The 144179-nt window shown below is 40.8% G+C and overlaps 3 protein-coding genes across 24 annotated transcripts in view; 1 reads left to right on the top strand and 2 right to left on the bottom strand.

Annotated features, from left to right (window-relative positions):
- The window catches only part of CCDC171 (coiled-coil domain containing 171), a 178287-nt gene extending 113867 nt beyond the window's left edge, over positions 1-64420 (bottom strand). For 5 of the 12 annotated variants that reach the window (XM_066987701.1, XM_066987694.1, XM_066987704.1 and 2 more), the window contains exons 1-11: positions 62879-63196; positions 61437-61509; positions 58187-58325; positions 55863-56037; positions 48551-48732; positions 40710-40853; positions 28100-28192; positions 26622-26782; positions 17733-17871; positions 6993-7095; positions 1982-2085 (exon numbers count right to left, since the gene is read on the bottom strand). In XM_066987701.1, coding sequence (XP_066843802.1) covers positions 1982-2085; positions 6993-7095; positions 17733-17871; positions 26622-26782; positions 28100-28192; positions 40710-40853; positions 48551-48732; positions 55863-56037; positions 58187-58325; positions 61437-61509; positions 62879-62888 — 1323 coding nt within the window. In that variant the 5' untranslated portion in view covers positions 62889-63196. The other 7 variants (XM_066987698.1, XM_066987697.1, XM_066987696.1 and 4 more) reach the window with 6 other exon arrangements.
- Positions 64421-69175: 4755 nt separating this feature from the next.
- PSIP1 (PC4 and SRSF1 interacting protein 1) lies at positions 69176-105688 on the top strand. Of its 9 annotated transcripts, XM_066987609.1 has the most exons (19): positions 69176-69334; positions 69595-69761; positions 70755-70831; positions 74671-74809; positions 78686-78811; positions 80512-80625; positions 83260-83367; positions 83699-83761; positions 87754-87865; positions 89642-89717; positions 90683-90908; positions 91681-91802; positions 94864-94919; positions 96165-96235; positions 98981-99082; positions 99269-99488; positions 102702-102813; positions 103876-103967; positions 105624-105688. In XM_066987609.1, the coding sequence occupies exons 2-18, from the start codon at positions 69690-69692 to the stop codon at positions 103940-103942; spliced, it is 1863 nt and encodes a 620-aa protein (XP_066843710.1). In that variant the 5' UTR covers positions 69176-69334; positions 69595-69689; the 3' UTR covers positions 103943-103967; positions 105624-105688. The 9 variants fall into 9 exon arrangements, with proteins under 9 accessions (XP_066843710.1, XP_066843711.1, XP_066843712.1 ...); XM_066987610.1 differs by having other exon boundaries at positions 91684-91802; positions 103876-105688; XM_066987611.1 differs by lacking the exon at positions 103876-103967.
- On the bottom strand, positions 98858-136641 carry SNAPC3 (small nuclear RNA activating complex polypeptide 3). 3 transcript variants are annotated; one of them, XM_048049788.2, is made up of 9 exons: positions 135961-136625; positions 128094-128171; positions 126986-127070; positions 126099-126203; positions 125589-125738; positions 118771-118853; positions 117336-117500; positions 116168-116275; positions 113472-114382 (listed from the first exon to the last, which is right to left on the bottom strand). In XM_048049788.2, the coding sequence occupies exons 1-9, from the start codon at positions 136245-136247 to the stop codon at positions 114235-114237; spliced, it is 1209 nt and encodes a 402-aa protein (XP_047905745.2). In that variant the 5' UTR covers positions 136248-136625; the 3' UTR covers positions 113472-114234. The 3 variants fall into 3 exon arrangements, with proteins under 3 accessions (XP_066843719.1, XP_047905745.2, XP_066843718.1); XM_066987617.1 differs by having other exon boundaries at positions 135927-136192; XM_066987618.1 differs by lacking the exons at positions 113472-114382; positions 116168-116275 and adding an exon at positions 98858-109372 and having other exon boundaries at positions 135961-136641.
- Positions 136642-144179: the final 7538 nt, after the last annotated feature.

Raw genomic sequence — 144179 nt, 5'->3', positions numbered from 1 at the left:
CGTTTCTCTCTCCCCAAGCATATTCTAGCGTCTGCAGTAGAGCGTCTGCACATTCTGCACATAAAGTCAAAAACTTATTCTCCATCAAAAACAAAACACACATACAACTTTCAGTCACACAAACAAACTATATAATTTAATCTAGTCATTAACACAGTAAATTAAAGGTGACAAATTACAAGTTTACCAGCATATTTCACATACCCACACAGGTGTACATGTATATTAATAATTCCATCAGTATGTGTGTTCTTGTTGGAAATCTCACTACAAAAATAACCACTACATAATTACTCAAAACTAAACCATTACTGCTGTGTATTAAAACATCCTATTTTTATTGCACAGTGCCCTTCATAGTCCCTTTGAGTTTTATTGTATTATTACAAACAGTTTTACTACTATACATATCTAATATACAAAAAAACAAAAGCAGTGTTATCTTTGGGGACAGGGTAATCAAGAAGGACAGAGCACTGCCCTTTCTGTGCACCATGAAGGTGCTCAGTGATCTCTGGCTCTGTATGACAACTTCAGGGTCAGTCACATGCAGTCCTACTGGGAAGTCTTGTGGCAGGTCATCAGTTGGTCCTGCTCTGCTTGCGATTTATTTTCCTTGACAGTTCATTCTTCTTTCTGTCAGAATACCCTCTTTGCTTTCTTAGCAGCCACCCCCTTGGTCTCCCCACTGCTGTCTCTGGCACGGTTTCACAACAAAGCACATCACTAAGCCAAAGCCTGCTGAGTCGACTTTTCAACTGTGCTGCACACCACGTGACACTCCTCCTCCCAAATAACAATTCGCTGTGGGTAATATGTTCCTAGTTACTCTGCAGCTTCCAGACTTGGGTCTCAGAAGAGTTTCATAATGACTATACACGTCGGCTCTCTTATCTCACTGGGAGAGACCTAACAGTGCTTGCTGTTTACAAAAGTATAATTGTTTCCATGGTCACTTATTTTTGCGCCCACTGAACAAACTCAAAGGTCTTCCAGGAGACCATGCTTTTTCCTGTAAGACGGGCAAAGCTGATATACTTTTTTTTTTTTTTAATATTGCGAATGCCTAGCTAGACTATGCATTCGTCAAAACAAAAGACAAAACCTAAAAATGAAAAAACATTACTGGCATTTTTACAGTCTCACTACACCTTGCTCTTCCGTATTTGCCAATTTTATCCAAAGATAAGCTAATTAAAATTTTGTACAGAAAAACTTTAACAAAGTGTAGTTAACCTCTCTCTACAGCCTTTAAAGCTAAAAATTCATAAAACATTTAAACCCAAGAGGATTAATTTAATCACATTAGCAATACAAATGAGAAAATAAATGCAAGATTGTGACTTTTCAGACAGTAAAATAAAAGGTCAGTAGAACTGCATGAAAAGCACTTTTTTTTCAAGGGTAGAACTCCCAAAATTGAAATGTATCAATTGCCATCTTAGGTATCTTAAGGAAAGTACTGTCAAGGTACTATTTTACTTGAAAAGACTGCAAAACGCCATCAAAAAATAGAGACTTCATCATAAACACGCTCATCTCAGAAAATTATGCCACGTTTTAAATATACAAGGGAATGTATATTTGCAAATCTGATACCAATGACTGCTGAGTCTTAAGTGGTATTTAGGAGTACTGTAATATACACTGCCCAAACTCTTACATCTTGTCTTCTTTTAACTGAAATCCTAGATATGGAAGACCTATTTCCATGAATGATTATTGAAAATAGTAAGCCCAACAGATTAAAAAAAAAAAAAAGTGGGAAAAAAAAAACTCTTTTCCCCGTCCCCCCAAATATAAGTGAAACTTTACCGCAGGGCAAGCTTAGAGAAATAGTAGTGACAGAGGCTATTTCTTTTTGTATATGTGAAGCTGTCAGCTCAACATTCCCTCTCTTCTGACCTTTGTTACAAGCAAAGCGTATGTACTGCTGCAGGCTGAAGGCAATACATATAGAGCCAAACAGTGCGAGTGTTACCTCATTAGACGTATCTTCCAGCTTGTTCTGGTAAGCTGTCAAGGTACAACTCAAAGTCTCAAGGACAGAGAAGCTTGAAGGTTTATCTTTGTCCTTACAAGTGCCTAAAGAAAAATAGAGAATGAAAATTAAGCCCATAAAGCCACAGAGAGAAAACTACTCACACTGGATGAGAAATATTAAAATTAGTTAGGGCTTCAGTGACAATACAAAACACTGAACAGCAGCCTTTTTTTCCACAAAAGATAAAGCTGAATAGCCATACTTTCATAGCAAATACAGCTGAAAGACATTTGTATAAAACTTTTAATACAAGATACAGGACTGTAAATTCTGGACTACATTTTTACCTAATGTGTTTGGTATGCGGTCTCAAATATAATTTCTACAGTGGTCAAAACTGTGTCATTCAGTCAGACCAGCCAACATTAAAACCACACAATAACACACTTTGAAAAACACATTGCCTGAAAGTTAAGCATGTTACACTTTTCTTGACATTATTTTGCTGTTGTGACTAAGCATGCAAATTATAATGTAGTACTTCATTTACTCAAAGCTTTACTGAGCCAAAGATCACATGACTATATTATGCTTGGAGAGGTCTTAAAAACCTTTTAAATGATCTTGAATTTCATTCCAAAGGAAATAATAAAAAAAAATTATTATCTGTCTGCAGAGTCCTACATAATGTTTCAATTATAAATCTTCAAGCTGATATATCCATTATATACACACTATACTTATTTATTAAACCTTTAGATGGAGACTTCTGATCTGGTTGCCTTAATTAGGGACATATGAACAAGTCTGAACATTCCAAAGGCTGTAGTACAATGTGCTAAGAAAGCAAAACAACCCTATATTGATCAAGAGGTCACAAGATGTCAGCTGATATTAAATTTCCAAGAAAAACGTACTCGTTTTTTCTGGTGTTACAGCAAAATAGCAAGTTATTGACAGATTCCTCCTCAGCTTTGTTTATATTAGTATGCATCTTTTATAAGTCCATTTTATAACAAATGATAACATCACCTTTTCCTCAAGCCTTGAAGATAAGAATGTACAGGGCTTCTCCCTATTACCCACTGCAGGAATATTTTGAAGTGATCCTATTGTACAGAAAAGAAAAAAAAAGAAAAAAAGAGAAAAAAAAAAGTACTGTTCTTCTATACTTCTAGCTCCAAAAAAGCTGTAATGAGTAATGTGCATTTATCATCAATTTTCCCAGGGTGGCTCATAAAGTCAAATCAGATACTAAACACTAAGTCTTTTCATTGGGTCAGTCACAGTCCTGAATGAAATTTTGTCAGTCAGAGAAGGTGCCCTTACAGACTTCCAAGTTGTTGGATTTTTTTTTAATTTTTATTTTTTTAAGAATCCTGTGGTTAGTATTATCTAATTAGTGTGATATTCTAAAAAATTGGATTTATCCTGTATGCCACACATAACACACTATTGTTAGTGGAAAACCTGCACACACATGCAAGTTAGAAAATACTGCCAACAGCCATTTTGAAAATTTAAGTTTTAAATTAATTACTGACTTCCTTCCCAGCCCTTCAATGTCAGAAAGCATAGAGTATGGCTGAGTACTATTCAGATTGGACACTAACTTTTCTATTCAACTTGCTGGCCAGCTGTTTCTGTCAAAGTTACGCCTAGAAAAACCAATACAGTTTTGTAAATTTGTTTTCAGTCTCAGGAGCATAATCTGCCCTACAGCATAAAAGTGAACTTAGAAAGAATGTACATAAAAGTGAATTTAGAAATAAGGCACATCTCTAGGATAGAACGCTGCTCTGTCTTATCAGGTACCTCCAGTGGACAGCTATTTTCCACAGTTTCTAACCATCTACAGAGTCAGGGAAAAGCAAGATCTTCTCAATGGTAGTCCAGTGCCCTGACTCAAAACTCTGAGTCCTAGAACTGTCCCAGATGGCAATTTATTACACTTACAATCATCCTGAGAAAAAATCATAAAATCTGACCTTTTGTGAGAAGTTCAGATTTTAGATATAATAACAGATCTGTAACACCTTACAATACTGCCGTTTTACCATAGCTAAAGTTAAGGATGCACAGGACTCCAGTGCTGTCTTTTCAATTACAAAAGCAATTTCTTCCTATTATCTATTGTAGGAACACTTTGCAGTGAACCTATTGCACAGGAAAAAAAAAAAAAAGTACTGCTGTTCCTTACTTCCAGCTCCAAAGAAGCTGTAACACGCAGCTATCGTCAATTTAAAATAACAGCCATTAAGTCAATCTAGCAGTTGTCTTCCAATCCATATTTTTCATCAAGCTGTCTAAATAATGTATCTTCATTTCTGAAGTCCCAAACTGCAATGCTGTCCCTAAAACATGTCTTTGAACTGTCTTAATTTATATCATGGTTGCCAAGAACAGACTTTTGCCAGTAAACTTTCCATCCTGGCATTATTTGCCTTTGCTGCAACCTTATTTTCTAGGCAGCCCAGCTTGCCAACAGAAATACCAGATTCCACCTTCCTGCATTAGCTGAAAACAAGCCCACAGCTTTAATACTGGCCAAATGTTGTCTGTTTCCATACAGCTATGCAGGAGACATGCAACATAATCCAAATGGCACTGTCTTGCTGGAGAGGCCCTTACTTCAGCAACGAGGGGGAAAACAATACTTGAAGCATTTGCCCAGTATCACCTAAGAGTTTTGGGGAAAAATCTGGGGAAAATGCCAGGTTCAACATGACTCTGACAGGAGGTAAAAAGATGAGTAAACTACTCTTTCAAGTCTTTCTACTGATTCAAACAGCTAAAACTCTTATCTCTTTATATTCAATTCACAATTTTCTTTTTTTTTTTTCAGATTACTGCAACTTTTTTTTTTCTTTTTTGCTTAAAATGAAGACAAATTTCTCTGAGCACACACCCTACAGGTGAATAACTGCAAAATATGACAAACTGAATATGAACAAACTGAAATCATGCAAATTGGCCGGTAACAGTAACAATGCTGTGGAATATTTATAAAGGTCACTTAAAAAGAGGAAGATGTAGATTGTGCTTCTTAGTTTGGAATGTATAATTTTTTTTTTTTAATTTCTTTTAATCTGACAAATATAAAGTCTTCTTCTCTTTTTCCTGGATAGCTCCAAAAGCACAGTAACTATCAGCACTTAAATGAAGGGTCTGGAGCCTTTATATTGACAGATTTTTAAGGAAAAATTTTCACCACTTCAGTTGAAAGTCTAAAGAGAAAAGAATCAAAACAAGGAAGACTGTCCAGTCAACTATGGCTTGTGTAGCATCAATTCCCCGCTTCTGCTAATTAAACTATAAAGATTTACCAATGATTTTGACTTTTACTGGCATCAAGGCATTTCCATTTCAAATAAGACTTGTTTTTTGAAAAATTATATTGTTAGATAATAAATCCCTAAGTGTAACACATTAAGCTGAGAGCATTAAAAATGTTGTTTCACACTTAAAAGCATACTGAACATGTAAAACAAATATATTTGTCAACATCCACTTCAGTATTAGAGATAAAGACTCAATCTACAGCAGTGCTAAATTTGACTTTCTGCCTCAACTAAGCCTCTACAGAGACACTGAAGCTTAAAAAAAGATCCCTTTAAATAAGATCTTTCGAAGTTTACTTCAAACAACATAAGTAAATTAATACTGAAGTTACCAAATCCCTAATAAGATAGAAACAGGTCAAAGCTGTTCTCTGCAAGGTTTATCATGAGGGAGAACAGAAAACCTATCCAAAAGACAATTACTGCTTTGGAACTACGCTTTGGCAGCAGCATCCAGCTCCCTCCAGAATTGCAATATCCCCTCTGGGCATGTGGAACTTTGCAAGATTGAGGAAAACATACAGATTTGAAGAGCTTTTCAGTCTGACAAATCTGCAGTAAACCTATAGGTATTACCCACAGGAATTACACTTATGATTACAGAATAAGACTGATACCAGCTCCCAAATAAAAGTTATATAGCCCATATGAAGAAATCAATTTATCACATATTCAAGGCTAGGCCTTTGAGAGCAAAAGAATTCCTAGGAAGTTCCTTTACTCTATTTTAACAGTACTAGGCCTTAAAAAAATCTTAATGTATGTGCGCATCTTTCCTTAAAGATGTTATACCACCTTTTATGTCTATTGTTGCTAAACATTGCAGAAACTTGTCATCACAATTTAAATCAAATAAATTAATTTGCCCTTTAAGAAACATTTAACCTGTTTTTGTTTTGGTTTGGTTGTTGTTGTTGTTGTTGTTTTTTCCAGTTTATTTGCTCTGTAAATTGAAAGCTTTTTGTGTCTAGCATATGACTTTCTAACAGGAATCACATAGAGAATTTTTTTTATACATAGCTTTTAATGAAGATTTCAAATGAAAAGTGTATTGTTTTCACCCTTTAAAAAAGATCACAAGCTTTTATATTAAAATTCTGTTTGTTAGCCACAATTTGAAATGTTTATGCGCGCAGCAGTTTGTTGACTGACAACTACTAACTTGCAATTCATTATAATTAGAACAGAAAAATAATTGCATTAGATCAAATGAATGCAATACAATATTAGTGCACACTCAACAGCAAAAAGTATTGTGTTATATCATGTGTCCTACACAACCTTTTTGAATATATGACCTTTAAGTTGCTGAAGGTTGCCTGAGAATTTGGCTCAGTTCAGGCAAAACATCTGTTCCCTTTGCAGGTATACTGTAAGGACTTTTTTCTCAGTTGGATTTAGAGCACAGCAAGTGAGCCCTTTTCTGACCGATCATATACACCCCAGCATTTGTAAATCAAGCTCTGGGCTGACAACAGCAGGTCCACATTCCGTCACCCTTTCTCAGCTAGGAAGGCCATTTGACTGCTGTGAGAACTGCTCTTATCATGTCATCAAATCAAAGCATGTTGAGAAGAGGGAATGCAAGAGGCATCTGCAGAATTCCCACAATGTAGTGACTTTGGAACATTGACAGATGCATCTGTCATTTTATACCTTCAACTAACCTGCTGTCCGCTGGCCTGACATAGCAAAGCTGTCCAAGAGTAACTCCAGCTCTCTCATGTTGTTTTCATACGTCTCTGTTAGAAAGACCTGGTGTTTCTTGGCCTTTATTTGACAGGAGAGACAGACAGGAGGGGGGAAAAGAAATCCATTAAAATAGTAAACATAAGCAATACAGATCATGGTATTTTTATTGCCTTTTATGTTTAGATTCATGTTATGCTTTTAACACTTCTTTTCCTGAGTCAAATGAGCTAATGCCACAAATAATTAACAGGGTTTCATGGAAACTTGAAACACATTTAAAATAGATGTAAAGGCTTCAGGTAGTCAAAATAAAAATAAAAATTGGTCTTGAAGATCTTCTGCTTTAAAAATATCTTAATGAACGATGATTAACTGCTGCCCATGAAGCAATATGCAAGCAATGAAATCTGTTGTTATACCCTACAAGGGCATCCAGAAAGACACCAAACTACTGGCAGACAGTCTAGAAATTCATGATTTGGCACTCTGTCAAATCCCACACCTATTCTCATTGCAAACCTGCCTACTTCAATTGTTAGTATCTTCCAAGCTTGATAGTTATTTCCTCAACCTCAAAAAATTCTCCCTATGAATGGAATGTAAAGCAGCAGAGCCTTTCAGCTTCTAGCATTGAATTTTCTTAAAGAAAGCTGTTAAGTGCAGCCTATTGTTCAAATTAAGACACTGTTTTTATATTGAGGTATTAATTAATAGTATTATAGCAGAGTTTTTAATCAATGCAATAATATCGACTGTATCAAATCATTCTTTCAATTTATATCCAACATTAAAACTTGCAGCTTTCAAAGACTGCTATTACAGATGCATCTGTAATTCCAGACAAGACTAACATCCTGTTGGACATATGTAGCTTTGACTTCTCAAAAGAAAAGTACAATTTTAGATGATCATTGACAAAGTGTGTTACAACTCACAAGTTTAAAAAAATCAAGAGGAAACTAGATTTAAACATTTTTTTCATAATTTTCTTATAACAAGGTTTATGTTCAAAGGTGTCAAAGGTTATGTTCAAAGATGTTATGTTCAAACTAATTATTTTTAATTACTCAATTTATTTTTATTCTAAATTCTAATACCTATTTGACTAATTTCCACTTCTACTTTGTTATGGACGTTTACCCTATTTACACTGAGAAAAATCCTACTGTTTTCTATCATATCTATAAACTATCACTTTAATTATGTTTCACTGCACATGTAAAGACCCAGTCAATTTCTCAAGTGTGGGAAACATCCTCCCTAAGAAAACTGCTACTGCTACATACTGGTAGCGTAAAACTAGCAGGAAAAAAAAAAAAAAAAGAAAAAAAAGGAAAAAAAAAAGACATTTAATTCTCTGCAGTGTTCTTCACTACTCAGTTTAAATATTTTATAAATTTGCTTTACTCTTTCAATTTTAATTATATGTACTGTATATCAACTAATATATTATTCATGTGTGTATTTCAATGTTAGGTCCCCTGTAGCATTTACACGCCTTTCCTTGTGTGAGAGTTTGTACTACACTTCATAAAGAATTTCCAAACCACTTCTATGTATTTAAAAATAAGAAAGTTTTAATTCTTAGTCTATAAAATTTTTTATGTAGAGAGAGATTGTATTTGCTGAAATCCAGTAAAAATAGTTCACAGGATGCAAATATATGAAATTCATTACTGTCCTGTACTGATACAATCTCAAAGACCTCACATATTACAAATAAGTTAATAACATGATCAGCATCATCATAGAATAAATACTCTTTTTTATAGAAAGCACTCCAGCACAGACAAGAGCAAACTAAATCTTCCCAGAAAAACCCTTTCCCATGAAAAATTCAAATGTGAGAATTCTTTTTCTCTCTCCTAATCCAATTTTTTCATTTGGTTTAGTTAATTTACCACAATTTAAACAGTATATTGCAGTTTATTTAGTCTTCACTACTGCTCTGTGCTTTATTTGCTAACTGCATCCATACTCTCTAAACCAATTTCAGTCTCTGTTTTTCAACAGCAATAAAGATCAAAAGGAAATTCTTTAGACTAGCCAGTTTCTCCACACTTCTGCAGCAAAAAATTTTGTCTCCTTCCTTTCTAACTCCCATTTTCAATCACTCTCTCCCATTATTAGAAATGAATAGAAATACTGTGAACTACAGTGTAGGAAATCCAGACACTGGATAAGAGTACAAAAGGGTCTGAATGTATCGATCTAACTTCTTATGTCTCACTGACAGGTATCTAATAAGAATGCGCAGAGTCATAAAATCATGGAATAATTTAAGCTGACAGGATCTCTGGAGGTCAGCTGATCCCACTCCCCACTCAAAGCAGGGCCATGCTTGAAGTCAGGTTAGGTTGCTCAGAGCACTGTCCAGTCAAGTTTCAAGTATCCTCAAGGACGGAGATTCGACAACCCCTCCAGGCAACCTGTTCCAATAGCTCACAATCCTCACTGTGAAGTGTTTTTTTTTTCCCCTTACAGGTAGTTAGAATTTCCCTTTCTAAAACTTCTGTTTGCTCTCATACTTGCACTGCACAATTCTAATGAGAGCGTAGCTCAGTCTTCTCCAAAAGCACCCATCTGATAGTTCATGGCAGTAGCTGTAACTCTCTTAGTTTTCTTGTCTTCGAGATGAACAAACACAGAGGGCATACATAACTCTGCTTTGAAAGGGGAAATGGAGTCCACTAGAGTGTAGAAGTCAAATATAATCAGTTGCAGCTGCTGAAAGATCTCTGCCAGATCCAACTATTCGAGGAGAGGAGATTACTCTCTCCCACCACCTCTATCCATCATCACATTTGTGTTAGGCGATGTCATTCCTGTGTGAATACTTGTATGAACGTTCCCTAGATTACTTCAAAAGGGAAATTAGGTGACAAAGTGCTAAAGCCTTCATGTAAGGATGGTTTGCTTCCCAACCCTTTCTACCTCATTAGTAGAAAGAGGTGAAAGACCACTTGTAAGCCTTTTGCTGGCTTTTCTTCACTTCCTGCTCATCAGGATTGACCATTCTTGAGCTTGGAGGTGATCCTTGAAAATCAAAGGCAACAGAAGACCTGTAAGAATGAACAAGGACCTCCCAGGTAAATTTAAATATTTAAAGGGAGCACACAGAAGGTGGAAGTGGGGACAGGTGACCTGGAAGAAATACAGAGACACTGTCAAAGCACAGAGGAATGAGCTTAGAAAAGCTAAAATCTACCTAGAATTGAATCTAGCAAGGCACACAAAAGGCAGAAGTAAAGGTACCTTCACACAAATCACCAGCAAAAGGAAGACTGGGCAAAATGTGGGCCTGCTACTGAGTGGGGAAGGAGATCTGGTGATGAGGACACAAGAACGGCTTTCTCGATGCCTTGTTCACCTCAGTGCACAAGACCAGCCTTCATGAATCTCAGTTCCCTGAGACCAGTGGTAAAGCCTGGACCAAGATGACCTACCCTCAGTGGTGGAAGACCAGGTTAGGAAACATTCGAACAAACTGAATGCACACATACCCATGGGACATGATGGCATGTACTCACAAGAGCTGAGCAAGCAGGCCAATGTCATTGTCAGGCCACTCTAAGCTGTCTTTGAAATACCTTGGTGATCATGGGAGGTTCCTGAGGACTGCAAGAAAGCAAAGGTCACTCCTGTCTTCAGAAAGGGCAAGAAAGAGGATGCAGGGAACTTCAGGCAAGTTGGTCTCGCACTTATCCTTGAGAAGGTGATAAAATAAGTAATTTAGGAAACCATTTCCAAACACATGAAGGACAAGAACATGATCAGTAGTATCGAACATGGACATCGAAAGAGGAAATCCAGCTTAACTAACCTGACAGCCTTTAACAATGAGACAAATGTCCTGAAGGTTGAGGGGAAATGGCACAGCATATCATTTATCTTGACTTTAGTAAGTCTTTAGACATTGCCTTCCATAACATCATCATAGATAAACTGATGAAGTATTGGCTAGATAAGTGTACAATGAGGCAGATTTAAAACCGGCTGAACTGCAGGGCTTGTGGGGCAGTAAGCAGGCAGAGGGTCGTGAGCAGTGTTCTGCCACTGCTGGTATCCCAGTGGAGTCAGCAGTGGAGCCAATGCTGTTTAACATCTTCATTAATGACTGGGATGATGGTCAGAGTGCACCCTCAGCAAGTTTTCAGTAAAAACGTGGAAGTATTGACTGAATCACCAGAGGGGTTTTGCTACTATTCAGAAGGACCTGCAGCTACTGGAGAAATGGGCCAACAAGAACATTAGGAGGTGCAAAAAAAGGTAAGTGCAAAGTTCTGCACCTGGGGAAAAATAACTCCACATGGCAGCACAGGCTGGAAACCAACTTGAGTCAACTGACCATGAGCTAGCAACGTGTGTTTGAGGCAAAGACGGCCACCAGTATCCTGGGCTGCACTAGCAAAGCCATCACCAGCAAGTTAAGTGATGCCTTCTCCTCTACTCAGCCCTGGTGAGACACATCTGCAGTGCTGGGTCCAGTTCTGGGCTCCCCAGTAAAAGAGGGAAATGGATTTATAGGAATGAGTCCAACAAAGGGCCAAAGATGACATAGGGACTGGTAAAACTGTAATATCAGGAGAGGCAAAGAGAGCTGGGACTGTTTAGCCTAGAGAGGAGAAGGCTCAGGTGGACTTACAATATGTGTAAGCACCTGACAAGAGGAAGTGGAGAAAAGGAAGCCAGACTCCTCTGTGGTGCTCAGTCCCTGCACAAGAGGCAATATACACAAACTAAACTACAAGAAATTCCATTTAAATACAAGAAAAAAAATTACTGTGAGGATGGTCAAACACTAGAACAGACTGTCCAAAGTCATTGTGTAGCTTCAGTCCTTGGAGATACTCAAAATTGAGCTGGATACAGTCCTGAAAAACCTATTGTAGTTGACCTTGCTCTGAATGGGGGGTGGATTAGATGATCTCCAGAGATACCTGCCAGCATCAGTGACTGCCATTCTGTGTGATTATTCTGAAAGGAAGGTACCCACAGGGAAAAATGAAAGGATAGTCTGGTTGAAGCAAATAATACATCCACTATCAAGTCTAATTTCAAAAAGCCCAACTGCATGCATCAAAAACACTTGAGAATTTAAAATTCTCCAAACTTATATTGAGTATTTCCTATCCCTCCCAAACACAACTCTCCCCCTCCAAAATATTCAGATTGGGAGGCTAGAAACCAAATAATACAGCAGCAAAATCATACTTCCTGAACTCAGAATATATGCTGGATTATAGCCCCTTCCCCAAGTCAAACCTCATATCCTTAAGAAGGCGCTTAGTATTGCAAAACATCCCTTGAGAACAGAAGAGGTTCTGGTAGAAGAATGTATTTCACCATATATTTACATAAACATCTAAAAACAAAACTGCATTTTTCAAGACATTAAATAGAAGCCAAGTATTTTTTATTACAAGTATTGCAGGCTCTAACCAGGGGAAAATTCTTCCAAATGCTACAAATCCTTAACTAAGAATAACTGGAACTATTTGGAAAATCTACTACTTGTACAAATTATTTCACCCACTGTCAGAATTACGCTAACCTTTCAGAGGCAGGGTATTTGTACTTATCTGGGCAACTCCCTACCACCATGGTTGCAGAGGTACTCTCATCTACAGTCTCCTATTTTGGTATCATTACATCACCTGCTCCAGAAATGAAGTCCCATTGTTTGTTTTTTTGTTTTCTTTGTTTGTTCGTTTATTTGTTTGTTTTCTTTTTTGATTTATGTCGTGGTTTTTGTTTTTAGGATTTTCTAAGAGTGAACTCTCATGTTGTTGAATAAAGTAAGCATAAACCCTACTATACACGCTTCAAGAATAGCCCATGTGACTAATTCTGCAATTGTGTGCATCTCAAGCTCAATACAATTTAAGAATAAACATGTAGGCAGGAGTCTGAGGCTCTTTCAAAACTAACTTAACAAAAACTCCAGATCTATCAAACAAGGAACTGGGGTCCTGTCCTGCAATCTACTGCCATTATTCCATGAGGGATCTTCTCAGGAGCATTGCCTGTTTTATTTGCAGTTGCAGGGATTTCCTGTGTGGCTCTACTGCACACAGACTAATTCAGTCACTTAGTGTGCAGTCCAAGTGCCATCTGTTGATGTCAGAGCATGTGCCAAAGCTAGACATAGCCACACAGTCACTAAGAAGCAGCGTGTTCAGCTACTCCTTGAAAAGCATTTGGGTAAATGCTTTATAAAAGAATCAGAATGCAGTGACCAAGCATGACCAAAGCAAATCAGTTACAGAAATAGCTCCAGAAGGCTGCTCCACAGTAAACAACTGGTTTTACCTGAGTGATATTCTGTATTGCAGGACAGTGGCACAAATTTTAAGCAACCAAGCATGAACTATAACAAAAACAAAACAACTCCCCCAACCCCCAACAATATAGTTCTTTAGGCTACTCTTTATTTTTGTTCAAGTTAACTAGCTATTAAATACTTCACATTTTATTTATTATCTCGTATTAGCTAAAATTTTTGAAAGTTTGTAGAGCAGTCTTTAAAACATGCCTGGCCACAGGTAAATTAAATAAAATTTCTCAAGAAATTTTGTGCCTCAGTTTTAATAACCTGAAATGAAATTCATCAAAAATGCTCAAGTTTTAAACAGAACAATTCTAGTTTCCTACAGAGAAGTTTGCAACAACCTTTTGGTAGAAGAGAATTTTGTAAGAGTTTCTCTTCAGGCTTTTTTGGTTAAGTCAGTTTTTTTTCAAGAATTGGCAACTTCAAAAGCACTTCTTAGATGCCTGTCTTCAAACACTGGAACATCACAGTTTGAGTGACATCTCCAGAATAAATTATGAAATTGATTTCTTTGTAGAAGATCATTTAAACATATGCTTGACATCAATGGGATTTATCAGACTGATTGGTCTTCTTGAACTGGGACAACATAAGAAGGAACACTCAAGTCAAGGCAAGTAAAACAAAAACACAAAACAAGGTAATACACCATTTAACAATCATTAGCACAAAATTAATGAAGACTGTGCCTCTGTCTTCTGTGTTGCTTTTTTTGTTTGTTTTTAATTGAAACAAAAAAATGTTCACAGTTAATCATTGCCATTGAGTACCAGATCCTATTCCACAGAACTTGTAGAATAATCATAACATTCAGGGTGTTTTATTGTCTGTTCAATCAATACTTGAGAGACTACTACTAAACAACAAGTTACTGCCAATGTACATGAACTAGATTCTCAAACACTCCTGTCCTGACTTTCAGCTTGCAATAACCTACAAGGCTATTACAGACAGCCTAAATATATACACCACATGACTGCATGCATGACTGCAAGGAAAAGATTTATATGCCACACGGCAAAAGAGTCTGGGTGTAATCTATTACACTACTTATACACTAATTATACAATTATACTACTCCTGATAGTATCTATACAAGCGGGAGGAAATGAATACACAATACATCCAGATTAAAGAAATTTACACTAAAATACACTATTCTTAATGACTGCAATTTCCTAATATGCATTCTGGTGAATTGGCAAGTTCCCCAAATTTCAATATACATTTCTCATAAAATAAAGATTCAACGTCTCCCTCTTGTCCGGTACTAAGAATTAGTACTCATCCACTACTAGGTGCCAGAAATGTAAATACCCTGAGTAACTTTAAAACCTATTCAAGGCACCACTTATTCTTTCCATGGGGCAGGAATACAGCTGGGACTGTTTCAATTTAAAACAAGATCTGAATCACAATGGCCATTCTTCCAAATTCCTGTTCTTCAAGCTAAAATTTCTAAAAACCCTAGCTGGAATTAATGACAAGCTTGAGACCAATTTCCTCAGTAAAAACACAATGGAAAACTTGAGAGCCTGCTCATGCTGAACACTCATAAGCAGTTTTGTTTGATATCAACAGATTCTATCACATCTGATCCATGCAAATTTCTGGCAAACTTGTGCCACATGCTGATATTTAAAATTAAAAGCAGTGTAACTACTTTACTATACATTCAACTGAGCCATAAAAAAATGTTCTTTTTGATATAAAAAGTTTCCAAAGAATGTATTTGGTCCCTGCGTAAGTCTGTTTCTCTAAAAACAAACAGCCTTCACTGGTTTGATTATATTTCCCAAAACGTTTTACAAACAAAAATGTTAACCTGTATTATAGCAGTATAGTGAGAAACCAATATAAGATTATGAGACTGGAGTGGAAAGGACAGGATGTCTAATGGTAGTATAAAACATAGGAAAGTAATGAACAGATCAAGAAAGCAAGATTGGGAAATGAAGGGAAGAGAACACATTTTCACACAATTCTAGTATGTGTCTGATAAAGTGAATGTATGTGAAATGCTATCTATACTCAGTTTTTGCCAGAGACTTCTGCTTTTACACTTCTGGGGAAAAAAAAAAAAAAAAAGTTGTCCAGACTCAATAAACAAGACCACACACAGATATTCCTGCTTCTCAAACAAATACAGTAAGTCTTCAGGAAAAATACAAAGCCATCCAAGGTGATAAAAACCTAATCCCAAAGGGGACCATTAATGCAACTCCACAGAAAATGAGTGTTTTTATTACCTGTTCAAGGCAGTCCTCTGGTTTGAAATCACTCCATTGTAACAATTAAAACAACCAGCTATGAACAAGACCCTTCTTTTAACCAAGACAATCTATTCTGCTTTTTACCCTTCTATAATGTAATGTTCATTCTGAATACACTATTTAATATTTTTGCCCTTACCAGAAACCTTGACGAAAACTAGAATTTTCTCCTGAATTTTTGTCAAATACAGCATAAATGTTAAAAAATAAAACACAAAATAAAAAGGAAAACTTGTATCACAGAGATAGCTAACAAGTCTCTAATGTTCATAGTAGAAATATGTCATATTGAACATATATTTCATATGAATCATATGAATTCATATGAATTTCATACTAATCATTACTGACAGTAGTTAGGGGAGACAGTTGCTTTTCTATCTTCTTATTCCTTTTGTGTCATATAAGATGATTTTTCCAGGTTAACTAGGCCAGCAAATGTCTTTTAATACACTTCTTCTTGCAGGGAAGAAGGTGTGATTCTCCCAGAAGGAAGAAGGGGTTTTTGATTTGTTTATCTGTTATTAGCTACCAATCTGCATGAGAACTCTATATTAAGACAATGTATGGAATAATTCCGACTAAAAAAAATTAAAAAGTAAGATGAACCATTTGGCATCAATCAATTGAAACTAGTAATTAGCTCTGTGACAAAACCTAAAACCACTGAATAGGTGAATGCTTTGCCATTCATACACACTCGTTTTGTAGTTACTGTAAGAATGGCCAATCAATGTAATTTTGAAATGAGAATCCAAATTCACTAAAATATTGGCAAGGGCAAAGACTGACATACAAAAGATCTATCATCTGTCAGAGGACAGAGTCATCTGATCCCAGTTACTTAAAACAAATTTTATTTATAAATGCACACTACAGAACTCTATGAACTAATTCCTGTCTGAACTAAAGTGTATGAAATTTACAGAAATCACACCCAATACTGACTTTAACATTCATGATGGAGAACCATTCAGCAATTTTACTCCAAAAGGCAGTTACACTTACAGGTTTCTTTTCCAATTCAGTTCTTATTTACAATTTTCACCTATTTGATTATCCATAGTCAGGGAAACTATAATTCAAGTCTACTTAAGTCTACTTGTTCATAATGTTTTTGTTTACAGACTGTGAACATGTAACCCTTTAAAATATCTTTATTTTTCAGATAAGCTGAACAGACGACAGCAATAAGTCTGCAGATCCTCTCTTCTGCAGGCCTCTACTCCTGTTCACTGCTGCTGTAACTGCCAGCAGCGGGGAATTGACTGCATTTACCTTCCAAACTCACAGCTCCAGGAGATGGAAAAGGAAGAAATTTGCAGCCCAGTATTAAAAAAATAAATAAATAAAATAAAATAAAATAAAATAGTTTACATTGGATAAGTATAGAAATATTGCAAATGCTACTACACAGTTGAAAGAGAGAAGGTTTTATAGATAATGCATAAGATATGTGTTTTGTCTCTGCTGCTATGCAAGAGGATGGGAAAATCGTTATTCAGACTTGGGGTGAGTAGAAACAGAGGGAAGGCCCCAGTTGGTCATATAAAAAAGAAAGATTTCAGAAAGTAACACAGTAAAATACATCCCACATGCCAAATCCACATCAAAGAAAAAAAAAATCCCCTCTGCTTTGTCACCCTCAAACAAGCATATTTATAGTCAAATGTTGCAGTAGAAACAAGATGTTGTGTGAAATAAATGTGTGTACGTACATACAATGGTACCTAACGAAGCCTGTAGATGAAAAAGGGCTAGGTACAAAGATATAATATTCCCTACAAGGAACCATAATCTGTTTCTACAAATTGCTGCCTTCTCTAGGAACGCAAACACAAGTTAAATTCTCATAGCCACTCTTTTAATGTAGCTGTTTTCTGCAAAAGCTCTTCAGTTAAATACACAGCAGAACACTTAAGGTACATTTTCAATTTAGCTTCTCCAGCGTATTAGCTACATTTATTCATGTTTTACAAAAAAAAAAAAAAAGTAATATGAGTAAGATTAGAGTAACAATAGAGTTCTTGCACTGCTCAGCAAAGCAAGTGCATTTTCACAGTATGTTGAAAAACCCCTAAGAAACAAGTGCCACAGGCCTTTTGTCTTACCATTGCAAGTTCCTCTTGTAATTCTCTGCGAGTTTTTTCATTATCCTGTAGCCTCTCAGAGAGATCTTTAATTACCTTTTTCTTTTCCTCAATCTTCTCATTCATTTGCTTGTTTGTGGAGAAATACTCTCTTTTTAATCTGGAAAGTTTCAGCATTAGAACATTTATTAATCAAAAACACTTTTGTGAAGTACACTATACTTTATATATAATCAACAGACGTGACACATATGATGTTTACACATTGTAAGGCTTCTGAAGCCACACACTATTTTTTCAACTGAAAAAGTCCTACTTTTTTTTTTCAGGAAAGTTTTTTCAATTACTAATGTTTCTACTAAGCTTCCAGCCATAACTTTATTTGATCATTTTGATATGGACTCCAAATTACACGTAATAAACATAATTCATCAAAACTTAATTAACACGGTAGCCCTCTTCAGAAACACTATGTCAAGTCTTGCTTAATCAACAAGTTTTTTTTCATGTACAAACGTCACTTCCAATGATTCCACATACCTGACTATATGCTACTCAGAATGGCATGACTTTAGATTTTTCCACCAGTAGATTCATCCAAAGCTTTAAAACAACTTCTACTAGAACTGTCCTTCCCGGTACTCATGAAAACAAACATACAAACAAACAGACCATGGCATGGCTAAGCAGGCAGCTCATGAGAGCTGCAAGGCCAAACAACATGCAGGAGACAGAAGCAGGAATAGGAATACAAGGAGGAATTTAGAAAGATTGCCTAGGCATGCATGCAAGGTGTCTAAAGAGCCAAAGCTCACTTGGAACTTATGTTTGTAGAGGATGACAAGGACAAGAAGAGATTTATACCACTGTATTATGGTAGGAAAGAAAACATGCTTGTCCACAGGGTTCAAACAACTGCTAGCAACAGATGAGGATTGAGTCAGGGATTACTTGTGAGAACTGAATGCATAGAAATTGAAGACATCAGCACATCTACATTCAGATGTGCTGACAGAGTTGGCCAATGTCATACTTAGGCTTCTCACCGTTACCTTTGAAAGGTCATAGAGATCAGGGAGGTCACTGGCAACTGGAGAAAGGCAAATATCACACCTCTACTCAGATAAGTGCAAAAGAACCAGCCATGGAACTACAGACCAGTTAGCCTCACATGTATAAGGAAGATCACAGACCAAGTCCTCCTGGAACAAATTTCTGGGCTCATGAAAGAGAAAAAGATGACCAGGAATCAGTCACTGAGGATTTACCATGGTTAAGTCATGTCTGACCAGCCCAGTTACATTCCATGATAGAACAAATGGAGTTGTTGACAAAAGGAGAATAGTGGATGATGTTTAACTAAACTCTAGCAAAGCTTTTGACACTGCCTCATAGTACTTTTATAGCCAAATTAGGACTTCACAGTCTAGATACACAGACTACCACATAGATTAAAAAAATAATAAAAAAGGTTAGATAGTAAATCTCAGATGGTAGTGGCTGGTAACTACTGTTGGATACTGTAGGAGTGTATACTACAATCTGTTTAACATCTTTATCAATCACGTGGATTAGACCAAGAGTGCCATTTCATCAATTTTGCAGGTAACACTGAACTGGGCCGGGGGGAGGTTACAACACAACAAAACTGATACACTGGGAAGAACCTATATGGGCAGGAGGAACGCACCAACACGAGGCTTCTGAAATTCAACAGTGGCACGTGGAAGTTCAGAGTTTGGGAAGGAAGAGCCCGCCTGAAGCGATGTGGCTGGGGAGCAGCTCTGACCGAAAAGACCTGGCAGACAGCAAGCCAGCCAGAAATCAGCAGCATAGCATTTTAGTAGAGAACTAATAACAGCACAAGAAAAAAAGTTAATAAACTAGAATGAGGTCCGATGAATGCCACCAGAATGATCAAGGGCTAGAGTACAAGCCATGTAAGAACTGAGGGAACTTGATATATTCATCCTGGAGAAAAGATGACTTCAGGGTGCATAACAGACCCCCACAATATCTTTAGGTTATCAAGAAGACTGAGACATTACAGTCTCATCGCTGTAATGTATGGCTGGAGGACAAGAGACAGCAGTCACAAACTGAATCAGAAAAGGTTCAAAGGAGACACTAGGAGAAACTTTTTTCTACCATAATGGCAGTCAAGAAGTGGAGCAGACTCCCAGAAAGCTTGTGCAATCTCTATTCTTGGAGGTGTTCAAGACTCTACTGGTTGAAGCCCTTAACAACCTGATCTCATAGCTGATCCTGATTTGAGATGAAGGTTGAACTAAAGATCTTCTATGATGCCTTCCAATCTGAATTATTCTATGACATAACTTAACAGCGGCAACAACGAGGTCTCTCTCTTCCTTTTCTCCCAACACTTCTGTCTCATTAGAATTTTAAGTAATCCAAAAGGCTCTAAATTCTTCCAAATCTTAAAGTTTTGAATAAATATTGTCACTTCCTGGCATTGACTTATTTCTTACATATGTCCTATAGACTTATCTCGTATATAAAGATATAACATATATTTTAGCTAAACGAATACTTTATAAGTCCTCCTAATACCTATGTGCTTCCGCTTCAGCCGGGCTGATTTTTTTTCTTTTAGCTGTAGATGTTTACTTCTTATCCTTAAAGAAAGAATTTGTCTATTTCAGTCCTCCAAAGTCACTCCTACTCTCATAACTTTCAGAAACACAGTAAGAGAAGTTCCAATTTATTCTATGTCATGACCTCACTCTTCAAGAAAAGTAAATTCACACAGAGAGCCAGATCCCTTGTTGCTTCCAATTTACATAGTTCTACTGGGTTCAGAGCTAATTAATAAATTATGCAACCCAGAAAAGTCTGTTTGCTTGGTATCAGTTACTACAACCATCTTCTTCTGAGAAAATAATTTCTCACAGCTTTAGATAGCTTCCAACTTTAATATAATTTATTCCACATCAAGTCCAGCTAAAAAAATTTCAAGTGTTCTATCACAATAAATGAAAAGTCCCCAACACCTTCCAAGGTATAAGACTTAAACACAATCTTGTGGGACTCCTCCAGAAAAAGGGAAAATCTATTAGGATGCCAAACTATGGCTTAAAATAAAAATGTCAAGCTCCTGCCATTGTCATTAGTCCAAGGACCACAACCCTCAAAGGTAAGTAGATCGAAAGTTCCAATGATGGGATCCAGTGAAAGAAATCACTGATACTCATCAGTTTAACTGATACTTGTTTACCTCAAAACATAAAAAAGGCAGGAGACAAAAGAGGCAGTACATGCCCACTGCATGCAAGTATCTAAAGTATACGAGTATACTGATGGTCTACTTGAGACCATCAGGTGGATGGCTGTTCTTTAAGCTCTGTTGACACAACCACCACGTGTTAAACTATGTTGGCTTCCACAGAAAGGTTTGCATTGTCTAAAATCATGGAAAATTTTCTCAGTAGACAGAAGCTGCTAGAAATAATTGCTTGAATCAACAAATAATTGAAAGTAGCGAAAGTACTGTCTGGATATTAGACAAAGTTTATACTGATATCCAATTAACACACAAAGCCAATGCCTTATGCATGTATGAGCTGCTCATACAATTCAAGGGCAACTTTTTGAGCTTACACAGGAAAAAAAGAGAATAGTTCCAGAAGTTTCTAGACGGAAGGAGTAAATGGTACCTAGAGAGTGTTGGAAGACTAACGGTTCCCTGATTGATTACAGAAAGTCATACGATGTTGACAAGACTGGAAAAGCTTTTCTAGGCTGAAAACTACTCCAGCTTCATTGACATCAGCCAAGAAACACCCCAAATTCATCTGTTTCATTTGAGGATGCTGACTTTGTCTGCTCTAGCTTTAAATACAAATATGGACCTTGGAAAATCTGACCTTGGAATATTGGACCTCTGAAGGACTGAAGAAACAGTCCAAGAATGAGTGGGGAAGAAAAGATATTATCTGTGAATTCATCTGTGAAAACATGAATTATTGATATTTTCTGGACCACCTGAATATGGCAACCTACCAGAAGATAAAAAATGAACCATATTCTGTGTAAGAATAAGAAGTTACATACATGAAGAACACACGAAATGCAAATTGCTTTTTATGTAAAGCCAGTGATCCAACAATCTTCAAACAAGGCTGTTCTGAGCACAAAGGAACTTTTTAAATTTAAAAAAAAAAAAAAAAAGAAGTCATTTCACTGATACAGGCTCTCTCTACTTCAAGGAAACGCAAATAACTTAGTTTTAGTTTAAAGCCATTTATGTTGCTAACACAGATTCATGTTCAAAGCAAGAATCACCAGGCAGGATGTTCTTTTAGGACCACAGAGAGTCTCAAAATATATTCAGTCAGCTTCCCAGCTGTTAAGACTGCAATCTTCATGAAGAATCACAATGTATTTCACATATTGTCACAACTTTTTTTATATGAAAATTATTTCATTTTCTTAGGGAAAAAAAAAGGATTTATTTTTTTTTAATATGGCTCTGGTTTACCTAAATGCATTATCTCACATTCAGACTTATTTTGTCCTTATTTTTATGAATAATAACACAGCAGATGTTTCAAATGTTACTAAAAACAGCTCTGTAACCATGTATATAGTAAGGATGAATTCAGTGCTCAAAGGTCCACAAAATTCCTTACCTGTACAAAATCCGGTTTCTTCTGTTCTTTGCTATTGTTTAAGTCAACATAAATACCTGTGTGTACATACCCATATAATCCTAGACTGAAGGAAGTTCCACTTCTGCCTTTCTCCAACTCATTCTAGTAGCTTGAATCTCCTTCCACACTCTCACTGTGCACCACCAACTTTAAGTCCTCTTAAAGCTCTTCCTTCCCTAAACTTCACCTATTACTGTTCTTCACTTAACATTTGGCTTAGTTATCTGCCTTCCAACACCATTCTTTTGGTTGACAGTTTCTTACACCAATATATACTTGATTCAGCCAAAGAAGACAATACAGTACTATGAATCCTCCTATCTGCCTGGGGAACGTAACAAAGCCATTCTTCCAAAAACCACCTGTTACCAGACAAAACAGATTATGCTAAGTGGGATAAGAATTCAAGGTAATTTTGTCAGGCTTTAATTTTTGTCATTCCAGGTAATTTTTTCAGGCTGGTAATGACGAAGCAGCAAGGGAAGTCCAAAAGCAATCAAAAGGGACTTTAGGGCTTTGGAGCGACTGGTTAAAGGATCAGGGGCACAGGTTGTGTTTGCCTCTGTCCTTCCGATAGGAGGGATCAGTGTTGACAAGCAGATTCATCTCATTAATACGTGGCTTTGAAACTGGTGCAACTGGCAGAACTTTGGGTTTGTTGATCATGGGAAGGTCTACGTGACACCAGGCCTGCTGGCACCAGATGGTATGCGCCTCTCTCAGAGGGGAAAAAGGATTTTTGCCCAGGAGTTAGCGGGGCTGATCGATAGGGCTTTAAACTAGAGTTGAAGGGGGAAAGGGATAAAATCAGGCCCGCTGGTGATAAGCATGCCAGAATCAGAGGAACTGTGTGCTAGTGATGTCCTTCAGTCTGCTCCACGAGGTGCTGCGTACAATGAGGCGCATTTGAAATGCTTCTATGCAAACTCACGCAGTATGAAGAATAAACTGGATGAGCTACAAGTCTTGGCCCAGTCCCAGAGCTACAACATCCTCGGCATAAGCAAAACCTGGTGGGATGAGTCCTGTGACTGGTGTGCCTCAAAAGATGGTTACAGGTTCCTCAGGAGGGGCAAGCAGGGCAGGTGAGGTGGGGTGGTGGCGATGTATGTGAAGGAGAGGCTGGACTGTGTGGAGCGTGCAGTTGGCAATAGCAAAGTTGAGAGCCTCTGGGTAAGGATTCAGGGATGAACAAATAAAGGGGAAGTCGTTGTGGGAGTCTATTACAGACCATCTACCCAGGATGACAACACCGATGATTCTTTGAGGAACTAAGAAATACCTCAAGATCAACTCCCCTTGTCCTAATGGGGGACTTCAACTTGCCAGACGTCAACTGGGATCACCACACGGCCAACATGAGCAGGTCCAGGAGGTTCCTAAAGCACCTAGATGATAACTTCTTTGTGCAGGTGCTAAGGGAGCCAACTAGGAAAGGTGCTGGAGAACAGAGAGGGTCTTGTGGGGGACGTGGCAATTGGCGGCTGTCTTGGTCATAGTGACCATGAAGCGGTTGAGTTTAAAATTTTTGGTGACAGGAGGAAAACTGCCACCAAAACTCCAGCCCTGGATATGGGGAATGCGGACTTCAGGCTGCTCAGGAAACTAGTCAGCAAGGTCCCCTGGGAAACTGCTTTTGAAGGCATTGGCATCCATCAGTGCTGGTCAGTCTTTAAGCACTGCCTCCAAAAAGCACAGGATCAGGCAATTCCAAAATATCAGAAGTCAAGCAGTTGGGGCAGAATGCCGGCCTGGCTGACCAGGGATCTTCTGGGGCTTAGGCAGAAAGTGTATGGCTGCTGGAAGCAGGGTGAGGCAACGTGGAAGGAATACAGGGATGCTGTTCACATTTGTATGGAGAAAATTCATGTGGCCAAAGCCCAATTAGAGTTGAAGCTGGCCAGGTCTGTGGGAGACAATAAAAAGTTGTGTTTTTTTTTTAATATGTGAATAGAAAAAGGAGGACCAAAGAAAACATAGGTCCGCTACTTGATGGGGAAGGTCACCTCACGGACAATGACATAGGCAAAGCAGAGATGTTTAATGCCTTCTTTGCCTCCATCTTCAATGCTGATGATGGGCTTCGGGATCCAGGGTGCCCTGAGCAGGAGGACCATGACGATGGGAATGACAAACTCCAAACCGACCCTGAACGTGTGCGGGATCTGCTGCTCCACCTGGATCCATACAAGTCCATGGGTCCAGGTGAGATTCATCCCAGCATGCTTAGAGAGCTGGCTGACGCCATCACGGGACCTCTCTCAATTATTTTTCAATGGTCTTGGGAATCCAGAGAGGTCCCAGTAGACTGGAAGCTGGCAAATGTTGTACCAATTTTCAAGAAGCGCAAGAAAGAAGAGCCTGGCACCTACTGGCCTGTCAGTCTCACATCAGCGCCTGGTAAAATTATGGAGAAGATTGTCCTTGAAGTTATTGAAGTGCACCTGGGGGACAATGCAATCACTGGTCCCAGCCAACATGGGTTCACAAGGGGTAGGTCCTGTTTGACTAACTTGATTTCCTTTTATGATAAGATCACCCATCTAGTCGATCAAGGGAAACCAGCTGACGTCAGTAAGGCTTTTGACACGGTTTCCCATAGGATCCTAGTGGACAAAATGTCCAGCATACAGCTAAACAAAAACATCTTATGATGGGTGAGCAATTGGCTGACGGGCAGGGCTCAAAGGGTTGTGGTAAATGGGACTGCATCAGGCTGGCAGACTGTCACTAGTGGGGTCCGTCAAGGCTCCATTTTAGGGCCAGTTCTCTTCAATGTTTTTATAAACAATTTGGATGTAGGAATAGAAGGTGTTCAGAGCAAATTTGCCAACGACACCAAACTTGGAGGAGTTGTAGACTCAGCTGAGGGCGGAAAGGCCTTGCAGAGAGATCTGGGCAGATTGGAGAGCTGGGCGATCACCAACCACATGAAGTTTAACAAAAGCAAGTGCCGGGTCCTGCACCAGGGACAGGGCAACCCTGGCTATACGTACAGACTGGGTGGTAAAACGCTGGAGAGCAGCTTCGCAGGGAGGGATCTGGGGGTTTTGGTTGATAGCAAGCTGAGTATGAGCCAGCAGTGTGCCCTGGCAGCCAGGAGGGCCAGTCACATCCTGGGATGCATCAAGCATGGCATTGCTAGTCAGTCAAGGGAAGTGATTGTCCTGCTCTACTCTACACTGGTGCAGCCTCACCTCAAGCACTGTGTGCCATTCTGGGCACCACAGTACAAAAAGGATGTTAAACTGTTGGACGGTGCCCAGAGAAGGGCTACAAAGATGGTGAAGGGCCTAGAGGGGAAGACATAAGAGGAGCGGCTGAGGTCACTGGGCCTGTTCAGCCTGGAAAAGAGGAAACTGCAGGGACACCTCATCGCAGTCTACAGCTTCCTCACGAGGGGGAGTGGAGGGGCAGGCGCTGATCTATTCTCTTTAGTGACCGTCAATAGGACCCGCGGGAATGGTGTCAAGCTGTAATAGGGGAGGTTCAGGCTGCATATCAGGAAAAGGTTCTTCACTGAGAGGGTGGTTGCACACTGGAACAGGCTCCCCAGGGACACAGTCACGGCACCAAGCCTATCGGAGTTTAAGAAGCATTTGGACTGTGCACTTAGTCACATGGTCTGAATTTTTGGGTAGACCTGTGTGGAGCCAGGAGTTGGACTCAATGACCGTTATGGGCCCCTTCCAACTTGGGATATTCTATGATTCTATGATTGTCTACTCTCACACACTGCACACCTTTTCCTGTCATCTTCTTACTAAGTCAAAACTTTCAACCTGAATTCAAAAGCTGTAAATGAAGACTACTCACTATAAACAAACAACTTCAAGACAGAAATCTTAAAGATCCGTCTAGCTCCACGAGGTGAATAATTTTCATAATAATTTAAGTGTATAGTGAAAAAAATCTGCTAAAAGCCTGTCATGTATGTTTTCCTACACCTCTCCCACACACTACGGGAGACAGAACCCTATTATAACTACCATTTTCAGTATTTTGCTTTGACAAATAATCTGCATAACAGACTTTCTCCAGATTTTCTCCGCCTTCCCACGATACGTATGCTCGTAGTATGAACCCCTTATTAACCGAATGCCAGGTACTCAGCCTTGGTTTGGCAAAGCGCATAGGATGGGTTTGTTTTTTACTGACAGAAAACTATAGAGAATGTAAACTGTAAGTGCTACTCAAGCTGCCTACTGCCATTTTGCAGTAAATTTAGAAGATAACTTACATATTGAGTTTTTCCAAGTTCTCTTGGGCGTTCTCTTTTTCTTTCTCATATGCATTTTCTACCTCTTTGAACTGCTTCCTGATCATTTCTAAATCCGAAAGAGTTTCTGCTTGACTGACTTTTTCCACCTGCAAAGCTCCTTCAAGGTCTCGAATTCTTAGCTACAAAGTGATAAAAAAAACAATGAAAGCAATGTTCTAAGGACAATTATATTCTATTAATTCTATATTAATGCACTTACAGAAAAAGCACTGAAAATATGCAAAAGCGTATGAATATATACAGTTCAAACAGAAACAAATACATAAGCTGAGGAAAAGTGCCTTTTACAGTCCTTCAGTAGCGTCAAAATTTTTTGTCTTTTACGCTTTAGGTAAGGTTTTCAGGGAAATTCTGTTTTTTAAGTTAGATGCATGAAAGTGGGGGATTAACAGCAAAGGCTACACTTCTGCTCAGCACAAAACACACTTGTAAAGTCCACATACATGAACGTGGAAGAAAACCTAACCAGTCACTAACTCATAAAAGAGAAGTCCCTAACTTTAAGGAATGCTGCCCTCCCAGTTCCTTTGAATATGGTAAAGTAAGGAGAGGAAATGAATAAAATTGAATATCTCCTTTTTAGTACATTAATTGTCACTTTAAAAAAAAAAAAAAAGTGCCTGTTGACAGAGCAGATCATGAGACTAGGAAAATAACTCTCTCAGGAATGGCAATACTTATTTTTGTTACTCAGAAAATAAAAAAATAAAATACCAATTTTTTCTTTTTTTAAGTTTTTAAGATTTTTTTTTAAGAAGTGGGTTTTGGAGTTTTTTTTAAAAACATTGTAAAGGGTGTGATAATGTAAGATTACTAAGGAACTGCTACTTAAATTTTTCTTGTTTGCTTTTTAAAATAAGCCATAATTGCCTTATTTCGTCAAACCCCTTATGATTTAAAGATTTAATATTCAAGTATATATATGCTACTTTTTCTTATACAATTAACCTTTCCTGGTAATTGCTGATACTGTAATTTTATTTGAAGCTGAAATCTACTCTGAAAAATGGTATTTGGAAGAGCACTTTCAGGGTGCATTGATTATCCCATTCCTAAAGAAGTTAGATGTATCCACTGGGTGTTGTAGTAAGCATCCATCCAAAAGACAGGACATTTAACTAGTATTATGGTGTTTAACTCCAGTGAAATATTTCCTTTTCCCACACTGTTTAAATGCTAGGAGAAATTACTCTCTCAAACTTAAAAATGTAACTAAATTGTTAATATAAAAAAATAATGGTCCCTCAAAAATAGGTATGCTTCTATTCTTCCGTTTATGTATTAGTTATTACAGTTTCAACACAATACAAAAAAAAATATTCAGTGTTCTCATTGAATAAAGTAAGTGGTCTTACCATTTTTGGTAGATTGTATCTTTACATCTTCATCAACTCTTTTACTGTACGCTTCCACAAAGTATTTAACAAACAGCTTACCTGGATGATTTCTGAATTGAACTTGGATTCCAAATGCGCTGCTCTCTCTGCTTCGGTGTTTTCTTCCAATTTCTTTATTCTCACTGTAGCTGCCTAGAAATACATTTTGAAGAAATTTAAGTCCAGACAGATAGTAAATAGAACACAAAGATTATTCTGTTTATTCAGTATATTAGGACTCCATATACCAACCTGGTAGATCTGAACTACTTGTACTTGGAACTGTGATATATCAAGAAATGATGTAAGAACTGTGATGCACCAAGAAATACATATCCAGATAATAATTTACTATTTTAGGCATGTAAAAAATATTTTCTATGTAGTTAAAAAAATTAACGTAACATTATGTTATTGCTGCATTGTTTCAGAATGAAGAAAACTGTGGCTGAAATGAGAAAGTAAAAACATTAAACTTAAATATTCTACTTGTTACCTTGCTATCTGCTTGTTCACCAAGGTTGTCACCTGAGGCAACATAACCCCATCCTATATGTTTCAAAATACAATGAGTATTCATCAATAGAGTACCTGCAATTTCAGTATTAAGACAGACAAAGCATCAAGAATATAGAGAATTCCTTAAGCACATATTAGTTTTGGCACGTAATTTCCAATTAAGGTGCCAAAAATAGGGCTTTGCAGCTCTAGACCCATCAGTTTCTCTGCATCGAAAATTCAAAGAACTTAGTATTCTTTGTTGTAGTGTTCCTTGACCTATAACTATTCTATGTTTTCGTCTAGCAGACATTATGTGTATGATCTTTTACCAAATATCCTAATTTAGTCAGTTAGCACATGTCATTACACAAAAGAACATACAGATGTATGCATAGTTTAAGCAACATGTCTGAATTAGACTTGTGAATCTTTGATGTCCATTCTTTCAAAATTGAGAAAAGCAGAAGAATGCAAATAACTATGCTAAAAATCTACTGTGAAATTTGGATTGGCCACAAAAAGTTCAAACGGTGGTTTATTTTCTTACTTTTTGTTGGTTTTGTTGCTTTTTTTCTGTCAAGTGTTTCAAGCTGAAGAAAAATCTTCCAAGTTACATTAAACACAAAAGTGATCACCAGACACATACATCCAGATAAAGGCCTGAACAGAGTTTCATCTGGAAAAATACTTTTATCAAAAGCAGTAACCAAAGATCTGATACAATAGGAACTTGCATGTAAATTTAACTACATTGTTTTCTATCAATAAAATCTTTTCACTGTGATGGATGACTGAATTGAAAAGAAAAATATATCCCAAATTGTCTCTTGGTTTCAAGTTAAATTAGGAAGACCAAGAAAAAGGAATTAATATCAAGAAGTCATTTAACATGAGCACATTTCAGGTTACATAAATACAATCAAAGTTACTGATTTTGGAAATGTAAAATAAAGTAATAAGCATGTGATACTGCATCTTGATTCCAAACATTTAAGAGAAGACAAACATTAACAGATGTTAAAACAAAAGTTCTTGGCAATAAATTGAAACTTCGTTTGTATAATCACATACACACACACACAAAAAGGAAAGATTTTTAAAACTGATGTCCATAGAAGGCCTATTAAAAAGAAAAGCAGCAACAGCACAGAGCTTACCAAACCTACTCCACAATAAGATCTGTCAGAAGACTTAAACTTTTTCTCTTCTCAGGAATTTTATCTGCTTACCATAATAATTAAATAAATAAATAAGTCCACAAATCCTGCACAAATACTCCCCCTGTACTTCTGTTTTTCTAAGACTATTCTCAGAAACAGCTTGGTTTAGACTCTTAACAACCTCATTCCTTCCACACATCAGCTCTTATTCCCCTTTAGCCTTAACGCAGAATTAGCAAACTACCTCTTGGATCAGTTTGGAAGGACCTCCTTAGCATTCTCCAATAGATAACATCTGTCAACAGGATGGTTTTACAAAAGAATACTGCCACCCTAGTAAAAGTAGTCAGTAAACAATATATATAAGTGAGGTGGATTTCATTTCTTCTGTAGTAACTCTCAGAAAGTCAGTCTTTGATTAGAAGAGCATAGGGAAGAGCAAGGAAGGTACTTATCACAACATTTACTGTGAGAAATAAAATTATTTAAAAAAATGAAGAACTAAAAACTTCACTGGGAACATTTCATGACATACACTCAAGGGCAAAAATGTTCTTCCATCTTTGGTCAGCTTGCTCAAGTGTCTATTTATATATCAAACACTGAAATAGAAAAAGTGAAAAAAGTGACTCTGCAAGTTTTTAGGCATAACTTAGTAATTCACATGTTCTGTACTGCATTGGACTACAGAATCCTGTTTTGTTTTCTGAGCATCAGTCCAACTGAAAACTCTGCTCTGTTCCTTCCTCTCGGCCTCTCCTCATCTGAAACAAAAGAGCTTTCTGCTTGTTGCAGGTCACCATCACAAGGGTTAACTGACTTTCACAAATGGAGGCCCCCTAGAACAATGAGATTTCATCAGTCCTGAGAAGAAAAGTGGAAACGGAGAGAACAAATAACAGCTTGATTGAGGGCATCTGCCAAGAATGCAAAACTGGAGCAACCCTCATCTCCAAAACAGATCACATATGTATCAGTTCTTGGTATAGTTCTTTAATACTAGAGCACACTTCTTTAAGCCGACATGATGGACAAAGGGAAAAGTAATGGTCCAAAGGAAACTTAAACTGTCAGAAATACAGAACTTTAGTCCTAAAAATTGTGAAACAACGAAGAAAGAGAGGCAGGAGCAATCAGACACCTTAAGAACTGCCAACACATCACTCTTTTACTCTCTGAATTAAGGGCAAATCCATTTAAAAAGATGTATTTGCAGATGGTTCATTTGCTTGAAGCATCACAGTTACTGAAGAATTAACTTGTATAACTAGCAAGCCTAAAAAGGGAAGTACTGGGAAAACTAGTGTTCCATCTACAGAAATTCTTTATAATCTCTGAAACATGAGAAATAGGCTTCTAATAAAATATAAAACAGGCTTCTAATAAAAGAAATAATTAGAGCTTGGAACAAAAGACAGTATGTCTAGGCTGTAGAGGTATGAATCCTAGACACCAACCAAAGACGACCTAGATGCACCTGGCATGTATCCAATGGAAACCATTCAAAAGATACTCAAGACAGAGAATACAGGAATATTATATTAGATAATAGAAATCAAAAATAGGTGGGAAATTAATAGAATCTTACAGATAATCTCCCCATATGAAGACCTGAGCAAATGAATTGTTCAAAATAGGAGTTTCTTTGCAAGGTTAGGAATCTCAATTCTTGTCCTTATTTTTGAACTTCACCTTCTAGAGTATGATTCTTCAAAGTCTTGAGTCATACCAGTAGTTTGTTACCACTTTGATTTTTACAATCTTGCTTAAATGAGTTCACTGAAGCTTCAAAAAACACGGACCTAGGGAGAGGACTGAAATGTATTTTCAATCAAGCCACTGTCAGGGACCAGACAAGAACTGCCACTACTTTCTTGGATAGATAGAAACCAAAGATGATGATTGAAGTATATTCTTCTTATACGCCTTGAAAGATTATTCTGGTAAAACTCAGCCTTAGTTTACCAGTATAAGCAGCTCTCTTATCCAGAATAGATTCACATGTTTAAAAGAGCTTGTAGAAAAGTTACACATGTAAATTGGGGAAATAATGTAGATGTTGTCTGTACAACAATGTCTGGTACAGCAATGACTATTCTTTTTCCAGAGTTCTGTGACTTGACTGCTACAGCTTCTGGTTCACCATACATTTAGCAAGTTTAAGCAGTCATATGCCAGACAATTAAATGGAAAATTTGTGGGAAAACAGAAACTGCAAGAGATGTATTTCCAGTAATTAGCACATACACCTTGCTAAACAACTGAAAGACTTATCAAATACAGAGAAGTTCACATTTGCTTAGACTGCTATACAGAAAAGAATTTGGGAATTGCTGTTTATCTAAGTGCACATCAGACAGAGAAAATGTACCTGGATTCCAAACTGAGACTGAAGATCTATTTGGGAACAACAGAACCGCCAAAAACAAACAAACAACAAAAAAAAACCACCATATATAAATACTGTCTATTTTGCTAGTAAAGTTTCAAACAGGCTCTACTGATCCTTATAAACACTTCTCTCCACACTGAGAAGCTGCATGCTCTGCCAGAGAGAATGATGCATTATGCACTCCATGAGGGAAAGAAAGAGATGTCAGGGATGAGTCTAACCTGTAACCCATATGAACAATTCCAGAAGGAGAAGTGGGATGAGGAGTTCCACTTTCCTTTCTGATAAACAGAAAGGTAACAAACAGGAAAAAAAAATAATCTGCTGGTACGAGAATCACATTTGCCAAACCTCTTTGAATCTCACAGAAGATGAGAATCACTCTCCTTGCAGAACCATATATCCAAAAATTTTACACAATGCCTGCATACAAAGAAGAATATGCTTGAAAACAACCTGCAGGTCTCAGACATACAGACCACAGTCTCTCAGTTGGGAATCAAGTGGGAATACTTTCTATTTTAGCTTGGAATGCCTTTTTTCAGGTCCAAGCCAACCAGGGAGGTGTATCTCAAGGATGGATCCAAAGAAGTGTGTTCTCCAGTGGTTACAAGGTGTTTGCATATCCAACATCGATATAAAATTGGTTATCCAGTAAGATGCAGTAGTTGAAGAGCTCATCTGTGACTTCCATGTGCACCTGCAGGATATCTGAAGACAAGCTTATCTTAAGTAAGGTACTTATCCTAAGTAAGGTACTATACAGAAACTTGTGGAATCTTCAAAGTTTCCTCAGATATTCTAACTGAGCCAAATTAGGTCTTAATTTAAAGGACAAAGTATCTCATATCTGTTTCCACAACAGCACAGACAAAATTGTGTCTTTTGAGAGATGGCAAATAAAAATTACTACAGAAACTTCAATGCAAGCCTTACAATTCATGGGCACAACTATGCTTTATGGTTAGACTACTTCCTTTAATCCCTTAAGGTTCAGCCACATTTTCCACTCGCCTGTTGCATGCCAATGCTAATGTGGTTTCTAGGAGACATTTTGCACATGCTAACAGTTTGCAGTACCATTTTCCACGCTGGCCTGTGTGGCTTCCACTTTTCTCAGCCTCTCACCCTTCTTTTAAGTGCTGCAATATTTGTGAATACTGGGGTAGTGCATACTGAAAGAATAATTCAATATCTTACACTTGTACAATGCCACAGCCATGAAAATAGAATCCTTTAATACTTACATTTACATCAAAATATCTGTTATCAGAGAAAAGTACAACAAAGAAAACAAAAATATAAAAGTATATTTACAACAGTTACTAAGTTTAGATACAGTAACAGAAATAATTTTTATCTTCTCTGCTTCTACTTAGATCACTTCCGCAAGATTTTTCAGTTTCATTTTTACTAGCAAGCTGTCAGGATACTTACACATCCCACGGCTGAGATCCAGCCCCTACACGCAATGCTCAGCCAAGATACAGTTTTCAGTGAATATACACGTTTCAAATCAGGATCATCATCCACACACTCTATTTGTGTGCTTCCATATTCAGATTAAGATCTTAATTTCTTCCAACTTAAAAGCATTTCCCTATGAATCCTAACTCAAATCAGGAGGTCAGGTCTAAGCACATCTTTGGGAAATGTGCTGACCATTTCCACCTAGTGTTAGAAAGGCTGGTGCTTCTTGATCATGGTAAGGTGGAGCCATCTCCTGTCCAGATAATAAACAACTTTTTAGTAACTATAAAAGTACTTAACTACAAGCGTTCTTTCAGTGTTAGGGAGTGCAGCCAATCCTCACTGAACATCTCCTATATATGAAGTCTAGAATAACATATGTCATTGACAGAAGAGCCATATTTGACCTGCGTAACACTGGATCAACAACTACATTGGCATGGGATCTCCAAGATCACCCATATACTTGGCTTTAAGAAAAAAAAAAAAAGTAAAAACTAGGACTGTTAAAATGATACAGTTTCGTTGCCTTTTGATTAAAGCCCAAGTTCATTCTATTCTGCAACTGATTTGCAGCTGACAAACCCATATGAACTGGTCTCCCTTTCTACCGTACCTTGAGGGGAAAAGGATGCCCCTTCTGGTTCCATGCTCCATAACCCATAAACCCTGTAAGAGCACATTAACTGACACTGTTACTTTATATATGCACACAGACAAGATTTACATGTGATTTATTACTAGCTCCTGTTAAGGTCTACAGAAGACAGTATTCAGTTTTGGTCTGACAGCAAATTAAGAGTGAACAGCCTTCAACCTCAACTTGAGTAATACAATGAGGTATGAGATGATAAAGGGGAATATCCTCTCAGAGATTAATTCCATTACATCAGTGAGCCTGTCACTGAAGAAGCCTAAACTTCAGAGCCACCACAGAGGTATCATTATGAAAACTGCAGCTCTTAGAGAGAATACATGACAGTCACAGTAGCTAGAATTCCAAGATAGGAGTTGTGCATTATGGACACATGAAAAAGCCATCAAGAAGCGTGTAGGCATAGAAGACAAAAAGGAGTTTAAATTTCAAGCAGTGACACTGTTAACTAGTGAGGAATGTGTTCTCTATCACACTCTTTGGGGCTTTTTCAAGTTTTTCCTGTGAGACTTATCTAACTTACCTTACGCTGTAATTCACAGTGAATTTACTAGTAACACATAAAATTAAAAAGCAGGTCTTTTTTTCTTTTTTTGGTTGGTTGGTTTCTGTTTTGTTGTTGGTGGTGTGTGTGTTGTTTGGTTTTTTTTCTCCACTCTACTTTGATTTTAGCTGGGACCTCAATTTCTTGATTCTCTGACTTGGATACAGTAAGAAATTTAGTACACCTACAACCCTGAATGACTACATGTACCTACACCTTCTGTAAATACAGAGGTGGACCATCACTCCAACAAGTTTTCTTTGCAGTCATCTTCCCACCACAGCAGCATTACCAAGTTATTGCAAGATGACACATTTAGCAGGACATGAAAAGGTCAATATACTTAAAGAAGGGGGATGGGAAAGGCATCAGGAAAGCTAAGGGACTCATCTTTAAATGGCAACATATTCAAAATCTCCAAAATAAAATGCACCAAGTTATAGGACATATTTCAGGACTCATGAGAAACGCTTCAAAACCTTGAGAGACCCTGAGCTTCATCTTACTAAAAGTTGGCAAGCCCAAACACAAAACAAACAATAGAAAATCATTGCATTTCTGTGAACAAGACAAAGAGATTGAAATTTATGAACTAATAATTCTGTTTCTCATGATAAAAATCCAGATTCTCCTCTCCTCACTGTTCGTTAAACAGCTTTCCCTCCCAGCTTTTTGGCAGTTAAACACATCACAAGAAACACTGTTTATAAATACAAATTTCTTTATATTTCCCAAGAAATCATCTTTCCAGAGCACTGGAGCAAAGGGCTAAAATAAAAGACTCTGCTTCCAGAATACTTATATTTGTAACTTGTAGAATCTAGATGAGTTCAACACAAATACATCAAGAATTTGTTTGACTGCTGTATCCTTGGCTAAAGATGAAGAACACTGACAGGGTTTCCACTTCAATTTTTTCTGGTACAGTATGTGCTCAGAAGGGCTCCAAGCCCATGCAGTGGGCACCACATTCGGTACTGCTGCAAGCTATAAAACTAGCAGGTTAGACATGGTACCAACAGCTATCTTGCAGCAGAATAAAGGAAAGCTTCTGTAGAATTGCCAAGAATTAATAGTCTAATTCCAGAAACTAGAGATGCACTCCAGAAACTAGAAATGTACTCCTTTAGACCATGTTCGGAATAATAACAAATATAAAACCCGAATAACATTTCAAAAATAATAAAAGCGGGGCGGGGAGAGACTGGGGTGGAGTGGCAGGCAAGACTTTTTTTCCTCCTTTCTTTCTTTATAATCTAATGCATTAGAATTTATCATCTCCACGAGTGTCAAAGTACAAGAAGAAAGATTCTAAATTTACCATTTCTATTCATTACTGTAACCTGTATTTTTTCATGGACTTCTCCCTCACATCCAGCAGAGGGTAGTAAACGAACAGCTTTGTGAACTCCATAAAATCATCCTGACAGCATATCAAGAAGTAGTGTATGGCATAAAATTAAAGGGCTGCCTTTTAATTAGAATTATCCTACTCACTACACAAATCACCTTAAGATGTTTACTATCATCATGAAAAACTTAAGTACACATTTTAAACTTAATGCCCATTAAAACGAGGTACTCTGCATGGATATTGAAATAAGAACATCTCACGAGCCCATTTTCCCATTAGAAATAAACAAAAATAAAGATAAATTAAAAAAAATAATCAATCTATAAGGTAAATATTCCATGAAGATAAATACAGAAATACAGGGCTACTTCTTGAATAAATGCACTGCCTTCTAACTGGGGTTTTACTTTCAGGCTTCTATAACTGAATGGAAATCTGTCTCAAATACTAACACTACAGGCAAAACTAATGTTTGTATTTTAACCACAGCATGAAGTACAGGTTGTCAGAACTTTATCTGTATTTCTAATAGGTAATACTTATTCCCATGGACTGAGGACTTTTAAATTGACAGCTTTAAAAAGAAAAACACAGAACCTTGCAAGAGTAGCACTAGGTGGGCAGAACTGCAGAGACCTCAACATTTTGGCACACAGTGAGAACTACTGCCCAGACTTTATTGCCTTCCTTTAATACCTTTTCCACAATGCACAGGAAGAATCTGGCAACTAAGAATGCGATCCATAGATGCTATCATGCTACTGAGGAGGCTGCTTAATTTAGGGAGGAAGAATTCCACTGACAGCACAGCACGTTTATAACCAGGCAATCCATATTGTTTATATCCCAACAATCTCCAGGCTTCACAGAAGCACTTCATTCTATGTAGGAATGCATCATGCCCATTTGAAAGAGCAGTCCTTTATTTCAAACTATTGGGAGGGAAGGCTGTGCTCAGTTCCCCTCCTTTACCCAGCAGGTCTGTCCTTGAATACTCCACCATTTACCTTCCTCACAATCTTCAAAGAAAAAGTTCCAGTAACCATACTACAGAGTTGAAGAAGAGTTTATCTGGTCTCTTCGGCTGAGGTTCTTCCACTCTGTTTCAGCATGAAGAACAGATAATTTGTCTGCCTGACTGTATTCCAGAATGTCAGAGAAGCAGAATAACAAATTTGTAAGCCAAAGTGAGGTTTTGAACAAGAAACATTGCAAATTAATTTTCAAGCTCTGCTAATACTAAAATGCTCCTCTATGTAAAGTTTCTGGGAGAGAAATACAGGTGAGAGGGCAGCTTAAAACAGATTTTATGATCCTGAATTTCGAAGTTCAGAACCCTGAGGAGACAGCTTTTCATAACCACAGAAAAGGCAAAAACAAACTTTTGTAAAACAGAGATGCAGAGTACAGTTACCTTGTACAATGCAGATAATGTTGTCACAAACCTTGGAATTTGAGTCCATTCAGTATGAAGTCTACAGCGAGCAATACTATGAGCTGAAAATATTTAGTGCTTCTGCTTCTTACAGTAAAGGCATTTTCAAAAGATGCTTATTAGTTAATCTCTCTGACTTCAAGATACCACTGTAGGCCCTTTCAGACATTTGCAAACATGCAATTTACTTTTGAGATGGCAGTGAAATGCAAGCTGACTACAGCATACCCACTGCTGTTTAACTTAGGCTACTTTTTTCTTTTATTATTATTCATGTGGACTTGCACTTATTTCCTTAAACCTTCATATTCAAGAGCATTTATCACAAACTTTCCTTCATCACTGATTAAACACCTACACTTACAAGTACCATAAGACTTTTTTCTGTGGCGTCAATACGTTGTTTTCTCACTAGAGAGTATTGAGAGATCAATACATTAACTTAATTCTAATAAAAATTAAGCAATAATTAAAATATCTTCATTGATTGTCGTTAATAGATAGCATTCTCTGATAAAACCATCTCCAGGGCACAGTTACATGTTTAAGGGTCTAAGCGCTTCCTTTTCAAATTTACAGATGGTAAATACACCCAATCAAATTATTTAAAGAAACTATTGCTTGCCTTGCTCCTCTTCCTTTCATCTCATAATTCCTATGTTAATAAGCCACTACATCACAAAAAGAAACAAAAGAAACAAACAAAAACAAGCAAACAAACAAAAACTTGTGTAAGTATTTTGAAGCAAAAAAATCTTTGTTTTAAAAGGGCTATTCAAACTTCCCAGTACATAGCACTTTCCATCTGAAGGCAATTCTGGCTAGGCCAATAAACACAGCTTGCAATACCTGACAATAGATTTCCTGTAGATCTCTTTGAGGGCACAAATGTCTACCTTGTTGGTCAATAATCAGTGTTTTGAGCTGATGAGCTTTGATGTTCCCTGTAGGAATTTTCTTTTGTACTTCATCTTTAATGCAGTGCTCTAACTTTCTAGCAATCAATGCTTTAAACACTTCTGCCTTTCAAGGGAAAAATAACAGAGAACACAGCTAAAAATTGTATGTCACTTATTCCTTTAAGGACCCCTATTATCCTGCAAGTGCCAATTATTTAAAGTTGGTTGCAGAAAATATTTTAAAAGACCTTTGATAGAAAACTTACAACAGGGTAAAGAATCATCTGGTCACCATACTTCTCTTCAGTGACAAGGGTTCTACCAAGAATGTCTTGGTCCAGAGCACACGCTCAGACAAGGTGGTGTATTGGGTTTATGTGGGAAGGTTTTGGTAGCAAGGGAGCTGCAGGGGTGGCCTCTGTGAGCAGAGCCCAGCAGCTGCCCCATGTCAGACCAGAGCCAGCTCCAGATGGCTTCAAAAGGGACCTGCTGTTGGACAGAGCTGAGCCAGCGAGCAACGCTGGTGGAGCCTCTCAGAGAGCAGATTGAAGAAAGGGAGAAAGAAACCTGCTGCACAACAGCAGTTGGGAGAGAGGAGTGAGAAGCAACCCTGCAGACCCCAGTATCAGTGCAGCAGGAGGGCAGGAGGTGCTCCAGGCACACAGCAGCAGTTCCCCTGCGGCCTGTGAAGGGAGAGGCCCCTGGTGGAGCAGGCTGTCCCCCTGCAGCCCATGGGTCCCACATGGAGCAGATCTCCACGCTGCAGCCCGTGGAGGAGCCCCCGGTGGAGCGGGAGGTCTGGTGGGAGCTGCTGACCACGGGGGACCCATGCTGGAACAGTCTGTTCCTGAAGGATGGACCCATGTGGGAGCAGTTCTTGAAGAGCAGTTCTGTGGGCAGCCCCCGCAGGCTCAGTTCAGGAAGGACGGCATCCCGTGGGAGGGACCCCACATGGAGCAGGGGCACGGAGTGACCGTGAGTGAGCCGTGGAGACAAAGCGTTAGGGACTGACTGCAGCCCCCCATTCACCTGCGCCACTCTTGGGGGGGACGTAGAAGAAGGTGCATATGGGGGAATGTGTTTTTTATTTGTTTCTCACTGCTCTATCTTGTTAGTAATAGGTAATAAATTACATTAATCTCCCTGTGCTGAGTTTGTTTTGCCCATGACAATAATTACTGCATGATCTCCTTGTCCTTATCTAAGTCCCTGAGCCCTTTCCATTCTATTTACTCCCCCTTTCCCTTTGAGGAGGTGGGGTGATAGAGAGGCTATGTTGGAGTTCAGTAAAACTACCACACATGGTTACTACAAAACCAACTCAGTAGATGAAAAAAATACTGAAACTTTAGAGAGAACTGTCCAAACAGGGGGCCTGTTTACATGTGTTGATAGTGACAGGACAAGGGGGAATGGTTTTAAACTGAGACAGGGGAAATTTAGGTTAGAAATTAGTAGAAAGTTTTTCACTCACAGGGTGCTGAGGCCCTGGCACAGGCTGCCCAGAGAGGTTGTGGATGCCCCATCCCTGGAGGCATTCAAGGCCAGGCCAGATGCGGCTCTGGGCAGCCTGCTCTAGTGGCTGGCAACCCTGCCCAGAGCAGAGGGTTTGAAACTAGATGATCTTTAAGGCCCTTTTCAACCCAGGCCATTCTATGATTCTATGAACTGTAACTAGCATTTTATTAAAAGGAGCACAATTACAAGGCAGTAGGTTGAAAAATGTAAGACTCCTCAGCAACAGGTTTCACTCGACAAACGAACTAAAACTACCCTTAGCATTTAGATACAAGATAGGAAGTAGCTGCATAACACTGCTGTGATCTTCTAGCATGTTATTCTCTCTACGTAGCACACCATCTGGTGCCTTTCTCAGCTCTGGTATATTTCCCATTGTAAATTCACTTATTCTCAAAACCTGTTCTTAAGTCAAAAAGAATGGAGGATAGACAAAAAGAAGAAAGACATATTAAATGGTTACTGAGAATGTACAGATTTCTTACAGTAACGGTAACTCATCTTAACCTTATTTTCATGTTCATATAAGCCTTTTTCCACCTGCTGTTCAAACATCAGTCTCAAGCCAGACATAAATAGTACAAGGCATTGGCCTATTCAGCCTCCTCTGCAAAATGATGTTCAACATTTTGTTAATTCAGTACAAAAAAGTCACCACCTGAGAGGTTCCATCCCTCAAAAATGAAATTGCTTAGAATTTCAGTGTCTGTTAAGACTAACAGCAATAAACAGAAAGCATTACTTCAAGTTCTTTTTTAAGTCGTTCCTCTCGTTCAGCACTGCGTTCAAGTTCATTGACCTGATGCCTAAGCAGCTCAGACCAGTCATGTTCAAGCACCACATCTTTCACTTTTTCGCGTATATTTTGCAGCGCACTACTCTGCTCCTAGAAAAAAAAAAAAAAAGTGAAGATACTTTTATTGAAAAAAAAAAGTATAACAATAAAAGCTCAAAAGAGGAATGCTTTGTGGATGGAAACTGCATTAGAAACAGTTATTAAAATCTAACCAGTTAACACCTGTTAACAGAACCATTTGCCCAACAGTATATGTGCTCTTTCTTCACCACCAGCTAAAATGTGTTAGCTTGGAATGACTACGAATATGACATTCTGCAATCATACTAAGAACAGAGACAATTCCCCACAGGAAACCTTATTCTTTAAAGAGGAAAGGGCTACTCTTCCAATCTCTTCTCTCGCCCTGCTGAATGGCAATGATGGGGAGGGAAGCAGCTAAGTGTATTTCATGAAAAGATACACAGGAAGTTCTACTTTGCTTTGGTTTTAATGATTAGAACTTGAAAACAGATCAGGCACTTTTAGGACAGTCTATGGGTTACTCCCATAGACTAATAATCTTTGGTTTTGCTAACCTTAGAAAGACTTCCTTTTGTTTAGAAACTGAATTATGTTAAACAATTACGTATAAGAACTACTAAGTAGTTCTTAGTAGTATAAAATAATCAAGCTATTCCCCACTTCGATTTCTGAATTCAGAAGTTGAGACAAGCTACAGGCTGGGATAATTACTAGTGCTACTGGACTCAGTAGCTCTGTGGAGTCACAGCTGCAAAATTCCACATTCATACCACACCTGGCTGGGAGGAAAGTAGCCAAATAATGAACCCCCAGTAGTCTAGCATATACTTAAGCTGGAGATCCCAGAAGTCTCAGAAAGAATAGCTTTGGTCTAGTGGACAGGAATAAGCTTTCCCATAACTGGGATCAGGAACGAGCCATAAATCCAGCGATTTAGTTGGAGAGCCTTTGGAGACCCAATTTGTTAAAATGGCTTCCTGTGAAAAACACAGATCACAGTAAGTCTTCCTGCTCATTTAATCCTATTCAATATCATGGCAAGAGACATTTTGTAAAAATACACCAAAGCTATTCAGCTGGTCTGCAAATTCTGCTATTACGCTTACATCACATACTCTTGTTTCTAGAAATTACTAATCATAAGGCATCTCCCAAGCAGGGAGGAAAAGGAGAAGAAAATGAATTATTCATATAAAATGATTCTTTGGAAGACTGAAGTCTGACAGAACCATGTTTATACATGAAGATCAAAGAAATGCAAGTCCTTTCCTAAGTCTGGAAAGGGATTTTATACGTTCCTCTGGCTTGAAGGCAGACAGTTTTGACCACTCAAACATGACAGTAAGAGAATCATGACTACTCTAAGATGCGAAGTATTACCAATTGCTAATTGAAAATGTAAGCTTATTTTCTCTCTTCTTTCATGTGCAAGCACTATGGTATGATTTTTTTCAACCTCTGAAAAATTAACAAGGAACATGTGAATTTAGAACGGGAACCTAAAGCAAATCACAATATTGTAAAAATAATATACACAGAAACAAACTGTATTTAAACTAATCCCCTAACTTCTCCTGTTGTATCAATGCAATACATGGGTTTCCTCCAATGACATAAAAAAAAAAAATTAATAATGTAATACATAACTATTCACACTCTCCCCACACTGAAAAGATAGAGAGATATTTCTCTCTTCAGGTACATCTGCAAGAACTTAAAAAAATAAACTGGGAAAAGCATGTGCAAGGTAAATAATGCCTAGTTTGTTGGAAAATAGTACATCAAAACTTAAAATCATTTTATACTGGAAAGTAGTTAACTTCAGTCAGACTGCAATTGACTAGAATACATCGAGGCAGTTATACATGTCAACATTAGTTGTAGGATTTCAGAATCTTAGAGAAGTCTCGGAGCTTTTCCAGCTCCTATGCAGTATGAAACTTTGCCAGATTAACACAATAGTCACCTGCACTTAAAAGGTACAAACATATTTCACTATGTAAAAACATACATGTATGCCTGCATGTCATGTGCACACTTACTATATGTATATGTCTATAAAAAACATTGCTGATGCAAAACTGTTTTTTATTAATTTTTTATATATATAAATGTGTCTATAAACAATGTGATTGCGCAAGTAGTTTGAAAAAACTCTGGAGTGCTTCTGGGAAGGAATACTATCTTCTGGCTAACCACAGGGTGATGCTATTGCACTTATTGTTGAACTCCAAAGCTTTCTTCTATTATGAAACAGATGGCATGCAAAGCACACCCTATAAAGCACACTACAGAACCTGTTATAAATAAGAGGGATTACTTTCCCTCCAGTTGACGTAATCTTTTTGGATTTCAGCAAAGCTTTCAATACTGTTTCTCAAAGTATCCTTCTGGACAAAACATCCGGCCAGCATACAGCTAGACAAGTACATAATATGATGGGTGAACAAATGGTTGATGGGTCAGGCTCAAAGGGTTTATTTAGTAAATGGGGTAATGTCAGGCTGGTGGCCAGTCACTGGTGAGGTTGTCCAGGGCTACATTTTAGGGCCTCTTCTCTTTAATGTTTTCATGAACGACTTGGAACTAGGACTGAAAGGTATGCTAGTTAAGATGGCTGATGACACTAAATTGGGAGGAGTCATTTAGTCCCTGGAGGGTAAAGAGGCTTTGCAGAGAGATGTTGTTGACAAAATAGAGGGCTGGGCAATCACCAACTGCATGAAATTCAACAAGAGCAAGTGCCAGATTCTGCACCTGAGACATGGCAACCCTGGCTGTACGCACAGTCTGGGGTGACAAGAGGTTGGGGAACAGCCGCACAGAAAGGGATCTGGGGGTTCTGGTCGACAAGAAGTTGAACATGAGCCAGCAGCATGCCCTGGCAGCCAGGAGGGCCAACTGTACCCTGGGGTGCTTCAGGCATGGCATCGCTAGCTGGTCAAGGGAATGGACTGTCCTGCTCTGCACTGGTGCAGCCTGACCTCGAGTACCACATGCAGGTTGGGGCACAGGAATATAAGAAAGGCATAAAACTATTAGCCTCCAAAGGAGAGCAACAATAATTGTAAGGGCCTAGAGGGCAAGAGGTGTGAAGTCCCTTGGTTTGCTCAGCCCAGAGCAGAGCAGGCCGAGGGGAGGCCTCATGGCGGCCTGCAGCTCCCTCACGAGGGGAGCGGAGGGGCAGGCGCTGAGCTCTGCTCTCTGGGGACAGCGACAGGACCCGAGGGAACGGCATGGAGCTGGGACAGGGGAGGGTCAGGCTGGGTGTTAGGGAAAGGTTCTGCACCCAGAGGGTGGTCAGGCACTGGGACAGGCTCCCCAGGGCAGTGGTCAAGGCAACGAGCCTGCTGGAGTTCAAGAAGCGTTTGGACAACGCTCTCAGACACATGGGCTGATTTTTGGGTGGTCCTGTGTGGCCCCAAGTACTGTAGTCAACGATCCTTGCAGGTCCCTTCCAACTCAGGATATTACTTGAATCTATGGTGACATATCTTAGAGACACATTTCAAGAGGTTAACCTGACTTCATTTCCATGCTTACCTCAGGATGCTCATAGCTGAGTTCACAGTTACAGCTCATGAAGTGCAGCTTTTCCAAATGGGATTTGAGTACATACTCAGAATCTCATTAAACTTCATCTAGCTTTCATTTCATAACTTGGAATATCTTAGAAATATCTTTAAAACTTAAAACAGTTTACTTTTAGAGTGAACAATATTCTAGCTTTACTCCACTTACAAACGAAGTATCTGCCTCTGCAGATCACCTTTACTTCTGCATACACATCCGCTGACACAGAATACAATGTCCCAAGCAATCCACATCCTCTTTCAACCTTGGGCCAAACATCACTTAAGTTTGCATACCTTTCTAACACTGCTCTTTTTATATATCTTCTTTCCAGTATTAAAGTCATCGCATGTGGCTCCTACAGAACACTGCAGAACTGAACACAAGTCCATTCAAAACCCTCCTCAACCTCACTCAGCCTAATGTTAACCAGAACTCGGAGCCAAAGCTCTACCTTTACCTGCTTTACTTGGCAACTTAAAAGAAACATTGTATCTAAAAATAGGTTTCTTCATAGCTTATAGCTAGTATTATTTTTTTTTACATACTGAGTTTCTGCAGGTTTGAAAAGGACCTTAGGGCATCACCTGCCAACCAAATCATGCTTTTCTCTGAAACCACCTCCTCCCTTGGTTTTCTCTATTTTTTGTTCAACTATTCATTTATTCCTCTTAGCTGCTCCTTCAGAGTATTGTTCAACATATCCACAGACATTGGAGGCACCACCTTTATCGTGGAGACCTCCCTTTTGCCCATCTATCAGAGAAAATCCAGTACTGTGGGATCCTTCTCCACAACCAAGACTCCTGACCATTAAGATAACAATACAGTGCAACTCCTTCTGCAGCACAACACAAATACACTACGTAGCCACACACTGCCTGGTTTCTGCTTCAGGTCTCATTGCACCTCTCTTTCCAGGTCCTGCCTTCAAAGAGTTGAAGAGAGAGTTCACAGTATTCTTAGAATACATGTAATTAAGGAGTTCTCTGCTCTGATTTTTTTAAGAGCTGCTCCTACAGGTACAGTATAGAATCTGACAAACAGTATCACAATACAGTACAATAGGTTAGTTTGCTGTGAGAACTTAGCTTCCAAGATGCTCCAGACAAGGACTGTTTTGTGTCCCTTGAGAAGATTGTATGGCACTGCCCCAGGACTGGAGCTTACTGTGTGGGAAGAAAGCACAGCTAATTTTCGACTGCTTGACCAATGCCCAGCCCAGCTGAGTCAAGACTCCCACATCTTAAAGGAAGCTATAAAAGGATATGACAGGAAATATATATATATATTTTATATATATATATAAAGTATCTCTCATTAAATCACAGAATCACAGAATCACAGAATCGTCTAGGTTGGAAGAGACCTCCAAGATCATCTAGTCCAACCTCAGCCCTAACACTAACAAGTCCTGCACTAAACCATATCACTAAGGGCTACATCTAAACGTCTTTTAAAGACCTCCAGGGATGGTGACTCAACCACTTCCCTGGGCAGTCCATTCCAGTGCCTAACAACCCTTTCAGTAAAGAAGTTCTTCCTAACATCCAACCTAAACCTCCCCTGGCGCAACTTTAGCCCATTCCCCCTCGTCCTGTCACCAGGCACGTGGGAGAATAGACCAAACCCCACCTCGCTACAGCCTCCTTTAAGGTACCTATAGAGAGCGATAAGGTCTCCCCTGAGCCTCCTCTTCTCCAGGCTAAACAACCCCAGCTCCCTCAGCCGCTCCTCGTAAGACTTGTTCTCCAGACCCCTCACCAGCTTCGTTGCCCTTCTCTGGACTCTCTCGAGCACCTCCATGTCCTTCTTGTAGCGAGGGGCCCAAAACTGAACACAGTACTCAAGGTGCGGCCTCACCAGAGCCGAGTACAGGGGGACAATCACCTCCTCAGACCTGCTGGCCACACTGCTTCTTATGCAAGACAGGATGCTGTTGGCCTTCTTGGCCACCTGAGCACACTGCTGGCTCATATTCAGCCGACTGTCGACCAGTACTCCCAGGTCCTTCTCTGCCAGGCAGCTTTCCAACCACTCTTCTCCCAGCCTGTAGCGCTGCTTGGGGTTGTTACGCCCCAGATGCAGGACCCGGCACTTGGCCTTGTTGAACTTCATGCAGTTGACCTCAGCCCATCGGTCCAGCCTATCCAGATCCTCCTGCAGAGCCTTCCTTCCCTCGAGCAGATCGACACACGCACCTAACTTGGTGTCATCTGCAAACTTACTGAGGGTGCACTCAATCCCCTCATCCAGGTCATCGATAAAGTTATTAAAGAGGACCTGCCCCAGCACTGAGCCCTGGGGGACTCCACTAGTAACCGGCCTCCAACTGGATTTGACTCCATTCACCACAACTCTTTGGGCCCGGCCATCCAGCCAGTTTTTAACCCAACAAAGCGTACGCCAGTCCAAGCCACGAGCAGCCAGTTTCTTGAGGAGAATGTTGTGGGAAACGGTGTCAAAAGCCTTACTGAAGTCAAGGTAGACCACATCCACAGCCTTCCCCTCATCTACCAAGCGCGTCACTTGGTCATAGAAGGAGATCAGGTTCGTCAAGCAGGACCTACCTTTCATAAACCCATGCTGACTGGGCCTGATCGCCTGGTTGCCCTGCAAGTGCAGCGTGATGACATTCAAGATAATCTGTTCCATGAGCTTCCCTGGCACTGAGGTCAAGCTAACAGGCCTATAGTTCCCCAGGTCTACCCTCCGGCCCTTCTTGTAGATGGGCGTCACATTGGCTAGCCGCCAGTCAACTGGGACCTCCCCCGATAGGCAGGACTGCCGATAAATGATGGAAAACGGCTTGGCCAGCTCCTCCGCCAGTTCGCTCAGTACCCTCGGGTGGATCCCATCTGGCCCCATCGACTTGTGTACATCCAAGTGTTGTAGCAGGTCGCCAACCATTTCCTCGTGGATAGCGAGGGCCACATCCTGCTCCCCATCCCCTTCCACCAGCTCAGGGTACCAGGTATCCAGAGAACAACCAGTCTTGCCGCTAAAGACTGAGGCAAAGAAAGCATTGAGCACCTCAGCCTTTTCCTCATCTTTTGTAACTAAGTTTCCCCCCGCATACAGTAAGTAGCAATCTGTTCTCTCCACATGTCATTCACATGACTAAATGGCTATCAACCTTCCTATAGAGCCTTTGCTCTACACTTCTTTAAAAGCATGAAGGATAACCATAGTTGACTACATGCTCACTTTCGCTCAAATGGTGTTATTACATTGCTGAGGCAAAAGGTAATTCAGTTATCAATTATAAAGGTTAAAATGATTAAACTATAATTGTGTAATTATTAGGAAGCCTGTGGAACAGGTAAAGGTTGCACATGTTAACTCAGCACTTCCGCACCACTATATTACTAGATTTGTTTGAAACATAATTGGTTTGAATTGCTTAACTATGGAATAAGTACAAAAAATAATAAAAATATAAACGTATTTAGCATCTAAGGGATCTATGCATACCAGTGCAATCCAACTTCAAAAGTGACTTTCCAGAAATATTATGAAATGAATTACCTGAAGAATACAAATCCACAGTATAAAGAAGATTACATACCACCTCTTAACATTAAATGTTTTTTTTCCTAACCAAGCTGCAGAACTTCCAAGAACAGTCATTCTTCCCACTAATACTAAGCCTACAGAAAGAATAGATGTCAATGAAGTTTTAAACCATCATGTTCTTCATATGTTGCATCAACTGAATAACGTACAACAACATAGAAATCCCGTCATCACAGTGGGTTCCATGACAGTGCGTTGTCTCCTTACTGTACAAGTGATTTTCATGTTTAGAGGGTACTGTGCGTCAAACTAGGAAAGTCAAAAGGGAAATGGAGTCATAAACTGGGTCTTGGGCTTCCCTGATTCTGCTAACTCGGCTCTGAACCATAGTACAAGTGGGCCTCAACACCATAGTACACTGGTAGCTTGGTTTAGTTGCTAACATTAAGCCAGCTATAACGCAAAAGCAAGGAAGACTGCAAAACAGTAAGCATAACTTTATACAGCTTTATATATTCTTCAGAAACGTGCTGCAATATTTATCTATTTGTGGGACTCTTTTTTTCTCTACCAGGAAAAAAAAACAACGCACCACATAGACTTCTTCACCAAAAAAAGTTCCAAGCATCATCTAATGCAATTCATCTTTCCAACTATTAATTAATACACCATACCTGCAAAACACTTTCCAGTTTGGTTCTCTCCTTAAGAAGCAATTCATATTCATCCTTGCATTTTCTGAGAATATCATCCTTTTCATTTGCAAGTCTTTGCTGTTGTTCTTTCCACTTCTGTTGAGCAATATGAAACGCTTTCTCAGTCTCTACCACTTTCTGCTGAAGTTTTTCATTCAATACTATTGTTTTCAGAAAAAGAGAAAGACAAGTACTACTGCTAAGCATGTTCAGAAAACAACAGTATAACATATGTTGGTTTATCTGTGTACTGTGATATTTTGTAGAACATTAGAGCATTAACATTTTGAGCACTGGAGAACACCACTTCCTCAATAAAGAAAAAATAAAATTTTGAGTTTCTGTAGTATCTTTCACACAAGGACATAAGAATGCGTCACAGATTTTTATAAACTGAAATCCTTCTCCTCTTGGAAAAGACTGAAAACCTGAGATAACTCTTTCAAGTGAGGTCTTTATAGCACAGAGGACAATTTCAGATTTCTACAGTACTTGGCCAGCTAATTTCCATATTTCTATCTGATAGATGCTGGTCTCTAGCATTTAACTTTAAGCTCAGTTAAAGACAATTAAAACCTATAAAGACATGCACCTGCCTAATAAAAGGAACTATAGGAAAACCTATAGGAAAACCTACTGAGTGATGCTGTTGAGATGCTGGAAGAAAAAGATGACATTCGGAAGAACCCGAATGGCCTCAAGTGCTGGGCCTATGTGAGCCTTATGAAGTTCAACAAGGCCAAGTGCAATGTCCTGCACCTGAGTCAGGGCAATCCTATGCATGAATACAGGCTGGATGATGAGTAGGTACACAGCAGCCATGCAGAGGACTTGGGGCAGTGGTGGATAAAAAACTGAACACAAACTGGCAAACCATATCCAGGGCTGCATCAAAAGAAGCGTGACAAGCAGGTTGAGGGAGGTGATTCTCCCCCTCTACTCAGCTCTTACGAGACCCCACCTGGAGCACTGCATTCAGCTCTGGGGCCCCCAACATAATAAGGACATGGACCTATTAAAACAGGTCCAGAGGAGGGCCACAAAGATGACCAGAGGGCTGGAGCACCTCTCCTGTGAAGACATGTTGAGTTGGGATTGTTTAGCATAGAGAAGAGAAGGCTACAGCGAGATCTCATTGCAGCTTCCAGTACTTAAAGGGGGCCTACACGAAAGCTGGGGAGGGACTCTTTGTCAGGGAGTGTTGTAATAAGACATGGGGTAATGGCTTTAAACTAAAAGAGAGGAGATTTAGATCTGATGGTAGGAAGAAATCCTTCACTCAGAGGGTGGCGAGGCACTGGCACAGGTTGCCCAGAGAAGCTGTGAATGCCCCATCCTTGGAGGTGTTCAAGGCCAAATTGCATGGGGCTTAGAGAAACCTGGTCTAGACGGTGGTGTCCCTGCCATATGGGCAGGGTTGGAACCAGATGGTGTTTAAGCTCCATTCCAATCCAAGCCATTCAATGATTCTACAAGCCAAGGCTGGTTAGGCTAGTAAGAAAAGGCTTGGCTTTTCCAAGGAAACTTAGTGCTGCCCCAAAGATTTAAACCTTCAGCCCTGCAAATGCCCTGAGATAGGGGAATATTGTATATGCTCTTCTGCAAAACCTTAAATGCTGTGGAAACCTTCATTACCTATGCCTACTAAGTGGTTTGACTAGGAACATGGTTTTATTTCACAAGCTGGCTTTTGGATGGAAGTATTTTCTATCAGGTTCTCACTTTTATGAACACAACTAAATGCACTGGCATTTCAGTGATCACCACTTTCTAACAGTTTTTTATTTCAAATTCATCTGAGTTTTCTGAAAATTCTTCCCACCTGAAGAAGAGCAAAACAAACAAAAGAGGCACATTAAGACAACATAGAGAATCAGTGGACAAAACAATGAGAAAGGACTGTAAGATGGCAGAAAATCAAGACTCACTGAGAACAGTAGAAAAACAATTTGGAGGAAATACTGAGGAGGCCTACAGGCCACAAACAAGCCCTTCTCTCCAAGCTGCTAAATCACAGAATCACAGAATTGTAGGGGTTGGAAGGGACCTCAAGAGACCATCAGGTCCAACCCCCCTGCCAAAGCAGGTTCCTTAGAGCAGGCTGCCCAGGTAGGCGTCCAGACGGGCCTTGAATATCTCCAGAGAAGGAGACTCCACAACCTCCCTGGGCAGCCTGTTCCAGTGCTCCGTCACCCTCACCGTGAAGAAATTCTTTCGCGTGTTGTTGCGGAACTTTCTGTGATCCATTTTGTGGCCATTACCCCTTGTCCTGTCCCCACAAACCACTGAAAAGAGGTTGGCCAAATCCCTCTCTCTCCCACACCTCAGGTATTTATACACATTGATGAGATCCCCTCCCAGTCTTCTTTTCACCAGGCTGAACAGACCCAGGTCTCTCAGCCTTTCCTCATAGGGGAGATGCTCCAGGCCCTGTATCATCTTTGTGGCCCTCCGCTGGACTCTTCCCAGGAGTTCCCTGTATTTTTTGTACCGGGGAGCCCAGAACTGGACACAGTACTCCAGGTGAGGCCTGACCAGGGCAGAGCAGAGGGGGAGGATCACCTCCCTTGACCTGCTGGCCACGCTCCTTTTAATGCACACCAGGATCCCATTGGCCCTCTTGGCCACCAGGGCACACTGCTGGCTCATGGCCAACCTGTCGTCCACCAGGACCCCCAGGTCCTTCTCCACAGAGCTCCTCTCCAGCAGGTCATCCCCCAGCCTGTACTGATACATGCGGTTGTTCCTTCCCAGGTGCAGGACTCTACACTTGCTCTTGTTAAACCTCATTTGGTTACTTCCTGCCCACCTCTCCAGCCTGTCCAGGTCTCGCTGAATGGCGGCACAACCTTCTGGCATGTCAGCCACTCCTCCCAGCTTTGTGTCATCGGCGTACTTGCTGAGGGCGGACACTACTCCCTCATCAAGGTCGTTGATGAAGATGTTGAACAGGACCGGACCCAGCACCGACCCCTGGGGAACGCCGCTAGTCACAGGTCTCCAGCCAGACTCTGCGCCGCTGATCACCACCCTCTGAGCTTGGCCAGTCAGCCAGTTCTCAGCCCACCTTACTGTCCACTCCTCTATCCCACACTTTCTCAGCTTTGCTATCAGGATGTCATGGGAGACAGTATCGAAAGCCTTGCTAAAGTCAAGGTAGATGACATCCACTGCTCTCCCCCCATCTACCCAGCTGGTGATGTCATCACAGAAGGCAACGAGGTTGGTCGAGCACAACTTCCCCTTGGTGAATCCATGCTGACTACTCCTCATAACCTTCTCCTCTTCCAATTGCTTGGAGATAGCATCCAGAACAAGCTGTTCCAACACCTTTCCAGGGACAGAGGTGAGACTGACTGGCCTGTAGTTTCCCAGATCCTCTTTCTTGCCCTTCTTGAAGACCAGAGTGACATTGGCTATCCTCCAGTCTTCAGGCACCTCTCCTGTTCTCCAGGACCTTTCAAAGATGATTGAGAGCAGTCCGACGATCACCTCTGCCAACTCCCTTAGCACACGTGGATGCATCCCATCGGGGCCCATGGATTTGTGTGCGTTGAGCCCACTCAGACGCTCCCGAACCACTCCCTCGTCAACCTCCCTCGCCCTCCATTTCCCAGATCCTTTCTCCTCCCTCCAGGGTCCAGGAGTCCTGGGGGGGGGAGTCCTTGAAGCAAAGACTGAAGCAAAGAAAGCATTCAGTATCTCTGCCTTCTCGGCGTCTCCCGTTACCAGGACACCCCCCTCGTTCAGCAAGGTACCCACATTATCCCTAGTCTTCCTTTTACTGTTTACATACTTAAAAAAAAACTTCTTATTATCCTTTATCTCTTCTGCAAGCTTCATCTCTAGGTGCTCTTTAGCCTTCCTCGTCGCGTCCCTGCAGGCCCTGACAACACTTCTATACTCCTCCCAAGAGGACAGGCCCTTTTTCCACATTTCATAGACCTTCCTCTTCCTTTTGATCTTGTCGATGAGCTCCTTGCTCATCCAAGCAGGTTTCGTGCCCCCCTTCCCTGATTTCCTACTCTTAGGGATACACCGATCCGGAGCTTGGAAGAAGTGCTGTTTAAACGTTGCCCAGCTCTCACAAGCACTCTTGCCTTCTAGCAACCTAGCCCATGAGATACCCCCAAGCAAGTCCCGGAAGAGGTCGAAGTTGGCTCTTCGGAAGTCCAGGGTGGCAATCCTGCTTATTGCCTTACTTCTTCCACCAAGTCCTGTCTTGAATTCCAGCATCTCATGGTTGCTGCATCCCAAGCTGCCCCCAGCCTTCACATCCCTAACAAGCCCATCCCTGTTGGTAAGGACAAGGTCCAGAAGCACCCCCCACCTCGTCAGCTCCTCCACCACCTGCGTCAGAAAATTATCTTCAACGCATTGTAGGAACCGTTTGGACTGCGCATGCCTGGCCGAGTTGCTTACCCAACAGATGCCTGGATATTTGAAGTCCCCCATGAAAACCAGTGCCCAGGATCGTGAGGCTACTACCAGCTGCTTGTAGACGGCCTCATCGACCTCCTCCTCCTCCTGATCTGGTGACCTGTAGTACACCCCCACAACAGTGTCCCCCATACCAGCCCACCCCTTAATTCTCACCCACAAGCTCTCCACTTGTCCTTTGCCGTCCCCCAGGTGGAGCTGGTTACACTCTAATTGCTCCCTCACATAAAGGGCAACCCCACCCCCGTGCTTCCCCAGCCTGTCTTTCCTAGAGGACATAGCCCTCCATGACAGCTTTCCAGTCATGCGAGCTGTCCCACCACATCTCTGTGATCACGATGAGACCGTGGCCCTGTGACCAAACACAGATCTCGAGCTCATCCTGTTTATTTCCCATGCTTTGCACACTGGTATACAGTGCCAGATGGGGACACACCACAGCACCAAATAACTGAATAAAGCTCCAAGTGACCAAGGAAAACAAGTAGTAAACCAAAAACAGCAAAAGAACTGTGAAGCAACTTCATAATTATTTGACTTCTTCAGTGGCCGTTGCAGAGGAAAAAAAAAGCAGTTTGGGGAATTTCAACCAATTTAATTCATTGACAATTAACAGACTACTAAACACTGTTCCTTCCAATACCAGAAACAAACTAATATACTGACGCACAGAAAACGCCCCTTGTTTCTGCAAAATCTCTCTTACCTCCTTTTTGCTCTCCAGTCCTCTCACTGCATATTGCAATCAGTCCATTTGCTGAGGTGATGGGCAGTGCAGGAGATCAGGGTCAGTGCACTGTGATTCCTCCACCAGTGGTAGTCCCTTTTGAGTCCTACCTCTGTCTCTGCTTGGGCCATCACTGCTTTGGCCCCAGCCCTACTCTGTTCCTGCCTCTCCTTCCTTCTTCTTCTCTAGCCACCTCTCCCTCCTGCTGCTCTGGTGCTGTTTCTTTTTTCTTCTTTTTGCTTCCTCGCTGCATTTACCACCCTTTCTGGGCTACTTTTCCACAGAAGTACCACATACTTGCTGGTGGGCATGCTTTCCTGCTTGCTGGGTTCATCAGCTGTGGAGCTGACTAGAACATACCTCCTCCTGCACAGGTAACCAACAGCCCCATGCCCACCGTAGCAGCCAACAAATACAGCTTTTTCTAAATCATAAAGTATGTAAAAACGTGAGATTTTAATTATTTTAAAATGCACATGCATACTGATCACTTCTAAAGCAGAACAGACTCAAAAACTGTCATGCAAATTAGCAATAATATGAACATGTAAAAGATAGCCTTCCTTTATGTAAGAAAGTAACACTTCTTGCAATAGTAGGGGAATCCTTAAAAAAGCCTTCTTCCATTTTGCAATCCCCAAAAAACAATGTTTTACTTTGCCTTTTATTCTCCAGAGCAGTGGAAAAAAGGGAGTAAAAACTTCAGCTTTCTAATTATCTTAGAAATACCTGGTACAATATGTGTTTCCAAGTTTCCAAGTCTTCACACCTTGGAAGAATAAGATCTACATTAGCAGCACTCTGAACTCTTCACTGAAAATCAAAGATTCATCAAACTCACAATTGTATCTCATGTACTAGGTTAAAAAGGTGTAATATTATATTGCCTCACCTTGATTACTGTGTGCAGTTTTGGGCACCACAGCACAAAAAGGATGTGAAACTATTGGAGAGTGTCCAGAGAAGAGCTACTAGGATGGTGAAGGGCCTAGAGGGGAAGATGTATGAGGAGCGGCTGAGGTCACTTGGCCTGTTCAGCCTGGAAAAGAGGAAACTGAGGGGACACCTCATCGCAGTCTACAGCTTCTTCACGAGGGGAAGTGGAGGGGCAGGCGCTGATCTATTCTCTTTAGTGACCGCCAATAGGACCCGCGGGAATGGTGTCAAGCTGTAATAGGGGAGGTTCAGGCTGCATATCAGCAAAAGGTTCTTCACCGAGAGGGTGGTTGCACACTGGAACAGGCTCCCCAGGGACACAGTCACGGCAGCAAGCCTGTTGGAGTTTAAGAAGCGTTTGGACTGTGCACTTAGTCACATGGTCTGAATTTTTGGGTAGACCTGTGTGGAGACTGGAGTTGGACTCCATGATCCTTGTGGGACCCTTCGAACTGGGGATATTCTATAATTCTAGGATTCTATTCTTACTTAGATAATTAAAGATGAACTTCACTTACTTGTAAGAATGAGAAATTTCACATAATCTGTTGAGAAGGATCAAGGAAATCTGAATTTCTGAATATAACACTAGTAGGAAAAAAATGTCTAGGTAAAAACCTTCCCCTCTACATACTAATGTTATACTCCTTCCCCCAAATAGAATAACTCCACAACATACATGTTCTATTACCTATAACAAGAGAAACGAAGAGGATGAGAAGAATAGGAACTAGACATGAATAATGAAATACCTGAAGCCATTGAAGAGATGAAAGACAGAAGTTGCATGATGAGAAGTGCTGGAACAAAGTTGTTGGAAATAGTGCAAACAAATGAAATGGAGTGGTTTTTTTTTTCCCAAAATGGGAATGAAGAACTGCTGGACATTGCAATAACCGGGACAGGTTAATCATGGGTTAACCATGATTACAATTCTGTACAAGGACAGCAGCAAAAGAGGGAATGGAAGACAAGGAGAAAAAATAAAAAGGGATGATAGGCTTAGGAGGTTAGTTTTAATTCACACAGGAACCAACAAGCACACCAGTTTACAAGAACAGACAGGTAAGAGAGATTAAAGAAAAACAGCAATAAGTAGAAAATTTAATCAAGTTACAGCACCTCATCTGTCTGCCCGACCTGTAACAGACTTCACCGCTTATCAGCATTTGCTCTTCTGAAACTTACCTTGCAGCTCCACAAGCCTGGTTTTTACAGCACTTAATTCCTCTTCTGCATCATGCATTCTCAAATTAGCATCTTTTCTGGCAACTGCCAATTCATACTCCAGACTTTGTCGCACTGCCTCTCCTTTCTCAACTTCACACCGTAATTTGACAATCTGGATTTCATGGTTAGACAGCTAGAAAATAAGATTTGTTTCAGAAAACTGGCAACAATGCTCCTTTAAATAAGCAGCATGTTACAAAAATATGCCTGCGGAGTATTTTCAGAAGATATCTTGAGTTGCATTTACAGCTACCTTCTTATTACACTTAAAAACTAGTCTTGCAAATGACAAAATCTGCATAAATATACTGTCATTGTTTTATATGCAAACTGGTCATATTCCTAGATCAAGTTCAGGTACTTAAAAGAAACACCTTCATTCTTTCAAAACTATTCCACCTTAAGAAAGTAAGTCATGATAGTGTCATCTTCTTGCACCTCAAAATTAAAAACTGCAGCTACCAAAACATTCTATTCAACAGGCAATTTTCTATCAATTTTCTTCAAATTTAACACTTTGAAGAACAGTTATGTTGGGATGCTAGGCTACCAAACCTCTAGTAACTGACAAGCATGCATATGAACATAAAGTTTAGTTCAATAAAGGTACCCAGTACTCAAACAGAATGCAGTTAAATTTAACAAACAACAAATTAAGAATGGAAAACTTTTCAAAAAGTGACCTCATCCAGATTAAGAAACACAGTCCCATCATTGTAAAATACAGATTTCGTCAGAATGTCTACAGAGTAGCCTCTTGACTGGAATGATATTGGTTGTAGGTAACTTGAGCACTCCCATTATATGTAACTATACTGTAAATAGAAAGAAACGGTCTCTCAAGTAGTTCATCTACTTAAAAAGCAACCTGACTGTGCAGTACAAACAACAGCAACATGGTACAGCACATTAATTTTGCTATGTACACCCAGTTTACGAATTCTCAATTTAAGAGGTTATTCTTCAAATCCAGATAGCTTCTGGTGCCCATTTTTATGGAATAACACCACAGCTGATGGGACAATGGAAGAAGAATGCAGCACAAGAGCAAGTTGCTGTGGGAGAAGCAGGAATCTCTTCATCTACGTACACTCCAATAATAAATGAATGTGGAAAAGCAAACTTGGTTTACTGGCTCAATTTAACCCCAACAAAACCAACGAGAACCTGCATCCATCACCCCCAGAAAACTGCTAAGAACAGAATTACCATCCATAGTAGTAATACTTCCACACAAGCACAGTTTAAAGCAGCACATCACTCCTCAGATTGGCATTAGTAAGTGTAGGGAAGTATTCCTAGTATCAAAACCTCTGCAGTTGATTACAACTACCACTGTACTCAGTGCTCACCTTTTCTTATGTATACAAATGCAAAAATTTTTAATCTATCTTAATTTGAGTATCAAAGTATTTTCTTGCTATTACCACTTCATTTCAATACTAATCTCCTACAATACCACCAGGAAAAATCTCTGTAATGCTGGTAAAGCAATCTCCCTGCGAATGAAGCTTTCATTAAACAATGCCAAGTGCTTGACAAACACTTCCACTGGAAGAGGCTCCCCAGGGAAGTAAGTGGTCATGGCCCCAGACCTGCCAAGGTTCCAGAAGCTTTTGGACAATGCACTGGGTCTGATTTTTGGGTGGTCTATGCAGACCCAGGAGCAGGACTAGATGATCCTTGTGGGTCTCTTCCAACTCAGGACATTCTATGATTCTATTCCACAACATTTGCACTTTATACATTTTGCTACAAATTCTGCAAAATAGCAAATTTGTACAAGGTAAGACAGTGCAAGACAATCAATGTCTTGCACCCTAGCTAGATAGGTAGATACCCTAGCTAGATTTGATGTACACAAACAAAAACAACCATGAGTCATAAAGCTAGCAAAATGATCTCCACAGAATTAAAATGCTACCCTAATATTCTGAAAAAATAAAAATAGAATAAAGAACTAAATACATTATTTTTATCAAGCTAGATTCAAGCTGTGGCATCTATCTTTTTGTGCCATTAGGCAATTTTATCTAACAAACTACTGGTGAAGGCAGAAATTTTCCTTGCAGAAAATTTGCACCAACGTTGGAATGACTTTAATTATTAACAATGACAGGAGAGCCACTAAAACAGGTATGAGAGGTCTGTAGAGTGACACCTTTATTATTATTTTTCAGCTAATGACTGCACTTTCAACACATCATGCGAGAACATGATTTTAATGAAACAAGATTACATTTCTTAAAAGAGCAAAATAAAGCAAACAAAAAAAAACTTACTTCTTGATGGTGTTTAATGGCTATGTCTAATTTTTCTTTTTCGGCTTCATAGAGTTGCCATGCTAGATCTTCATCAGTGTCCAATTCTGATTCATCGCTATTTTTTAGTAACTGTGACTCATTCTTGGCACTATCTAGGCTGCAAAATATGAATGTTTTCAAAATACATGAATACTCCTTATAAATTTTAGTGGTCCCTTACTTCAATGATTAGTTTGTGAGGCAAAAATTCAAAACATTCACAAATTATGCCATGTAGTTGTTATCATACTATTGCTTTTTGAAAAAAGAGTTACATATAATTGCTTGTTATGCAGGATACGGGATGTAGCTCTAGGCACTGAAAATAGATATATGTTTTGTGTTTCCAAACGTTGATTTTAAAACGTGTTCTTCTATTGTTTTTCATTGTCTTTGTTATTGATTCAATAATCTTTCAAGACGCTTTCAAAACATCATTCCATCTCTTATTTATCTCCTGCAGTAGGGTTCTTTTTTTTAAAAAAAAAAAAAAAGAAAAAGCATTGACTTACCATCCCAAAACCACCCCTATCATGTAACAAATGCACATATTTGGAATCAAAATAATCTTTACATATTTTTTGAAAGATGCACACATTTGCATTTCACATAAGCAACTGATTACTAACATAATACCTCTTAAAGGTCTAGTCCTCTAAAATAGCTAATATGTTCATTTCAATTAGAATTTAATTTAACAGAAAAACTACTTGACAGCAGGATCAGTCCTTAGGAACCACAAGCAATATTAAAATAATAGAAACAAGTTTTTATACATAGACTGGAAATTGAGTACAAAAATGAACATTTCATTAAAATACGCTAGTTTTATAATCTTGTGTGCAATTACTGTAATTTCAGGTTGGCCACTTTTAAATTTATTTCAAGAGTTAAAACTCAGTCTTCACATTTTATATATATATATATAATATATATATATAGTAAATGTATATATATACACACGCTATACTATATTTACTATATATATAATAAAAAAGTCTGGCTGGAGTAATTAGCTGCTCCATACAAAAGCAAAAGTTTTCAGAATCACTAGGAAACACACCATGAAGAGAAACATAATCAGATTAGCCAAAAAGGTGCTATCATCTCACACTGAATTAAAAATGATAAATCATTATCTTACCTTTGTCTTAAGAGTCCTAAGTATTAATTGCAAAACAACAGAACCTACTGGGATTTAATTATTTTTTTTTTCTAAGACCTCTTTACCCTTGGGTTTGTGCAGAGGCACAACTAATATTTTCTATGTCTGAGAGCCCTACGTGATGATACACATAGCAGGAAAAAGACAAGAACATTGTCAAAAACGAGAACAATAGCATATATTTTTGACTGTTACCTTTAAAGACATCACTACTAATGAAGGATGAAATTCTATTTCTTATAAAAGGTCAAAAAATATTTTGATGAAATAAATATTAAGTCTATTTTCATTTAAAACCAAGACAGACTTTACCTATGAGACCAATATAACTGTTATGTCATCAGTAATTGTTTTATGGGGTGCTGTGTATTTGACACGTTTTATATGTTTAATAATTGTAGGAGATAAGGATCATTAAAACCTGTGCGCCCTGAGAGAAAACCATAGGTGCATTACTAGCTTTCAGGGTTACTGTGGTAGCCATACCCAAAGGAATCAACATCACTCAAATGGCAAAAGATCAACAACAAAGTAAGCAATATCACGGATTGCTATTTTATATAACTCATAGCTACAGCAGTAAGAAGATGTGGTAAATCAAGCAGGAAACAAGAAGGATCTGAACAGCCGGAGCTTCCAGAAACTCTGTAAAAGCTTGTTTGTGGACATCGTGTAAGTGTCCACAGAGACTTATTTTCCCCTCCGCTCTTCTCCATGGCTGGAGAAAACCAATGAAAGACAGACATGTCATTATTCAGGGATGATACAAAAAGTATCAATCTGATTTATAGGCAGCTAAAAGAAGACCAGAGTTAGCAAAGCACAAGTTAGGGAGAAAATCAGAATCCAAATTGTCCTTCTCCTCTCTCTGCAGTCTTCAAGGAAACATACGCTATGCAATGATTATGTTACTTTTTAGCTGGGGGGTGGGGTTAGTGTGCATGTGTCATTTTTCTTCTTTAAAGCCAGTAATTATCTCCAGCGCATGCAATACTTTCATGCCACCTATTGTAGGAGATTCTTCCTTCCATGTTCATATGTAAAGCAAAAGGGTTACTGTACAAAGCTCAGTGAAGCTTAAATCAAAGACAAAACCACACAAAATTCCTGGAAAGTTTCACATGTGTGATTTGGAATCTAATAGAAACTCAGAGAAAACTTTGTATTTCCATTTTCATATATTCGTGGTTCATCAGTAATAGGTTTTGAACAAAAACATCTATTCTACCAGCTACAGCTTTTGTCTAAGGCACTATTTTAGTAACATCTTCAAATTTCTTCAAGACATAGGCAGGTGAAACAGCTTTTGAGTTCTACACTGCAAAATGCCTTTCTGTAACTCAAAAGCTTTAAATTCACATTCACTTCCTAAGTCAGCTAGCTATAGTGGACACAGAACGTTATAGAAGAAGGTTTTTGCTATCTTTTCCTCCGTATCTAGCAGAAAGTGTAAACTTTGTAACAGTGATTATTTTATTATTTCTTAATATTCCTATTAGTATAATCTTGCTAAATTCCTCTACCTCAAGGAGCAGTCTGCAGTCTGACTGCCTAACCAAAGTTAGAAGTCATGGAATTTTCTTATTCCTGCCTACATCATTGCCAGCTCTGTATAATGAGGCTTTAAACAGTGGTAAATAGCTGTTACAGCTAAGATAAACAGAATTAACTAAAGCTTAGTTTAATTGTGCTAAGTATCAAACATGCCAGGCTGTAAAAAATACAGCCTGCATGTAAGACTTAAAGCTGACCTCTACCACCTCACCTAATGCAGAATCTTTCTGTCACTCCAGGTCAGAATTCCTGACTGCAGACAGGAACTCCTTCTAATATCTAAGTCATGTCTTTGTAATCCTCACACGAGAATTCCAGCACATCAGATGGTCATTACATGTATCTTCAAGCAAAACTTTTTACATGGTGACTATATCAGCATGGCACGGCTTTGATGAATCACATCTTATTCTTCCTCAGGCTGAATTACACAGTTTCAGGGACCTTGAAAATTAGTCACAAAGAGATGAACCATAGTACGGAACTACAAAATATAGAAGTAAAGCTCACCAATTAGCTTCCTGGATTGCGTGACTGACTGTAGAAGATGAACTCTTGATATCCATTATGCAGATTTTTAAGTCTACGAACAAAAAAAAAGAAAACATAATGGAAAGAATACTTTATTAAAAAATCTTAAAAATAAATCTAAAATAATATTCAATGAAGGCAAGTCTGAAGCAGCAAGGAATTAACAGTATATCCGTGAGTGTGCATATATTTGATATCAGCTTCTAAATGGGAGAGAAGCCTTTCAGGTGACATTAAAACAGTGACCTCATTCTGTACTTTTTCATAATGCACTCAAATCTTATGGCTGTGGTGTCTTTTGGTTTGTTTGGCATTGTTGTTTTCTTAGCGTCATAACACATTTCAGGCCCCAGATGGTTTCTTCTGTCACACTTAGCAGCTTCAGTTTTCTGTTTGGCACATGCTGTTTGTGGTAGGTGGTTTAACCAGAAACTGGCATTACTGCAGACCATTGCTGAGGCACCGAATGGCTGAGCTGGGAAGGGACATCTGAAGGCCATCTGGTCCAACCCCCTGCTCAAGCAGGGCCTCATACAGCAGGCTGCCCAGGACCATGTCCGGGTAGCTTTTGACGATCTCCACTTCCCCACCCACAGCAGAGAACTGCTTCTTGATGATGGAACTTTTTGTGCTTCAGTTTGTGCCTGTTGCCTCCTGTCTTGCCACTGGACATTGCTGAAAAGAGCCTGGCTGCGTCGTCTTTGCACTCTCCCTTGAGATATTTATACGCAGTGGTAAGATCCACTCCAAGCCTCCTTTCCCAGAGGAGATGTGCTCCAGCCCCTCGATCGTCTTCGTGGCCCTCCATTGGACTCTTTTCAGTACGTCCATGTCTCTCTGCTACTGGGGAGCCCAGAACTGGACACAGTACTCCAGGTGCAGCTTCACCAATGCAGAGTAGAGCCGAAGGATCTCCTCTCTCGACCTGCTGGCGATACTTCACCTAACGCAGCCCAGAATACCGTTAGCCTTCTCAGTAGCGAGGGCACGCATCTGACTCGTGTTCAGCCTGGTGTCTACCTGGGCTCCCGGGTCCTTCTCTACACAGCTGCTTTCCGTCTGGCTGGCCTGCAGCATGGTCGTTCCTACCCAGGTGCAGGACTCTACACTTCTCATCGCTCAACTTCATGAGGTTTGTTGTCAGCCCACCTCTCAGCCTGTCCAGGTCCCTCTGGATGCCTGGTTAATTCAGCCTCCCCACAGTTTGGTCTCGTATGTGAACTTACAGAGGATGCACTCTACCCCATCGTTCAGTTTGTTAACGAATATGTTAAACAAAACTGGACACAGTACTGACCCCTGGGGCAGTCTGCTCATTACAGGCCTACAACTGGACTTTGTACCACGGACCACTACCTTCTGGGTCCAGCTGTTCAGCTGGTTTTCGATCCACCTCACTGTCTGCTAATCCTTCAACATACCGCTTTTCATTCTTCAGCAGCTTCTCTCACGCAGGACAGTGTAAGAGGCCTTACTGAAGTCTAGGAGGACAGTATCCGCTGGCCTCTGTCACCCCCGTCCTTCAGGCTGGTGATTTCATTATAGAAGCGTAACTAGTTTGGTCAGGCATGACCTCCTTTTGGTGAATCCTGACTACTACTGATGATTTTTTCCTTCACGTGTCTGGAAATGGTTTCCAGGATTAGCTATTCCATCACCTTCCCAAGGAAGGAGCAGAGGTTTTCTTGGTCCTGCTGCTTGCCCTTTTTGAAGATAGGACTGATGTTTGCTTTTGGACATTAAGCTTCGTGGACTGCATGACTGACTGTAGAAGACGAACTCTTGATATCCATTACGCAGCTTTTTAAGTCTATGAACTCTGGAGAATCAACATCACCTTCGACTATAAATATTTTTAGTTGAGAAGCTTCAAAGATTACTCTTTTCCATACGATAAAAACTTTAAAGCCTGTAACAGAGACATACTTTAATTTTCTTAGCAACATAATGAAAGAATCATTTGTCAACACTCACAAATAGTTACCAAACAGCACTACTGTGTCATGGGAACAATCACCACCAACTGTAGTTTGAAATCAGCTTTACCCAACAAAAACAACTGTACAGTGAGTCCTCTAAGCTTGAATGCTGTAGATGAAAAAAAATAATGCATTTTATAGAATATCTGCTGCCAGAGTTTTCAGAAGAATGCCAACACAAAATTTTGTGTAGCCTATATATGCTGTTCCACTCCTTACAGTCTTGATTCTCTTAAGAAGATAACAAATTCAATTTATCTCCAAAATACTGAGGGAGATATTTTATGTCTTCTAATACTGGAGTATTATTTTATTATTAAGTAATACTTAAAATACTGGAGGAGGGTGAGAGGCAGCGTGGGGGGTTCGAGTCAATAGCCAAGTTTAGGTGAACACAGCAACACAGCTAGTCTTCCATTACACAAATCCGCTATTTTGTGCTTAAAAACATCTGTGTTGTATCAGATACATCAGCAATATATGAGGGTAGAAAGGAGGAGCACTAAGCTACAGCCCCCATCACCTTTAGAGGAAACTTTTTAATTCGGTATTCGTGACAGGGAAAAAAAAAATCAGTATAAATAGCATGTTGATAACATAGATTGTATTAATAAGAGAGCATTTACTTGTAGCGAACTGATTTAGGGGTTCCCTCCGTTAACTACAGCCAGACACCACGGTACACGCCGAGGCACGCCGCCTCCAGGGTGGGGAAGGAAAAAATAAAATGGGGGGGGAGGGGGGGGTGCAGCCCGAAGCGCAGCTCACCGGGAGCCCAGGGTGCCGGGAAGCTCTGCCTCGACGCTGGGCTATCGCCGGGCGGGCACGATGCCCCGCGGGCGAGCGGCGATACCCGATGGGGGCAGCGATGGGGCACCGCTGCGCAGCCCACCCGCTCCCGTCCCGCCGCACCCCGGGGCTGCCGGCGGCGCCGCTCGGTCGTTAGGGCCCGGCGGGGAAGACGCGGCCGCGGCGCGTCACGGAGACGCCGCGCATGCGCGGGGCGGGGCGGGACGGGGGCGCTCGCCGCGGGCTCCCGCCTCGGCCGGCGGCGGGGGGGTCTGAAGGGGAGCGGAGCCGGGGGGGTTGGGGGAGGGGGGGGGGGGGAGACAGCCCACCCAAGGCGTGCCAGAAGGGCAGGCACCGTGTTCTTCTGGAAATCCTGCCACGGGCTGGAGAGAGTTAAAGCTGCATCAAAGTGTTCAATAAGTGTCGCTAACGTCATAAGCACATGCACGTTGGGGCTCTGGTAGCGAGTAGTCGGAAACGTGTTATTTTCCTACTGCTGTGACGAACTTCTGCAGGCCCCGAGAAACCTGGGTCCCTTGCGGAGAGTGTGCCTCAGCAAGGGCGCATCACAGCTGTCACCAGCCACGCTCGGCAAAACGTTGGGCAGACGGTCTCTTAACGCTCATCTGCACCTGAAGAAAAAACGCATTACGATGTATCACCTGCAATTATGATTACAGGGAGATCTGAGGGAATGCATGATCCACAAGGGTTAATCTCAGCAAATTCCCAGCCCAGATACGGGCAGGTTATCTGAGAATGCACAGTCCGGGCTGCCACCGTCACAGTCCAGGCAGGTCACTGAAGAGGCTCAATACCCTGACAGACAGGGCACAGAATGGGCACATATTAAAAACACAGAAAACAAAAACCTTCTTCGGACAACTCAGTTATCATTACAGAAGGGATCACTTAATTTAACTGTAATCGAAGCTGGCCCTAATTACCAGCTTAGGTGCGCGTGAAGGCTGGGTATACGAGCGTCCAGCAAGCCCCACAGAGCTTGTATGGGTGCCATGTTCCGCACTGGGTGCGCAGACATGGTCCCATCTGCGCTGTCCTGCGGCGTAGGTAAATACCGTCCTCTTAACACTAAGGGGAGCTGTGTGGCATCATCTCATCCGAGGCTTTCTCGGCGGCGTTTGGTCTGGCAGCTCCGTCTCCAGATTTGGTGCCACTGTTTAGTCTGGATGCAACAAGTGGAAGCAAACAGAGACGAGTCTTAATCTTTTCCTTAACCCAGTCTTCTGAATCTAAAGGCTTCGGATTATGTAGCTTCAAAAATCTCTCGGGAAATACTATTAGTGATTGAAATGAAAACATGATATCTGTTATATGTATATAAATATATTACATTTATTAAATACATAAGCAAACATAAAATCGTTTATTCTTTTTTCTACTTGGAATTCCCCAACAGGACAGAAATTACGCTAAGGACAGTTATCTATGAAGTCAAAATCAGCTTATATTAACCACAGCACTGCAGTTGGTCCTCAGTCAGGAAAACACTCATACTGAATTCAAAGTACAGCTAATTGCTTTGGATTACAGGTCGACATGATTTACTTCATTATCACAAGTACTGTCACAGTAGTTGAGGTCCCCTATGACTTTTACCCACAGTTGTTTCCTGTCACTTTTAACTGCAGAAATGTCTCTTTGGGCTGAGATTTCCTAAGATGCATGGTGAAATATTAAGCTGATACTAATATCCTTCAGCATAGACTGAAGTTCAAATTGCAAGAGACAAAAAGCTCCATATTATTTCGCACCCTCCAAGAGGTCTCAAAACTTGATCTCTAGTTTGTGATCTGATCTGTATAATCTGGTTTTAGCTGTGTTTTTTTTCTACATCTGCATTATATGGTAGATTTGTCTCGTAAACAAGCCAATGAAGTTCTTTGTCCAGGTCTATAACAGTAAAAAGAATCATTATGTTACAATTATTTTAACAACAGAATTTCCTTGCTGATCAAAAACATGGTAGTGATTGAGGACTCCTCTGCTGTCGTCTGATGGCACTTGAAAATAGAAGCAGATGGAAAAGGCATAGAATACTAAAGGAATATAAATTACAGGATAACATGGAAGGAATTGGAGAGACTTCAGATCATGTGTACAAATTCTCACAGGTTTTCTAACCGTAAAATCTTCCCAGACATAGAACCAATAAGCAATTACTTTATCTACCCAAAAGAATGCACAGCTTTTTTTTTGACCTTGATTCATAAGCCACATTAGACAAAACAGTACTGACTTATGCATGTAGCAAAGAAAACATCCCTCCGTCCTCGACTACTGAAAAGTTCATCTCCTGCATAAAATGCTTTAGAAGTTTTTCACTCTTTAAGGAATATTTCAGTCTACAACCTATGGATACTCAGGATATTTTTTTTGTTTGTTTGTTTGTTTGTTTTTCAGGAAGATAGCAACAAAACTGTATTAGACATTGAATTCAATGTTAACTTTTATGTGTGAAATAGATTCTTTAGAGAGACGTGTTCACAATGTGTATAGAAGCAGCACTTGAAGTTCTGGAAAAAGAAGGTGAAAACCTGTTACGTCTGTATGGTTCTCACCTTAGCAGAGCACGACCAACTGCTTCACTTGCAGACAGGATGACAGCCTGCTGTTTTGCAGAGCAAGCTAACCCACACCTGCAGGAAATCAGTTGGAAATACTGTTTCAAACAGACAAGCTCAAGAAATGCAACTCCTCACAATAAGAATGTTTTTGTTTGTTTGTTTTTGTTTTTTCACCTGTGAAAAAGTTGCCACAGCTTGTGATAGCTTGCTTTCTATCAGTGCACTGACCTCTTACTTTAGCACCAGCTGGCAGGTCTGGCTCTGCAGATTCTGTCATTCAAAATGAAACCATTTGCTAAAAATTGGTGATGCTACCCTTCTTAAAGCTTAATAGCATCAGTATGACCTGCTACTGTCTTCTGAGCACAGTGTCTGCATTGCAACGTACATGTCGTTTCGTTCCATGTTAGCCTATATTTGAACAGTTTGTCTACAGTCTTCTGTTTACTTAACACTTTAGTCCATATTTGAACCGTTTGTCTTTAGTCTCTTTACTTAATGTACAAATGAGCCTGATCACACGCAAAATATAACTTGTTCAAACAATTTTATTTTTTCATTCTTTAAATCATATTTAACTTTGTATTCTTTACCTTTTAAAAATGTATTAGTCTCATTAGCATCTTCTGAAGAACACCCTACTTTTTGATAAAACCAAGTAATCTTGAATTGCTTCCTTAATTAGGAAAAATCAAAACTTTTTCAGAAGCCCTCCACTGAATTAAATGCAATTTGCAAGGCTTCTGGTTCCTGAGAAATAGCAGATTCAAAAGGATGTTTCCAAAGGCTGAGAAAATTGGAATGTCCTCAAGACATTCCGTAAGCACTGCTTCAAAACTAAAATACGAACTTATTTAATCTGATATGGAAGACAAATGTAATCATATGACTAAACAGTAATGATTTAGCTACGGGAATCCCTGCAGATTGTCAATTCCTGCCTAGCAAAATATTAATATATGTTTTGTTTGTTTGTTTGTTTGTTTTTCCCAGTACTAAACACTGTCACATTTATGAAAAATTAGGAAACTTTATCTACTGCTGAAATTAGAATGACTCGATGCACCAAAACGAAGAGTTCTGTAACTACCAATGCAGTGACTGTTTTCTACTGGTCAAACTGGTACCTTCTGCTAAACAAGTCCAGATGTACAATCTACCTTAGTCGTATTTTTTAAACAACTTCTGCCACAAATGTGTGAAGAGTTAACATTTATAAATTACTTTTTTTTGCTTAAAAGGACAAGGGAGCCTGGAACAAAACAGGACTTTCTCTGTGGCAACTGAAGTGGGTGTTTTGGGTCTGACTTCACTTTCAGTATCAAAACTAACACCAGTATGCTGTTTCTTCTTACAAGGATGTCTCCTTCTACACCAGTGCCACAGAGGAGAGACGACAGAAATCTGGCCCATGACACTTGCGCACGGTGCCCCATAGTGAGGGTGGCTGCTCAAGCACTGCGTGGTTTCATCTGCCAGCGTCAGATAATGTAATTATGCGAGGAGTAAGAACTAACTTTGTGTGCTACGCCTCTTCCTTACACCTCTTCTTCCTGGGTTTGGCCACAGTGCTAGCACAAACGCTGCGCTTGCTGTGCGGGACCACGGGGAAGGGTCAGAACCACACCTGAGCTGGCGGGCTTGGTGATTTTCAGTGCAGCAGGAGAAGCAGCAGATCCAACAGGACAGGCAGGACAGGCAGGGGGACAGAAGCTGTTGAATAAGCTGCTTCAGGAGGGGGTGAAACGGTACGAGACGGGCGGTTTTGGTACTGTCAGGTAAACAAGCCGGAGTAGATAAGAAGAGAACAAGGAGCACAGCCTGAACAGTAGTCCAGATTTAAAAGAAACAGTAGTCCAGATTTAAAAGAAAAAAAAAAAAAAAAAAAAGAGTTGTGACCACTAAGCTGTAAGACCTTCAGACAGCAGAGACTGAAACCAAGGGCATCAGTTGGTGAACGCGGGGGGAAACCCAGAAGTTAAGAGAATAAACGAGGTTAGGAGCACGTGGGGAACAGCGGCAGCCTGGGGACTGGCAGGAGTAAGGGCTGCGGGGTGTAGAAGGGGAGCGTGCTTTAACAGGGCTCGAAAGCGGAACAAAGGGGAGGGCTGGGGCAGCCAGCACCAGCTCGGCTCCGGGCGGCGACGCAGCCCCGACCGCGCTCCGCGCCGGCTCCCTCAGCGCCGCCAACGGCCGCTGCCAGCGGCGGGAGGGCGGCAGCGAGGCAGCGCCGCCCCCCCCGCCCCGCCTCCTCCGCGCCCCCGCCCCGCGGGCGGTGGAAGGTGCCACTCGCCGGGCCGGGGGGGCCGGGCCGAACCGGACCCGTTGGCCGGCTTCCCGCCCGCACCGGCTCTGCCGCCCGGCGTCCCCCCGCCGCGTCCCGCGGAGGCGCGGGGCGGGAGGGTCCCGGCGGCCTCTCCTCGGCCGTGCCCGCGCGGGTCCCCCCCCGCCGCCCTCCGCCGCGTGGTAGTGCCCGGCACGGCGGGAGGAGGGCGCGCGGCGGCGGCGGCTAAAGGCGGAGGTGGGCGGCGGGCCGGGACACAGCTCGGCGGAGTCGGCGGGGCGCGGGGAGGAGCGGAGTGGCCGAGGTGCCGCGGGCGGGCCGGAGACGGCGGGGAGCGCGGGGCGGCCACTGAGGGAGCGGGGCGGCCGTTGGGAGCGGGGCGGGGGCGCGGGGCCTGCGGTGGGAGCCGTGAGGCCCTGGGGGTGCCGCGCTGACCGACCCGACCCGACCCGACCCGACCCGACCCGACCCGACCCGGTGTGCGCTTCCCCCGGCAGCGGCACCTCGCGTGGCTGGCGGCGCCCCGGTGGCGGGGTTTGGAAGCGCAGAGCCCTCCCCTCGGCCCCGTCCGTGTCGGGCACGTCGAGAAGCCATGAGCCGCGATTTCAAGCCCGGAGACCTCATCTTCGCCAAGATGAAAGGTTACCCGCACTGGCCGGCCAGGGTAAGGCTCCCGCTCCTTCCTCCTCCTCCTCCTCGCCCTCCCGCCGTGCCGCTGCCCAGCACCTGCAGCGTGCCGAGCCCACCCGGGGAAGCGGCTCCCAAGTGGCCCCGCAGGACCCCCGCTCCGCTTTGCCGTTGCCTCGCGCCTCTCCTTGAACCCAGCCCGTTCTCCTGAGATCGGTAGCCCTCTCCTCCCTGGCTCGCTGTCCTCATTTGCATAACTTGGCTTTCAGCAGCGCTGCTGTTTTCAGACCGCTGCGTGGTAGCATAACAAAGGCTGGGGCTGCGCGAGGACCTGGTTGTGCAAAAACACGGCTCCCAAATAACTGCTCCCGTTTGGCAAAGGAAAATACGAACTTATGGCAGCGTTACTCCTTGATATTAAAGTCAGGCATCCCTGTAGCTTTTCGTGTAGAAGAAGCTGACTGCAAGCGATAAGTTGTCCAGTCATTTCTTTCTCCTGTTCCCACTCCTCCCTGGGAAGTGCCATGGCAAGTTCTGTGACTGCCTTCAGGCATTTAATGGCTGTGGAAACACAGCTAGAAGACTAACTATGCACTATTTAGCGAAGAGGTGGCATCAAGGATTGTTCGTTTGCTTTTTTTTTTTTATTGTCAAGTACTAAGAAAACAGTCACTACATTTAACATCTGGCCTTGGACAAGTTATCAGCTCAGCATAAGGGGAGAAAGTGCATTGTGGCTTATGGTGAAGGAGAGATGGTTTTTTGGATGGAATCAAGTCGAGCTCCTACCTGCAGCCCATCATGTACCTCCTTTTAAAAACAATGTCCTATGTTGCTGTAACACAAGAATCGTTTTCATTTCCTATTGTTGATAATCCTGTTGTTTAATCGGTTTTATTTTTAACATTGTATCTTTGAGACCTGCTTTACTTCTCTGTAGCATTTTTTTTCATGTTTTTATCAGTTATAGATGTTTCCCTTTAGACTGTTATTGTTACTTGATTTCAGTTGTGGTCTTTGTTTTCCTTAGGTGGATGAAGTTCCTGATGGAGCAGTAAAGCCTCCTGCAAACAAAATGCCTATATTCTTTTTTGGCACCCACGAGACGTAAGTTCTTCATATTTAAGAGACGTGCTTTTTTATTTCATTAGCATGCTGTAATAGGAACTTAATCACTTACCTGCAAATTGTGTGTTTTAAAACTATGCTGTTCAGTAGCATGTCATCTCCTGAATTAATGTCTTTTGTCAAGACATGTTACTTTCACACTTGCTTAAGCTATTCAAGGAAATGGAAATGGTAGACTGTGACTATACCATGTAAGTTTTCCATGCCAGTAGAAAAACAAATCCTACCCAAAGTGATATGAGTGGTGAGTTTTTCTTTCTTCTGTAACGGACTCTAATTAAGCTTTGTATATAGTCAAAATTCTCAAAAATACGTTCTTAAAGAAAGTGAAATATTGCTGAGAACAATGAAATAGGAAAAAATCGAGAAATAGTTTAATTATCCTGCATTAGTCGTCCCCACCCCCTCCCTTCCGAGATATTTGGGGGCATGGGTCTTGTTTTTTTGTAAGATCTTGAGAGAAAAATTAGAAGGTGCTGTTCTATACCTGTTATTCTACAAAACATCTGTCTTTAGGTACTTTCAACGATGCTAGCATTTTGCACTCATAAACTTCTTTTGAGGGTATTTCCGCTGCTAACTTTCCTTGCCGACATACTACTTTTTATGTAGTTCTGTCTTGTTAAAATTCTCATGGTACTTTATAGTATGAGTTTGTTCTAGGGTGTGTATCTAAGACTTCAAATTCAGTGCTGACTTTGTTGCCTCATTTATTTTAAAAAAATAAGTAATTCATTTTTTTCCCTCTGTTTTTTCTTAATAAGATGGCAATTGGCATATAAACAGGTCACAAATAGAAGTTATGTATAAAAAGTACTCAGTTTCTTGCATTTTGTGGGAAGACTTTGTTTTATCTTCCTCATTAAATATTTATTGACATCTCTTTAATCTGTTATTTTGCATATGTTTTTAAAATAACTCATGTTAAGAGAATATCCAGTGCTTGTTGAATTAAAAAGCAAGCATCCTCTACTCTTTTGGGGATGACTTTTTACTACTTTTTTTTTTTTTTTTGAGAAAGAGTTTCCCAGTGAGAAAGCTTTTTGTGTGCTTGGCTTATAAACCTTCTTTCAGTTGATCTTGCCAATGGATCAGTTATTGGTTTATTTTTAGCATGAGTGTGTTTTTGTGGGTGAAGAGAACTGTGGAATTCAATTCAAATTTGCAAAGTTTGCATGTTGTCCCTTCACTTAATGATACACTTCTCCTAATGGTAAGGTTAAACAGAACACTTGGTTATCTTTATTTTTTATTTTTTTCCCAGAATATTTTGGCAGTTAAAAATATAATACTACTTAGTTTTTCCCCTTTGATGTATGTCATTCTGGTTTAAACTTGGGTTTTGTGTAGTTGTATGTAAGTTTACAGACACAAATTGAATATAAGGGAGAAAGAAATAACTCCTTACCTAAAGGTTCAGAAATACCTTTGCAAATTTTAAGCATTGTGGTGCATTTTAAACTTCAGTTAAGTTCCTAACTCGTGCTTGACTTTGGTTTTTTTTTTTCTTGCTCATTTGCATGGGTAAATTTGAAATATCTGTTCTTCACTCATTGACACTCTTAGTAAAATTTTACTGCAGTCTAGTTTTTTGTTTTGCAGGCTGTAGTTTCAGGATTACTGCCTTTCAGAGATTCATAGAACATAGGAGAAACTTCTGCATCAGTTTCACATACAGCCTGCAAAGTACAGGAGCATCCTGTACTTTGCAGTGACCCAGCTGTCTTGTTCTTTAAACATGTAATTTATGTAGTGCTCCTTAGAGTGGTAACAAGCGAAACTCTCCTGCTTTTCAATCATACTTACTGTTGCTTACAGCATATAACTGTGAGTAACAATGATGTGTTACTATCTGTGTTCAGTAAACAGGTATTTGCTTCTTACAATAGGCTTTGGGGATTTGGGTGCTATTTCTTTATTTCTGTCTTTGTCTTAATGTAGCAGCATTCTAAAAGAGTAAAAATGTAGATGTTATTTTAATGAAAGCTTTATTTGGATCTGTTGTGCTAGTATATGACATCATTGCAGAAGGCCACAATGAAAAGTATTTTCTAGAACCTGTGTCTTAGGGTAATGTCTCTACACTAAGTTTTCTCGTTCATTTTTGGCGCATGGGGTTTTAAATACACCAGCCCAGTATGCTACATGACCTCTTGTTCATGGCTGAGAGTTCCTGATGTTTTTCAAAGCTTGAGCAATACATATGGTAAAGCCATACAAACCTTGGAAAAACACTTCTGCTCAGGGGATAGGGAAGAAAGGAGGCAATGCTTCCTATTTTTGTCCTGTCCAGTTTCCATTTGTCTCTCTCCACAGTATTTTTTTTTTGATAGGGCGGCTTTGCAGATGTGTGTTTCCCATGGTGGCTGAACTGTCTATAACCATCTCTTGAAAAGGGGCGGGTAATTCGCAGTCTAATCTCTCAGTGGTTTATGTAATGCTTTGTGCACATAGGTAAGTGTTCTACTGCTGGAGCAGGAGATGTTTAAGCTTCCTAGATGATAACATGTTGTCTTTCAGTGTAGTAGGGCGTAGGTCTCAATTAGGTCTTTTGAAAGATGACGAAGAAAATAGGAGAGTGGGGATTAGAAGTATCTACATCACTTTCCATGAGCCATTACTTCAGAAAGCAAGTACCTGCAACTTTTCAGATTACTGAGTCTCACGTCAGACAGCTGCGTCTAGACAGATAGCAAAAATAAGAATGAAACTCAAAGTGGCATCTTTGTTTTAGCAGCGTATGAATTGCTGCACTGAAGTTCTAACTTGAAAAGTACTGGGAGTAGAGCAGGAACTGTATAGGCTTTGATGTTTTTCAGCCTAAATGAGAATATTTGTCCTCATGAATTTGTTGCCCCATTCTCCTAAGTCTGGCGTAGAGAAAATAGTAGTGTGGATACTGTGACTTTGACATGCATGAAAAGCTAGGCTGATAGGTTTAGTTACACAGATTACAGTAGGGGTAGTGCTGTGCAGGGATGTTGTCAGTCTGTGTGAAAAAGATGCACAACCTATCTGAAGACCTCTTCTAAGAGGGTAAATTAAATAATAAAAAAAAAATGTAAGCTGCAATATTTACTTCCACAAGAATAGGATTGGGGAAGAACCTTAAGGAAATGCTTTAAGTTTTTATTAAATTCAGTAAATAAAGTGATGAAATTTTATCTTCATAAAGTGAAAAGTTGCTGAATTAATGCTGAATTACACAGTGTTCTTAAGGACCTGGGCAGTCAAATACATTCAGGTGTGGGTAGTTGCTGCCTTCCAGTGTTGTTTTTCATGCCTGATACTCTTAAGATTCTCCTTGAATTTTGTCTTTGAACTACATTGTTTCTAATTTAGTAACTTCAAAAGATTTTCTTTGTTAGTTTGGAACCACTTCTGCTTTTTCGTTTTTTGTTGTTCTCTTGTATTATGTAGTCAGGATGTAAGAATTCTTTATTCTTAACACTTAAGCCTGGCTTTCTAAAGAAAGCATGTGTTCTTTCTGTTCACTCACAGGATAACAAATTTTTAGTTGTTCTGGTTCATAGTAGTTGGTTGTCTTCTGCCATCTGTTAAGAAGCATTGTCTGTTTCTTGCCTGAACACTCAGCACCTTAGGAAGGAGAGGGGCCATATATGTGGTGGTAGTAATGGAAAACATGGGCTGTTGAAGGTTAAGTTGGGAAAACTAAAGCTGCTTATGTAACAGAATTGGTTGTCTGCTAATGCTGAGTTGTGTTTCTTAATGATATTTGATGCTTATTTCTCCTTTGAAAAAAATATTTAAAATGTGAGTAGTTTTTTTCCTGGTGACTTTTTCTTTCTCTTCTGAAGGGCATTTTTGGGACCAAAGGACATATTCCCATACTCTGAAAATAAAGAGAAATATGGAAAACCAAATAAAAGAAAGGGCTTTAATGAAGGCTTGTGGGAAATTGACAATAATCCTAGAGTGAAATTCTCTCATCAGCAGGTAAGTTATGCAGAGTCTGCAACTACTTGTTACTATACTGTTGGGGGGAAAAAAAGGCAATGAATATTTACTGCTCTAGGATAAAGAATCATTGATGACACTCAATTGTAGGTTACACTGTTTTGTTTTTTTTAATTTATCTCTAGTTTTAGTAGCATGAGAGACATTTCTTTCATGTAAATGGAAATTTTATTTTTCTATAGTAAGCTCATGAAGAATCATGTTGACAGTTTCAGAGCACAAATCTATCACTATTGAAAGTTGAACATATTTTTTACAATGTTGCTCCATCACAGCACACACCAAGTCATATTCAGAACCATACAGCTGTACTTAAATTGTGCTTTTTATCAGTTTTTACTCAGTCATCAGTAATCTCAGTCATTTTACTTCTTCCTGTCATCTAAGCCCAAGTGGTTTCCTCCACAAATACCTTTGTAAGATTTCATTGCATGCTTTTGTAGTACACTGTATTTTCATTGTAGTGGCTGGAAATAATGTGATTCTTGCTCTTTGCCACTCTTTGTGACTCTTTGCCACTCATGTGACTCTCTTGAGTTTTCTTTTGTCAGTAGTTCTTTGTTTCTTACCCTCTTGGTAAATGTCCCAAGCTTAAACTGCAGCTAAGCAGCTCTACCTATAAAAAGGCCCAAACTTCTTCTTAAAAGAAAAAAAAAATGTCTTTATCACTTTTGTCTGTCGTCTTCTCTGAACATTCTATAGCTTCTTGGTTTTGGTACATATAGTGGGTCCTGATCACATACTGGGGCCTCTAGACATTATTGCAGTAATAATAAAAAACAATTGGTGTCTGTATTTTTTTCTGCTCCTACATGACATGCCAGACTGCCATTTCTGCACCAGTTAATTCCTGCTCCTAAAGATATCCCAAGTTACTGCGTCTCTAGTTCGAAGGATGGATCAAGAGTTAATCTGAGCAAGAGTCAGCAGAAAAGAGGTTGTACTCTGGATGTACACTTTTTCTGCCCCCGGATGCTAATCCCCTTATAACAGTGAGAAGCACTGTGTTAATAAAAGACAGTTGTTTCTTTTTTCTGCTACTGAAAAATGGGTTGTTAGACCTTCTGCTGTTTTCTTTGTGCCATCTTAAGAGAGGTTCTGCCTGGGTGGCTGAGGAAGTTGTGAACCATAGCTTAGTTTTATGTTGTCAGTCAGTTCTAACAACCTGAAAATCTGGGTATAAACAACCAACAAGAGCAAGGTCTTCCAGTGTTTTGTTTCATAGTGAGGATCAATAATATCAGCTAAGCAGTACTTTGAGTTGCCTTCTTAACATCTCAGGCATTTCGAAATACTTTTCCCATGGGAGGTAGACAAAACATTGCCAACAGATGTATACAGACTAGTTTCTTAGTCTAGCAACTTTGCTATGGGGAAAGTCCATTAGACCTTTTCAGTATCATCCAAACACTTCAGTCCAGCTTCTGTAACAGCTCCTTAACAGGCTGTGTGAACTGGTCAGGTTCTGTCTAGAGCCACTGGATTGTTTTTTTGCCACTATTACTTTTTATGAAAACAACAACAACAAAAAAAAAACATGTTTAAAAATAAACATGAAAAAACATTTAAAAACAAACAGGAAAAAATGTTTAAAAACAAACAATCTTTCCGCAAATAGTATTTAAAATCTGTTCCTGTAAGTGACCTTTAAAAATACTGAAAGAAGAAACTGTTCTTGGGGATGTCTTGATTGTTAAAGTAAATGGATTACAGGGCCATAGTGACTAATTTGCTTACATATATTCAATTTTACAGAATGAATGAAGGAATTCAAGGCCAGGCTGGACAGGGCCCTGGCAAACCTCATCTAGTCGGTGGCATATTTGCCTATGGCAGGGGGGTTGGAACTAGATGATCTTTAAGGTCCCTTCCAACCCAAGCCATTCTATGATCCTATGAATGTAGTAAATAATGGCTCAAAGTGTTTTGTAAGTGGGGTTACATCAGGCTGGTGGCCAGTCACTGGTGGGGTTGTCTAGGGCTCCATTTTAGGGCCACTTGTCATTAACGTTTTCATAAACGACTTGGAACTAGGACTGAAAGGTATGCTAGTTAAGATGGCAGATGACACTAAATTGGGAGGGGTCGTTTAGTCCCTGGAGGGTAAAGAGGCTTTGCAGAGAGGTGTTGTTGACAAAATAGAGGGCTGGGCAATCACCAACTGCATGAAATTCAACAAGAGCAAGTGCCAGATTCTGCACCTGAGACATGGCAACCCTGGCTGTACGCACAGTCTGGGGTGACAAGAGGTTGGGGAACAGCCACACAGAAGGGGATGTGGGGGTTCTGGTCGACAACAAGTTGAACATGAGCCAGCAGCATGCCCTGGCAGCCAGGAGGGCCAACTGTACCCTGGGGTGCTTCAGGCATGGCATTGCTAGCTGGTCGAGGGAAGGGACTGTCCTGCTCTGCTCTGCGCTGGTGTGGCCTCATGTTGAGTAAGTATAATTGGGCACCACAGTGTAAGAAGCAAATAAAATTATTAGAAAGCATCCAAAGATGGTGAAGGGTCTAAAGGGCAAGATGTATGAGAAGTGGCTGAGGTCCCTTGGTTTGCTCAGCCCAGAGCAGGCTGAGGGGAGGCCTCATGGCGGCCTGCAGCTCCCTCACGAGGGGAGCGGAGGGGCAGGCGCTGAGCTCTGCTCTCTGGGGACAGCGACAGGACCCGAGGGGACAGCATGGAGCTGGGACAGGGGAGGGTCAGGCTGGGTGTTAGGGAAAGGTTCTGCACCCAGAGGGTGGTCGGGCACTGGGACAGGCTCCCCAGGGCAGTTGTCACTGCACTGAGCCTACTATTCCAACTCAGGATATTCTATGATTTATGAAATTTTCCTCTGAAGTTTCACCTCAGTTTTAGAAAGCATTTTGTTTTGATAGCTTTCCCTTTGTTATCCATTCTTAAAAGCAAACTTTACTTGGAGCAAATCAAGCCCATAGGATTCAGTGAGCTCATATTTTTACATGCAGGCAATTCTTGTTGCAGAAGGAGAACACCTTCAAATAGCTGTATTCTGTAAAAGAAATCTGAATGTAAAACGGGCAGAGTAAGGGTTACTTGATCTGAAATAAAGCCAGCAGTAAGGGCCTACTTTAAAGGGATATTCTTTGACAATATTTGATGCTTTCAAGTAAACGAGTCATATGTCGTCCATGGTTTTTCACAAAATACCATCTATGGTGTTTAATTTGCAGAATGGAGTATTATGTCACTGTTCCTAAGAGATCCATAGTGAAGATGGAAGAACATCCCACTTTATCCTATAATAAGAAAATTGTAGTGTGATATTTTTTTGTTTCAGTTTTATTTATTTTCAGCTTATGTGCTGAAATGAGCTTTATTTTTTTTTCAATACTTTGCAGGTAATGTACAGTTCACAAAGATGAGACATCAGAGGTACCTTGTTTTATTTTGTTGTTAGTTCCCTGATATTTGACTAGGTGATGGCTCTCCTGTTTGTGAGGATGTTGCCTTAGCATCATATTCCATAAGCGGGAGAAATGAGTATATACAGATTCTCCCTTCCAAGTAGTAAGAGGAGGATGCTCATCTGTGTGATAGGTAAAATCTCTGTGGCTGTCACAATTAACAACTGATGTTTTTCTAAGGATAGGGGTTCTAGACATTTTAATCCAGGGAGGAGAGCAAGCATGTGAGTTTATAGTTTATAGTTACCTATGCAGTTTTATGGGAGTTTTTAGGAAACTAGTATTAACAATAGCAGAGTGGTTGAAATTGGCAAAATGGGAGGGAGGGGGGCTTAGAGATCAAAAAAGGGTATGTCACAGGCCACAAAACACTCTCAAGTCAGGTAATTCTGCATAATTTAGCCAATTAACGCACGCTTTTTGTTACAGATCTATGCAATGAGAAACAAAGACAAACAGGTTAGAGAAAAATGCCTCAGCCTTCCCTCTGTACGCTTCTGCTCCACCCTTGCTGGTCTCAAGTCCCCTTGCCACACACTACAGTCAGTCCCTGGGGTGAGGTGATGTAGGTGTAGTTACTTTGCTTTTGCTGCTCCTTCTTTCTTTCTCAGTGGCTCTGAGTGGGCTGCGGTTGCCTCTGAGGTGTACCTCCTTGCCCCTGCTCAGGCAGCTCCTCTGGGCTCTGAGCCTGGCTTGGGGGACACCTCTTGTGCCTCTGTTCTTTCCCCAGCATCCCTCCAGCCCTGGCATCTTTTTTTCCCTGGTGTCCCTCCTGCCTGGCGCAGGCATCATGTCATTGATCGGGTACTCGCTCTCCTTCCACATCATCACTCCAGCCCTCATCAGGCACCCGATCTTTCCTACAGTGTCTCTCTTGCCCGTAGCTGTCGCACCCCTCCCGGCGCCTCGTCCCCACAGAGGCGCCTCATGCTCTGGGTTGGGCGCAGAGCCGGCTGGAACCGGCTGAGGCCGGCTACGGGCAGCCCCTCAGCGCTCCTGCGCCCTGGACAGGACAGGACAGCCTGTGAGAGAAGGTCAGTGCAGGCAGCGAGCGGGCCTGGAGGTGAGGGCAGTAGCGGTAGGCTGTGGAGATTTAGAGGGAATGTAACATAAGTAAACTGGTAAGTGAGGCCCTCTTTTTCCAATGATGTTTTGAAGCAGGGCAATACGTTACGGCCTACTAATACATTGCAGTTTACATAGGTGACGTCTACCTGTGATACACATACAGCCTTTTGGCTTAAAACAAACATTCTTTGAGTTAAATGAAGCACAATTACTGGACAGTAGCAGGAAAGATGGTTCAGTTGTCAGAGTCTAAAAATTAAGTGCGAGGAGGGAATTTTGTGTCTGGCCTTTGAACAGAAGGCTAGAGGGGGTAGTCACATGGAGAGGTTGGCAAAATCAAGCTTTTATTTTGACGACAAGATAATATTGAAGTGACAGACTTGTCACCTATTTGTAGAGGGAAATTAACTCCCCCCTTCTTTTTTCTCTCTCTTTATTGAGTATATTTTGTTTTGATAAGTCCTTCTGAGAGCTGCCGTTCCTGCTCAACTGCCAGAGCTGGCTGGAATGTTCTGAAAGCAGTATTTATACTTCACAGATGTTGCTTGTAACTGCTAGTGAGGAAGGTAGAGGGTAGAAGGGAGCTTGTGGCTTGGGCTTAAATCCAAAACCACTTCCTCAGAAGGGGAAATACTAAGAGGAGTTCTGCCAGCTTTGTTCGAAGGAGCTGATATTCAAGAGTGAGAATGCTATCCACAAAGTAATGGAATTTAGAAAAGAGTAATTCTGACTTTACCTTGTCTATTACCATGTCTTTGACTTTCAATTTTAGCCCTTATGTTTTTTTCTGCTTGTGTTTTCAGGAATTGGTAGCTGGCTCTTGCTCACTTAGGATTGACAGCTCATTTAAAAAAGCATTTCTTGACAGGAGCCTTGCAAGTTATATTTAACCAAAACCTCATTTTTTCTTAACTATTCATGAGAAAAATCTTGCATTGCAGTAGTTTTATTGTCATTATAACATTAAAACTTGAAAGTTTGATAATGAAAATACAATTTAAATTGATAAGTGTGAAAATTAAAGAAATAGATATATTTTGATATTCTTGTAGATTCTCATAAAGGATTCCTTAGGATGATGTTTTTGTCAGTAACTTACAGGTGGCAGAACACCTCTCAGTGTAGTTATTCTGTAGTTCAGAAAGTGATTTTCATTTCATTTCAATTGCCATGTTTTTCTGTTGAAGTCCCATCCATCTGTTAGCACTTCTATCAAAGAAACTCTTCAAGAAAGCAGTCAGGATTCTGCTGAGGGAAGTGAAGAAAAATCAGGAGCCAAAAGGAGAAAGGCTCCCCCAAAAGTAAGTGACAGAATTTGCGTTTCGTTTAACTATCAGCCTTTCAAGTCAAACCTGTATTGTCAAATTTTTATTTAAATACTTGATCTGTACTTTTCTGTCATAACTACTTCGCATTTGGTTGTTATGAGACTTAATATATGTATTAATATTTCTTAGGTACAGTAAATTCAAAATGATTGCCAACATGTAACTTTAAGATTACCTTCTTCTCTTTGAAGACTCATTAATATCATCATCTGATACAACTGTCTATTCAGTTACAATATTTTCCCCTGAAAAGCCTAAGAGAACAAACATTAAGTTCTTTTGGGGCTGAAAGGGTTTTTCAGCGTATTTGCCTGAACAGATTAGAGTCAGTTTGAATTACACCACACATTGTGATATGAACAGATACAAAAGGCAATACATAATGGATAAAAAGATAGTTGTATCAATTGAATTCAGGGTCAGGGAAGTGTCTTGTGAGTAATTGGTAAATTATACTGACAAGGTTTATCTTCTTTGCCTTGTCAATGTGTGCATACATTGAAATCTTCTGAAACAAATTATGTTCTTAAATATATTGTATTCATAGTTATAAAATGCGTTTCTGTCTGAAACACTATTTTTTCAAGCTTACTGCTGCTGTACGTAGTCTGTGTTTTAAGAGGGGAATCTTTCTAGCTTACTGCTTACTTAATGATAACAGAGTGTAGCACGTTGCTTTGAACTTTCTCTATTCTTGAATGTTTTGTTTTGTTCATGTGACTTCTATTTTCCATACAGTGTGGAAGAGTTGTTGTCATCTCCTTTTTTCTTAAAAGAGACTAGAATCCTAAAATGACAAAAAAATGTGGTGCAGGTGATATTGATAAGTTTATGGCATCTCATTTATTTTTAACTCACTTCTGGAAATTAATACACTACAGAACAATCAGTGCCCTTAAAACAAGTGTTTAACTCTTGAATAGACTTGCCTTAGTTATGCTAGATTTCCTGTAGATTTTTTGTCAAGCTTTAGTGTAGTTTTACTGTAGGTATAGGTGACTGTCCTTTAGCATTGAAACTGAAGAATTGCCAGTGTGCTTAATGCATAGTGAATATCCCTCCTGGAGGATTGTCTAGGAGCTCTGAGCTTGTTTTTCAAGAGGAAAAAGACCTTCCATTTAAAAACAAAAGTGTCAGAAGTTGTTGTGTTGAGTTGGAGACTGTGGGGGTATTTAAGTTATTTCTCCCAACTTGTTGTTGCTTTGAGTGTTCTTAATTTAGTACCAGCACATTTGGAAGGTCAGCGTGATTTGGGTTCTGTCAACTTTTCTTCAGGAACACTTTTTGATATGTAATTTCCTCATAGAATTAGTAAACCAGCTGTTATTCCTCTTTCTTGCTTATGAACAATGCTGATGAAAGTATTTGTCTCCCAGCATTTGCTACTGCAAAGGGAAAACTTCATTTATTTATTTTTTCTTGTACTGGACTGGTTCATCAGTTTGCTTCACTGTCAATGTCAGCAGCAAGCAGCTTGTGCGAATGGAAATGGCAGTGTCATCATGTTTCCACTGAAAAGTGCTTCCTGGCTGTCCTGACCTAGCTCTCTGAAAGAAAAATACAAAGACCATACATAGCCCTTTGAACACCAAAATGGAATGGAATGTCTTGAAGGGATGTAATGAGTCTCAATCAGTTTACCAGTTTAAGACAACATCTGAAGCAGATTTACTCCTTCGCTATTGATACTGATGTAGTTATAATTTGCTTCTAACCATTGTACTCTGACTTCTTGTGGTTTTAGTGTACAGTGATTATTCTTTAAGTTGCAGTCTAAAAAAAAGGCAAAGAAAAACAAAACAAAGCCTTCAGTGATATAATACAGCTGTGATTATCAATATTACGTGATAGCCCCCTGCCTGTGATGCTTCATTCAATTTTGAAATTTTAAGACATGTAGCTACTATTAAAGGGAATTTCATAGTAGGTGCTTGCAAGTCGGGCAAAGCAATAGCATTAAAGTTGAGAAGACGAAATGAAGTTTTAAAGAAGAAAAAGAAAAATGCGCATACCTAAGCCACAAGAAAAATGTTGATTATTTCCAAGTAATTTATTACAAACTTGATGTTCAAATCTAACTGTTTGTGTAAAATGAAAATTAGTATTTTTAAGGTATAAAAAAAGAAAAATGCACAGGTTAGGTGACACCATTTATCACTAATTACTGTCTCACGTGATTAAACAACTTGTTTGTGGTCTGTTTACTACATGAAGTCTTTGTTTAATAGAGTGATAGTCTTTGATAAACGTCTGTGACTGTAATCCATCTGTATGCCTGAGCTGATTCAATTGAATCTTGAATATTGGCATGAACATTTAGAAATACTCATGTAAAGGTGATGCAGTGAAAAAGTAGTTACATTATCATAAACACAAAATGGACTTGAATTTCCATCATAGTACGTAGTTACCAGAATACATCAATCTGCAGTATGTTTGAAAGTGGTCCTGCCTTATACTTTCAATGTGTACGTAAAAAAAGAAGCGTGTATACAGGCAGACTGAAAAGAGAAAAGCAGCATGATGGTTATTAGCACGTGCTCATTTAACTTTTGTTTCTTCTGAGTACTTTTCCATACATTGACTCTTTGTTGCTTCTGTTTGCAGTTGTCCCTTAAGAGGGACAGCAGCTTAACTACAGTAGAGGAAGCAGACAAAAAGGAGATGGATGCTGCGAAAGAAGATGATGTACCTTCTGAAAGAAACAGTAAAGAAGTATGTGAAAGCTCATCTTTTCCTGCATGCTAAAGAACATTTTAATGTTATGTCAGTTAATTAAAATCTGTTTTTATGTACTGGGAAGCTACATACAGTTACTGCTAGTGTGACAGTCTGAGGACTGAAGTTTAAGCTGTAAAACTTCCTATCTGTTGATGCGGATTAAAACCTCTCATTGAAATTAACAGGAATTTAAGCTTTCAGCAGAGAGGGAACTTTAATCTGGCTTGTCTGAGTTCAATTAAAAATCAGGGGAACAGTGTGTTTCTATCACTTCATAAAATTTCCTTCTCATGTTAAAACTCAGCATCATTTTCAATTTACACAGGATGTGGTGAAAACAAGTGATGCATCTATTCCTAAAGTTGCTAGAAGAGGAAGAAAAAGAAAGGTAACAGTATGGCTAATTATTTATGTTTGGATGGGATAATACTGGTATCACTTTCTTTTGTGACAGATTATGCATAAGTTGCTTGACTTTTGTTTTGTTTTCACTCTTCCATCCCTTAATAGCTGGAAGACTTGCAGGAACGGCAGTTCTCTCAGGGAATGTTTTAAAAGCCATAATTTTGTTTGAACTCAGGGTAGAGTAGGGAGTCCCTTATCTTCTCAAATAGTCCAGTGTAAATAAGAAAAACTAACATAAAATAATTTGTCTTGAAGCTCTGAAAAAAATGTTTAACATCATCTTCACATTGAACCAACACCTGAACTACTGCCCATTTTCGTGAGGTTGTGATTTTGTGCTCTCTTCTAACTGGGAAAAACTTGTGTTCTTATGAAAGCAGCAGTTCCAGCTGCTAGCTTAGGGTACTCCAGCATCAGTGTTCATGTGGTCACACAGCAAGCTAGATCACAGCAGTGGTCCAAATAGAAAAAAAAAAGTGGGGGAAAGTTTAATTTTAATTTGAAACTATTTCCTGATTTTTAACATGATATGTTAGTGCTGACAGCAACGATGAGTGCAGAGGTGTACTTGTGGACCTTAGTGTGTTTGCCATAGGTAGGTAGCATACTAAGTATCATTTGCTTCATGAAAAAGAAAGATACCCATTTATATATTCTTACAAAAACAATTAAAAAAAACATAATGGAAAGAATACTTTATTAAAAAATCTTAAAAATAAATCTAAAATAATATTCAATGAAGGCAAGTCTGAAGCAGCAAGGAATTAACAGTATATCCGTGAGTGTGCATATATTTGATATCAGCTTCTAAATGGGAGAGAAGCCTTTCAGGTGACATTAAAACAGTGACCTCATTCTGTGCTTTTTCATAATGCACTCAAATCTTATGGCTGTGGTGTCTTTTGGTTTGTTTGGCATTGTTGTTTTCTTAGCGTCATAACACATTTCAGGCCCCAGATGGTTTCTTCTGTCACACTTAGCAGCTTCAGTTTTCTGTTTGGCACATGCTGTTTGTGGTAGGTGGTTTAACCAGAAACTGGCATTACTGCAGACCATTGCTGAGGCACCGAATGGCTGAGCTGGGAAGGGACATCTGAAGGCCATCTGGTCCAACCCCCTGCTCAAGCAGGGCCTCCTAGAGCAGGCTGCCCAGGACCGTGTCCGGGTAGCTTTTGACGATCTCCACTCCCCCACCCACAGCAGAGAACTGCTTCTTGATGATGGAACTTTTTGTGCTTCAGTTTGTGCCTGTTGCCTCCTGTCTTGCCACTGGACATTGCTGAAAAGAGCCTGGCTGCGTCGTCTTTGCACTCTCCCTTGAGATATTTATACGCAGTGGTAAGATCCACTCCAAGCCTCCTTTCCCAGAGGAGATGTGCTCCAGCCCCTCGATCGTCTTCGTGGCCCTCCATTGGACTCTTTTCAGTACGTCCATGTCTCTCTGCTACTGGGGAGCCCAGAACTGGACACAGTACTCCAGGTGCAGCTTCACCAATGCAGAGTAGAGCTGAAGGATCTCCTCTCTCGACCTGCTGGCGATACTTCACCTAACGCAGCCCAGAATACCGTTAGCCTTCTCAGTAGCGAGGGCACGCATCTGACTCGTGTTCAGCCTGGTGTCTACCTGGGCTCCCGGGTCCTTCTCTACACAGCTGCTTTCCGTCTGGCTGGCCTGCAGCATGGTTGTTCCTACCCAGGTGCAGGACTCTACACTTCTCATCGCTCAACTTCATGAGGTTTGTTGTCAGCCCACCTCTCCAGCCTGTCCAGGTCCCTCTGGATGCCTGGTTAATTCAGCCTCCCCACAGTTTGGTCTCATATGTGAACTTACAGAGGATGCACTCTACCCCATCATTCAGTTTGTTAATGAATATGTTAAACAAAACTGGACACAGTACTGACCCCTGGGGCAGTCTGCTCATTACAGGCCTACAACTGGACTTTGTACCACTGACCACTACCTTCTGGGTCCAGCTGTTCAGCTGGTTTTCGATCCACCTCACTGTCTGCTAATCCTTCAACATACCGCTTTTCATTCTTCAGCAGCTTCTCTCACACAGGACAGTGTAAGAGGCCTTACTGAAGTCTAGGAGGACAGTATCCGCTGGCCTCTGTCACCCCCGTCCTTCAGGCTGGTGATTTCATTATAGAAGCGTAACCAGTTTGGTCAGGCATGACCTCCTTTTGGTGAATCCTGACTACTACTGATGATTTTTTCCTTCACGTGTCTGGAAATGGTTTCCAGGATTAGCTATTCCATCACCTTCCCAAGGAAGGAGCAGAGGTTTTCTTGGTCCTGCTGCTTGCCCTTTTTGTAGACAGGACTGATGTTTGCTTTCCTCCAGGCTTCAGGCACGTCTAGTTGCCATGACCAAGCAAAGACTGTAGAGCGGCCTCCCAATCACATCTGCCAGCTCCATCAGGGCTCATGGGTGTATCCCATCAGGATTCACCGTGGACTGGTGAATGTCCAGTTTGCTGAAGTATTCCCTGACCTGGTCCTCTTCCACCAGAGGTACATCTTCCTTGCTCCAGTCTTTCAGCCTGTCCTCTGGAATCTGGGATTCCTGAAGACCAGTCCAGCTGGGAAAGACTGTGATCTTGGACACCTGGGCCTTTCCATTGTCCTGAGTAACAAGGCCTTCTGTTTCCTTCAGCAAAGGGGCTTTGTTTTCCCTAGTCTTCCTTTTGTCACTGACTACTTACAAAAGCCCTTCTTGTACCTGGGCAGAAACAATTCCATTTGGGCTTTAGCTTTCCTAACTTGGTCCCTGACTGCTCAGACAGCATCTCTACATTTCTCTTAGGTCATCTGTCCTTGCTTCCACCCTCCATAGGCCTCCTTTTTCTGCTTGAGTTTGGCCAGGAGCTCCTCGTTCACCCATGAAGGCCTCCTGGCATTTTTGCCTGACGTCCTCTTTTTTGGGATGTATTGCTCCTGAGCTTGAATAGTTATTCCAAGGGATGTGGTGCATGTTTGCAGACCAGAAAAGTGTTGCCTATGCAGTTACATGGCTTTGAATGCATTCCTTACATGCCTTCAAAAGAAACATGGTGTTTTCTCATCTTGGAATTGTTTAAAAAAATAAAATTTATCAGTTGTTTTTCTGTCTTACTTAAACAGTCTTACTTAAACATGTGGGATGTACCTCTACATCAGCCTTGATTTAAGTTTGTCTCATTCTTTCAAAATAGCTTGTTATCACTGGTTTCTAAAGAAAATATGAAGATAAATATGTTTGTCACTAACTTCTCTGTTGCTGCAAGCTGATGCGCCTGTATCCACTACACCAAATTCTGTGAATGTTTTCTCCAGCTGGAATTTTTCTATGTTCTTTTTATCTGCTTTTATGGAATGTTTCTGTGGGGAGATGCACATCATATTTCTTTTTCATAAATTCTCTCTTTACAACCCAACCCCTCTAAGATGACTGTATGGATTAAGTTTATTATGTCTGGTTAGTGCAGCTCATACAATTTTTCCATTGTGGATAATTAGCTACAGAGCAGGTGTTTTTCTGAGTAGCTCCATCTACTGGCCAGAGGCTGTGATACTGCTAGGGAAGATGATGGCATCTAAGAATATTTGTATATGGGCAAAAAATGAACTTCTCTGTTTAAAACTTGGTTTTGACATGCTGTTACGGTGATATTAAGGTTTCTTGTAAATCATTCTTTTACTTCCTTGTACCAAGATAGCTTTATTTTTCTGAAGATGAATGATGAATAGTTGAAGTGATTTGAAACATTACTGTATGAGGTAGTCATGGTATGGAGCACATAAAGCAAGTGATATATTTTTAAGATATACTGTTACTAAATTTGATTTTTTCATATGTAGAAGCAATACAATAATAGGGTATATTAATAATATATAATAGTATACTAATGCTAACATTTAAAACTTTTGTTTGGAGAAGCAGTTGAGAAGTTGGTGCCCTGTTTTTCACTTGGATAATGCATTTCTTAAATTAGGCTGAAAAACAAGCTGAAGCTGAGGAAGCAGCAGTAGTGGCAACAGCATCAGTTGCAGCAGCTCCTGTGACAGTGTCTCCAAAAGTAAGCCCCAAAAGAGGAAGACCAGCAGGTAACCTTAAATAAAGGATTTTATTTTTTCTCTGCCACAGAAATACCTTTATATAATTAGAGAGGTTTTACTGTCTCTTTCCACCTAAACTACTGCAAAGTATTCTTATGCTAAGGATAGTCCTTGATAATAGATTGTAATGAGAAAACACCTTGCATCTCAAACTGAAGGATTTAGGACATAAATGGATTTGAATTGTTAGCATTAATGCTTTGTCCTCTGAATAAGTCTCATTGTTTTGGGGGGTACAAGTGTCCCCTTCAGAAAAGCATTCTTCATAGATCACTGCTAAACTACAGACTATGCAGTAAGATTTCTGTGTGCACTGTTGCTCTGCAAAGGTTTAAAAACATACAGAATACCATTGAATAGTTAAATTGTTGTTAGAACATCCTTAAAGCATGAGTAAGAGAGCTGTGGGGAGATCGTGCCTGTAGGTGGAGCTCAGAGAACAATAAAAGCAAGTAAAGAGTAGGAGAGACTCATTTAAAAATATTTAAAACAATAAAACAATCTGTGTAGATTGACAGACAAGTGAAGTGAAAATACAACTACTTTATTTAAAAATATATAATCTGAGCCACTTGCTGAAAATCCGGTAGTGCTTGGTTTTTTTGAAGGTAGCAATGATCCAATCTGTTGGAATCGTGTTAAGCTTGCAGATATTCTTGAATTGGTTATTAACTACTTCAGTAGAAAACAGTTCTTGGAGCAGTGAAGTACATTGTATGACCATACAGTCTGGGAAACAGGTAATACTTTATACTCATCTGTATCTGCTGACAATATGAAAATAAGTTAGAGAAAGTGCAACCACAGTTAACTAGACTTAGTTGCTTTTGCCTTGGAAGCTGCAAGGAAATTAAATCTACAGTCTCCCCCACAATTTCATTATATTTACTAAATGTACATTTGTAATATTTGTATGTGCTTTCGTCTTTAAAATGTATTTTGTTTCCACTAACTACTGTCTGTAAGAGCAGGAAAGGATCTGTAAGAGATGCTTCTGCCAGCTATGTAAAATACCTTATTGTAAGATGTACTATGCATCATTTTCTAGTGTCAATATGATGCATGCATCTCTTGCTTAACAGTGCTCTACACTAACACCAACAGAAATTTAAACACTGAGTATTATGTCTCCTGATACCACAGTGAACATGTGGTGAGACAAGCACATCCTGCAAGTTTAAAGCTGTAAATGCAGTGCACTGAGTATTTTTGTTTGACAGAGTTTGATGGGTTTAAGTGCCAAGAAAGCAGATATACTGTCAGATATACTGTCTTGCAACAATATGGCAAACCTGAGGAAATGCCAGGTTTTTCTGTATACCTTGTGGTGTGATGGTAGAACGTAAGTGGTTTGCTACCAAGTTAAGGAAGCTCCATGGTGTACTGAAAACGACTGGCACTAAACAGGCTCCATGTAAATGCGGACACTAAGTGACTTCTTTACACTTGTTTCAGGTTCTCTGATTTCAGGCTTGTTTATATCAGTTATGCAACATTTGAAACAAATTGTAATTGCACAGAGCACAGAAAATATGAGAGAATTGGTAGTTTGAGACTGTGGTTAGCAAACAACCAAAGTATGAAATAGCACTAATTTTTCAAAGAGATCTTGATTAAAGGCTGGTACTCACTTAACACTTGAATTTCGTATAAAAACAGTTATTTTGGTTTAAGTGTAGCTTCTCTTGAGTAAGAATCTTTCCTCAGAGACAAGGAATTAGATGGTAGCTGTGGACTAACCTGTTATTTCTGTATAAAAACTAGCTTCTGAAGTAAAGGTTCCAAAACCAAGAGGGAGACCCAAGTTGGTGAAAACACCTTGTATTTCCGAGAGTGACCCGTGAGTTGTTTATTTGTTTATTCTAATATAAAACTTCTTCATTGTTAACATCGTCCTGTATGTGAAGACTTCGTATTTAGTTCCTGATCGGTTTTTTCCCCTCTAGTGGTCAATATGAGTTACTGTTTGTTTCGATGTTATTTATGGTTCTATATTAACTCTTGAGTTACTATTATGTAGTATTGTAATATATGAATACTATTACATAACTCAAGGTATAAAATTGTATAAGTCAAGACAGAAGATCTTCCTGATTAGTAAAGTCTGTGCAAAAATCCTTATGTAACTGCATGCTGTGTGAAAAGATACTTGATAAGAGGAAAGCCAGATCATACAAAAGGAAAATGTCGATTTGTTACGTTTTGTTTCAAAATTCTCTTGTGATGGTACGACTGAATTCCAACACTGTCAGCAACTTAAATTTCATACATATCCTCCATTGTCCTTGTGCCAAACCTCTAGTTTTTCTCATAACTGAAAGAAAGTTCAGCATTAGCATAGTTTTCTGTAGGTTAGCAAATGCACAGTTTCAGTATATGTACACCTTAAATAATTATAATTTATAAAAATTACTTCAGTGTTTGCACTCTGGAATAGTCCTTGGTCCTGCAGATACATATGTATGTGGAGAACTTCTGAGCATTAACTTCTTCAGTTTGCATCTATGCATGCACAATATGTTTGCTTCATTAGGGCCTCTATACTATTAATAATTAATATTTTCATTTATTATTATTTGCATTCAATATTAACATTCTTTTTTTGGCATAGGTAATGGACAAGAATTCTAGGAAAAAACTCACATTTTTTGACCATAGTCATTAGATGAACTGAGAGTTGATTAATTTCATAATTTTTAATATTCTGTTTTATTTAAAAAAAACCTTCCTGAATTGAGAGAATGTACTTGCTTTAAGTTCACTGTTACTAATGGATATGATGCCTAAGTACTGTTCATGTTTCAGTGTTATTGAGGAAGAGAAAGCAAAGAAAAAAGGACCAGAAGAAAAGTCTAAAAAACAAGGGAAGAAGGATGAAGAAAGTCAGAAGGAAGAGGAGAAACCAAAGAAGGAATTTGAGAAAAAGGAAGGAAAAAAAGAGGCTGAACCAAAAAGGAAGAACTCTGCAAAAGGGGTTTTTGCATCAACTTCTGATTCTGAAGATGAGGGAGAAGAGCAAGAGGGTGACAAGGTATAATTTTGCTTTACTGATCTATTTATTATAAAGGAAAGTAGTATCACTGAAGATACTTCAAGATACTTTTTTTTTTTTCCGGGTTGAAAGGGACCTTAGAGTTCATCTAAATCCAACCCCCCTGCCATAGGCAGGGATACCACCCAATAGATCAGGTTGGCCAAGGCCCCATCCAGCCTGGCCTTGAACACCTCCAGGGATAGGGCATTGATTGAAGTTAATGCCAGATCTTAATAAATGTTGGAACCTTGTGGTTGGCTAATACAGAGATGCAGAATTCAAGTTGCAGAATATTATTCTGTCAAATGGTTCTTTCAGAATTTTTTTCAGTGGCTTTTTTGTTGTTATTGCTGTTGTATTTGTTTTATTTTGATTGTTTTTTTTGTTTGTTTGGTTGTTTTTTTTTTGCTTGAATGCTTCTAAGAGAACATCTGGCTTGAAATAAGCTGTTGAAAGACTTAAGGCCTTCCCAGTCATTTGCAATTTCTTCATTTTTGTGGTGGTCAGAATATTTTCTTCCAGTTGGAAAAGGAAGAATGGGGAAAAGGACTAAAAAAAAAAAAATCAGAGTTTATCAGCATATGGAAGTCTTGTATTTAGTTGCAGGGAAAGCCAACTGTTGTCAGGTTGTTCCAAGAACCAGAGTTGCTTCAAAGACATACAGTGTAGGTAGGTTCACCTGTCTACTGAGACAAGGATTTAATCATCTTGCTTTACATTAACCTAAAGATTCCTTTTCTCTTTCCAATCCTAAAATCCCAAATAAAAGCAGAAGAAAAAAGGAGGAAGAAGCTTGCAGACAGCTCATAGAAGAAACATTATGAGAGGCCAACATGAGAGAGAGGTGACAGAACGAAAGCGTAAGCAAGAGGAGCAGACAGACTGTGAACCGTGAGTATTGTCTAACATGCAATGTCTACAAATCATGGGAGTACTTTTAAACTAGCAGAAGATAGTAGATGAAAGAATTCCAAGCTGGTTTGTACCCTGTTCTGTTTTTCTCTCCCCGCACCCTTCTTTTTGTCTATTTTACGTTCTTTTTAAGTGGAGAGTAAAAAGCTCCTTTAAATCAATACATACTATTATGGGAGGATGAGAAGAACTGAACCTAGAAATGAAGTGATGTCAGTCTTCCAGGGCGTTGGAATTTCTAGCAGAGGACTGATCCTGGAGTGTGTTTAGAAGTATCCTAAGACTATACATTTGAGAATGGAAATGATATTCTGGACAGCCTTGTATTTTACTTTATCTTGAAGGCATTGTATTGAGACTGGTAGGACCTATTAAACCACGGTAACGTATAGTTTTGATCAGGTTGTGGAATGCATAGGGTTTCCTGGAAAACATTCCCTTCTGTCTGGCAGCTGGAGCACACTCAGTCAGATGAAACAAGAAAAAAATTACTCTGGCACTGCAAAGGCAGTTGACTGATACCAAGAGCAGTCCACATTCAGAAAATAAATTATCACAAATGAATCAAGCATAATACTGGATAGAAGATCCTGCCAAAAACTGGGGGGGGGGGGGAGGGGGTCGATAGGAAAAAAATTTTACTTCTCAAGAGCTATTCTGCAAATGGGTGTAGAAGCCATCACCACAAGAATGTGATGTTCCCATCCCCACAGTTGATGGGAGGGCAGAAGAAAGGGAGAACAAGGTAAAAATTCTGAGAAAAAGGGGGAGGATAATGGTCCCTTTGTTTATAACAAAAATTCTACTTTTTTCACATCTGTTAACAAGACTGTAGTTCGTCTGGGGTTTTTATCCTCTACTCCTTTCTTCTCCTCTTTTTCCTGTCACTCCTTCTCTGGAAAGCTAACATAGTTATTCTGCCTGCCAGTAGCAAACTTAAGTGTTTCCAACTCCAGAGATAATAAATTGTCCTTAGAATTTTTGCAGCTTTTAATATATCACTGTTTAAATCTGACATACACTGACTGATTTCTGCAGTTAACTGTCGTATGTTGATTTGGTTATATTAATCAAATTTCCTCTACTTTTAAATGGCTTTGGTATTGTATTCTCTTGTTGGTATATAGAGCTTTGTTTCAGGAAGATAAGAGAGGAGTAGTTAATGAATGTATAATGAATTTAATTGTAGCTGATGATTAATGGCACAATATTTCAAGTTACTCTATTAGTACACCAAGTGTAGGCTGATCTTGTTTTTAGGTTATCTTCCTCATCAGTTTAATCCACATTTTCTTGGTTGTAACTACTTCATTAATATTTACATAAATGTACTAACAGTGCTTTGTGTGAAATTCAAGGAAATCTTAGTGTTTAAAGGGCATGAACCTGTGCCACCAGTTAAAGTAAAATAGCCTTATGTACTTGAAAGTTGTTGTTTGTAACTGGATGGAGTATGAAAGGAACATGGAAGATGACAGACGTGAAGGCCTGAATGTTTTATGGATGTGTATTACTAAATATTTAGTCATGACATGTTGAAATATGATTCTATCAATCTGCCTATAAACCTATAGTGTTTGGGTTGGAAGGGGCCTTAAGGATCACCCAGTTTCAATACCCCCCTGCCATGGGCAGGGACACTTCCCACCAGACCAGGCTGCCCAAAGCCCCATCCAGCCTGGCCTTGAACACCTCCAGGGATGGGGCATCCGCAGCTTCTCTGGGCAACTTGTGCCAGTGCCTCACCACCCTCTGAGGGAAGAATTTCCTCCTTATGTCTAATCTAAACCTACCCTCTTTTAGTTTAAAGTCATTCCCCCTTGTCTTACCACTCTACTCCCTGGCTGACAAAGTGTCCCTTTCCTGCTTTCCTTGTAGCCCCCATTAGGTACTGGAAGGCTGCAGCGATGTCTTCCCATAGTCTTCTCTTCTACAGGCTGACCAGGCTTTCTTCATAGGAGAGGTGCTCCAGCCCTCTGAACATCCTCATGGCACTCATCTGCACTCATACTTCTTACGTCTTTCATGTGCTGGGGGCCCCAAAGCTGAAAGCAGGGCTCCAGGTGGGGTCTCATGTGAGCAGAGCAGAGGGGGACATTCGCCTCCCTCGCCCTGCTGGCCACGCTGCTTTTGGTGCAGCCCAGGATACAGCTGGCTTTCTGGGCTGCAAGCGCACATTGCCAGCTCATGTTGCGCTTCTCATCAGCCAACATCGCCAGCTCCTTCTCATCAGGGCTGATTATAATTATAAAATAAGGCTTTGAAACCCCTCAGTAAGACAAGACTGAGGAGTTCTGAACGGGTTTAATGATCTTCTCTGAAAAAAAGTTATCTGGTTTGAAAGATTTTTGCTTGTCTTCCTCTTCTAAGATGAAGGTACTTTTTTTTTGTTGTTTTCTTGAGTTCCAGCTTTACTTTTAGAAAGGCAATTAGAAAGAGCCAGGAGATTCTGGTTAAATCGTAATAAATTTTCTTTAGTAGTATTTTTGTCCAGGAGATTTAAGTTATTGATACATTAAAGGTCAGTTGTAGGATACATACGATGTAATAACCAGATGAGGAAGTTAAATCACATACTAACTGATTATGATTAACTGATCTTTCCATAATTCCCCATGGTAATGTTAAATAGTAGTATTGCTCTTTTTTTTTCAGTTTACTTCTTTTTTGTCATCTTAAAGCATTTTTTTCCCTCCAAAATTAGCTTTGTACAATGCCATTTTTCCAATTTGTACATGCAATCAAAACAGAGTGTAGTTTACAAATGTAACTTGTCTTTATAAACCTGTAATTTGCTTTTTTGGAGGAAAACAGTCTGTCAGTGTGTGATTTATCAGCAATATCACAGCTAAGTAAATAACTTTTATTTATTTTTTTCAGTCTATGAAAACCAGGGCTTAGTTCATTGTGTTTTTTGCATGTTAATGTTTTACAGAGATAGTATGTCAAAACATGACATCTCATCTAAAAACTAAAGAGGAAAAAAAGACTGAAAAACAGATGTTACAGTTGTGTAAATATACTTTAATATTTTTAATAGGCAGAGTAAAGAAGAAGGCAAGAAAACAGAAGTTAAGAAGATGGAGAAGAAAAGAGGTTAGTTTAAAGAAGCTGAAAGAATTTTGGGTCACCTTAAACTTTGAACAGAATTAACTGCCTGGATAAGATAATCTACTGCTAAGGGTGGCGTTGGGATCTCAGTCCAAGTTGTTTGATCCATGACTGCGTCCTTCAGTGAAACAGGACGTTCTTGTTCTTCTGTGTGTGTTCTTCTGTGTTCTTTCTTCAGTGCGTTATAACAGTTCTCTGCTATTCCTATTTTACTGTCATTCAAGACTTTAAACCTTTTCCGATGATCCCTTCTGATGGTGAAAAAGAAACAAAAGTTTCTATTCTTTGAATCGAATCATTCTAGTTTTCCCTTCATTTTTTCCTTTGTCTTCTCATAACACAAGATAATCTGGGGGACCCCTTGAAAGTATTTAGATATTACCTTTTACTGAGCAAGAGGCTTGCTAAGCAAGAGGCTTGTTCTTCCTAAGCAAGAGGCTTAGATTCAGATTATTGTGGTCTTGCCTACTAACCCAGAGTTGCAAACTGACCTTCACAGGGATAAGTCATTCCTTTTTTAGTACTCCTGTCTTTAAGGGCAATCCAAACCACTGGCTGTAATTTGTAATATAGTAAAGATCCACTGGCATGGACTGCAAGAAAATGCACCGCTGGCAGGGGAAAATAATTTATCCAAACCCATCCAAGACGACTAGACTTAAGTTCTGTTTGTGTGCGGTATTCTTCAGAATACGTACTACTTGAGTACGGGCAAAAAAAATAGGCATTTGGCACATAAATATGCATGTCCATCTCAGATTTGTCTTTCCAGCCTCCTGCAGAATGTGTGCTAGAGGCCATTTTATTTGGATGGATTTGGACTATGACTTAATTTATGTCCAATTTACTGAAAACAAAACCATCGATATTCAGGTATCCTGTCACTTAAGGTTTTCCAAGTTTGTAGCTGTTGGTATTTATTGAAACTTCCCGTTTAACCTAGTTGTGAAGCAGATGGTGACAGGTAGATACTGAAACTGAAAATTATTTTCAGCTTAAAATTCCGAAGGAGAAAACTGCAGGTTGCTAATAGTGTCCACTTTAAACAAACTGTGTACTTCACTTCAGGTCATAACCCCTGTGGCATGCTTGAGTGTGCTTGAAAGGTTATCTGAATTGGGCTGCCTGTCCATTTTTTTCTGCTTTGTGTTCAGATTTGTGTAATGGTTTCTACAAAATCAAACCTCATGTGATAACCAAATATTAATGCATACTGTTTTTAATCTTCAGAAACATCAATGGATTCCAGGCTTCAAAGAATACATGCAGAAATTAAGAACTCCCTAAAAATTGATAATCTTGTAAGTATGTGTCTTCTGTAGAATTCCAACAAGAAATACATACATGTTTGTTTTTAATTAATATTCTGAGAATGAAAGGATTTTTTTTTCAATTTGAAAGGTAATGATACTGTTTAAATGGGGTTACTATAGACATTAAAATATTGATGTCAGCAGGTAAAATTGGTTTTGTTTAAAAATACTTCAGAGTAAATTAATTACCTATCAGAAACATTCAAATAAGATGAGCCATACAGGAACACGAGAAGGAAGCAATGAGTCAGGTAGTGGCAGAGTATCTGCTGTAAGGGATGGAGACCCCTATCTGCTGTCTCAGCTCATTGTTGAAGAACGCTTGCTGCCTTCTGAGGGCTCAGATTCTTAACGCTACTGACAGGTGGCTGAGGCTTGTGTGGCCTTCAGGCTTTTTATTAACTGCTGCTGTTTTTCCAGTGATACAGTCAGGGGAGACCTGCAAAGTACTGAGTATGACTCTATGGCTCTGAGAGTGATGTTCAGGTGCACTGTGGACCTGAGTGGTGGTCTCTATCTTCCCACTGAGAGGAAGGGGCTTGTGAAGGAATGCATGGATCCTGTGGGTCAACAATTGAGCTGATGTGATCAACAGGATTTGGCTTCCAGATGATGGAACCGCTGAGAATTAGGGACTGCAAGGAGACACCAGGATCCACCTGACCAACTGGGTAAAGGTACCACTGCCAAGAAGCTAGTCAAACCGGTTAAATAGCTTTAAACCAAGAGCAATATTGAAGGAAAAAGTGAGGAAATGGTGGACCAGGATGGCAATACATGATGCAGGGTGATATGAACAGAAGTAACCGTGTTATCAACAAAACAGGGCTGAAGTGGAGTCGCTACAAGTGCATGCACAAAAATGAGGAAGTGCTGACAGCACAGCATTACCAGGAAATCTCTTAGCCTTTCTAGAAAGCACAACTGGGTGCCTCTCTGAAGTGCAATTACACCAATGCACACTTCGTGGGGAATTGGACAGAGGAATTGGACATCTATTTGCAGTTGCAGGTCTGTGGTGTCACTGGGATCACAGATTTGGTGGAATAGTTCGTGGAAGGTTGATACGGATGGGTGCTTCCATCCTTTAGGAAGGACAGGTGCCATGAAGGCAAGGCAGGAAATAACTGTGAGAGACCAGTGGGAGTGCTTGGATCTTTGCACTGAGACAGATGATTAGCCAACTGAGAACTTACAGTCAGGACTAGCAGGCAGATAGACAATAGTGATATGGATGAGAACATCTGCTGCAGATCACCCAGTTAGAAAGAGGCAGAGAGAGGGTCGTCTTCAGGCAGCTGAGAGACACCTTAGATTCAAATGTTCTGGTCCTAGGAAGACCACCCTGCTATCTGCTGGAGGACAACATGGAGATTACACAACAATCCAGGAAGTTTCTGGAGTGCTAGAAATTTCTAACACAGATGATCACAGAGCTGACAAGAGAAGACCTCCTGTTGGACCTGATTCTTAGGAAAGAACTGGTCAGGGATAATAAAGGCAGGGGCAATCTTGGCTGCAGTGACTGTGAGATGGTAGAGTTCAGGACCCTGGGAAGAGGGAGCAGGAGAAAAGTGATCACAGCTTTGGACACAAGAGAGCAGACTTCGGCCTTTAAAGGGACCTGCTTGGAAGAATTTCTTGGGAGATGATTCTGGAGAGGAAAAGGGGAACAGGAGATATGATTTGCCTGAATTACCTCCTTAAGATTGGTGCATCTTGATAAGGAGGAACGTAAGCAAACATGTCAGCAGGGCTGCATGGATGAACAAGAAGCTCCTGACTAAATTCGGACATGAAAAGCAAGCACGCAGGAAGTGGGAACAGAGACTGGTGACCTGAGAGGAATAAGCAGATGCTGTCCAAACATGGATGGATGAACTTTGACGAAAACCAAAACCCACCTAGAATTCTTCAAACGAGAGTAATGGAGCAAATATCTTACAATACTGGGAAGAACATTGGTTATAGAGCTACAGCAAGGATACTTAGCTTATCATAATTGCATTTATTAATCATTAAAAGAAAAATAAATACTAACTTCTATTGAGAACATGAGCTACAGCTGTATTCAAGATGTAAAATACTGTTGTGACCTGGGCTGGAGACTAACCTTAGTTCTAAATAGGAAGTAAAAATCAGAGAAGCTGAAGGTAAGGGAATTGAGAACTAAGTATTACAGGAGGAAGAATTTAGCACGATGGTTCTTAGACATGGACCAGAAAATCATGATTGATTCTGGGTGTCCTCCACAATGTGTCACTCATCAAACTTTTAACTGAAAGCTCTACACGAATACAGTTCTGTGTATCAGATGTAGCTGCTTAATTTGTTTAGCTGCCTTTTCAGTGGCAGGTCACATGGAAAAAATTGTATATGGAAAAGGCTGAGTATTTGCAGAACAGCTGTAGGTAACAAACTACTAGAATTGTGAAAGCAGCAGAAAGCTTGGGTTGGTGTAATAAAGGTATGAAGTTGTTTCCTGGTTTTTGTTCTTTATTTTATGTTATTCGAATAACATGTACCTTTTGGTATGTAACTAGTGGTAATGCAACTGGTAGTAAACTTTGTGTTTGTACGGATTGTATAGATTGTTACAAAATGAAGTACATCATCAAATTTAAGGGTATTTTAGGAATGTATCATCAAGTGTGGAAATGAATTCAATATGGCTATTTCATGAGTATTAATATTTAAGTGAAGTCATCAAACTAACTACTTGTTTATCTACAGGATGTGAACAGGTGTATTGAGGCTCTTGATGAGCTTGCATCCCTTCAAATCACAATGCAACAAGCTCAGAAACATACAGAGATGATTCTAACTCTCAAGAAGGTGAGATCAACAATGTTATTCAAAATACTGTTTTCTTAAATTTACGTGAGTGTTATTTATTCCTTCGGAGAGTGAAAATACTAAGATATTTCATGTTAACTTACGAATTTCATCTAGCATTTGATGAAATTACATAGGCAGTTCCACTTATGCATGTAAATACCTATTTTATCACTCTGATTTCAGATACGGAAATTCAAAGTTAGCCAAGTTATTGTGGAGAAATCTACAATGCTATATAACAAGTTCAAGACCATGTTTCTGGTTGGGGAAGGAGATTCTGTTCTTTCCCAAGTACTAAATAAATCACTTGCTGAGCAGAAGCAGCATGAGGAAGCCAATAAAACCAAAGAACAGTGGAAGAAAGGAAGTAACAAAAAAATGGAAAAAGAAAAGGACCAAACAGGTAAATCATGGTGGTTTTAATTTCTTGTAATATAAAAGACTTAGTCTCCACCCACTTCTGAGCCAGCTTCTGAAAACGTTTGATGTATGAATTCTACCCATCTATTTATACCTTCGCATATCTGAAATAGTCAAGGATAATGCTGCTGTAACGAAGTTTAAAATGCAGGGGTAAAACTTACGACTGTTCTCCACTGTTATTTTGCCTTTACTACATGAAGGTAAGGGCTTTTGCAAGAAATGAATTCATCATTTTTGACTTAGTAAATTTTTAGCTCCACTACTTTGTGGGGAAAAAAAAAGCATTAAGCATTAGATAGAACGACATCCTACCTCCATTGTTCAAGGAGCTTTTTGGTGCCTACCTTGCTTTTGGTTTCCACCTTGCTTTTTACCAGCCTCTTCCTATGTCATGCATGCTGCTGTATGTAGCAGGAGCTTTTAACCACTTACATGCTACTTAGTAGCATAGTTCAGTCTAATAGTAAAGAAGTAGTTGTCATGTAGGCAGAAGAAGCGTTTATGCCTAAGCATAAAGCAGTACTATTCCAGATTAATTCTGAGTGCTTATAAAAGTATAGCACAATATTGAAAGCCTCCTGTGGTAAGGAGGCTCTTCAGTAACTTACATCAGAAACTTAAAAAAGGAATGAAATGCAGTAAAGAGTCTACTTTTGTTTTGAAATAGGACAAAATGAGGGAGACATTAGGAAGCTGGGTTGCAAAGGAATTTAAATCCTTCAAAGTGTAAGAGTTCTACCCATGCATTAAAATTATTTAGGTTCTTGATGTCCACAAGTATTGGAAAAAAGTTGAATTTAATTTGAACTTGAATCCTGGGAGCAAAACTATTTCATCAAAAATGAAACTTCAATCACCTGGATCAGGGAAAAAAAACAAGTAACTGTAACTGAGATGACTGAGGATGCCAGGGGTTCAGAATAACTGTAGTTGTATTTGTAACTACTAAGGAAGAAAGATGACATTGAAATCCTGCCATTTATTGCAAGAGAAGTATGTATGATGTAGTGGGGGCTCCACACAGATCTGTGTGCAGTTCTGGGCACCACAGTATAAAAAGGACATGAAACTGTTGGAGAGTGTACAGAGGAGGGCTTCGAAGATGGTGAAAGGCCTGGAGGGGAAGACGTACGAGGAACGGCTGAGGTCACTGGGCCTGTTCAGCCTGGAGAAGAGGAGGCTGAGGGGAGACCTCATCACAGTCTACAACTTCCTCGTAAGGGGGTGTCGAGAGGCAGGAGACCTTTTCTCCATTAACACCAGTGACAGGACCCACGGGAACGGGGTTAAGCTGAGGCAGGGGAAATTTAGGCTCGACATCAGGAGGGGGTTCTTCACAGAGAGGGTGGTTGCACACTGGAACAGGCTCCCCAGGGAAGTGGTCACTGCACCGAGCCTGTCTGAATTTAAGAAGAGATTGGACTGTGCACTTAGTCACATGGTCTGAACTTTTGGGTAGACCTGTGCGGTATCAAGAGTTGGACTTGATGATCCTTAAGGGTCCCTTCCAACTCAGGATATTCTATGATTCAATGATTCTATGATTCTATGATCTTTCCCCAACCCTGTGACAGGCACAGGGCGGTAGGCTGACCTTGGCTGACAGCTGGGTGCCCACCACACAGCTCTCATTTCCTTTTCTTAGCAAGACAGGAGGAGAAAGTAAGATGAGAAGGTTTGCGGGTTGAGATACGGATAGCAAGATTGCTTCTCAGTTGCTGTCATGGGTAAAACTGATTCAACTTGAGGATTATTCTACTCTATTCTAATAGGGAAAAAAATACTGGAAACAAAAGCAAAGTGGAAAAAATGGGGCATCTACAGCTCCTCTGGGCAACCTGTTCCAGTGCCTTACCACCCAAATAGCAAAATTTCCACCTTATATCTAACTTAAACCTACCCTCTTTAAGTTTAAAGCCATTCCCCCTTGTCCCATCACTGCACACCCTGACAATGAGTCCCTCCCCAGCTCTTCTGTAGCCCCCGTTAGGTACTGGAAGGACGCTGTAAGGTTTCCCCCCGTAGCCTTCTCCAGGCTGAACAACCCTGACTCCCTCAGCCTGTCTTTGTAGGAGAGGTGCTCCAGCCCTCTGATCGTCCTCATGGCCCTCCTCTGGACTCGCTCCAACAGATCCTTCCTGTGCTGGGGGCCTGCTGTGGTTTAGCCCTGGCTGGCAGCTCAGCCCCACGCAGCTGGTCGCTCACTGTCCCCAGTTGGGATCGGGGAGAGAATCGAACTCATGGGCTGAGATAAGGACAGTTCACCAGGCAAAGTAGAAGCCACACGCGCAAGCAAAGCCAAACCATGAATCCATTTGCCGCTTCCCACAGCAGGCAGGTGTTCAGCCACTTCCAAGAAAGCAGGGCTCAGCACGTGGAATGGCTTCTTGAGAAGACAGACGCCATCACTCCAAAGGCCCACCCTTCTTCCTTCTTTACCCCAGCTGTTGTTGCTGGGCATGACACCACACAGTGTGGGACACCCCTCTGGCCAGCCTGGGCCAGCTGTCCTGGCTGTGTCCCCCCCAGCTCCTGGAGCACCCCCAGGCTCCTCGCTGGCAGGGCAGCACGAGGAGCTGGAAAGGCCTTGGCTCTGTGTGAGCACTGCTCTGCAACAAGTAAACATTGGTGTGATATCACCACTATTTTCATCAAAAATCCAAATCATAGCATAATACAAACTTTTGTGAAAAAAATTAACTCGACCCAGCCAAAGCCACGTCAGGGCCCCAGAGCTGAACACAGTATGCCAGGTGGGGTCTCTTGAACTGTCCATCTGGCTTAGAGTGGTGGTATACAGAATTCATGCTCAAGTGTATGCTCAGAATGCCTACACACGCTCATTCGTGCTCAGTCTCTTACTGCTGAGAATATAGGTATGCATTAGTCCTATTATTTGTAGCCTGGCAAATACAAGAGGAACCTGAAACCTTGAGAAATGTATTAATTTCCTATCATGTAAATTATGGGATGAGGCTCAGTACATTGAATTTTCAGAAGTTAAAACACTATCAGTTCTTGCTTTTTGTGTTATTTCAGCTGCTAAGTATCAAGATGATGGGAAAACACTTAAATTGTTGGAGTTGATATATGTAACAACATTATTTGGGGTTTCTTACAGTTTGGGGTTTCTTATAGCACAGTTTTGCTGCCTGCTGTACTGTTTTTTTTCCCCTGCCCTTTTATTTTAAAGGTTCAAAAGTTCTGAATGGAGGATCTGAAACTCAGGACACCACTGAATCACAACACAACGGAGAGAACACCGATGAAAACAAAGACAAGCCTGAAGTTGCGAGTAAGAAAAAGTGAGTTAGTAACTTTAATGAATTAAAGATTTGCCTTGTTACAGTAAAGTGATGTAAACAGAACGTGAATAGATTGAAGTTACTTAATCATGTTGAGTTACCATTTTCTTTACAGGTGTTTTTTTTCAACTTCAGACAATAATAATGGCATACTTTTTTTTTTTTTTTTTTTTTAAGATTTTGAATGAGCATTTTAAAATTACTTCCTTCACTGCTGTAGTGGAAATCAAAAAAAAAAAAAAAAGTCTTGTTAGGTGAAAAACAGCATGCAGGGAGTTAGGGCAAAGTACATGCTTTCCACTGTATTTTAGACTACTTAAAGCAAATGATGTCTAAACCAAATTTTACAGAAACTAAGAGGATTGATCAAGTTTTTCTTTTTTTAAATCAATTTATCCTGATCAGTAGCCAAACTACTTCAACTAGTGCTCTGTAATTATAGTTGTAGTATTGCCCAAATGCAGATAAACTGCAGGCTAGAACTTAGACCTGTGAAATTTTAGAACTCTCTATAAAACGTGATGGTATATAATAATGCCAGAGGTTGATGCATTTACCCTTTCCAAACAAGATGCCGTATGAATGCTTGAGGGTAGTATTTAAAGCTTGGTCTCACTGAAAATGCAATTTTGTAAAAATAAATAAATAATAAAAATGAACGCAATGAATCTCTTGCAGAACATGAGGAATACATAATAGAATTTAGTGAAAAATGAGGGGAGGGTCTAAAATTATCCGTAAGCAAAACTGTTTGGTTGGAATACCAATTTGTTTTTTCTGAGCAGTTCTGCTCTTGTGTTGAGAGATTCTTTTTGTCCGGCAGTATGTGTTACTGCAAGCTTTCCTTTCATTACCATCTTCATACAGTCCAGGAGGAACTGCAGTTGCCTGGCATTCTTTTGGCTGCATACCAAATTAAAAATGTATGAGGGTGTGTAATATTAACCATTATTTACAGTAGGGTAAGCTTAAAAAAAACCCAACACCTTAAGATGACTATGAATTTGATTTTTGCTGAGAGGTAGCCTTAGAATTACCGCTTTCTTATTATACAACTTTCAGAAATGACACTTGGGAATTTTCAGCCAGTGATGAGGATGCCAGACCCCCATCTGCCTTCAACAAGTAGCATGTAAAGGGAGCATAATTAAGACGTGAGTGTAGATTCCCAGCGCGAGTTACAGAGCATAGCACATTCCTTAAACGGGAGATGTGGTGAAAACACGGTACGGTACTAATAAAGTGCAACACCCGAGCTACTTGAAATCAACAGCAAAGCAGATCAGCAGTCAAATGTATTGGTCCAAGTATTTAAAAATAAACAACTTAACTGGTTGCCTAAGGCATCACTTTTCATGGCCTGCTCCTTTCTTCTTTTCTGCGGAACCTAACACAAATTTTCCAGTGGCAAAAAGAAAACCTCAGTCAAATTTCCCTTTATATTTGCTATTAAAAGAAAAAGTTTAAGAATATTTGGGTGCATGCATGACACTGTAGTGGACATTGGTGAAAAGAAACCTAAGGTGGATGCTCCAGATACTTAAATGACACGCCTACAACAGGCTGTTGAATATAAACACTCTCAAATAAGCCACTTTGAGGCAATATAATTTATATTTTTAACATTTCAGTAACTGTGATTGTATGTGTAAAACTTGTAAATATATAGTCCACGAAGGAACTAGGTGGGGTGTCATATTATGCTAATAAACATTTATCTTTTTATGTGTTTGTGGTGTTTGCTGTGGCCTTGAACTCCACACTCTCCAGCACTTTCTCTGACCTAGCTAAACAAGGAAATCAACCCCACTCCCTGCAAAACCTTGTACAGCTGCTTGGAGCAGTTTCTCTGGACTTAACTTATATCTGTTAGCAAGCAATGAATATAAAGCAACTTGTAAAACCTCTTATGAATATCTTGGATGTTAAGTAATCTATCTGCATACCTGTTTAAATTCAAGCAAGCTACAGACTGATGTCTCTCCATCATATAAAATTCCTTACAGTCAGTATTTTTTAAATATATGTATTTATTTCTGGTGCTCTGGTTTTTGCAAGTGAGCAATTGGTAAGCAAAATGACTGTGAACAAATCATGAATGTTAAACTGTTCCTACAGTTCCCACTGCTGAATCTAAGCAAATAAGTTGTAAACTTCTCAAGTGCAGAGCTACCTATTACGTTCTGGGATTTTACTTCCAGAACATAAGGGAATAAAGGGAATTTTACTCCCTTTGTTACTTAGAGGCAAGACATAATAATGCCTTTCTGATAAAAGTACTTCAAAAATTTTCAAGACAGAAATTGTCTAATACTTCTGTAGCTATTTCTACTTTACGTTCTCTGCTGGTAGAGATTTCTATTGCTTCCTGAGGTTACTTTGTGTTTGGAACACACAGTGCGTTACTTGTGGCTACAAAGAAAAGTGGTATCGTTATGTGACATAAGCATATTCCACACAGGAAAAAAGGCAGAGTGCTTTTCCGCTTGAGTTGACATTACCAGCAGCAGACTGGGAGGATGACCTGAATGGAACACAAAGCAACCTCTGAGTGACTGCCACTCATGTCTGGTCACACGTGGTCATGTGGTGACAGTCACTGCTGGCTTCATCTACTGTTTGGGGGTAGTCCACTTAGGAGAGAAAGCAAACAGGTGGCATCGGTTCCTGCCTCAGTTCTCCAGACTTACCTGCTGCTGAATGCGTATCAGTATCATTTAACTCTTGTCTGTGTAAAAACATTCATCTGGAGTAAGACTTTCCTTCAGTGCTTTTACACTGTCATTAATGTTAATTTATTATATTTCTAGGATATGTGGTGAAGAGAGAGCTTGAAAAAACAGCAAAAGCATCTGCCTTCAAAAACAAATGACACCATTGGAGTCTTTACAAAGGGGATTAAAGAGGATTGCTAAGTTTTGCATTTGAAATCTATACACTGCTGAAAGTTTAAATAATTTTATAAGCATAGTATTTTGAAGTTAAATTTTGTGGAATTAAAGCCCCTTTAATCTTGGTTTTAAAGTATTTAAACACTTTTGCCAATAGTTTTGTCCAGTATTAACAGGTAACACATTTCAAAAGATTAAAATTCCATTTAGAGAAAAAATGCTTATATGTTACAAGACTTAGAGTTGTAGTATATTTTTCTCTGACTACTGTATGTTTGTCTAGTTAACAGCAGGAAAAAGTGTAAATACTTTTAACTGCCTAATTGCTTCATTTGTATAAAATCTCTTCCTATGATACTGACCTCTGTGCATAGTTTTTCACCTCTCGTGGGGATGTCTTTTCACTGTGTTTTGTAGGAGCTGGAAGCAGCATTTTTATAGTTAAAAGGTTTACGTGTGAGTTTACTTAATCGCTTTCTTAAACAACCTGAGTTTGTTCTTGCAAAACTTATTGTGCCAATGTAATGGAATGTGACTTCATGGTATGCATTTGGTATGATAAGTATGCCAGAAAGATACCTGCTGTTTTCACCAAAGCTACTGATGCACACTGGTTGGAAAACAGTCTTGAACAATCTCTAAAATTAAAGAATTTGAAGTGATAAAGAGAGACTGGTTCTTAATAAAAACTAAAACAGTCCTAGGAACTGCACATACTTCATTATTCAAAAATCCAAATCATAGCATAATACGAACTTGAGAGCTTTGCCTTGGCATTAACTTGGGGATTTATAACCTGAATTAAAAAAAAAAATAACAGTGAATTGTAGTGAACTCCTTACAAAAATTCCTAAAGGCATGAAAGGGAATGAGACATGCTTAAGCTTCTCTGAAAAATTTCTTCAAACACTTTGTCTAACATCAGACCTAGGAAGACCTTGTATGTGAACAGAAAAGGGTATTTGACAGAGGAGGGCCAGGTTAGAAGTTAAGTTTAATAGTTCTAAGAATCTTCTTTGGGTATTCCCAGAGAAGATGACAGGGTTCCAGGTGTTTGTATCACCTTGTATTATTTTGCCTTCAAGGAAGCACCAGAAAAACATGATTGGAGCCTGCTGGAGACCACTACTTCTCAATGTGGCCAGAAGCACCTATAAACCAAGAATAATTTTTAGTACTCTGCTATGACCAAAGGAGCACAGTATGTCATAGTGAAAAATCAAATTATTTCTTGCTCACATGCCTTATGAATTGCCATGGCTGCTTCAGTCAGCCCACCCATTTTGTTGCTGCTGTTTAGTTTATCTTGGCTTATACATAAAATGAGTTATTTTTTCCCACCTAAAGTTCAATAAATTGGCAGTCCTTATCTTTGTTTGCAGTTCTGCTCATACAGTAGTGCCAAACAGCCAGATATTCAGTAACAGGAAAAAAGCAACTTCACCATGCACTATGGTGAAGTTGCAAGTGCAAAGTAGGTGATGTTCTAGTAACTTGAAACACTGTTTTCAAGTTTCCCTGTTTTTCCCTAATCTGAACCCTGACAGATTTGTCTTGATAATAATGCTGCCTTGCACTGAAGTCTTGCCCTACTCACAGTTATTACTCTACATCTCTTAATTCTTGAGAGAAAATTGTTTCTTCCTAGCGCCGCCATCTTGCTTTTTCCTTCCTAATAGCATAGAAAACTAAACTGCATACATTAATCTTAATTCAGGATCACAGTCAGCCTCCTCTTCTCTTCACTTGCATGCTTTAAGTAACAACAAAAACTCAATAGTGACCGGAGGCACATGTTAGCTTATACTCAATTCACAAGCAGTCCAAAGTCTACTGTTTAAAACTGCTGTGTAAAAGCACTAGCTTTTACTGTTGTGACATAACTTTGCCAGAATCTGCCATAAGTAAAAAAAAAACATTCGCTTTGTCTTTTTCTGCAAAATATGCTACTCCTTCACAGACTACATGTGCCACATGAAGTTACTATATACATGGTTAGCTGCTAATGCCTGTCTGAAGTAGTTTGACCACCTCCTAACTGCCCACTTACAAAGTGGTACACTTGGATGCTGTTCCTGCTTCTGTATGTTGACCTTACTAGAATCTATTACATATATTTAAGGTTTCACTACTCTGTAATATTACGACTAGGCCATATAACAGTTAATGTGGAAGATCCAACAGAATGTTTCTGCGTTCAACCACATTGCCCACCAGCAGCTGAATTTATGCAGTCTGTTTTAATGCATTTGTACAGCTGAATCCATAGTATCAGAATACCCTGCATGCCTTATAAAGATATAGTCACTATATTGATCTGTTTCAAGTTCTGTAGATGCAAGGATATTTTTACCCCAACATTCCTTATTACACCACTTTCGCCTTCTTAATGTCAATGGATAGAAGCTTGCATCTGTAGTGACCTTAACAAAAAGATTTGTGCTTCAGTGTGTATTTACAGAACGGTACCATTTCCCTTCAACCTTCCTGCCTTAAGTTGTGAGCAGCTGCTCTCTTCACAGCTGTCTTAACAGAGAGAGATGTGAAGAGGGCCTGGAGTAAGGCTTCCATCCTGAGATGCATGCTAGTAAATTACTTCTTGTTAAAATAAAAAAAATAAACAGCAAAGATATTCCTAATAAATGAGGTTCTGCACTCTTCCTATACTGACTTGCATCCTCCAAGAACAGTGGCAGCCCTCAAGTATTAACTGTAAGGCCTAGTGCTTTTTTTCTTTGGTATGTTTCATAGGGTTTGTCAATAGACCCAGACACTGAAAGCCTTGGGGATGAGGGAGGAAAGCAGCAAAGAGAAGATCTGTGGTATATAACTACATCTAATAGACAAAATTCCATTGCTAGCATCTATCACTAGTCATCCAAACAGGTTTTAAAGCATTATTCCACACTACAAACTGTAAAGCCTCCTGGATGCACGTTGATTAAAAGACTGACGGATACGCTGTTCTGTGCCTTGACCACTTCGCATGTAATAAAACATGATTATTTTTTAAGCTCAAGAAAGTAAGCCTTCGGAGCTGAATCACAGTATCACACTAGCTAATGCAGAGTATGTTGTTCAGGCCTTTATCCTGCTAATTACGTTGTACAAGAGTTTTAAATACACACTTGCAGGACTTACACTTAATACTGCTGCAGCTACACTGCACTGCACCCAATTACAACAGTACTTTATAGTAAGAAGCTAGCTGTCTTGGGAAATTAAAGTCTCAAGCTACAGGCCTTTAGAAAGGTTAACGATTAAATATTGAAGCCTGTATTTACAGAGCAGAATCCACTTACGTGATTACTGCAAGTTAAACCTCAGCATGGAAAGAAGTCTTAGGTTGCAACAATTGTGTGATTTTGAGCACAGGAATCTCCTTCCCCACAAAGGTATAAACATGCAAGTAGTCACAGAACTACATGCTAAACCTGCTTGCAAAGCTTCTCATGTGCATAATGGCTATGCATTGGTCTAACACAATGGAAGGTTTTGGTATAACAAAACTGAACACCTTTCAGATCTTGATGTTGCAGGTTTGATTTAAGGTACTGTCTTCAACAGCCATGGCAGGTCCCAGCATGAAGTTGCTTTTAGTAGATGGTCATGATGTTTGGCCGCTGTAGATCTTGAGTTTCAATGATCCATTAGTACTTCGTGACAGACTGCGGAAAAGGGGACAAACTGACAAGGCCCTAGAGGTAGGTCAAAAGACAACAGCGTTCTCCTTCAGCTTCCAAATACAGGTGGCTGCTGCAGATCAGAATTTGCATGTTTCTATGAACTTCTAGTCACAGGATGTATTTATTGCCTTGGGAAACTAAAATAACTTAAATCATCACCCTCAAAAGTCTTTATAGAAATACATTAACCCAAAATAAACAGGAATTCTCACATAGACACTTCCTGATTTTGACCATTCCTTTGTATTGAAACCATTTCACCAGAAGAGGCACTGTATTTCACAACTATGCCAAATCCACCTTGTTTTCACACACATTAGGAAAGAATGTCAATGAGCTAACACACATCTGTGCTTCACAGCTGCTGAAGATATGAAGGGTCAACCATGCCACCACTTCCAGAAGGTAACGTGAATTCACAGAATCTCGTTGATTCTAGAGGGATTATCTCACTTCCCAAGATGTTTAAGTATTCCGAGTAACTTTCTGTGAGTTGTGTCTCTTTACAAGTATTTCTGAGAGGTGAGGACTGGGCTGTCTCCTGAGGAATAAGGCTCATTCCTTTTGTAGGAGAGAGACGACTAACACACGTAACTTAGAGCAGAGTTAGGTCTGACAGCAGCATCCCTACGTCCATAGAACAGAATCCACACGCCTTTTGAAGACCTCCAGGGATGGTGACTCAACTACTTTGCTGGGCAGCCTCTTTCAATGCTGCACAACCCTTTTAGTGAAGAAACTTTTCCTAATACTCAACCTAAACCTCACCTGACACAACTTGAGGCCATTTCCACTCGCCCTAGAGTCTTGTTCCAGAGTCATGTTTACTGTAACTTAAAACACCGCGCAGCCGTGTTGAGTTGCTTGTTCTTCCAGGTGCACAGGGGGCCACGGTGATGATGTTACAAGCGCCCTGCTAGCGCCGGACAGTGGCACTGTCTACATGCATTACATTTTGCTTCTGTACTTCACACCCAAAGTAAAATCAGAGGGACCTCTCCCCTCCTCAACATGAGGACAGCATCCTTATCGTCACCTCGCTAGCAAAGCAAAAACTTCAGGAGAGAACATCCAAGACCTTTTGGAAGTTTCAAGTGAGGTGTAAAGGTTCACACTGTGAATCACTAAGTCTTTAAAACGATCAAAGCAAAAAGGCAAACAGAAATTCAGACTAATGCCTTTTATTTAGAAATGCTTTCTAGCTTAGTATTTTAGAGTGTGGTGACTCCATCTTTTTAAGTCTGAAATGCACTGTAAAGTTAAAGAAGAAAGTTTTCTGTATTTTTCCCTTAAGATAAAAATTTGTCTATGCAAACAGATTTAAAAAAAAGTTTTAAAAAGGTGGATAAAAAGCAAGATCTTCTAAGAGCCTTTTACTAATCTTTAATGCTATTAATACATAGTCATGCCTGGTCTCAACTGCAGTTTTTAATTCTCTAGCCTTTTTGCTTCCCCTGGTAAGTGCAGACGTAAGTCTCCACATGTCAGCAGGCAGGACTATTAAATTTTCATTTGAATTTAATTCCAAACATATTCGAATTCCATCCATACCTTTACACCCAATTTATCACAATAAGGGATTTGTAAGAAACAAACTGATTGTCTTGCTTTTAAAAAAATACAAAAACCAAACACACAGGCAGGATTATTACAAGTAATTATTTCTCATTTTTCATTGTGAAATAATAAACCTACTTTGAAGTTGTGATCACTTACATTCTAAGAACATTTAACAACTAGCTGAAACAACTATCCAGCTGGTGTCACAGAAATTTAATTACGAATAGGCAGCTGGGTCCGATGTTGGATTTCACTCTGAGGAATTGCTCACAAACATTAAATTAAGGTCAGAACCAGCTGTCTTGTGACAGCACCTGGGAATTAAAAGTATTTTTAAAAACTATGATTTATTGTAACCTTTTCGTTTAGTCATTTAAGATGAAACTGAATATCAAATAGGACCGGAACACACCATACTGCAACTTCTGAGTTCTCCATTTTGTAGTTCAGCATAGATGCACTCGCTTCTTGCACCCAGACTGTGGCCAGCTTCTCGTTCCTTATTAGAAGTATGGGACTGGCCCTAACAAAATTTCTTAACCTGCCAAGAGAACAGCTTTTGTAACCTATTTGACCGTAACTTTTTACTAGAAGGAAGGTAAATAGGTTAGGTGGAAAACAATTATACTGAGGCAGAATTAGTTTAATGAAAGAATAAATTCACATAATTCTCTTCTCCCTGCTGTTTTTTTTAAAAAAAATAAAAATACACACTGTGGTGCAAGAAGAGTCCAGAAGCTGCCTGGTAAGAGCCAGCTCCAGCTGGCTCCAAAAGGGGCCCGCTGCTGGCCACAGCCAAGCCAGTGAGCAATCTGTGCCTCTGTGGTAGCATACTTAGGAAAGGGGAAAAAAAAACTACAACAGCAGCCCATGGAGAGGCCCCTGGTGGAGCAGGCTGTCCCCCTGCAGCCCATGGGTCCCACACGGAGCAGATCTCCACGCTGCAGCCCGTGGAGGAGCCCCCGGTGGAGCAGGTGGATGTGGCCTGGAGGAGGCTGCAGCCCATGGAGAGCCCCCGCAGGAGCAGGCCCCGGGCCGGAGCTGCAGCCCGTGGAGAGGAGCCCACGCAGGAGCAGGGGTCTGGGGGGAGCTGCCGCCCACCCGTGGGGGACCCGTGCTGGAGCAGTTTGCTCCTGGGGGATGGGCCCCGTGGTACGGAGCCGTGTGGGAGCAGTGCTTGAAGAGCTGCTGCCTGTGGGCAGCCCCCGCAGGCTCAGTTCGGGCAGGACGGCATCCCGTGGGAGGGACCCCACGGGGAGCAGGGGCAGAGAGGGACCGTGAGGGAGCGGCGGAGATGAAGTGCTATAGACTGACCACAGCCCCCATTCCCCTGTGCTCCTCGAGGGGAGGACACAGAAGAGGGTGGATGGGGGGAGCTATTTTTAGTTTGGTTTTAGCTTCTCACTGCTCTAGTCTGTTAGTAGGCAATACATTACACTAATCTCCCTTATGCTGAGTCTGTTTTGCCCATGATGGTAGTTGGTGAGCGATCTTCCTGTCCTTATCGCAACCCACGAGCTTTCTTTTTTCCATCATATTTTCTCCCCCTGACCTTCTGAGGATGGGGAGTGAGAGCAGTGTGGTGTAGCTTAGCTGCCCATCAGTGCAATACCACCACACTACTGCTAAAGGAAAGCAAAACAGAAAAATGAATTAAGACTACACACGCACAAAAACTTTCAGATTACCTTCTTAAAATTCACCATAATAAGGCATCAAAGAACTAAACAATAGGCAGCTGATATAATTTCTGAAGCTATGTGATCTCAGTTCCAATACTGACGAGGACTGGGAAGCCCACGTTATCATCAGGAGGCAGCTGACAGAGAACAGGGTTGGGGAAAAGATGAAGATGAGGAAAAAAAATACAGACATTGCAGCCAGGGGTGTATTGCTGGGGATTTCAAAGCAGCTGCTACAGCACTGCAAAGCAGTCGTGCCTTAACAGTCTGACTTGTGGCAGTTGTAGAGGGCAGGGCAGTTCCTCTTCCATGGATTTCTGCACCATCAAACCATCACGCTTCCCAACACCTGACAGAAGGGCTAGGTTCACTACTCCATTTTAAAAATGAACAGGCCAACAGTGGGCTGACTTACAAGACAAAAAAAGTCATGTCCTTTTTTTGGTCCTACAAAAACACTGGTTTACATTCACACAAACTAATGTGCCACTGGAAAGCAGTCAGGTATCTGTGTGATGGAGTTTCAAGGCATCTAAGATAATCAAGTGAACATGTGCATAATTCAGGCCATAGGATCCGCACAGCAGTTCAGTTCATCCAATACATTACTAAATGCAGGTTATCAGAGTAGGCAGTCTTTTACACCAACCAGAAGTAGATTTTTCTAGGAACTGGCTAAGGCTTTCAAAAGAAAAGCAGTTACTTTACTAGCTTTCCTAAACAGCCAGATCTCCCCTGAAATTCCCTGAATTCCAGATTAAAAATTTAAAAAGCAAGACACTAGATAGGTGTATTCTGCCTCGGCAAGCAGAGTTTCAGCTTAACACAAGACTAGTAAGTACAAATTGCTCACATTTTAATAGAAACAACAAAAATATAAAAAAGTACATAATGAACACTAATTTTGAACATTTACAACTACACACACTGTAAACATAGTTAATCAAGTTATTTGAAAGGCAGACTACAGTTCTGTAGTTGGCGAAATGTGGTTTGCTCTTCACAGAATAAGCCCTCAGAGTCAACGTGCAAGGACAGCAGGAGCTTACAGATACAAGCACCCACTTTTTGATGGAAAGACCTAGAAGATAACCAGCACTATGAGCTGTCTCCTGGGGAGCATTCTCCTCCCAGCAAATTCATCGCACCGATTTCCAACCTTGTTCAGAGACGACAACTGCCAGTTTTCCAGGTAAAATGCCCAAAGACCATTTTGTCATCCTCTGAGGTTAACAGAGCCTTGGATGCAAAGGATTTCCCAAACAAAAACCCTAGCAGCTTTTACACGGGCATTCTCAGGGCATTCTCTTCAAAACATCCAGATTTTGAGAGTCTAATCTCCAAACTACTGTACTGTAGTAAAAGTATATTAAAAATGTACTGTATTAAAATACACACCTGAGCATATTTTTCCATGCTAACTTATCTCTGTGGATGTAAAGGTATACCAAAAAAATTTTAAGTGCAAAGAGCTCCTTCCTCCTCATAGGAATTAAAAGTTTAACCAAAAATCCTACAGTACGCTCAACACTCAAGTTGTTTGGTGGTTTTAGCAGCTAGAGCAACAGATTCATTGATGTAGTCCACTGAATCATGCAAGTTTTAGTTGAAAATCCCAGGATCAACATAAGGATATGCAAGAAACTCCCCCAGTTTACTGCCTTCCGCATCATAGTGGAGCATTCGAAAACAAACATCACAGAAGAAACAAGGATCCTCTGGTGCCAGACTGTCTTTGTTGGTTACCCACCTGCAAGTTACAAAATACAAGTGTTTTCCATGCAAGCCAAACACACGACAAACATCTCAATGTTTTACTCAGAGTTGGGGATGGCATCAACAAACATCAGTACGGTTACACCGAAGAGGTACTACATATATTGACAATTTACCATCCCAGGCCTACAGCGATTTCCTAACTAACCCCTCTGCCTATTCTGTGTCAATCTCAGCTGATATCTGACACTGCTGCCACTGCATGTCCTGTGGAACCCTCAGACCTTTGGAGCTGGTACAGTGCACAACAACAACAACAAAAATGAGTCAAGAATCTTCTGTCCAGCCTCTGGCTATTTAAGTCATGAAAGATAAATCTGTTTTACCTTACAGTGAGAAACCTCGATACAGAGCACGCACATGACTGACTCCAAACTACTCTTGGAATAACCAAATCCATTTACAAGTCTGCAAGAAAGGCCTGGGTGATGCAGACAGGGCAAGGAAGGACTGCTGCACACCCCAGCAAGCACAAAAATTGACATGAACACAGCTGCCAGCACAAAGAGGGGCTGTCACATCACTGAGCAATTAATTTATGGTAGCCCTGACAGCTCAAGGCTTCTGGTGATTAAAGATGCTATCTGCACAGATTACAACATACAGGACAGACAGCCAAAGCAGCTCTGGCACCCATGGTTTAGCATCTCCCCACTTAAGCTTAGTGCTTAATCCTGGTTTTAATTTAATGCATTTACATCACCTCTGGTAATGCCCTCCCTATCCCATCTTTCCCCCAAACTGACCCTTGGCTCCACCCCCCCCTTCTGGCCAAATGCCTCACAGATTACAGCCACTTGTGAAGGCATTCTGGGGGCTCTGCTAGGAACCCTAGAAGAGGCTCCTGTCACGATGGAAAATTGGCTCTTGGCCTAATTCCAGGCAAACTCTAAGAGTTGCCTGGAAACTTGCAAACTAGCAAGGTAACAGAACACAGCTCTGGTGTCAAACTGGGGCTGAGTTTAAGCTCGGGGGGTGGGGGCGGCGGACACAAGGGAAGCAATAGGTGTTTATGTAAAGAAATCATTCAGGTCTATAAAACCAAGGAGCCTAGTTTGGTGCATAGAACTCCTTAAGAGAACTTTCTATGACTACTGAAAGGCTTTCTCATGTCTAAGTAAACAGCACTAAACACTACAGTAGCAAGTTCATGTTCTGCTCTTTTATCTGAAGAAAATCTGTGCATCACAAGAAGTTCCTTCAAGTACACCAGCACAGTACAGAGCTTTCAGGTAGAGGTCTGAAGTTTATCTGTGGGGGAGCTACATGCCATCTGCTTCTGAAAATCTCCAGATTTTAATATATTACTTTGAAGTCGGACAGATCCATACTTCCCTCTACTTAAATGCTGGATTTAACAAAAGCTTTTTAAGAGAATTTATATCTCGCATCTTTTGTCGTAAGGTAAAAATGCATCGTACTCCCCCAACACTGAGATTTTCAAAAGTAAGTAACAGATCAAGAGCTCAGCTGTATGTATGCAAAAGAACCTGAGCCAAAGAATTAACCTCTGCACCATTACAATTCTTTGATCATCCTGAATCATCTCCTCCCAATGACTACACCTGCAGGAAGCCTTTTCAAGGGACACCTGCCTGAAATATAAAATCTCAGAACACTTATGGATTTTTGAATGGAGATTATTCACATAGTATACTAAAAACACACAGAGCTCCGATTATTTTTTGGAAAGTTAGTAGAAACACCTATAAGGATTTGTTTAAGAAGACACCTTAAAAAGATAAATTATGTAGCATACCTGGCTGTATACATTTTGCATACAAAGCATTTTCTGGTACATAACCAGTGTTTCTTGATTAACAAGGGATAGAGGTTCCTGTCCAAGCAATCATCATGATGAATAAGCCTTGAAGGAAATAAATAAATACACAAAATACAATAAAGACTCAGACACATAGGAGCTGATCTGAACATAAGCACGGATGCAGGACTTCAATTCCAGTACAAACTATGACTTTACTTCTGCTTAGCATTTCTCCAAGTCTTCATCTGTATTAAGATGAGACTGCTCATTGCACCATCTGTGGATTTTATTATCAGAAGTAAATTTAGTTTGCATTACTAACTCAGAAATTTTCAGACCATCTACTTTAGTCATTCAAGCAAATAATTCAGAGTAAGTTACAGCTTAAAGCTTACACCTCCTACGTAGACTAACAGGCACAAGCATAACTAGGAGAATATTCAGAGGTTCACAACCCTGAGATAATCATCATCGTGTGACATCCAGACCCTTCTTTGGGTTGTATTCCTCTGAGAGATACCCTTTATTAACAATACTTAGATATATCAGGCTTCTAGAAGGAAAAAATCATCTACAGACACTCAGAGGAGTGCTCTCTCTACCCTTCATATATTGAGCAGAGCATACACAACAGTTCTATTGCTGATGTGGTTGCCACCTCACAGCCACTGTTACCTGCTCCTTCTCTGCTTTCCCATTCATGTTACCCCACCAGTTCCATTCCTCCATCCCTTTTTCAGTTCCTGCAGCCTGACACCAAGTCTAAACTACCAAGTCTAGTTGACTGTAGCCAGAGCCACTATCCGCAGTGTGCTGCCCAGTGCTCCACAATTATTACGTAAATTTGACACACACTGGCTTTGCATAGAAAAGGCTTTTCACTGTGGGTGCCATTCCTCCCATACCACAAGTCGTGTCATGCTAACAAGAAACCAGATTTTTTATGCAGGACAAACTATTACAAAAAAAAAAAGAGCAAGGGAGATCGCTCTTCTCCTTTCTAAGGTGGTATATGGAATAAAGTCTTAAATAAATCCTGCAGAAAGACACATGAATGATCTTAAAACTAGTCTAACAGATATTCAGCACTTAAATGTCTGAAGTTTGTCCACTGAAGGCTTGCTTTTGATTGCCTGGCAACTCCCAAACAGCAGTAACTTACCTTATATCCGTGATGATAACGATGTGCTCACAGTTCCCTTGGTGGCAGAAAAGGTATGGAAATCCAATTTTGAGGGACAAATCATTAAACGTGTAGTCCTCCATTTTAACAGACTGAAGATTTCCATAGCCTCTGTCATGGGCTTCTGACCACTCAATGACTGTTCTGAAAATAGAAAGGCCATCAGCATGGCAAGGCTGTAAGCTACAAACATGCAGAAAGGAAGAATACTCCTTTTCCTTACTTTTTGGGGAACACGCAATGCTCTTCAGCGGGATACAGTTTAACAGGTTGAAATGAAGAGTTCACAACAGATGTAATGACGTAACTTCACAGCAGTAACACAGCTCCGCACAACTGTGCGCTGTTGTTGTAGAAGACCTGCATTTAAATCCCTACCAGGTAGCTTCATGAGGAGGTCTAGTTAGAGTGCACACTACTGATGGCACCCCATCCAGGCCAGGTCGTTTGCAGCCCAACACTTCCAAAGCACTCCAATTATTCAGGTCACCAGAATACAATTTTTGTTCTTTTGGTCTACGACTTTGTTTTAAAGCTGTTGGTTTCAGTTTTTTTAGTGTTTATTTATTTATTTATTTTTTCCCCCAAGAAGAAACAAAGCTGACAACTGCACAGCTATTTAGGATTGGAAGGGCACTAGTCACTGTTACAATTATTTTCAGTATACTCCTACATACATGCCATTTCACTATAAACTGTATATTCACTATGAACTGTGCATGTCATCACAGGCTTTTCCATAAAAATCTTTGTTGCTCAAGGACAGAAAGAGAAGCAGCAGCAAAATAATTAATTTCTTTGAAATCACATATCAAGTTTGGCACAACAGGAATACAGTCCAAACTCAAAGCTCTTCCATACCATTCTAACAGCATCATCTCCTAATGTGTCCAGCAAGTCCCCACTTCCTCAAAACAAACAACGGCGTATAGCTTAAATGGTATGTATAGTTCCAAATAAGAGATACCTGAGACTCTTGGGAATGCTGTCTCACATTTCTTTTCCTAACAGTCTCTTTTCTGGTTTAACCATGAAGGCGTTCAGCACAATTTCAAGATGGAGCAGAACAACTGATTCCCACACAGCTGAGCCTGCTGTCCTTCTGACCCACCTTCTACCTCACAGACAAGTCTTTTGGGTGGTCATCACAACTACGGAGGGCACTGAAAAAGCCAGTACAGACTGACAGCTGTGAATGTTTTCCCTTTCACAGGGTTTCAACACACCAAAACAGAATTTGTGAGAAACAACTGCATTCTTCCTTTTTAAAAGTGATATGGGTAGAAATGAAAAGTCCATTCTAGATTTACACACTAACCATTCCAGTCTTAAAAACACCACAAATCATAATAAAAATTTAGTAAATTTCCTGTCCTTTAAGGTTTTCCATAGTCTATGTATATGAATACTGTACCTGCTCAGATCTCTGCACTCGGGATATCTCTTATCATTATAAAAGATGCCTTCAAAATAAAAGAAAGCAGATTTGTAGAGATCCTGAGAAAGAAAGAGAAGTCTGCATTAGTGTTACAAGATATTTAACACCTTCAACATTACAAGAACATGTCAAAAAAAAACAAGCACTTCAGGTATCCAAATTACTTTTAGAGACTTCATTCTACAGATTTCTGAAATAAACCTTGCTCTGGTTTTAGATGCTGACAAGAAAGCTCATGCAGTTGCTCTGCTGATATTGTTCTCAAGACAATATAGGTTATTTTAATTCTCTTATTCCTATCTCCATCATAGCAGTTACGGATTTCTATAAAATACAAAACACCACAAGGAGCACTTGGGATGACAGAGAATAATTGCAATCCTGTCCCCTGCACACGCACACACACAACACAGACAAGATAGCTACACAGGAGCAGTCCCTAGTCGCATTTACATAAACCAGACAGACATGCAATTTTGGAAGGTCCAATCCCCTCGCCTCTGGGGGATCAGAAGAAAATCTAGCTTCCTTCAAAATACTCCCTTAATTACAAAGTTTCTCACATGCAGACAGGCATCCTGGTACCAACCTTCTCTATCAAATATTATTAACAAGTTGTGGCATTCATATCAGCAGTGCAAGCATCGTCACTTTCCAAATCATCCCAAGAAACTGAGCTAACCTATGAGCTGTCCACACATATGTAACAAATTCTGCAGAAGAACTACATAACTATTTAAGGTAAAGTCATATCCATCCATAAAAAAAAGTTCCTGCACCATGCATATTCTTGAGAAGGAACAAAATATGGAGAAAATATCCTACTCGAATAACACAGTCAAGTATCGTTATGTTTACCTATCCAGACTGCTTGCACAGCAATATTCAGAGAGCTGTCCTCTCCCAAAACTAAAGTAAGAGCCATACTTTATTTCTACAAAATAGTAAATGTGTGTGGTTTTGTAACTAATAAAGCTATTACAATAGGAGAAAGAAATGGAATAGAATATCATTATATATATACACACAGACAAAAGTAAGATGGGGAAGAACACAAAAAGTTTGTATTTCAATACTTACATCACTGATACCTAAGAAAAAAGTAATTGCTTAATTAAAGCATACATCTGCTTTCCGTAATTCCTTTTTCTGTAATTTCCGTAATTTCCTTTTGTTGGTTTCAAAACAGTCTTTATACAAACAAGCAGTCTGAGCAGAGAAAAGATGACCAAAAAATCTGTGCTTTTTTAATCCATACAACTTCACCTTTAAAGTGTGTTCTTCCAAGTTCTTTTGGAACAAGTCTATCCTGGATCTTGGGCTGGAGAAAAAGGCCAGCTTTGTACTGCATTTATTGTTAGAGACGAGGGGAGGCTGAAGGGCACAGACTAAACCTGTCTCAAAGCACTTCAGAGCAGAACACAGACTGCTGCTTAGGAAGCCATTCTGCGTATGCTGTGTATATAACTGTGCATAGCTATAGCACACACAAGTGACGCTGAGATATGCTGTATACACACACAGCTGACCTGTTGGAAGTTACAGGATACAAAGTTTTCCGTATTTCCAATTGCACTTTGAAAAAAAAAACAGTTACAGTACCTGTCAGCAAAAAAACCCTTCTCTCTATTTATATACTAACATTGAAATGTTGCACAAAGCCTATTTAGAACATGTGTTTTCTTGAAGTATATAGAAAACACTTCAAGAAACTCTTTATTCAGGGGCCTTCAGAGCATTTTGTAAAGTAACCCTCTGGTATGCATTGACACCCAGACACTGACAGAACCACAGTTTTATTAGAGTGAGGTGGGCCCAATCTCTACACCTTTTCCTCTGTTACAGCATGTGCAAGCTTAGAGCTAATTAAAGCCTGTATCTGGTCATCAACATAACTGCATGCAAGCAGGCCGGACAGAAAATGACTGCAGATGGTGACTTTAACACGGAGACTGGCACATCCCAATCCATTACTCATTAAGTCAGAGTCCTGATGAACCTGTTACATAACTTTTGGGAGGCAGCCCATGCTCCGCAAGAGCTTACAGAAGAAAAAGCAGAGAATGAGTAAAGACAAACGGAACATGAATGATTGTACAGGCTGTGTACAGAGGCATGAGCAGACCAAATAAGGGTCAGCTGGGAAAACTGTGGAAAAACTAGGCACTCTGGAGCCCTATGTCAGATTTATGCTTCTTCATGAACAAAGAATGAATACTAATGAGTGCTTGGAGGTCCTTTCGAGCTATTAAGTCAAAGGTGTCCATCAGGAAATGCAGACACTGAAGCCGGAGATGGAACTCATGACTGGAGATGACCTGCACAAAGGCACAGTGGTAGGAATGTGTTCTACATTCAGCTTGTTTAGGCTCTGAACTGTCACATTCCCTGGCTCTCCAGACATGAAGTACGTGTAATGCCATGCTCTGAGAGCTCCTTACCAACTTTTGTAAGTCACAACTGTTCTAAGTTAGCCACCTGCTCCGAGCTTCAGAAGGCAGCCGTTTTTCACCTCCCTTGACAAAAGGTCAAGATTCTGGGGAGGCTGAGTCAGGTCTTTCCTGATCAACGCTAGCAAGAGATACAACTCACACATTCCTTCTGCTCAGACTTTGCATTATCCTTCAGTATGCAAGGAGGAATGTCTCATTGCATTTCTCCAGGGGATCCCCATAGTAATAATATTCACACAAAAGATCAGGAACGTTGTTAAAGGTATCCATGTCTGTGGAATAAAACACCTCAATATTGACTACTTTTCTTCAACATCCCCCTTATGTTGCTTTGACTCAAATGCTTCTTTACAAAAAAATTAAAATGGCACAGATGCAAAGAGTAAAATCACAAAACCCAGGATGAAATAAATTCTGCCTACTTACACCAACAAAATCCAAAAAGTCTCCTGCCCTCTGTATCAACTGACCAGCTACAGATGTTTCCCTAATCAATGAGAGCAGGAACTCGATCCTTTTGCTCAGCTTATGTACCCCAACTGCATTTCAAGAGAAGAAAAAGCTGGCATCAACAGCTACCTTGCATACAACAGCCTCTTTTCTGTAGCCTCTCATAGTGCCACTGTGATTTAAATTAGCTTTTAGGATCCTTCTAACAGTCAAAAATCTGGAAAAGCTAACATACTTCTAGCAAGTATAGCTGCCACTTCCTCCTAGACCCAAAGAAGGTAATTCTACCCCAATGATAGCCGATTACCTGCCTGCTGAAGGAACATGCACATTTTATTGTGAACGTGCAACTTCACCGACATGCACTCAGCCTATACTCCACTGTTTGTTGCAATTCCTAGTCATGTTTCCAGAAAACAAACAAATGGAAGCAAAGCACAACTCTCACAAACAACTCCCGCTGGGAGGCCAGGCATGGTAGCATTCATTTACTTTGTAGAAGTTATTTGTGCTAGGAAGCCACATCTCTCAACCCTGTCTTCTAGGAATGCTTTGACAGTCTCAGATGACTCCTCTGCACGCACAGGAAGGGAGTTTACCCTTGGAACTAATCAGCTACTGCTTTGGTAGCTAGGTAGAACGATTATTCTACTTAATTTATATAACTGAAAAGATGGAGGACATCTTTCAGTTGTCTTAAATGGGAATGTGCAAAATTTTCATTTTTATGTATACAACCATAGAATATAATCAGTACTATAAATAATATACTATCAATGTAATATGAATTATGTAATATATAACAGATGATAATATACGATCTGACAAGAAACCAGAGCATACTGGTTCCAGAGTGCAGAGTACACTGTGGTTTCTCTTCAGATTGTACTGAAGAATGCAGAATGTGCAGGTTCCAGAGTACAGAGTTCACTACGGTTTCTCTTCAGATCACGTATTATCACACATTATATAAATTATATTACGTTGATAATATACTATACTATTAATTTATAACATTGGCCAAACAGCTGGGCCTAGAGGGTGAGATCAGTGGCAAAAAATCCAGTTGGAAGCCAGTAACTAGCAGTGTACCCCAGGGGTCTGCAGTGGGTCCAGTCCTTTTTAACACCTTCATTAATGAATGATGATAGGGTGAAATACACCCTCTGCAGGTCTGCAGATGACACAAAACTGGGAGGGCTGACTGATAAGTCAGAGGGTGATGCTGCCACACAGAGGAACCTCAGCAGCTTAGAGAAAAGGACTGTCAGGAGCCTGATGAAGTTCTGCAAGGAGAAGTGCAAAGAGAGATACAGCTACTGGACAGAGTCCAGTGAAGGGTTGTGAGGATGAAGGGACTGAAGCATCTCTCATACGAGGAAACACTGAGAGAGCTGGAACTGTTCAGCCTGTAGAAGGCTCAGAGGAAACCTCATCAACATGGGTACACAGAAGATGGAGCCAGGCTATTTTCAGTGGTGCCCAGTGACAGGACAAGAGGTAACAGGCACAGACTGAAACACAGGAGGTTCTGTCTATACATCAGGAAACACTTTACAGTGACAGAGCACTGACACACGCTGCCCAGAGGCTGTGGAGTCTCCCTCCTTAGAGATCTTCAAAAACTGCCTGGACTTGCTCCTAGGCAACCTGCTCTAGGTGGCCCTGCTTGAGTATGGGAGGTTGGCCGAGATGACCTCCAAAGGTCCACTTCCAGCCTCAACCACCTTGTGATTCTGTGATGTACCTGATGTAACATATTACCTACATTATGTAATTTCAGTCTTTTCAATTGGAGTACTTTTTTCTTTTTGGACCTTTTTTCTATATCCCCAGAGAATATCAGGGAATTGGAGCAGAGATAAATGATATTCATTCCTACTTTTGATCAGCACCAACTTACAAACACCAAAGCATTTACTTATCCTCAGGGTACATGGCCTCCCATCCTGGAAGTCTGGGATGGGGAGCAGAAGAAACCCCCACAGTTCAGGTAGAGACAGTTAGAGACCTGCTGCTCCACCTGGACCATCACAAGTCCATGGGGCCAGATGGGATCCACCCAAGGGTGTTGAGGGAGCTGGCGAATGTGATTGCTGGGCCGCTTTCCATCACCTACCAGCAGTCAGGGTCACCTGGAGAGGTCCTGCATGACTGGAGACATGCTGATGGGATGCCCATCTATAAGAAGGGTTGCAAGGAGGACCTGGGGAACTACAGGCCTGTCAGCCTGACCTTGCTGCCAGGAAAGGTGATGGATCAGGTCATCTTGAATGCAGTCACGCAGTGTATGCGGGACCACCGGGGGATCAGGCCCAGTCAGCATGGGTTCATGAAAGGCAAGTCTTGCCTGACCAACCTCATCTCCTTCTATCACCAGGTGACCCGCCTGGCGGATGAGGGAAAGGCTGTTGATGTAGCATACCTAGACTTCAGCAAGGCCTTTGACACGGTCTCCCACAGTATTCTTCTGGAGAAGCTGGCAGCCCATGGCTTGGACAGAGACGCTCTTTGCTGGGTTAAAAACTGTCTGGACAGCCAGGCCCAGAGAGTGGTGGTGAATGGAGTGAAATCCAGCTGGTGACCAATCACCAGTGGTGTTCCCCAGGGGTTGGTGCTGGGGCCCATCCTCTTTAATATCTTTATTGATGACTTGGATGAGGGAATTGAGTGCTCCCTCAGGAAGCTTGCAGACGACACCAAGCTGGGGGGAAGTGTCCATCTGCTGGAGGGCAGGAAGGCCCTGCAGAGGGACCTGGACAGGATTGGCAGAGGCCAGTGGGATGAGGTTCAACATGGCTAAGTGCTGGGTCCTGCACTTTGGCCGCAACAGCCCCATGCAGCGCTACAGGCTTGGGGCAGAGTGGCTGGAAAGTTGTGCAGAGGAAAAGGATCCGGGGGTGTTGGTCAACGCTAGCCTGAACATGAGCCAGCAGTGTGCCCAGGTGGCCAAGAAGGCCAACGGCATCCTGGCTTGTATCAGGAACAGTGTAGCCAGCAGGACCAGGGAGGTGATCGTCCCCCTGTACTCTGCTCTGGTGAGGCCCCGCCTCAAGTACTGTGTTCAGTTTTGGGCCCCTCAGTACAAAAAAGACATCAAGGCCCTGGAGCGCATCCAGAGAAGGGAAACGAAGCTGGTGAAGGGCCTGGAACACAAGTCCTACGAGGAGCAGCTGAGGGAGCTGGGGTTGTTTAGTCTGGAGAAGAGGAGGCTCAGGGGAGACCTTATTGCTCTCTACAACTACTTGAAAGGAAGGTGTGGGGAGCTGGGGGTCAGCCCCTTCTCATAGACAACAAGCGATAGGACTAGAGAGAATGGCCTCAAGTTGCACCAGGGGAGGTTCAGGTTGGAAATTAGGAGACAGTCAGGCATTGGAAAGTGTTGCCCAGGGAGGCGTGGCGTCACTGTCCCTGAGGGTGTTTAAGGAAAGGCTGGACCTGGTGCTTAGGGAGGTGGTTTAGTGGGTGACATTGGTGGTAGGGGGATGGTTGGACCAGATGATCTTGGAGGTCCTTTCCAACCTTAATGATTCTATGATTTGTGTTCAGAGATGGGAAGTCCACCTTTAGCTTTCCATTACCTCTGGTGTTTCAGAATATTGCTCAGTGTAAAAAACAGTCCACATGGACACATCTCCACAAGAAATCAATGCTAGTGTTACTACTTTCCAGCAACAGCACTAATGAAGTTTCTCTTGACATGCCATCAAAAATGTATAAAGCAGGTCAGCTTGGCAATGCCACCAGGAAGTATTTACTTGTGGCGCAACGCCCACTCAGAACCAAGCTAGCTAAATATAGTACTGAAGGGACAAAAAAACCAACCCTGCCCCTCTCTACTATATGTTTTCCAAGTTCTTACACATTAGTGGTCCAAGCAGAAGGTTTTACCTTGCTGATGTGCTCTGGTGCTTGATCTGGCTGACTGCTGAACTCTCCACCTATCTGGAGGTCACTGACGCAGGAAATGGAGTCTCTAAGTTCAGTGAGCTTCTGGCTGCCCAGTACAAGGACTGTCTGATAGGGTTTGTGATCTTTATGCTACAAAGAAAACAGCATAAAAGGTTCAAGTGAAAATCACTTCAGTAGAAGAACTGCTCTTGAGTTGACCGCTTGAGGTATTTAATAGCAGCACACAGCACACCACCTTCCTGTTTAAGATTTAAAACAGTATCTTGCCTCAGCCTCTTTTACAGTGGAAATTACTAGTTTTATGTAGAAATATCTTTGTGTATACCAGTACCACACGGAAAACCAGATTCTGTAAAAGCCTTGAGAAGTTACCACAGTTGAAGGGTTTACCATGCTTCCTCAGTGGTGATTTTAAATGTTTGGGAAAGCAATACATCACCTGAGCAGGGATGAGGCATTAGAATACAGCCTAGAGGATTTAGTACCAACCTTCTGAAAAATGACAGGATAGAAAATGTTCAGAGTTAAAAGCAGTTCTCCCTCTTCTACTAGATCTACTGGATTGTCTGGCCTCCTTCCAATTGCATGTGACTCCTGGAATTAAAAAAAAAAAGATACAAATAGATATTATATTGGCAACCTTTTATATACCATAGTCCCTGGATAAAAGTCTGAGGAACTCTGTTCTAACCATCACTTGTTTTTGACTGTCTTTTTGTAGCCTTCTGAATTAACAGCTTCGTTCCTTCAACATAGGAAAGTGAAAAATTGTGGTTTCAAACATTTCCCTTCATTTCTCAGCTCTGGAGAAACTGAGGTGCTTTTGACAATTAGAAACACCCAGCTACTGTGACAAATCAGAATGGCTGAGAAACATGGGTTATGAAGCTCAGAACTAGGAACTTTGTCTCTACTGTTTTCCTCTTTCAGCTCTACAGAAACCAGCTGACAACTATTGATACATTAAAGCTTAGATACCAACACAGGATTCTGCAAGCAACAATGCTATGCAGCAGTAATCTGCAGTAAGTTAGAACAGTAACTCTATGCTATACAGTAAGCTCATACAACGCTCAGTACACTTGACGCCCTACACAATGCTTTAGTAGCGGCCAAGCAAAAGCAGTCATACAGCAGTAATGGGCTGGAGTTCCTCCTTACCATGTTTCCATGTTTGGTATCAACAGACTAAGAGATGAGTTCCTGTGCTATCTTTCCATAAAATGTCTTTAATCTCAGTCATTATCTGCAGATTCAGATCTGCAAACATTTACAGCGTACACAGGTTCACAGTACTGGGAAAAAAAAGCAACCAGTACTTGGATTTTGGCTGTGCTAGACTGCACTGAAATCCTGTGAGATGATGGAAATCTTACCATCTCATAGGCAAGAGTTTCTTGCCTGCAAGCCCGATCCACAATGATTCTTTCTTCTCTCCTCTCTAGTGCCTTCTTTCTAATTCTGAGGGACAGAAACACAGGACAAAAACTTCATTAAACAACTTCTGTACACAATCTGTAGACATATTTTCAAATAACAAAAGGCACTACAGTGCAGCTTTCAAAGAGCAGGATTTCTGGCCATCTTAGTACAACCAACATTTGCAATAATCCTGTCTGCCAATTCCTGTACATCATCCCAGGTTGTGGATTTCAGCTTGTTTTTTTTTTCATACTCAAATTACAGTTTGTTTGTGGGCAGTTTTTTAACACGAGAAAAAACAACAAAATGTTGACCCTGCAGAGACTCTACAGAAGAACACTTGCTACCTTTGAGGAAGCTATTTCTTCTAGTCCTCACAATTTAGAAAAATCCAATTCATACTCAAGCAAAGAAGAAAAAAAGAAAAGAAAATACAAATTTTCTCAACCTCAGGACATATTTTCCTAAAAAGAACTTCTAAAAAAAAGCGTGCCACGCCTACAATACACATATTTAACCACTGTGTGAATAACAAACTCATTTTAACTTCCAGGACAAGTCTGTTCACCCCTTCAGATCTTCCTGAAGGTTTTCAGGAAGATTTTGAAGAAGTATATGGCCACGATTTCAGTAGTTACACTTTGGATGTTACAATGGGACTGCGGGTTGCTGGAGATAAGAACTACAGATTTGTTTTTTAAATTTTTATCGAAACCTTCTTCACATACTTTCAAGAAGTCTCCTGTGTGCTCGAAATACAGGCACTAATTCAGAAGCACCTAGGTTCAGGAATCCTCAGTTCTTCCAGGAAGAAAGATGGCATATTCTGTGTCATATCTTCATTAAAAAAAAATAAATCCTAAGTAACATTAAAGCAGAAGGCTCATATCAACTACCTTGTCCTAAAATGGTGTTTCTGCCCTTAGAGTGTTTCTAGACACTGCTTCAGAAAGTACACCATGGCCTAGAAAATGAACATGCAGCTAACCACGCTGTTGTGTTTGTTTGGCCTCCTTCTCCTCCCTCAAATGAGGATACAGACAGTATGTCCTAGCAACGTACCGAAGAGTTAGTAAACTGCTGTCTTCAGGAATAACTTCTGGGTCCTCTTCTTTATCAGAAGACATTAACATAGCAACACTAGGACAACAAAGAAAATAATTATTACACATTTTTTCATACTTATTGAAAATCAGTAAGTTATTCTTAAAAAGGAACAAAGACAGTAAAATGCAAATAAACAAGGCATAGCTTGTACAGCCTAAATCAACTCTACTGCCCTTATGCCTGATAAGACAGAGAACCAGAAGTCAAAGAGTACTGGATTTTTTATCTGGCTTTCACAGAAATTGGGCAAATTTCCTTTATTTTGCATTCTTCCTAACAAAGCATAGCTGTCTATAGAGGTGTAACAAGCCCCGGTAGAGATGTGTGTCCAACGCTTTTTATAAACTTAAAAATGTCACTTGACTTTTTCAAATCCCACCCACCTGCTCCAATTTTCTGATGATATATGGCAAAACAGATTCAACCAAAAAGGACCATCAGCCTCAACCCATATGGTAAAGCTAACAACTCACCTAAGCACATGTAGGCAAGCCACCACATTCACACAAGCACTGACTGCTGTATTAAGGCATTCATTTACACCAGACTTCTTCCAATGGGAATTAAACAACATTTCTGCCAAAAGTGATAGGTCCACCCTTCCTTGCATCCTTCTTTCCATCCTCAGACGCTTTTAACCCTCACTCTTCTTGTGCCCACACAGAACCCAAAGTACAGCTAACTAGAATTTTTTGCTGTAGTGCAAATCACTGCAGGATGTAGGATGGAAGAGTGGAACTGTTTTGGCTGCAGTACTGATTTAAACTGATTATACAAATGTCACGTTTTCATACCATAAACAAGGATGAAATTTGTCACAGAATGGCTAAGGTTGGAAGGGACCTCTGGAGATCATCTAGTCCATCCCCCCTGCCAAGCAGGATCACCTAGAGCACATTGCGCAGGATGGCATCCAGGTGGGTTTTGAATATCTCCAGAGAAGGAGACCCCACAGCCTCCCTGGGCAAACACCCGTTCCAGTGCTCTGTCACCCTCACAGTAAAGAAGTGCCTTCTCATCAATACATTAAAAATAAAAACAAACCAACAACTGCAGAACACCACATCTGCATCCTGTCACAGTTTTTATAATATGAAGTTATTCCACATCACCCCACAAACAGACCCAGCTATCCACGCGTAAGCTTCAGATTAGACACTATTATACTACCATCAGTTACCTTTTTTATCTAAAAACATACAGAAAAACGCTGATTCAAAAACCATAGTGTTTTTTTTTTATTATCAATCGAGGAGAATTTTATCCAACATGAAAACAGTGTGAAAAAATAACATTTAAAATAGAGAAGCATCACCCGCTTTCAATCAGACTTGATTTGTCTCCCCACTGTTTGCAGACTATATAAAGTCAGGGCTTATATCACTGCCTACGTCATTGTCTAGGTTGAATCCCAACAGTTATGCAAACCTCTCCATACGGAGAAGGAGAGCACTGGTGGAATCCAGAAGGAAAAAAAAAAAAAAGATTGTACCATCTATTCTCAATGTAATGTATGATTTGGTTATATTCTTTTTCATTATCATCTTCTAATGTCCTCCATGTCAACAATACTAAGCTCGCGAAGACTGTAATTGCAGTAATGGATAAGTCATTAGAGTAGGACTGCACAGGAGTATACAGCAATTGAGAAACAGAAGTCTGGAATCAACTGCTATCAGCTGACAGTAAGTAAACGTCAGAGATAAAGTTTCGGTTCAGGGTAGATGGCCTACTTCTGATGACCTGATAAATTTACTCCGCACTGAAGATTACTTGGATTTACTACTGTTTAGATGCTTTCATACCATCCAGATGTACTCTAAAAGAAAAATAAGAATTTTTCTGTGTATTTTAAGTTACTGAGGAGATTCATTCAGATGTATTATTTTAAAAAGAAACAAATAAAAACAATGCAGCAATTACTTGCAACCCCTTAGAAAAAGAACCAACCTTATCCTTAGATTCCCACCAGAGGAACTAGAGGCAGAGACAACTGAGTCAGCCCTGTATCGAATGCAGACTGCTGCTAAAGAACAGTCATTTTAAGCAACATAAAGGAGGACAAGAGTACTTTGGAGAACATAAAGCAAGCATCAGCTTTAGATAGGGTTGTTCTCCATTCACCACAGGTCACTGTTATGAACAGCCCATCCACTGAAGTAAATACAGTCCCTGACAGGTAAAGCAATTCACAAATAACCTTTCTGTGGCCAATAAAAACCATCTACATCCCACCAGCTTGCCTAGGCTGTTTACTGAAGTCTTCTTGCACATGCATCAGTGACCTTATTTACCTAAAAATGCTGAACTTCTTGAGGTCCTGCCATTTTGCAAACATGCTTATACCCTTTGCTCTTTAAGCAACAAGTAGGTTGTTTGCAAGATTTGAAAACTACTGTTGTAAAATTCCATCTACAAAGGCAACAAAATCCCATTTTGAGAGAGGGAGTTAGAATCTTACCAAGTAGAGGTAGAGCACTGACAGTATTAAACTAGTGGATGCTACTTAGTGTCTTTGCTAACTATTGTGCATTGTGCAACTTAGTTAAAGCAAGAACCCCTGGGCCCCTTACCAAGGTTAGTCTCTTGATAGGAGTGTGAGCCTATCTTAAGAAACTGGCAGAAACTGGTCCTGCAGGTGGACAAGAGCCAAGGAGCAACTGAGTCTGTGCAAAGACAAGGGGTCAACTAGTGGTGACGAGGAAGAGTCACCAACCTTCATCCCCACAACCCCCGGCGACCTCCACCAGGAGACACTGTGCAAGCGCAGATGGGAGGAGCTTATGGAAATGACTTCTTGAACTAATTTTAATACGAAGTGGGGACAGGTTATGCATATGTATAGGTGCATTGTGGAACTTCATGCATATCTAACTCTTTACTGCATGTAACCATGGCAAGTTGCCGTGTTGCGGGCGCACGATTTTGGTGGGACTACCCCAGGTGCTGCCCAGCGCTGAATAAACATACCTACTTTACAATCTTACCGATTGTGGAGTCCATTTTCTGCAAGTCAATCTCCCTTTTACACAAGCATACAGTGTCAAACTCCCCAATACTTACCTATGCTTTCCTTCCCTCCCATAGCATTAGACAGCAACCTCTGGCTGTGGCATCTGCAGAATGCCCACTAATCATCCACTCCAGGAAAAAACTAACATTCCCTAGAAAGCAGCTTCAAGAAGACACAGTGAAGAACACCTGTCATGCAAGCTGCTTCCTCATTTTCCGTGTAAGGTTGGAATGGTAGCTAGCACAAAGAGAAAATGACGCTGGGTCCCTGAGAGGCTGCATGGACCTTTGTGAGCCTCGATACTGCAATTTCAAACTCCTCAAAGTCAGAAACCTTTGATTTCTAAAGGAATGTTACATGCAGAATACCTTTTTCAGGCTTTTTAATCAGTCTAAACCGATGAAGTATCTCACTGTATCACAGGCACTTAAGTCCTGAAAGACCTTGCTACATGGCCTTTTCTGTAGGGCATGCTGGAGTCACTCCAGTGTGGTGGAACCGCACCACTAACGCTTGGTCCACAGTCCTAAGAAAATCAGCTTTCATAAGGCAAATGGCTGTTCCCCCAGGGAATTAAGTCCAGGTAGTGGGTGTCATGTGCCTAACACACCAAACTGCATGCAACAGAAAGCTTGCACCAGACGCACCCCACTCCTGAGGCAAGCTGATTCAAGACGAAGAGCAGTCATACGCACAACAGTGCACTCAGCTATGGCGGGGGGGGGAAATAATCGCAGTAGATGCCCAAATTGCTTAACAGGCATTAAGATGAACTGTAGGATAGTGACAAGGAGCAACAGACAAAGGTCTCGCTTAAATAAAGCATGCAAAGCGTTACACAAAATTCACGTCCCCTAGGAAGAAGGCTAAAAATAAAAAGGTTAAGGCCAGGCCTGTGGTAATTTCGACATGGAAACAGAACACCAGCAAAGCCTTTAATCACCATGGCCTCGCTTTTCTCAGAATATTCTGGCAACACAGAAATCTTTCTCAGTTTTAGAAATCAAAAACTTCAAAGATTCTTTAGTATTTTGCCTGATGCTTTCCTGCTAAATCAGATACAGTGTTTATACTACTCTCTACATCGCATATATATTGAGGGCAGTACTTTCATCACCTTTGAGACACTAATGCTACGAGACGCTAAATACTAATACGATAAGATGCTAATGCTAGCTTAATGCAGCTTTATAACACGTCCCTAGAGATATTTACAACTACCCCCTTCTAATAAAACAAGAAGGTGAAGCAGGGCTGAAGAGAAATAAGGTACCTGTAAGCCTCACCTCCCTTGACCTACCTAAAATCCACACGGATCTAAGCCTGTCCTACACCTACCCAACAAATCACTCTGAAGGCAAAACAGAGTAACATAGCTGAGCACCTCCAGCTTTAAAACACTTCAGTCTCTCAAACGTCACTACTGAAACCCAGTGTAAATCTCTGTGCCAACTGACGGAACAAGAGTCAAAACTTGACCCTCCCCACACCTTGGTTATTTAAGAGAAGAGCTGATAGGATCTCCTAGCTGGGGACAGCATTTTACACCTGCACGCAATCCATACGACCGTGGTCTGCACACAAGTTGGGCAGCACGCAAACTGTTCTTACTGAGTCAAATTCAAGCGAGTGAAGGTGGAATTATTCTCCCGCAAATGGAAAAATACACATGTGCAAAAAAAGAGAGATTAGACCACAATATACTGGGATGCACAGCAAGTTAAACAACTTTTAAATATTATTCCATTTCTTCTCACCAGAAGACTCTAAATAATAAGAAATACTTAAACATACACATATCACAAATATTGTGAAAAAGGCTCCACTATGGATTTTGGAAAACTTCATCCTGAGTCTATGAAAGATTCCCTTACCCTGCTACTGTTTTCTTTTAAACACAGGTACAGCAGGAGTATCCACATCTTGCCATCTCTCTTCTAACCAAAGCAAAACAGCTTAACGTGCCAGAACTTCACTCACAAGTAGTTCAGTCAAGAAAATGTGTTCATATCCAACATGCCTTCATGTCAGTGCCTAGGAAACTATATTTAGGCTAATAACAAGCGTGACCAGCAGACTGCACAGCATAGATCTTGGAGTAGTTCACAGTTGTCAACTCCTCTCAAGGGACGAGTACAAACAGCTCAGAGCAGGCAAGTGAAAGTGATCAGAGGTGGTGACTTGAGGTTGGCCAACGTTAAGGAGAGATTCATGAGACTAGGACTATTTAATTTAAAAGCAAAAGCACGTGGAGATTAGGGATTGGGATTCCAGCCTGCATGAGGGAAAAGGTCACGCCAGGATGTGCAGGTTTATCTTCATTCTCCTGCAAAGCCAACAAGCAGCTGCCAGATGATCTGTTTTTTCTCCCTCATAGACCCTCTCTCCCTTTTTGCCCCCCTTTTCCAAACTTCCTTGCTACACAGCACCACTTTCCATGGTTTACTCTGCAGCAAATGGTCTCTCTAACCCCAGGAAACGCAGACAGCAGACGAAACACAGTAGTCATAGATGGAAGGAGACAGAAGAGAAGAGCATGGAATAAAGGAAGGGAAATATAAAGCACAGAATATCTGCTTGAAATTTACGCAAAAACAGCAGCATACGGGATCAAGCAACAGGGTCACTGCAGAGAGTAAGCCACAGCACAGGAACAGGAACTACACTACAGAGGGAGAGCTTAAAGAGTAATTCACACAGGTGCTGCCACACCAGAACACATGAACTGTTTCTAATGCTAGCATCAGCCTCTATTTTTCCTAAGCCTAGTAATGCTAAAAAAAATCCCAATCACCAGAACTATGACAGCTGAAGTAAAGCACGGGTTTAGTTATGCTAGCACTTGAAAATGTGAGAATGCTTGGCAAGTTTCTTCTCCATAGACAAGGCAAAATATAACTCACTGTCTTGATTTCTTCCTGCACTACAAGTGTCCCTAAAAGGTCTGATTTCTGAATGGCTTCCCAAACCTTCACTGTCACACACAACATACACACAGGTATGTTTTGGCTCCAACTTTGAACTCTGTGCTCCTAGGCTCCAATTCTGCATGTTTCTTGCCTTTTACTGAAGCAGTGTGGTACGTTCCTACACTTCCTCCTCCCTCTCACGCACCATCACCATTTAAACAAACAGTAATTATCAGTTAATGACCATCTCAAATAATGTTGCTGATGTGGGGACAACATGACAGCAAAGCCAACGATCTGAAGTATAACTGTGGAAACATTTAGCATGACACTCACCACACACCTTGTGCAATTTCATATGCATCTTGCACTTAGGGCACCCATACAGATCACAACTCCAGCTACACTACCAACCTTTGCCTCCTGGATCACATCTGAGACTGTCCAGGTTTGGCTGGGATAGCTGATTTTCTTCACAGCAGCTCCTTTGGTGCTGTGTTTTGGATTTATGATGAAAACAGTGCTGACATCACACTGATGTTTTACTTGTTGCAGAGCAGTGCTTGCATAGCAGCAAGGTCTTTGCTTCTTACACTGCCCTGCCAGTCAGGAGGCTGGGGGTGCACCAGGAGCTGGGAGGGGACACAGCTAGGAAAGTTGGCCCTGAGGAACAGGGGGACGTCTTGAACTATGCGACATCATGCTCAGAAGTAAAAATGGGGGGAGATGACTGGGGGAGGCACCGTACTCAGGGACTAGCTAGGTATCAGTCAGCTGGTGGTAAGCAATTACCTTTCTGTCACTCTTTTCTTTTAATTTGTGTCCCCCCCACCCCCGCCCCACCTTTATTATTTTTTTCTTTTTTCTTCCTTTCTTTCTTGTTACACTGCTTTTATCTCTCTAAGCGTTCCCCCTCCATCCAGCTGGGGGGAGCGACTGCGCAGCTACGTGGGGCTCAGCTGCTTGCTGGGGTTAAAGCACTACAGAGACTAAATTCATTCTACTCCATGCATGAAAGCGAGCCACCTCCACATTGCTTTTGCAAAAACTAGTACATACTTCTCTCTCCTTTGAGGAAACAATCATCGAGGGTTTTGCACAAAGCTATACACATAGCAACAGAGCTCTGGCACGTCTTTGTAACTGATGAGCTGCAGGCAAACCAACAACTGTGATGCTTTCTGCGGCAATTGCTGTGTGAAATTCGGCCTTTCCTAGAGGATGGGTAAGAGCAGGTGATCCTCACTACTTATCTGATCTGGAAGTCTGATGCCTCTCAGCTTTAACGTTAGATCCTGCTGCTCTAGCACCTGGATGGTTCTCCCCTTCCAGTGCTAACACAAGTTTGCAATTCACTGGTCTGCAAAACCGAGCAGAGCTACATGGGAGCCAGTGCACAACAACATGAGAACCATTTTTCTCACCCAGACCTACTGCCAGCTAGGCAGCTCGGCAAAACAGCACTGTCCCCTGCACCAAGAGTCTGTTGCGGAGCCTGGCACAGACCACACCGACAGCCCTGACAGAAAAAGCAGGCAGAGGATGAGGATGCACAGGGTCAAAAGCTACCGTACGGTGCCAGAGCCCATCTAGGCGGTGTTAACACAGATGTTAACACAGATGTCTGGCTGCTTTCTTCATGTGAGTTCCACCTCTGCAACCAGGGCCTCCTAAGAGCACGTACACGTTCATACGCCGTCAGTGTTACCTGACGAGCGGTGCAGGTACGCCTCTACATGCAGGGCGCCGAGGCCTCTGCTCACCATGACAAGCCCACACCATAAGGAAAACCCAGCACTGCTCTATAAAGAAACGTTTTCCTTCTCCACTATTTATTCCAGGGGAAAATAGGGGGGAAAAACCCACCCGCCCCCGCAGGCCCCCCAGCTCCCGCGGCCACCTGCAGACGGCCCGCAGCTCGGCCGCCGTCTCCAAGGCGCAGCCCAGCTCCTCCGCCACGGCCATGTCCTCCTCCTCCTCCTCATCTTCCTCCTCCTCCGCCGCCAGAGAGAGGTCGGGGGGCCCCAGCTGCTGCCGCCAGCCGCGGCCCAGGGCGCCGACGCGGAAGGCTCGGCTGTGCAGCTCCCCCACCTCGTACTCGGGGGCGGCGGCCGCCGCCGCCATGTCCGCCATCGGCAGGGAGATCCCCGCCGGCCCGCGGCGCCCCTGGGGCCTGCAGTCCGCCATGTGGAAACGCGTCACGTCGACATGGGCGGGCCCGCCTCTTCCGCTCCTGAAGGAGCCAGGGCGTGCGTGTTAAAAACAGAAATAATAATAATGAATAAAGTCCTCAAAAGCGTGCAGCGTTGGGGTGTTACATGGTGTCGTGCAGTCTTTCATCGCGCCTCACTGAAAATTTCTGCTACGGAACCGGCTAGGTTGGGAAGGACCTCCGAGAACACCGGCCCCAACCATCTTTCCGCTGAAATGCGAGCGTGGTGCTTGCCGACCCTTTCTTACAGCGTTAGGATGTGCAGAAATATGATGAGTGAGGTTCTGGAGATATGTAGCAGTTTACTTTGTTGGCACTGCCAATGTCTTTGCTTAAAAAGCATATATATGTATTGGCTCCATCTGTCCTCCCGGCCACGCAGGATTAATGATGCTTTCAGTTGCTTCAGGAGCAGTATTTTAGAGAAGGTACAGAGAACCCCGCAGTGGACAGCTGCAGCATATTCTCCTGTTAGAGCACTTGGAAATTAGCCATAGGAACAGTGTGACAAAGCTGCTGTTATCACCACCTGTTAAGAAAGAGGCACAAATAATCCTGGGTTGATCTAACCTGATACACCTGTTTCACATACCAATTAAACAACAGTGTTCTCACTCACTTCAAGTCAAAATACTCTATTACTTCTGTAAGTATTGAAATAGTACTCAAAAAGGAGGAGCAGAGGGTGAGGTTGAGACCAGAAAAGTTTGCGAACAAAGGTCAGGTCTTTGAAAGCTACATGGAAGGGGCAGACTGCCAAGTGCAGACGGTGGTCACAGCATTTACCTGCAGCTTTTGCAAGAGAAAGTAGTTTGGAGGAGTGTGTAAGTAAGTACTTAGGAGTGGTAAGAATGTAATAGCACAGCCTATGATACAGAACCATATTTTGCTTCACTTAGCAATAACAGAATGATCTACAGCCCCGTGCCTTCCCCAGTTATATTTAGACTTGCACTTCAGGGCCAAATTCTTTCATCAGCTCTCGCTCACCTTTGCCTCTTAATTACAGTTATTATTCCTCATTATGGAAGTTTTGGTAAGCTTCAGTCCATTTTTCCTGCACTCATTGACACTGTTTCCTTTTCAGCTACACCCTCTGCTTTCTTCATCCATCATGTTTGTGCCTCATGACACTCCCAAGCTCTGGAGGAAGCTCTTGATTAGGGACTGCTGCCCTCACTTCCTGCTGTATCCTCCCCGAAACCTACTAGTTGTTCCACGAGGGGTTCTTATTCCAGTTTCCAATGCCACGCCTGCCTTTTTATATGTTTGTTGTGATCTCCCATGGTGGGCATGTTTTGTTTATGTTATGAACATACTTTTCCCCTTTGCGCACTTGCAACACTACCTGAAATTTGAAAACACCCTATCATGTATCTGTTGTAGCCACAGATGAGAGTAGGCTGTATTGATCTAAATGTTGGCATAAACATTTAGAAACACTTTGGGCCAAAAGTAGTAGGATTAAATCCTTTTCTTCCAGAAAACAGAGTTGTATCACGTTCAGAGAAGGATGCTGGTTTAAAAAACCTTCTTTGGAATACCAAACACACTAAACAATGTGGAAATCAGTGAGCTGGATTTTGTCCCCAAACCACATGAAAATGACTACAGAATTCTACAACACAAGCATGGTCACTGCCAACCACAGAGCTATCACAGAGGTCTGTGCTGCTGAGGAACGTGTCTGGAAGGCTCTAGAAACTGCTGTGCTCTATTCATACTTATTGGAATGATCAGTAAGATGTGTGAATTTCCTTCACTGCCTCTCTTCCTTCTCCCCATGATGGGTTTGATTTTTGAGTTCTTCTGTATTTTGGGGGTCTGTTCTGTATTACTTTAAAAAATCTCAAGGAGTAGCTAAGGTAAAAACAGCCCAGCTGAACACTTTGAGTGGTGAGTGGACGATATGTTTTCTCTTTCATTTCCCAACTTCAATACTAAGAAGTCGCATACCTATAAAGCAACTTCACTCAACAAAAATCCTTTTAAGAACAAACAGACCTATTTATTTTTATAGCTTGGAACCAATCTGCCCTTTATACACTAGGAACAAGGCAAATGGGCATTTTAAAGTTTCCAATAGTTACCTTTCTCTGATGAAGAGACTTCAGTGCTAAAGAAATTAAGGATGTATGAAGAATTCAAGCAGTATAAATTCAGGCAGGTAGGAAACTGAATTCTCTAAGATGGGAAATGCTGAAACCCAAAAAGCATTGAAAGACCATCAGAGCTAGATGAGAAGTGGAGATGGTACGCCAGAGGGATGGAAAACAAGCTGGAAAAAGCACGCTACATGCGAAGGGAAATAAAGAGAAATAGTAACTAATGTGCTTCTGAAGCAATCAGGTTGTCTGTATTTTGTAACACTGTGGTATCCTGAGGGCTTAAGGGACAGATATTTCAGAGTTCACATACACACAACTCCAGTCACAGTCAATAAACGTTGTGGATACATAACCATCAGAAAGCCTAAATGATCAAGGAAGTCTAAGGCAAAGATACTAATTAAACTCCTTAGTTCACCACAAGAAACACCCTTCATTCGTTTCTTTATGGGCACATCCTCAGGAATACATAACTACTTGTGGTAGCTTATTACATTCCATGGCAGTACTCACTGTAATAGATGTAGCCTTTATATAATGCCTTGGTAATGGTTATGAAAGAGTAGTTCTGTGGCTTAGTCATAAATCATCATTTTATGTTATTCTCAGCCCTAGTTCACGTAACTAAATTTAGGTCATTTAAGAAAAGTAATTTAAAATACTCTGGGCTTCTGCTTCATCGAGAAAATAACCACGAAAACACTAACAGGTGTGTCATGAAGCTAAAAAAAATAATGTTTGCAGGCAGTTTAAAAAAAAAACTTCTGAGAACTGGTGTTGGACATTATTTTTATTCAGTGTTTTAGAAGAGATTCCATCTTTGTTTACTAGCTCAGTCTGGAGTTCTGTGATACCTCTGTACCTTGACAAACAGAGAACATTGTCTGTCACTGTTTTTTAAGCAGTGACTGCCTCAGTACAGCAACAAAGAGATACAGAAATGGTTTGGGGCTGTAATTTTTTGAGACAGGGCTTCAACACCTATGAGGCTTAAAGAGTTTTTCTTTTCCACACACAGTACTGAACCCCTTCATTATGAGGATGCATAATCTGTATTCTTGGACTACAGCACCCAAAGTATTGAACAAACCCAGCTGAAAGTATTTCCTGACTCCATCTGGGGGATTGTTTTGTAGCTTGACCCAAGTTAAGTCACAGTGTTTTTACTATGATCTTACAGAGGGCTGCATCAGTACAACCAACCTGGTGTTCGCCAGGAATGGGAGTAAATGGAACTGCTTAGGAGTGTCTTGGCTGTCACTGCTTCCAAAATTCCCATGCTGATGAACAGTGATTTGGGGGTGTAAAAGTCTTTGCATCAGAGACTCTTGTAAAGGCAGCCACTAGTATTTTTCACATCTTTTTCACATCTCCCCTCAGCCTGCTCTGCCCTGGGCTGAACAAACCAAGGGACCTCAGCCACTCCTCATATGTCTTGCCCTCTGGGCCCTTCACCATTTTTGTTGCCCTCCTTTGGACACTCTAATAGTTTCATGTCCTTCTCATATTGTGGTGCCCAAAACTACACACAGTACTTGAGCTCAGGCCACACCAGTGCAGAGTTTAGAACTGAATTTGAGTATATTACTGAAATAAGGAACAAACAGAAGTCAGACACAAAGCAGAAATAGTATCACAGAGCAGACAGCATCAAAAGCTGCTCAGTATGTTACATTTTAGTTACAGTCAGGAGCAAACAGTTGTAAATAAAGTAGAATTCAAGCTGCTGCAATTGTTCCAAGCATTTATGTCAGCTGTCATGAATACTGTTTTCACTTGTTCCTTCTTTGGAATTTTATCATAAATATCATGCTTGGATTCAGGCACAAGTTGGAAAGAAAAGCTGCAGGAATTCATGTTTGGACTTGAAACTGTATCAGTGAAACACACAGCTGGAAAGCATAACTTCATTTTCTAAGGCCAAACTACAGGTTTCCTAAGGTGTAGGAGCCTTTTGCCAGACTAACTACATTATATATCTGACAAAAGACAAAGAAGATATTTGCCAGTAGAGTTTTACATAAGGAGGTGAAATAGCATTGAAAAGGCTCATATTTGCAGAGGGTAAGTGATATAACCCTCTTACAGAATTACTTAACATTTTGGCGGTTTAAATTGACAGTATAATTGTGCTTAGCCCTAAGAAGCTATTAACCATGTTTTTAAAGCACACAGGCGCCTTTTCCCTTCTAGTACAAATATTTTGTAGTTAGAGCATGCAAAGATTTTATGAAACACCAAGCAGAACTATAGCCAAGCTTCTGCAAGATGTCTCATCTGATCCATCATTTCCCTTTGGATGAAGACCCAGTAGGGAATCTCTCGTTTGTGCTGTGCGTAACTGTCCTGTACATTTTAGAATTTTCTTTTACAGAGTATGAAGGAAACCTTGTCACACAACATTATAAATCATTGCCCAAATATGTCATTTCTGTTTTATAGTCTTGGAGGACTAATCATAGGTGTACTCTGTACTTCTATGGGAAAAAGAAGTTTTGTTGTTTTTTGGTGAATATTTTTCAAAGAAAAGTCAAATGTATTTGATGTCACTGTAAGCTTCAGTGCTTGGAAATATGCAAGATGATATCTATCTAAAAACATTTTGAGTTAGTTGTGAAACCCAAAGCGAAGGAGCTAGCTTTCAGCTGGCTTTGCTTGAAATTGGAATTAGTAAATAATTCCAATGATTAACTAGCAGTTAAGTAATTAAATAAATCACCATTAATTAATTACTTAAATTAGTCAATTATTCCAATTAACAGGGCCTGGCAAAGAACAAAGTCAGGGCCCTGAACTTTAGAAGAGCAAAATTACAGCTATTTAAAGAACTAGAGAATGAGGTCCTCTGGGACATTTTGCTTAGGGACAGAGGAACTGGTCAGAACTGGCAACTCTTTAAGGACTCAGCGTGCAAGAGGTCTCCATCCCCACGTGTAAGAAGATGAGCAAGGAAGGCAGGAAACTGGTATGGCTGAGCAAGGACCTGCTGGTCAAACTGAGGTATAAGAAGGAAATGCACAGGAAGTGGAAGCAGGGATGCGTGGCCTGGGAAGAGTACAGGGATGTTGTCTGGATGTGCAGGGATGGGATCAGGAAAGCCAAGTCACAGATGGAACTGAGCTTGGCAAGGGATGAAAAAATTAACAAGAAGGGATTCTAGGGGTACATTGGTACCATTTGAAAGAAAGTCAGAGGGGAGTGTAGTCCATCTGATAAATCAGAAGAGAGAACTGGTAACAACAGAAATGGAGAAGGCTGAGGTATTGAACAAGTTCTTTGCCTCATTTTTCATTGGCAGTCAGGCTTCCCAGATCTCTCAAGTCCCTGAACCTCTAGGCATGATTTGAGGGAGTAAAGTCCCACCCACTGTAAGAGAAGAGCAGGTTTGAGGCCACCTGATGAAACAAAACACATATAAGTCCATGGGGACTGATGACATACATCCCAGGGGCCTGAGGAAACTGGCTGATAGAGTTGCCAAGCTGCTCTCCATCATATTTGAAAAGTCCTGGCAGTCAGGTGACGTCCCTGGTGACTGGAATAAGGGAAGCATCACTCCCATTTTTAAAAGGGGTAGGAAGGAAGACACAAGGAACTACAGACCTGTGAGCCTCAGCTCTCTGTCTGGCAAGATCATGGAACAGCTCCTCCTGGAAGCAATGTCAAGGCACACGCAAGACAAAGAGGTGATCCAACACAGCCAGGATGGCTTCACCAAGGGCAAATTGCGCCTGACCAATCTGGTGGCCTTCTGTGATGGAGTGACTGCATTAGTTGACAAGGGAAGACCAACCAATGTCATCTACTTGGGCTTCTGTAGGGCCCTTGACACAGTCTCACACAACATCCTTATCTCTATTATTGGAGAGATATGGATTTGAAGGGTGGACCATTCAGTGGATAAGGAATTGGCTGGTTGGATGCACCCAGAGAGTGGTGGTCAATGGCTCTATGTCCAGGTGGAGGCCGATGACGAGTGGTGTCCCTCAGGGGTCTGATGTGGGATCAGTGCTGTTTAATATCTTTGTCAATAGCATAGACAGTGGGACTGAGTGTAACCTCAGCAAGTCTGCAGAAGACACCAAGCTGAGTGGTACAGATGATACAACAGAAGGAAGGAATGCCATCCAGAGGGACCTGCACAAGCTGGAGAACTGGGATCACATGAGGTTCAATCAGTCTTAGTGCAAGGTGCTGGACCGGGGTTGGGGCAATCCCAGACATGACTGGGCAAAGAACTCCTTGAGAGCATTCAAGCCAGTCTATGATACTCTATCAATAAAATCTTTGTGAAACATTTTGACTTCAGAAAGATATTACAATGTCAGGTTTTAATCATAAAATTGTTGGCTGGGACCTTAAAGATCACGAAATTCCAACCCCTCTGCCATAGACAGGGATGCCTCCCAGTACACCAGGTCACTCAGAGCCCCATTGAGCCTGGTCTTGAATACTTCCAGAGAGGGGGCATCTGCAGCTTCTCTGGGCAACCTGTTCCAGTGCCTCACCATTCTTTGAGGAAATAATTTCTTGCTAACGTCTAATTTCCCCCTCTTTTATTTTAAAATCATTACTCCTTGTCCTATCACTACACCCCCTGACAAAGAGTCCCTCTCCTGCTTTCCTGTAGGCCCCCATCAGGTATCTGAAGGCCTCTGTAAGGTCTCCTGGGAGCCTTCCCTTCTCCAGGCTGAAAAACCCTAACTCCCTCAGCCTGTCTTTGTAAGAGAGGTGCTCCAGCCCTCTGGTCATCCTTGTGGCCCACCTCTTGACTCACTCCAATGGGTCCATGTCCTTCATGTGCTGGGGGCTCCAGAGCTGAAAGTATTCCAGGTGGGTTTTCACGAGAGCAGAGCAGAGGGGGAGAATCACCTCCCTCGTCCTGCTGGCCACGCTGATATTGATGCAGCCCAAGATGCAGCTGGCTTTCTGGGCTGCAAGCTCATGTTGCCAGCTCATGTTGAGCTTCTCGTCAGCCAACACCCTCTGGTCCTTATCCTCAGGGCTGCTCTCAATCCATTTTCCACCCAGCATTTATTTGTGCTTCGGATTGCCCCTACCCAGATACAGGATCTAGCATTTGAACTTGTTGAATTTAATGAGGTTCACATGGGCCCAGGTCCTGTCCAGGTCCCTCTGGATGGCATCCCTTCCCTCTAGCATGTCAACCACACCACACAACTTGGTGTCATCAGCAAACTTGCTGAGAGTGCACTTGATCCCACTGTCCGTGTCACTGACAAAGATGTTAGACAGCATCAGTCCCAATATTGACCGCTGAGGAACACCACTTGTTACTGATCTCCACTTGGACATTGAGCCATTGTCTACAACTCTTTGAGCGTGACCATCCAGCCTATTCTTTGGTATCATATAAAAGAGAGAAAGAGAAAGAGAGAGAGAGGAAGACAAAGAAAGAAGTGGTTCCAGAGGCTGAGTTGGAAACATGTGAGTGTTTGTTAGCTGCCTTTTCAAGTGAGAGAAGAGTGAACTAGATATGCTCTTCGATCCAGAAGGGTTGTAACATCATAAATTTGTTATTCTTTTATGGGCAGCACGTCCACTCAAAGAGTTGGATTTAGTCTATATATTATACCATGTTTATTGTATTTCTGACTCTCTAGTCTACCTATGTAGAAATCGTTATTTGCATTTTAGGGTATGTTCTTCATCTGACAGATAATCAATTGTTATTTCTTTCTTCTTTTTTCTTTTATCTTTTTTTTTTTTTTTCCCAAGAGCCTTACTCATGAAGAAGAATCCCATTTTGCCATTTGCACAAAACAAATATACAGCACA

Source organism: Anser cygnoides, chromosome Z, assembly GCF_040182565.1.
Source record: "Anser cygnoides isolate HZ-2024a breed goose chromosome Z, Taihu_goose_T2T_genome, whole genome shotgun sequence".
NCBI classification, from domain to species: Eukaryota; Metazoa; Chordata; class Aves; order Anseriformes; family Anatidae; genus Anser; species Anser cygnoides.
The sequence above is the reverse complement of the archived record's forward strand: the minus strand, read 5'-3'. Positions and strand labels throughout refer to the sequence as shown.

Coding starts and splice junctions, on each gene's coding strand:
- PSIP1 (XM_066987609.1), top strand. CDS start 69,690: ATGAGCCGCGATTTCAAGCCCGGAGACCTCATCTTCGCCAAGATGAAA. Junction 94,920..96,164: donor GAAGATGGAGAAGAAAAGAG/GTTAGTTTAAAG, acceptor TTTAATCTTCAG/AAACATCAATGGATTCCAGG. Junction 99,489..102,701: donor AAAAGAAAAGGACCAAACAG/GTAAATCATGGT, acceptor TTTATTTTAAAG/GTTCAAAAGTTCTGAATGGA.
- SNAPC3 (XM_048049788.2), bottom strand. CDS start 136,247: ATGGCGGACTGCAGGCCCCAGGGGCGCCGCGGGCCGGCGGGGATCTCC. Junction 127,071..128,093: donor AGCAGTTTACTAACTCTTCG/GTACGTTGCTAG, acceptor TCTGTCCCTCAG/AATTAGAAAGAAGGCACTAG. Junction 126,204..126,985: donor AAACTCTTGCCTATGAGATG/GTAAGATTTCCA, acceptor TTTTAATTCCAG/GAGTCACATGCAATTGGAAG.